Source organism: Microtus oregoni, unplaced genomic scaffold, assembly GCF_018167655.1.
Source record: "Microtus oregoni isolate MIOR12 unplaced genomic scaffold, Mior012 000032F_ref0000030, whole genome shotgun sequence".
Taxonomy (NCBI): domain Eukaryota; kingdom Metazoa; phylum Chordata; class Mammalia; order Rodentia; family Cricetidae; genus Microtus; species Microtus oregoni.
This window is the reverse complement of record NW_024543091.1, coordinates 14,506,223-14,628,120: the sequence shown is the minus strand read 5'-3', so window position 1 is coordinate 14,628,120 and position 121,898 is coordinate 14,506,223. Positions and strand designations below refer to the sequence as shown.

Here is a 121,898-nt window from a genome sequence, read left to right as displayed (position 1 = left end):
TCTTGAAAAAGACACACACACATTTAGCATCGGTGGTACATCCTCCTAAATATATGAATACATGAATACAACACAAATGTCTTGTAGTCCTAGGAGTAAAACATTCAAAAATCCTGGTGCCTGCAGGGCCATATTCCTTTCTAAGCCTGTATTGGGGCAAGGACCTTTTTTGCCTCCTTCTGGCTTCTAATGGTGTCTCTCACTGATTGGCTTTCCTTGACCTGATCTCGTCACACCCTTCTCTTCTGCTGGAGACACCTTAGTCCACATCCCTCATCCCAGCTGAGTTCCTTTGAGTAGATGGTTGATTTTCGGAGTTAGGCATATGTCCCAGTGCTCATGTGCATGACCTTCCAAATATTCTCAAGCCAGGTATGGTAACCAGGTATCTTAGTTAGGATTTCCGTTTCTGTGAAGACACACCATGACTACAACAACTCTTAAAAAGAAAACATTTAATTGAGGGGGCACACTTACAATTTCACAGGTTCAATCCATTACTGTCATAACTGGGAGCATAGCAATGTGCAGGTAGATGTGGTATTGGGGTGGGGTAGTAGCTGAGAGTCCTACATCTCGCAGGCAACGGGAAGTTGACTGTCACATCAGGCAGTATCCTGAGCATAGGAAACCTCCAAGTCCAGCCCACAGTGACACACTTCCTCCAACAAGGCCATACCCATTCCAACAAAGCCACACCTCCTAACAGGGCCACTCTATCCGATTATCAGGGCCAGATACATATAAACTACCACATTCCACTCCTTGGTCCCCATAAGCTTGTAACAATATCATAATGCAAAATGCATTCAGTTCAACTTCAAAAGTCCCCACAGTCTATCACAGTCTCAACAATGTTTTACAGCCCAAAGTTCCAAGGTTCTTTTTAGATTTGTATAATATCTTAACTGTAGTCACCTGTAAAAATTAAAATCAAAAGGCAGATCACAAATTTTCAACATAATGATGGCACAGGAGATACTTTACCATTCCAAAACAAAGGGAAGGTGATGGAGGAAGGTCATTGGTTAAAAAAATAAAGAAACTGCTTGGCTGGCCCTAATAGGTTAAAACATAGGTGGGAGGAGTAAACAGAACAGAATGCTGGGAGGAAGAGGAAGTGAGCTCAGAGAGATGCCATGCTCCACTCTCCCGGGCAGACGCACGCAATGAAGCAAGCCGCCAGGTCAGACATGCTGAATCTTTCCCGGTAAGACCGGTGCTCACAGATTATTAGAGATGGGTTGATCGGGATGTGAAAATTAGCCTGTAAGGGCTAGAGCTAAAGGGCCAAGCAGTGTTTAAATGAATAGAGTTTGTGTGTTGTTATTTCAGAGCATAAGCTAGCCATGTGGGCAGCCGGGGTGCTGGGGACGCAGCCCCACTGCTCCTATTACTACAGGAAGGGAGCATAGCAAGGAAATACTGGACAAAAGCATGATGGAAAACCAGCTGGGCAAACTTTGCATGTCCATGTCTGATGTCAAAATACTCTTCAGGTCTCCAGCTCCATTCAGCTTTGTTGACTAGAACACACTTTTCTCTTGGCCTGGTTCCATTCCTTGTTAGCAGCTTCCCACAGCTCTAATATCTCTAACATTTCCAAGGCAATCCCACAGCTTCACAAAGTGGCCTCTCTAGGCTGCCATTGGGGACATCTCTGATGCATTGGTTTTCCTTAGGTACAGAGGCAAATTGTATAACCTGTTTCTTCTTTCCTTAACTCTAAAGTCAGAACCACATGTCGAAAGCAGCCAAGTTCTACTGCTTGCAGGGCTTGGACCATGGCCCCCTTGTTCAATTACATCTTTACCATCTTTCTGACTTTCACTGCCTAAGCTTGGTTGTCCTGAAACTTGCTCTGTAGACCAGGCTGGCCTCAGAATCAGAGATCTGCCAACCTCTGCCTTCCAGTCCTGAGATAAAAGGTGTGCACCACCATACCCAGTTATAAGCTTTTCTTTGATTTCTTTTCACAAATTGGAAACTCAACTGGGTGGGAGCTAACCTTGGGGTCACCACTCCCTTTATTCCATTTTTTAAATCCATTTATCTCCTTGAACATAAGATTCAGCTCTATTCCACTTCCTGGTTCTCTTTTTTTACTCAAATTTTTACATTTTGTAATTTACTTTGCTCAGCTTGCTCCTTTTCATTATAAACCTTCATTAGAGTTATCACTAATAACCACACAACAGAGTCTATACTAGGCTGTTTTGAGATTTCTTTTGCCAATGGAAATAATCCAAAACTCTTCACTTTAGCCCCAGACAAACGTTTTAGACATGGGCAAAAAGTAGCCACTTACTTCACCAAAATATCACAAAAATGATCTCTAGGCAGCATTCTAAAATTCTTCTCCTCTGAACCTCTTGAGCAAGCCCCATAGTTCACCAAATCACATTCAATGCCACTGTCTTCCATGCTCCTACTAGTATGGCCCATTAAACAGCACTTAAAGTGTTCGACTGATTTTCTAATCTACAGTCCCAAGGTCCATATACCTTCAAATAAAAACATGGTCAGGCTTATCACAATATCCCTCTCCTGGTATCAACTTCTGTTTTAGAGTTTTTGTTGCTGAGAAGAGACACCATGATCACAGCAATTCTTATAAAGAAAACATTTAATTGGGGTGGCTCACTTAGAGTTTCAGTCTATTATCATGACGGAGAGCATGGCAGCATGCAGGAAAACGTGGTACCGGATAGTAGTTGAGAGTCCTACATTTTGTAGGCAATGGAAAGTTGACTGTCACACAGGGCAGTATCCCAAGCATAGGAAACCTCAAAGCCCACTCCCACAATGACACACTTCCTCCAACAAGGCCATACCCACTCTAGCAAAGCCATATCTTCTAAGAGTGCCACTCCCTATGAGATTGTGGGGAGCAATTTCATTCAAACTACCACATCAGGGTTCTCTCTTTCCCCATTTTTCCCCATTTCCCCCACTTTTTTGCATGTACATGTGGTATGCATGTGCTTTTATGTTTTCATGTGTGTAGGCACACTTGTGGGTGTCTGTGCACATGGGTACACATATGTAGAGGCCCAAGGCTATCAGGAGCCATCGTCATCTTTCACCTTATTCACTCCCAGTCAAACCCAGAGCATGCTAATATAGCCAATCTTGGTAGTCAAACCCAGAGCATGTTAATATAGCCAATCTTGGTAGTCAAACCCAGAGCATGCTAATATAGCTAATCTTGGTAGTCAACTTGCCCTGGGCATCCTGTCTCGTCTTTCTAAGACTTTGAGGCTTCCTATGCTCAGGATACTGCCCAGTGTGACAGTGGAATTCCTGTTACCTGCATGATGTAGGACTCTCAGCTACTACTCCAGGACCACATCTACCTGCACGTGCCGTGCTCTCTGTCATGATGATAGCGGACTGAATCTCTGAAACTATAAGCAAGCCACCCCAGTTAAATAGGCTACCACACCCACCCTGCATTTACATGAGTTCTGAGAATCTGAACTTTGGTCTTCAAGCTTCTGGTACCTGTTTTAACCATTGAACTACCTACCCAGCCCCTTAGGGCTTTCTAGAGAAACAGATATAATAGAAAGGTGGATAAGGAGACAGAAATGGGTGGTGGGGAAAAGGGAGGGAGAGAGGGGGAGGAAGAAAGAGATGAGACTGGCTTACTCAGTCAGATTCTGGATGATTTATAGGCCAGAGAGCTAGAGAAGCCAGAGAGCCAGTTCAGGCCAAGAAGCTAGAAGGCGCAGAGAGAGAGACCATTGAAACATATGAGATACTGATGTGAGTTCAAGTTCATAGTGATGAAGTTGGTCTACTAATAACGCCAGCAACCAAGTCTAGGCTGAGTCTCACTCAGAAAGCATCAAACTGGCACACTTGCACCCATTCACTGGCCAGCTAACTCCTGGTTTTTTCTTTTCTTTCTTTCTTTCTTTCTTTTTTTTTTTTTTTTTTTTTTTTTTTTGGAGTCTGTCTTGGAACTCGTTCTTAGGCTAGGCTGGCTTCAAACTCATAGAGATCCCCTGGCCTCTGCCTTCCGAGTGCTGGGATTAAAGGCGTGTGCCACCACTGCCACCACAATTCAGAGTGGATTTTAACCTTCCATTTACTGACTTATTTGCCAGATGCCTTTGGAAACACCCTCGTGAATTCAATGTGGGAAAACTACCTGATTCTACCTAGAGAGTGTTTTTTTTTATTCATAGAAACTATTTAAAATGTATTTTTATTTTATGTATTTGCATGTTTTGCCTGCATGTGTGTATATGCACCAGATGTATGCATGTACAGTGCCTACAGAAGCCAAAAGACGGCATTGGGTCACCTGGAGCTAGGATTATAGTTGGAGCTTCCTGATGTGGATGCTGGGGTTATAGTTGAACTTCCTGGGTGTTTTGAAAGAGCAGCAAGTGCTCTTAAGTGCTGAACATCTTTCTAGCTCCACACCATGAAACCTTTATCAAGAAATGTTTCTAGAAAAAGGAGAGGAGGAGGAGGAGAAAGAAGAGAAGAAAGCAAGCAGGCAGAGTGGCTCAGCCACTGTAATAATTTTGGTGCCATTTCAAATATTTTTTGTAAAGATACAATACAAATAAAATAAACCACAATTAGCCATAATTATTTCATATAGCTCACATAATCAACATGAAGAAAGCAGGTTGGTAAGGCCTTAAAATGGCTGAAATGATTAGACAATTATGTGCTTGGTATTCAGGACATCAAAAGAGACCTAGAGATATGCATACATTTATTTCAATGTACTCTATTCATTTAAAAAATAGACTAATATGCAGCAAACATTTTTTCTAGATATGAAGATATGGCACAGTGGCTAGTCTCAGGGCATGTACATTCAAGTTAGAGAAAGTAAACAAGGCATTAATGAATACTGTCTTTCATTTTCAAGTTTTGTGAAAAACTAAATTACACGGGTAGAATGTAAGGCACTTGCAATTAGAAAAATCATTTGTTGTTATGGTCACTATGTGGGTGCCAGGAATCAAACCCAGGTATTTTGAAAGAGCAGTTAGTTCTCTTAACTGCTGAACCATCTCTCCAGCTCCAAAACATGATGTATTTTTATTACATCAATAGATATCTGTCCACAAGATATGAACTAATTTTCTTTTTTAAAAATTTTTAATAAAAAGTTTTTTTTTCATTTTACATACCAACCACAGTTCCTCATCCTTCCCCTCCTTTTTCTCTCCCCTTCTTCCCCCCATCCAACCTCCATCCACTTCTCAAAAAAGGGTAAGGCCTCCCATGGGGGAGTCAACAAAGCCTGGCATATCAAGTTGAGGCAGGACCAAGCCCCTGCCCCCTGTATCAGGGTTGAGGAAGGTATTCCTCCATATGGAATGGGCTCCAAAAGGCCAGTTTATGCACTGGAGATAAATCTTGGTCCTGCTGCCAGTGGCCCCACAGACTGCCCAAGCCACAGAACTGCCACCCACATTCAGAGGGCCTAGTTTGGTCCTATGCAGGCTCCCCAGCTGTTAGTTCAGTCAGTGAGCTCCCACAACTCGGATCGGTTGTTTCTGAGGATTTCCCACCATGAACTTGACCACTTTGCTCACATAATCCCTCCTCTCTCTCTTTGATTGGACTCTGGGAACTCGTCCCAGTACTTATCTGTGGATCTCTGCATCTGCTTCCATCAGTTACTGGATGAAGGTTCTATGACGATAATTAGGGTGATCATCTGTCTTATTATGAGGCCAGTTCAGGCACCCTCTCCACTACGGCTAGGAGTCTTAGCTGGGGTCATCCTTGTGGATTTCTGAGGGTTTCCCTGGCACCAGACTTCTCCCTAACTCCATAATGGCTCCCTCTATCAAGATATCTCTTTCCTTGGATATGAGCTAATTTTTGAAGATACTAGTTTTTATTTCAGTAGCTTATTACTGTCTCTTCATCTCCATCTTCATCTTTACTTCTAATTCTACAGTGTTAGCGTTCAGGCATCTGCACTGGCCTGACCTTGGGGTATAAATCCTCAGGTGCAGCTACTAAGAGTGCCTCCTGTGTACCTTCACTATGTTCCCCTTTAAAAGCGCCCTGCGCACCTCCCTCTGTCTGTCTGTCGATCTGTCTGTCTCCCCCTCCCCTTCTCACCTCTTCTGCCACTTCTGTCCCAAGAGGCCAGTCTCCCCTCTCCCCTTCCCTCTTTTCCCATTCACTTTCCCCCAATAAAAAAACCCCTCGTCCTGTACTCTGTTGTATGGCATCTTTCTCTAGCACACCACTTTTTCTAAATTACAACATATGGCACATAGTATACAGAACTTGGTTGATATATTCTAGCCCAGCTTAATTCTTGGGCAGTTTTGCCTCCCTGTTCTTGCTACAGAATTCTGAGTGTTTTTTTCTAAACGTGTTCTCCCTAATATAATTTCTTTGTTTCCTAATTTATTCTTTTTATTCTTTCTTTACCTTTACCAGATAATCCAATCAAGATCTAAAGATTACTATTTTAACAGCTTTTTATTCTGCTATTAAATTCCTCCCAGACCAGTAACTTAACTTCTGCACGTCTATGTTCAACATACAAATCTACTGAAGACAAATGGAGTTCAATTTAGCTTTCTTTCTCAACCTAGGAAAGCAACAAAGGGGGGAGGTATCTTCTGATTTGAGCTCTTTATAACACAGCTTCATTATTTTGATATGAATTCCCTAGACATTAGACTCAGACATATTCAAATTTAAGGGCAAATGCACTCCAAAGATAAATATAAATTACTTTGCAATTACTCACATTCTGCCTCTTCTAATACAGACAATTGCGCTGACATATTTTACACAGTGAAAAGGGATACAAATTTTGGCTAGCAATTAACTTTTTATATAACTACAAGATATTGTAGCCCAAAGAGATAGGATATAGACTTATTATTAATAATTCTTTTTAAGTGTTACATTTAAAATTGGGTCATAATTAGTGATTCTTGAAAAAAAAAACCCTCAGCTAATTTTAATGCCCTAGCTTAAATAATGCGGAAACACAATGGCTTCATCTTGAAAATTTGACAACCAAATTGATACTAATTAAAGCAACTTGAGCAATTTTCCTGGGGCGCTAAAACAAAAATGAAATCTGAAGCTCAGTAACAAATTACTGTCTGTCATAAAATCAGGTGATTAGGAGATTTTAAAAGCACACATGTAATGCAGCACAGAGCAGAAGTTCTTCAGGGCATTAAATAGAAGGCCATTTATGGAACTGAAGCTTGTAGGAGCTTTGTCCTGAGCTCTACTGGGAGCTGAGTCCCAGGTGGGTCAGGAGAAGGAACTGACCTAGTTACAGGATTGTGTCATTGGGTAGCAAGCCAAAGTTCATATGGCAAATTTACCAATTCAGACTGGCACTGAATTTCTTCCAGTGGGCCTGGGTTGACAAAAAGGGAGATCAAGAAAGGCCAGCAACTTGGGATTTCAGAAGCAGAAGCCAAACTAAAGTTTGAGTTTGTGGAGCACTAGATTCAGCCCCTCAAGAGCAGGCTGTTAGCAATCTCTTCCACATGCCTTTGATTCACTGTTCCCAATAGGGAACTTTAATTCTGAGCAACGAACTGGTGCAGAAATTCCGTAAACAAGGCCTGGGATAATAGAGGGATTCCTAAGAAGACATGTGAAAAGCCAGGTATCTTAGTTGCTTTCCCCAAAAAAAAAAGCAGCTCAAGAAAGAAAGGGTTTCTTTTGGCTTATAAGTCAAGGGACAGTCCATCACAGTGGAGAGAGTCAAGCAAGCAGGCACTTGAGGCAGCTGGTCACAGCTGGAAACAGAGCAATGAGTGCCTCATAGTGCTCAGCTTGCTTTCTCCTTCTTATACAGCCCTGGAGCCTCTGCCTGGTCCTGCCAACAGTCATGATGGGTCTTGGAACATCAATTAATGTCATTAAGATAATCCCACACTGTCCTGCCCAGAGGGCCAACTCCCTAATGATTCTAGATTCTGTTAACAATTAACCTAACCATCTCCCCAGGCACACAAGACTTACTCTTAGATCAAAAAAATTTCATAGGTTTGGTTTCCAATGATAAAACACTTCCAACTTAGGGAGAAAGACAGAAACAGAAAAGTTGAAAGTCATAAAGAGAGTGCCTTTACATAAGCAGGACTGAGAGAAGTGGATGCCAGCAAGCAGCCTGGTTCTCAAAAAGTTATCCATGACATAGGGAGGATGGAGTGCCCAAAATGGAACAGTTTCTCTATCTTAGCACATTCAGATAGAATGCCAGAGAGGTGCCCTTTTAGGATACTCAGTGAGCTAAATTTTTAAATCTAATTGTGAAAGCTATTAGAATAGATAATTTTACTAAGCACGTCATTTGAGGTAAGCATTTTTTCATAGATCATGTATAATACTCTCACATCTCTAGAAGATAGTAATAAACACACTTCTATTTTACACATAAGGAAACCAATCTTAAAAGTAGCAAACTGTTCATAGTCACTTGGCTAACCAAAATCTACTTTATGTGAAGTGAGAGCTAATCTTAGATGTCAATTTAACTGCATCTGGCATTAGCTAAAATCCAAGCAGTTGCCACATCTGTGAGGGGTTTTCCTCGTCAGATTATTTGAAGTGCGAGACCCACCCTAAGTCTGGATCATTTGAGGTCAGAAAACACATACTAAATCATACCTTATGGCAACAAGCCACGTAAGAGGCCATGGAAGAAGGAAGAAAGCTTGTGCATTCTGTCTACCTCCACTCTCACCGGCAACTTCATCTACCGGAGTCAATCCTTCACTGGCGTTACCCTGCTTCTTCAGGATTCCAAAGAGGACTGGAAACTGGAACTCTCTAAGACAGTGGTTCTCAATCTGTGGATCATGACCCCACACTTTCACAGGGGTCACCTATCAGATAGCCTATATATCAGATATTTACCATTTCAATTCATAACAGTAGCAAAATTACAGTTATGAAGTAGCAACAAAAATAGCTTTATGGTTGGGGTCACCACAACATGAGGAACTGTATTAAAGGGTCACAGCGTTAGGAAAGTTGAGAACCACTGCTCTAGGACCTCTCTGGGACTCCAGCACCAGAATGGGACTGCTAAGAAGACCTGGGCTGAATGGACTGAATGATTACCAGATTCTTGGCCTTTCTATCAGGGGACAGTCATTGATGGACTACTTGAACCACAGCCTGTAAGCCATTCTAATAAGTCCCCTTTTTAATATATAGATATGTATATTCATTTCATCATTCTGTTCCTTAGAGAGCCCTGACTAATACACATGGATTCTGGGGATCTGAAGTTAGGTCCTCACACTTACAAAGCAAGTACTTTATCCCCTAAGCCACCTTCCCAGCCTGTCTCAGTTTCTCTGTGTCTGCATTTTTACTCTCCAGGTTGAAATATATATTTCTCCAAAGTTCATATATATATATATATATATATATATATATAATGTGTGTCTGTGTGCATGTTCATATTGGTTCATGTGCAGATGTATGTGCATGCCTATGACAGCCAGAGGACATCTCAGGTGCCATCCTTGGAAATAAAATCCATCTTCTTTGAAACAGGATCTCTCTTAGCCTGGAGCTTACCAATTAGGGCAGATTGTCTTGTAGTGATATTTTATTTGTATTTTAATAAATAAAGCTTGCCTGAAGATCAGAATGCAAAGCTAAGTCATGAGAGGACAGGGAGTGGTGGCTTACACCTTTACTCCCAGCACTAGGGAAATGGAGACGGGAGTGATTATGACTGGGGGGAGAGAGGAAGGAATATAAAGGGGAACTCACTGGAGTGTGGAGTCTGAGTATTCATGGAGACAGGATCTCGCCCTTTAGGTCTGAAGATTTGGTAGAGGTAAAAGGTCTCTCTAGTGGTTGGCTGCTTTGATTTTCTGATCTTCAGCTTGAACGCCAATATCTGTCTCAAGGCTTTTATTATTTGGCTATACTGGCTGACCATAGAGCCCCAGGGACCCTTCTGTTTCTGCCTCATTGGTCCTGGGACTACAATGACATGCTATTAAACAAACAAAACAAAACTAGGATTCTGGGAATCAAACTCAGGTCCTCTTGCTTGGAAGGCAAACACTTCACCAACTGAGCCATCCTCTCAGTCCCCATCAGTTTTCCTAGTTCTTAATAGAACTGAAAATAGAACGTAGAACATAGGTTTGGATTTTCTAGGCTGTGGTTGTCATTTTTGTCTACATACTGTTAAAACTGAGCATAAGAATAGTAAGTAATGTCCCGGTAGTTTCCCTAAATATCAATCCCATTTCTTCATGCCCCTGTATGTATCCATATCCTACCTCTTCATGATGATCAAGGTCAATGATTCCTGGCAGTGTGAATGATGAGCCAATTATCTAATGACTTATTAGTTCATTGCTCTTTCTATCTAAGAGCTGTTATAGAGGGAGAGAGTGTCCAAGGTGAACAAAAAGCAGCTATAGTCTTAAATTTAGAAGTTATCTACCTTCTTATGTAAAAATAACTCATTCTCTGGAAGTATAGGCCTTTCAACCCACAGAATCTAAAACCTACAAAGCTGGCGTACTTTCTTCAAACTACTCATTTGGGGTATTCTGCCACTGCATAAGGCAAATAACACACAAAATTATGCTGCGGGCACACGGCTATTCCAATCTTTCATTACCAACCCTAGTATTCTAGTTAAAAGGGACAGAGCACTGTCCACTAATCATGACCTGAAGGTGTATACAACAGTCCTGCTTTCTGTCCTGGGAGTCACCGATAAGCCCCTAGGTAAGGCTCCCAGCAGGCATGCCAGCTCATGCTTGGGCTGACAGCCTTTTGGTGGTGGTTGTGTAATAGGACCATATAGTTCTATGAAAATTGCCTCATCTCCTCTGAAGTGAGTCTTTTGTTCTAAGAGGATAGCATATGAGATCTCATGTCAATAAATCAAAAATTCTGGGAACTCACAGAGCTGCTCAAGGCACTGTGAGAAATAAAATCTCATCCATACCCACAGCAGCCGCATCAAGAAAGGGATCTTTGCTCTACGGTGAAATATTTTGGGGATAAGGAAGATGGTATCAAAGGATATAAAGAAATTTGGTTATTCATGAAGAAAATTCTAGAAATCTACTGTATGTCATGTTGACTACAGTTAATAACGGTAATCTACATTCTTTTAAATTGCTACAAGAGGGGCTGGAGAGATGGCTCAGCAGTTAAGAGCACTGACTGCTCTTCCAGAGGTCCTGAGTTCAATTCCTAGCAACCACATGGTAGATCACAACCATCTATTTGTAGAGTGTTCTCTACAAATAAATAAATAAATGTATGAGGAAAAGCATTGTTAATTAGCTTGATTATGCTATTTGTCCATGTTTGTTAAAACATAAATCCACAAAAATTTTACTTGTCCATATGGTGTGATGGTACATGCCTTTAATCCCAACATCTATGCACATTTCAGGCCAATCTAGTCAACATTGCAAATTCCAGGCCAGCCAGGACCACATAGTCTCTGTCCTAAAAACTTAGTATGTGTGTGCTTGACAATTAAAAATACAAATAAAGAAAAAACAGAAGGTAGTGCAGGTAGCCAACTTGCCACAATGTAATTTATTAATCTATTCAGGTAGCATAAAGACCCTCTTAGGTTTTTTTGTAAATTTATTTTATTTATTTAGTGACTGTATGGCTTTAATTAACTTAATATTTCTAAGAATCATTTACATATGCTGAACTGTGTTCTTTTACAGACAGTCTTTCTCTTTACTGTAACTCATTTTGATATGTTTAAAGTACATGCCTAACTGACATTACCATCAATAAATTTACAGAACAAGAGAGCTTATGGTCTCTTCAGAGACAAAAAAGTTTCTCGGCGATAACTTGTATTTTCAGAAGTCATTTTCTTTTTATGGGATCACACACAAAAGGTGACATATCACACCTCTTTAACTACCACTATTACCTTGACAAGATTATCTCCTATATACTCATACATAAAATTATATCCATCACCAAGAAATGTTGTTGTTCTTTTTAAAACTGTTTATGGCTCTGGTTAAGAGCACGGCTGCCCTTTCCGAGGACCCATGTTCAATCTTCAGCACCTGCATGGTAGTTGACAACTGTTAACTCCAGCACCCGGGGATCTGATGACCTCTTCTGGTATCTTTAGGTACTGCACACACGGGGCTCACATATCATGGAGGTAAAACACCCATACAGCCTGGTGGTGGTGGCAAATGCCTTTAATCCCAGCACTCGGGAGGCAGAGGCTGCCAAATCTCTGTGAGTTCAAGGCAGGCCTGGTCTACAACAGCTAGTTCCAGGACAGGCTCCAAAGCTACAGAGAAACCCTGTCTCGAAAAAGGAAAAACAAACAAACAAACAAAATACCCATACATATACAAAAAGTTAAAAATGTTCTGAAATTTTTTTCTTTTCTAAAATTTTTATGACAATCTATAATTGAGTACTATAAAATTCTAACTAGATCAAAATACTCGCATTCAAAGGTTAACCTGGAGAGAAAATGGCTTATGTTAAGCAATTAAGTCATGAATACTTTTTAATCTATCCATCTCATGATTAAGGACTGAATGAAGAAACATCTCAGGAAAACCAGAAGAACTGGAAAGACGATATTATGCTCAGGTAATTATGAGTGAACTTGTTTATCTGGAGGGCTTGGAAAAAGATGTGTAGAGTGAAATCTGGACTGGAAATAAGGATTAGAGCTAAACTGGGAGATGACACATCATGATGAAGTTAAAGAAAGACAGGGATAGAGTCTCACCAAGAAAACTGATGTAGGCTTTATTTTGGAAGGTTTTGGAAAGGCAATGAATGAGCAAAATTTAGTGGCAGTGAAGAAAATTTAAAGTTATCCAAGCATGACAGCAAAGGAAAAAAAAGGAAATAATAGATAGAGGGACAACCCATCTCAAAACACCTGATGTTTTTGTCAGTTCTTCAAAATCTAAACATAGGAAATAACCATCGATGACTCAGCAACTCTCCTCCTAGACACACACCCAGAACTGAAAACAGATGTGCAACAAAAGCTTGTATACACATGTTTCCAGCAATACTGTTCACAACAGCCAAAAGATGGGAACAACTGAGCGTAAATAAATAAAATGTATTTATACAATCGAATATTACTCAGCCATAAAAAGGACTGGAATATTGATTGATAACATGGTACAACATGGATGAACCTTAAAGACATTGTGCTAAGTGAAACACAACAGGCATAAAAAGCCAAATTTTATATGATATCATTTATTTGAAATATCTATGATAAGCAAATGCATAAAAATAATCAGCAGATTTGTAGTAATCAAATGAGGAAAAGAGATGCCAAGAAGAAACTCCTCAGTGGGCATGGAGTTGATTTCCAAGGTAATTTGAAAATTGTGGAAGTAGATAGTGTGATGCTTATGTACTGTTGTGAATGTACTCAAAGCTATTGATTACTGTAGAATAGCTCATTACTTTAAAATGGTGAATTTGTGTGTTATATGTATGCTATTGTGTCCTCTAAAAGTTATATGTTGAAGGCTAATCCCACTGCAGTGGTACCGAAGGGCCTGTGCGAGATGATTTCTGCTCTCATGAACAATGTTGGAATTCCTACAAAAGAGGTTGAGAGGACTTGTTCATTCCTTCCGTGCAAGCGCACATGTATGGCACCATCTCTGAAACAGAGTCTCAGTCAGACTCTGGGTTTGTCTGTCCCTGGATCTCAGCAGCCAGCACGAGTAGTGATGCGGCATTTCTACTGTTTATAAACTACAATCTAAGACATTTTGTTAAAGAAATCTGAATTGATTTAAACTGTCAACTGGCTGAAAACATTGGGCATAAGTGTTTGGGATGCTCATTCAAAGCATAGTTAACTGGGACTCTAGTTGCACGGAGGCCATGCATGCTAAAGGCTGGGATGAATTACGGCAGAACATCATTGTTAAACAAGGAAAAACATGGAACCCAACCAGGGTTGGTACTGATGACATCTAAGAAAATAAGTAAGATGAGGGACATGGAGTCTCCATGGCTTTGATGGAAAGGCTACCATCTCTGTCAGTGAGGGAAGCATCCAGCTTTGCAACTGTAGAAAGCTGTCAACAGGGATAATATATCAATGAAAATAATTATCATAGGTAGGTTGATGTATCTGACAGTTTATGAGTTTCTGTTGCTAATGCTAACCTGGATTGATGCTGTAGATGAGGGTGAAAACTGAGAGCAACTAACAAGCAATTAAAAGAAGAGGGAAAAGCTGCAGGGCCCCCTCAGCAGCATATAACGTGGCTCTGTTTCCAATGGTAGGAAGGCAGAGGAAACTTATAACTAAGCCCAAAACTTAACTGTTACTGACATTCTCTCCAAAAACTGTTCAAATTCCCAACAAGAAAACTGTAATCTACTACAGCTGAGTCTCTGTGTGTACTGAATTGGACTGTAACACCTGGAATATTTGCATTGATATCAATGGGAATCTTGAATTCTGAGACTGAGCTAAAAACACACAAGTCTGCTGGAGTAACCAAACCCTCCCTAGTGAGAGCTGCCACTCTCAACTGCCTTAAGAATCTGCAGTTCTCCTTTACGAAGCAGTAAACCCACCACTTACACGAGCAATGATGTAAATACTTCAGGGAGGGTTCCTATGATGGTCAGAGAATAACCAGGGTGGGGACAGGAGGACCAATAAGGAGAAAATAACAAGCATAGCTCAGCTAGTGGTCCTGAAGAGCCAGGGCAGCCTGTGAAGGACCGACTCCACAGTGCTTCATCAAAGGGACCAGAACAGAAGATTGGAGATGTATAATTTTTTTAATCTTAAAATGTAGGATTTACATCTGTAGCAAAAGGCTTAAGAGACTGTGAACTCACTAACTAGGTGTCATAGAGACACACGGAAAAGGAAAAAGTGAAGTCAGAATGTTGGGATTCCTGTAGCAAGTGAAAACAGCTCAGGAAATACACACTATGTAAGGTAACATCAAACAAATTAAAACCTACCACATGATCATGTGCCATGGAAGACCTGGAGAATACACGAGGGTAGCCATAAAGGATGAGCCAGCAAAAGAAACCAGCCTTGGGAAGAAGCTCTATGCTGGTTCCGTTGTAGGTTAGAGCCACCGATGGGAAAGACTACCACAATACTGGCTCACGAGGGAGGAGTCTCGATTGTCAACTTGTCAACCCATGTTGACAAGCACTAAACCGAATAAAAGCTCAGACTGGCAGCAAAACTTCCTGGCCCGCAGTTAGTGGTAGAGATGTTAATGTTGTGGCCTGGAGTTGTAAACAGTGAAAGAATTCACCCAAGTCTGATCAGTGTAGCAAAGGGGGTTTATTAAGCACAGTGCGTGGGAACAGTCTGTGGAAGTTGTTACTGGGAGCTGCTCTCTTTTTTCAGTTCCTGTCATTCAGTGAGGGCAGATGGATGGGTGGAAAGGCGCTGACAGGGTGGCAGCCCTGTGGTAAGAGATCAGAAGTGATTCATTTTGATTGGTGGAATTCAGCCCTGCTATTCCAATAGTCTTTGTGTTTTTGAGATTTCAGGTTTGAAAATCTGGGGCCAGTGGTCCAAGTTCCAGAGTCCAAGGATAAAAACGACAGGGAGGAGAGAGGCGAGGAGGGGACTATGAATCTGTAATGGCTAGCTGCTGTAATCTGTCTCCAATGGCTGACTACATGTTAAAGACTTTCCTACTGCTGGTGCCATAGGGAAGCAAGCCGATGAAGGTAAGGTGGGACCTACTACAAAGTCTTTTCTCATTGAGGTATATCATGAAGAGGAAGAACAGGAGCCGGGTGGTGATGGCACATGCCTTTAATCCCAGCACTCAGGAGGCAGAGGCAGATAGATCTCTGTGAGTTCGAGGCCAGCCTGGTCTACAGAGCTAGTTCCAGGACAACTGGGGCTGTTACACAGAGAAACCCTGTCTTGGGGTAGGGGGAAGGAGAACAGTATCCCAACTGCCAGTATCTTTAGTCTCTTTTTCCATTCTTTGGCGTCCCAGCCATGAGGAGTGCAGCTTTCTTCCACCACTGACTCCACCATGATGTGCTACATACATAACTAACCAAAAGCAATGGGGTCAGCCAAACATGACTTAAAGCCTCCAAAACTATGAGCTAATAAGCCTTTTCCTTTCACAAGCTGAGTATCTCAGGTACTTGTTACAGCAATGAAAAGGCATCAACAAGAGCTGTCAGAGAATCCTAGGCAGGATAAATAAGAGTAACAAAAATAAAGTCACCTGGAAGCATCATATCCAAACCACTAAAAATAAAAGATAAAGGCAGTCAGATATAAGAAGAAATTTTATGAAGAGAGAATGCAGATCAAAATTAGACAACTCATCAGCAATCATGTGAGCTATAAACAGCGGAAAGAAAGCTGCAGGGAAGGAAAGCTTTGTCAAAGTAGAATTTTATATCTCATGAAGCTGCTTTTCTAAAGAGAAGAAGAAATAAGGACTTTTAGCCAGAAACAACTGAAGAAAAGGCATTACCACTAAACCTGCCCTGCAAAGGTATTTGAGAAACACCTTCATGACTGGTAAATGGCTAGATGGTAAGGCACTTGCTGCCAAGCCAGATGACCTGCACTAGATCCCTAGAACCCATAGAAAGAGAGTCAGGCAAGATGGTATTCACTTGTAGCCCCAGCACTGGGAAGACAGAGACAGGTGACTCTCTAAGACTTACTGGTCAGCCAGTCTGGCCCACTGAGTTCCAGATCAATGAGAAACCCTGTCTCAAAACCAAAAACCAAACAAAGAAGACAGAGTCATTGAGATGACTCTCATTGAATTTGATCCCTAGGAGTCATGTGGTGGAAACAGAGAATCAAAACCTAAAAGCTGTCCTCTGACCATCATGCATACACATAAACAAACAAATAAAGTCATTTAAAAATAATAAATACATGGTAGATAGTACCTGAGAAATGACAGCTGAGGTTAACCGCTGGCCTCTTACAGGCACACACACACACAAATAAAATATATTTGTCAAAAGTTAACATTAAAAAGTATGGTTCCCAGCACCCATATCAAGTGGCTCATAACCATTTGTAAATCCAGCCGCAGGGGATCCCACACTCCTTACCCCTGTGGGCACCCGCACTTGAATACACATAATTATATGAATATATATACACCAATACATAATCAAAAGTAATAAAAAATAGATGTTTTAAAAGACATCATCAAAATAAGAACACAAGCCAGGCGGTGGTGGCGCGTGCCTTTAATCCCAGCACTTGGGAGGCAGAGGCAGGCGGATCTCTGTGAGTTCGAGACCAACCTGGTCTACAAGAGCTAGTTCCAGGACAGGCTCCAAAGCCACAGAGAAACCCTGTCTCGAAAAAACAAAAAATAATAATAAGAAGAAGAAGAACACAATGTAGTAAAAGATATTTGCTATACAAGTATATATAACATATCTTGTATGTTATAAATACATCCAATAAATAAGCCCACATCTAAAAGTGTCTACAAATCAATATAAGGGCAAACAAAATAACAACAGTTAGTCAAAAAGGAAAGATGTTTTACAAAGAGAAAACCAATATAAACAAAAGTACATGGATTCTCATGACTAGTCAGCAGGAAGGCATAAAGTAAATGATATTATCAGTCCCTATCCAAAAGAATGACCTATGTGATCAAAATGGACATGAAGTCCGCCCAAGGACTGTATTTCTAGAGTTACTAATGCTCCTAGCATGCTTCTAAAAGACTCCCAAAGGAGCAAGGTCATCCCTCCTGCTCCGTGTGGCCAGATTCCTGAGTCAGTTCATTATCTCACAGTTAGAAGGAGAACATCAGAAGGGCAAACACCAACATTTAATTGAGAGCAACAGCTGACAAAGGACAGAAAAGATGTGCTGCCAAGGAGCAGTGTAATCAAAGACTGTAATCTAAATGTTTTTGTTTATTTGTTTGTTTGTTTTGGTTTTTCAAGAAGAGTCTCTCTGTGTAGCCTTGTTTGGCTGTCCTGGAACTCATTTTGTAGACCAGGTTGACCTCGAACTCATAGAGATCCGCCTGCCTCTGCCTCCCAAGTGCTGAGATTAAAAGCGTGTACTATCACTTCCTGATCTAAATGATTTCTTATCTGGGACTTTATTAACTTATCCCTTGTGCTTTAGCAGCGGGTTAATGTTTCATATGTGTTTGAAGACATTGGACACTCACTGTTTATTGTGGCCAAAGTCCTTTACTCAAGCAAGCTGCTTTGTTGTGCTCTTCAAACTCAGTCTACTTCAACAGTTCTCCTACCTGTTCTGTCAGTTTCTGAGGTATGTGTTAGTTTTCCAAAGTTCTGACGTTTTCTGTTCTTACATTTCTGTAAATTTTTACTGTGTGCATTCTGTGATAATCATGATTTTGATGATTTAGTGTGTGATTTATAAAGGTTCACTGTTAGTAAAACTTCTCATGGAATTTATTTTCATCAGTAGGAATGTCAAGTTCTTTATACATTCAATTTGCTTGTTTAGTCTAACACACTGTTACTTTATTTCTTTTCTTCTGGTAGTAACCATATGATATTTCTTTGTATGATGTTTTATTTTAAATCACTTTATTGTTATGAATTCACAGATAAAAATATCACACAGCTAAATAGCCACTCAAGTGAACATTTGCCCAATCCTGAACTTTATCCATTTCATTAAACTTCTATAGTTAGAATGACCATTCTGAAGCCATGGGACTTTTCTTTTACACTTTCTCTGCCTCTACCAGTTACATGTTTAAACACTTATCCATTACAAGGAAAAAAAAAAACCAACTATGACAGAGCTGAAATAGCCTCAAAGACTCCTTTTTAAATCATGTATTTTCTTCTACGTGTATGAGTGATTTGCTTGCATGTGTGTCTGTACATTTTGTGTATGCTGGTGTCCACAGAGTTCAGAAGAGGGTGTTGGATCCCCTGGAACTGGAATTCCAGAAAGCTGTTAGCTGTCATGTAGTTGCTGAAAGCTGAACCCCAGGCCTCTGAAAGAGCAACAAGTGCTCTCAAATCATGGAGCCATCTTTCCTGTCCCTTCATAGCCTATTTATAACATATTTTAAATAACATAGTTAGATATGTTGTCATTTTTAGCCAAATTTTAAATTATTTCCATTTATTGAAGAAATTTCATCCATTGTCACTGAATGACAGATTGATTGACTTTCCCCTGCCTCTTAACTGTGTGCATTTTTATCTTATGTTCAATCATCTAGAATAGGAGTTGGTCTGTTCCTTCCCTTTGTAAATAAAATTTTATTAGAACACTGGCACACCATTCAGGTACTAATTTATCTACAACTGCTTTTTCATACTAGAGCAAAAAGATCTAAGTTGTGACAAAAGACCATATAGATCATAAAGCTGAAATAATTACTGTTTGGCCTTTTACTGAAGCAGATCTGGGAAAATCTAACCTAGATTTTAATTTTAATCACATTGTAGTTAGACAACTATGAATTAATTACTTTTTTCTCCTATCCCATTGACACTTGAACTTTATCTTCAATATTTCTTGAACTCTTACTTTGTTGAAGTTTATCATATTGTCATTGTTCCAAAAGATTCTATTGTTAATACATATCTATTAGGATTTTTATTTCAAAAAGAACATTTAAGGGGCTGAAAAGCTCAAAATTTAAGAATACTAGTTATTCTTCCAGAAGAGTCAAGTTTGGTTCCCAGCACCCATATCTGGCAACTCAAAACTTTCTGTAACTTTTGCTGCAGGGAATCCAATATCTTCATCTGATTTCTGTGAGCACCCACACATATGGCATACTCTCGTAGAGATGTACAAATAAAATGAACAAAAATCACTGTTTTGTTTGAGTTTTTTTTTTTTTGAGATGGAGTCTATGTAGCCCTGGCTGCCCTAGAACTTGCTATATAGACCAGGTTGGCCTTGATCTTACAGAGGTCTGCCTGCCTCTGCATTCTGAGTGCTGAGACCACCATACTAGACAAAAATCACACTTTTACAGGCATGGTGGTACATGTCTATAATACTAGCTCTCAGGAGGATGAGGAAAAAGGGTTGAGAGCTCAAGGCCAGCTTGGCTACATCGGAGGCCCTATCTCACTATAAGAAGGGAAAACAGTGGTTTTAAGCTCTAAAAATCACTGTACTAATTCTGAATAACACATCCTAAATGAATAGCTGTTTTGTGTGTAACACAGGCACATGGTTTACTTACATACTTATGCTTTTCTAAAAATTACAAACTTCTAAAATAACTTCTTACCCCTTTCTTTCATTTGTCAACTCTGTGTTGCTGCATCTTCTATTTGTTGAGCTTGGAGCTTCCATAAGCCTACAGGGTTCCTGTACTGTATTCTTCTACTCTGTAGAAAAGATTCCCTCTAGCTCTCTGCTTCTGCTTGAAACAGGTAGCTAGTGATCACAGGGGAAGGAATGGCATGAGACAGAAAGTTTTCTTGCAGAGGAACCTCCTCCCCTGGAGTCTCTTGCTACTGCTCTGTTCCTTGCCTTCTAGAGTCAGCAAGAGCACTTTAACTAGACATTACAAATACATGAAGGGAAGAAGCTGGTAGTATCTTGACCACTTAGCTTACTAGGGAAGGACCTGAGACTCACTAAGACCACATTTCTTCTACCTTCTCCATAGTCTGGAGCCAATATGTATAGTACAAATGTTCTAGTTTGTTTTTCCAAGCCCTGATACCATCTCCTAAAAAAAAAATCTGCACCATTGCTGGCACTTTTTCTTCCCAGATCTGTTTCCTATTAGTTACCTCACACTCCCATCTCTGAGTCTTTTCTCTAATTCCCTAACTGTGTGTAGAGATAAATTTCCTCCACCCTCAAATCTTTATTTAACCTCCCTTCCTACACAGGATCTTCAATTAAACACTTTCAGAAAACCATGGAACCTCATTTACAAGTAGCACCCTGATTTTGCCATTTTTATTTTCAAACATTTTTTTTTTTAAAGAAACTACATTTCTCTGACACAGAAAGAAAATTTAGGCCCACCCCCATGACGTTTCTGAGAATGCTGAAAACAGCAAGATGACTTTCATCGACATCAGTAAGGGGTATTTAGTCGTGAGTTGTTTGCCTTTCAAACAAATCGGGTAGTCTCTTCAATGGCCTTTTTGAAAATATCCTTTCACAGGGACAGGAGACACTGGCTGCAGAACTGTGACTTCTAACCACTTCCCTTCTCTAACACTGAGGAGCAATCACTGACATATTTAACATTTTCAGACAGAAAAATTGAGCTAAGCTTTCCTGTTAGAATTCCACTCCCATCCCAGCCATATCAATCCTTGCCTACTAAGAAGCCTGTTTAGAGTCCACTGGGAGATAACTTTAACAGATTGTAACACTTGGAACACTGATTAGGCAAAGCCTTCCTAGAAAAGCTAGAAAGAATAGGCCCTTACACCTTATATTGTGTGGACTTTTAAAGACCTTAACATGAATAGTTGGTCTGTCTTCTTTAGGAACCCCAGGAGAAATACTGTTTTGGAATTCCTATGAGTAGTCCTTGAAGTTTTCCAACTGATTATAAATACCTTCTTGCTGGGTGGTGGTGGCACACTCCTTTAATCCCAGCACTTAGGAGGCAGAAGCAGGCGGATAACTGTGAGTTCATGACCAGCCTGGTCTACAGAGCAAGTTCCAGGACACATAAGGCTACACAGAGGAACCCCCCCTCACACACACAGAGACACACACGCACATACAAATAATAATAATAAATAAATAATAATGATAAATTAACTACTCTTCTCTCTTTGGGACTGGGGTTGTTATTTGGAGAGATTGCTGTTGCACTTCTCTATAGACTCAGAATTCTCTGAGTCTGGGTATTAGTCACTTCTGTATTACTGTGACCTAAATACCTGGTAGAAACAACTTAAGAACTGCTGGAGGATATAGTTCAATGATAAAACGCTTGACCTGCATGTGTGACGTCCTACATTCAATTCTGGGTAAAAGGGCAAAGGTGGTGGGGAGACACACTTATGGGAAGAAAATTTTATCTTAGTTCACAGATTTAAAGTGTTATAGTTTACAATAGCCGGGAAGATGTAGCGAAATGTCTTAGACCATGGAGCATGTAATAGCTGTTCACGTGACAGTGGACCAGAAACAAGTCTGAGGCCAGAAGCAGGGCTGTATTATACCCAAAGGCCCACTAGAGGCCTATTTCCACTAGGTAGGCCTATGTTGTGAGATATTTGATTACACTATGTAAAGATATGTCACCTAGATTAGTTTAATAAAAAGCTGAATGGCCAATAGCTAGGCAGGATATCCAGGCACAGAGGATGCTGGGAAGAAGGGCAAGACACAGAGTGAGCAGTATGAGAACTATGGAGATGAAGCAAAAAAGCTATGTGGTAGCATACAGATTAATAGAAATGGATTAATTTAAGTTATAAGAGCTAGTGAGAAACAAGACGAAGTTATTGAATGAGCTTTCATAATTAATAAGAAGTCTCTGTGTGGTTATTTGAGAGATGGCAGGTGGGACAGGGAAAAAGTAGCTACAGGCCCATCTCCTAAATGGTGCCACCACCTGAGAAACAAGCATCCAAACACAAACCTGAGGCTATGGTTTAGGATGTAAAATACTTGTCACACAAGCCTAATGACCTAAGTTTAATTCTCAGAATCCATGTAAAGATATTCACAAAGTTGCCCCTTGACCTCCACACAGGTGATGTGGCACACACAATCCCCTCTCCTACAAAACCAAATAAATAAATAAATAAATAAATAAATAAATAAATAAAACATGAGCTGTAGGGGACATGTCAGAGTCAAACAATAACAGACAGTAACTGTTGGATCTCTATGTTCTCTCCTTGGTGTAGGCAAATCTAGCCCTTGCCATCTAGTGTTGGTCTATCTTGCTATCTGTTGGCAGTGTTTGAGTGTCCTTCCATGCTCTGATCAGGGACTCTCTAGTGGTAGCTACTTAGGAACAGTGTGGTTTCTGGTAAGTACCCATATTTCACCAGATTTTAAGCAGTGACACAATAACCAGGCTGTTGTCACTTTTGTTTCTTGGCTAATTTTTTTCCTTTTCAGTTTCTTTATGTAGGCTCAGGCTAGATTTGAACTCACTCTGTAGCCCAGGTTGGCCACAAATTCATCATCCTGTTTTAGTGTCTCCTGAGTTCTAGGATAAAAGGATATATTACCATACCTGGGTCCACTTTGCTTTTCAATAGTCCTCTTTTTGTCTTGTCTTCTACCACTACCCTACTCTTCACTTTCCTTCTCTCCCTCCCAGAAGTGGAAAAGAAGGAAAAACCACAAGCATTTATCTCTTACTATACATAAAGCATTGAGAGAGTAACTTCAAGATTGGTTTTCATTGAATCCATAATGTAATTGTGTGGGGGAGTTTTGATAATCACCACATCTACTAGGGGGGAGAATAAGTCCAAAGAGGGAAAGAGTAGGGCTGAGGTCAAGTTGGAATGTTAGCCTATCACACCCATACCCCCCCCCCTTTAGAATAAGCTTCAAGCCTGGCCCATCCAAGAGTGTGGATCTGTATCCACATGAGAAATTGGACATAACTGACCATTTTCTTTGAGAGCAATGGGCTGGCCTGAATGCCTTTAGCAGTAGGCTCCAGTCTCAGCAGCAGATGTCAGCCTTAACAGATAAAATCAGCTGCTGAGAAAAGTTGTACGGTGTCACAGAGAGAAGAATTGTTAAGTACAAATTAAGCCCTCAACTTCCTAGTATTATACAGATACATTAACAAGCCTTCTTGTTAGCCCATTCCCTTTTCCTTTATTAAAGCTTTTGTTTTTTAACCTAGACTTTTTCTAACTCACTAACTCAGTTCAACAAACACAGACTGTCTGGCTATTCTAGTATCGGCTACCTTTTATGCTGTAGATACAGAAAATGAAAACACACTTCCTGCCCACATATGTTTCACTGTATAGAGTCACGGACATAGGAAGGGCAGAAACAGGAACCAAGAAATAAGTCTATAATGAGGCAGTGTCTGACACAGGCTGTGTACGGTACTATAGAAGACACAGAAAAGAGGTAGAAGAGTGGGTGGAGTGGGAGAGGATAAGGAAACACTCCAGAGAAGATGCAATTCTGAACCAATGAGTGAGTCCCTCGGGTGATCAGGAATATCTTTGTATGCAGACAACTCTATTGAAGGAAGAAAGAGTCATATCAAAACTGTTCCTGAGGTCTGAGAAGACAAATAAGTGTTGCATGAATTCTAATTGGTCTTAATAATAAACACCTGGAGTCAGATATTAGGGGGTCAAAGCTGAAAAGTCAGAGAAGCAAAGCAGCCAGCCACTAGTTCTTACCTCTACAGAATCCTCAGACCGAATGGGGTATCCTGTCTCTATGAGCCCTCAGACTGACTCCTGAGCTCCTGTCATCTCCTACCTTATACTCCTCTCTCTGTCCAGTCATATCCCTTCCTGTCTCCACCTCCCTGGTGCTGGGATTAAAGGAATGAGCCACCACTACCTAGCTATGATCTCTTTTAGACTGGATCAATGTAGCCCAGGGCGGCCTTGAACTCACAGAGATCCATCTGAGTGCTGGGATTAAAGGTGTGAGCCACCACTGCCTGGCCTCCATGGCTAACTAGTGGCTTAGCTCTCCACCCTGATCTTCAGGCAAGCTATATTTGTTAGATCACAAACAAAATATCACCACAAATAAGTTGCTAGAGCTGCACTGGTAACTGGATTAGTCACTTTTTCTCATGGCTATCACCAAATACTTGACAAGAAGCAACTTAATGGCTCTGCGGTGGTGGCACACTTCTTTAATACCAGTACTTGGGAGGCAGAGGCAGGTGGATCTCTGTGAGTTTGAGGCCAGCCTGGTCTACAAGAGCTAGTTCCAGGACAGCCAGGACTGTTATAAAGAGAAACCCTGTCTCAAAAAACAAAACAAACAAAAAGAAAGAAAGAAAGAAAGAAAGAAAGAAAGAACGAACGAACAAACTGGGGCTTGAGATGTAGCTTAGTTAGTAGAATGTTTCACTAGCATGCATGAAGCCCAGGGTTCAATTCCTAGCACCATACAGAAGCGGAAGGATCAGACATTCATTGATATGGTGGCCAGCTTAGGATATATGAGACCTTTTCTAGGGTAAAGAGATTTGTTTTGACACATGGTATAGCCCATCATGGCTGGGCAAACACACTGGCAAAATACATGGTGCAGGTATAGTGGCAGGAATTGCTTCAGACTGAAGCAATAGGGGTGTGAGCTTGCATCTAAATGGACTAGCAAATGGAGATAGACAAATGCTGGTACTCACCCACTTTGCTCAGTCTTGGAACCCAGACAATGGGATGGAGTCCCCTACATTCAGAGTGAGTCTTCCCTAAAGCACACACATATAGTACACCTTAAAAATGGCCTTATTAATGCCTAGGTGTTGTTTTCATATAATTGAATTGAAAATGAAAATTAATAACGATAGCATCTAAGTGAACTTTTTTCTCCCTAGCTCTCTTTCAGAGTGTATGAGGTCACTTATGTTATTTGGGTCTCCCAGTGCCAGGCTACTGATCCGTTTTTCCTCATTCGTGCCCTTCTTACTTTAGTGCTCCACCTGAGAATTGCTTAAATCCCCTATCAGGTTTCTATGCTCACCAAGCAACTATCTTATCTTCTGTAAGCTCCTGCTTATTCTCCGCCTCCACTGGTAACTGATGTCGAATGATTTTGAAGGAGGCCTTCTCTTGTGTCTTTTAGCTACCAGTTTTCCTGACAGCTACCTAGCCTTTTCTCATTGTCATGGTAATATTCTATAAGAAAGGGATTGATTTGCTAGTCCATTTCCATTTTTGGGGCAAAGCTCTTGTACAAACTATCTTGAAATATAAGATTATAATATATGTGTGTGTAGTCTCACTATGAGCTGTGTTCCAGTAGACTCCTGATTGTACGCGAATCTGAAAAGACAGACCCAAGAAAGAAAGAACAGGCTCTTCAGAGCAAGTTCAAGAGGCTTGTATTTTGTCTTGTTTTAAGAAAAATCTGTATGTTTAGTGCTCCAATTACATTTACAAACCTCTTGAAGATAAGAACAGTATCTTTTTTGACACTTGTGTTTAAATTTTTTCAAGGTCCCAGAATAATAATTTGTATACTGTATGTACTTTACTTTTACCTTGAACTGAAATAATTTGTGGATTACTGGTTAGGCTCTCTCCAGTTCAGCCTACACCTGCACTGACTTCCTCACTGTACACAGGATTGGCTCTGAAGGTCTATTCATTGTCACTTTTAAAGTTAGGTAAATATACTTTTAGGTCACATGCTTCTGTTCAGAGCTTCAGCTGGCCTGAATTTCTGAGGTATTAGATTTCTACTTCGGACCTTTTTGGACCCAAGTAAAAGTAAACACTTTCTTTGAAATTCAGACAGTTGATATTAACTTGAACCCTCCTTAATATAAGAGAATTCAGGTCAACATAAACATGTATCTACTACCAAACAGAGGAAATTTTTCCTAAATGAAATCCAAGCAGTATTTGGCATTCATTTTCATACCTTCCACTTGAACAGCTAAGTATATTATATGAACTTTAGCCACAGTCCTTAGAGATAAGCAAAGGGAACTTGAAAGAAAGGAAGGCTTGCATGGGTAGGATCTCCTAGCCAGACAGCACGAACAGTCTTACTCAGCTACCTGGCCTTCCTAGGCCATTATTTTAGTCTCAGGATGAAAGGCATGTGCTCTAACAGGACTCACATTTCCACATTGGGCCTCTTAGTATACAAGGCATTTAGAACATCTGTCCAAATTTGCCAATGTTCACTTAGTTTTAAACGTTGCAACTTGTCTCTTTTGTAATCGCTTCCTCTTTATCTCCTTCTCCACTTCTCCCCCTCTCTCAACACAGTTAAAGGCGAGACTGTACATCATACTATAACCATGGAACTTGACATAGCACTCCCTCCACAGACAACTTGAATTTTGAAAGACAATTAAGCCCAAAGATATACTCATTAGTTTCTGAAATAAAAATATCAGAAATTGGGCAAGGAAGGGGTGAAGGGGACAGGAGGTCTTCTTTCCTGGTTCTTTTAAATGACATGGGGGATTTTTTACATTTAAGCTCCTAGAAGGAAAGGCTTGAGATGGAAGAAGACAGAGGATGTTACAACCAGGGGAAAGAAGATATTTATATGTTTAAGGTGAGACAAAACAGAGAATGGGGTAGAATTTATCATTTCTATGTTAAGCCACCATTGTTTATGGCACTTAATACAGTGATTAAACCAACTTAGGCCCCATCATCTTTTGACAGACCAATCATAATTAATAACAGAATACTGTTTGGTAAGGTAGACTAGAATTAAAAGTTATATCTTCAAGAAATCTGAAACAAAAGCATATAGTCAAGTCACCTAAAACTTTGGGTGTAGATTAAAGCCACACCCAGAGACTCCCCACTACCTTTTCTGTCAATTATATTTCATTAAGGATCAGGCCACAGATGACTCAGGACTTTGCATTTTTCTTTCATCACATGGATGCCCATCACTGCTCATGCTGCGTCCTTTACCTGAAATCTGTCTTCCCCTGTGTCTTAGTCAGGCTTGATATTGCTGTGATCAAACACCATGGCCAAAAGCAAGTTGGGGCTTGGTGGTGGTGCACACCTTTAATCCCAGCACTCGGGAGGCAGAGGCAGATCCCAGTGAGTTCAAGGCCAGCCTGGTCTACAAAGCCAGTTCCAGGAAGCCAGGACTGTTGCACCGAGAAACCCTGTCTTGAAAAACAAACAAGAAAAAGAAAAGTAAGTTGGGAAGGAAAGAGTTTATGTGGCTTACCCTTCCACACCATAGTCCACCACTGAAGGAAGTCAGGGCAGAAACATGGAAGCAGAAGCTGATGCAGAGGCAACTGAGGGCTGCCGCTTACTGGTTTGTTCCTCACAGCTTGCTCAACCTGCCTTAAAGAACCCAGAACTGCCAGCCTAGAGGTGGCACCACCTCCAATGGGCTAGGCTGTCCCCTATCAATCACTAATTAATAAAATGCCCTACAGGCTTCCCTATAGCCTGATCTTACAGAGGTATTTTCTCAATTGAAGTTCCCTCTTCTCCAGATGACTATAGGTAAGTATAGTGCAAATATATGTCACACTGTAGACAGTTTCATAAAGGAGATGAGGTTTATATACATAGCAGTACTAGAAAAAAGTTAAAGTCAATTACTGAATTTGAATGATATCTACGAAACACCTCAGCGCCAGGAATTATGTCCCAGACTACTAGCATAAGTTAGTCTACTCCTGGGGTGTTCACAACCCACTCCACCAGTTCTCTTGCTAGAACACTACAGTGGTTTACATATCCATCCCCATGCTGCTTCTTACAACAGCCCTATGGAGTGTATCGTTATTTCCATGTCCACAGAGGTGAAATGGCATTTGAAACCCCAGATCTGACTCCAAGACCAGAGCTTTTCTTCCCCATTACACGGGTGTTCCTCTGATTGTTTTTTCCAGTGTCATACATACCCTCAAAGGGAAATACACTTATACTCTCTGAGATTGGACTGTGCTCAAAATCAATGTTATTTTTTTGTTTTGTTTTGTTGTTTTTTGAGACAGGGTTTCTCTGTGTAGTTTTGGCTGTCCTGGAACTTCCTCTGTAGGCCACGCTAGCTTCAAACTCAGAGATCCACCTGCCTCTGCCTCCTGAGAGCTGGGATTAAAGGTGTGGGCCACCACTGCCCAGCAATCAATGCTTTCTCAAAAATCCATACTTACTAAAGTGTTTTATGTTACCTCCTATGGAGTGAACTGAACCTAAGAAAATGAAACACATTTCTAAGTCTAGCCTCTACCGAAGGAATCTGTGTTTGTCTTTTAGGTGACTTCACTTTTTTTCTTCTTCTCAGGTTTCTTAAAAGCATAGTTTTTAAATTCAGTTTCCTATGAAAATTATAACAAAGCCCAGACTTACCTCTCAAATGTCAAGGGTGATTAATGATCTTTCTTTTCCTGGAAGGAGTCTCATTCTGGCTATAGGATCTCTTTAGTCTGTTACTAGTCACAAACCTCTCAGGGCTGGCTGAACCTAATGGTTCTACATGTCTGCTACAATGGCCTTGCTGCCAGTCCAGAAGGTCCCAAATCTGCGTAAACACACTCTGTTCGGAATCGCCGCTAGAGGGCAAATCGGGGCTGGAACTCTGGAGGGCCCTCTAGTGGTGGCTGTGAAATACGTAGCTTTTTATGGAACCTATTAAAAACTCAGAAGTTGCACTCGGGAAGCCAGCCTGTGTGACACCCGGTAGTGAAGTTATTTTTAAAGACATCTTGGTTCTCGACTTCCCTTTTCTTAAGGTCTTTAGCAGGTATCAGTTATCTTTCTTTGATGAATCTCCCCCTCAGGTTGTGGCAATGTGAAGCCATTATTCTCTCGTCAAAAAGATACATATTTTAAAAAGGGGTTGGCCACTTTTTCCATTGTCTTTTTTGTTTTGTTTTGGTTTTTTTTTTTTTTTTTCGAGACAGGGTTTCTCTGTGTATAACAGCCCTGGCGACTGTCCTGGAACTCACTCTGTAGACCAGGCTGGCCGTGATTCACCTGCCTCTGCCTCTGCCTCCCGAGTACTGGGATGAATGGTGAGACCCACCACCGCCTGGCTTCTCACTGTCTTTTTATATCACCTCGAACACAGAATTGATAAATATGCATTCAAGATTTTCTATTACAACCCTAGGTTCAACAACGGCTTGCGAGGTCTAAATCTAACATTCACAATTTAAACCCTGACTCTTATATTAAAATGTCATTTAACGTTTCTTTTTTTTTAAATATTTACTTTATTTATTTATTATGTATACAATATTCTGTCTGTGTGCATGCCTGCAGGCCAGAAGAGGGCACCAGACCTCTTTACAGAGGGTTGTGAGCCACCACGTGGCCGCCGGGAATTGAACTCAGGACCCTTGGTACAGCAGGCAATGCTCTTAACCACTGAGCCATCTCTCCAGCCCCTCATTGAACGTTTCTAAGCTTTTGTTTCATCTGTAAAATACAGAGACTGCTAGTATTGCATAGCTTTGTAACTCTAGTCGTGTACACACTAGTAGGGCACAGTAAGCGTTCACCAAGCATTAGCTGCCATGAGCTATTCTTCAGTTATGGCACTGTGAACTGTATCTGTCCTTGCCAGGAAAATGCAGTGTGCATAGGAAACACTGGCATATGTGCAAAATAAATTCCAACAGCCGCCTGCACTTAGCCTAAAGCTGTTGGGTCGTTAGGTTGTGAAAAGGGGGCTCATTCGTGTGATAGAATCCGTGCATTGGGTACTCGGAACCCAGCTGTATTCTCACGAAGAAACTGTATTTTGCACACAAGTTTCCTTCCCTCCACCCAGCCAGGTGCACACACATTCAGGGTGAGTCTGGGCCGGGAGTCTGTGAACCAGGCCCGAGGCCACGTGGACAAAAGCAAGAGCGTTTCAGGCCAAGGCAGGGAACAGAGCACTCCAAAGACCACGCGACCCAAGCCAAATCAGAGTCCCCACCCACTGCAAGTCTGAAAGGTGGCAGAGCCTCCCAGCTCAAAGTCCACCCAGGAAAGTGGCCAGAAAAATCGGACAGGTAGAAGTCTGATAGAAACCCTGTCAGAAAGTTAAGAGCTGGAAGGCTCATGACAGCCACAGGCCCAGAAAAAGGTCAGTGAGAGCTGCGCAGCTGTTCCATCGGGTGCCAGAGGCTTTGGCTGTTGTCTTCTACACCCAGGCTCCCAGCCTTCCAGACCAGCCCCACCTAGCAAAGCCCATCTTTCTACTCCTCCAGGAGGACTGACTTGTGGGGGGCAGTCTCCCTCCCAGCCAGCACAGCTCTCTTGAGCGTGAATGGGAAAAGGGCGAGCGGGTGGGCAGTCTCTGGCGGGGGTGGGTGTAGCTGGCCGCAGAGGAAGAGTTCTTGGCTGGGGCTTGTGCCTCCATGTTGTATTACATGTGTTTCTTTGAGAAACAGGAGGGGCCTTGGCTGCCAGGGACCCTGACAAGCTGCGACTTGAGCTGTGTCTCAGAGCCTGGGCTGATTGGGAATAGAAAGTAGGGAGGGCAGCCCTGGCAAGGGGGTGGGGAGCAGCATGGGCAAAGGCACCAAGGAAGAATGAATCTGCTGCGCTGGGGATGGCATGGAGACTTCCCTGATTGGAGCTGGGAGTTCCTGCAGGGGGGATGGAGGCGGCTGTGATTGGACAGCTAAAGTGGGGCCAGATTTGGAGGGCTTTGAATGCCCGACCAAGGAGCACTTCAACCAGCTCCTCACTTGCCATTTTCCTACCAGGCCGAATCACCTCGAGGCGCTCGCTCTTCGGGGGGGGGGGGGGGGGGTCTGAGAAGTCGCCTCCAAGCTCTCACCTGCTTCAGCGCTGTCCGCTGATTGAGGGAGGAAGCCACCCCGACTGATCGGGGGGGGGACAACACACGCGTGTGCGCGCGCGCTCGTGGGGGCGGGGGTCGTGTGGATTCGTTTCACCTTACACGCTAGGAAGCAATACATTCTCCCTTCCACGCCGCGCGGTCGCACGGGTCCCACCTCCCTCCCACCTCCACCCCGCCCGCCGCAGCCGCCGTCACGCGAGCCCGCTCCCCCCCCCCCCCCCACTACGCCGTCCTCCCGGCCGCCGCAGCCGCCCGGCCGCTCCCTCCCGGCCCCCGCCGCGGCTTCCTGGGCCCGCGGCCCGCGGCCGCTCCGCCCCGCGCGCTCCGCGCCCCCCTGCGGCCCCCGCGCCGCGCCCGCACACGCGCGTCCACGCCCCCCGGCCGCGCGGTAGGTGTTGTGCTGTCTGCGCCGGGCCGCAGTGCGGCTGCGCGCGCTGGGCTGCTCGGGGCTGGCAGGACAGCGGCGGCCGCGGCGGCGGGGCCGGGAGCGAGCGAGTGGCGCGGGGGAGCTCGGAGGCGCCAGGCCCCCGGGGGAGGGCGGCCGGGGAGGCAGGCCCTGGAGAGACCCGTCGGGTTGGATTTGGGGGCGGAGGGGGCGCCTGGCCACGGACCTCGTTTTTCAGACGCCCCCCAGCCCCGGCCGCTGACGGGGGGCTGAGGGGCGCCGCCATGCCTCTGCCGCGGTGACGCGCGGGGCCGTGGAGGAGAACCGGGAGTGGAACCGTGACGAGAACCGCAAGGAAAACGGGGAGAGGAACCGTGAGGAGAGCCGTGAGGAGCCGCTCGGTCTCCCCGGGGATGTCCCTCAGGCGGCCGGCGAAAGCGACTCACTCGAGCCCTGGGGTATAGGCCTAGCTTATCCAGCTTCCTTCCTCCTCCTCCTCTTCCTCCCCTCCCCCTCCTCCTCCCCTCGTCGTCCTCCCCTCCGCGTCTCTTCCCTCACCCTTCCCCGCGCCCCCATCTTCCCTCCCTCCCTCCCCTCCAGCAGCGATGGCAGAGGAACAACAACAGCTGCCACCACAGCAGCCCGATGCCCATCAGCAGTTTCCCCTCAGCGCCCCCAACCCCGGGGTGGCTCTGCCAGCCCTTGTGCCCGGGCTGCCAGGGACCGAGGCCAGCGCTCTGCAACACAAGATCAAGAACTCCATCTGGTAAGAGGATCCTCCATCGCTGGGGTAGAAACAGCCTAGGCACCTTTCTGCTGCAAAGGGGGTGGGGGGCGGCGGCACCCGGAGCGCAGGCTGCTGCATTCATTGAAGGTGGGTTTCCACGGCCGGCTCGGGTGCGTGGCTGTGGCACCTCTGGCGGGGGGTGGGGGAGGTTGCACCCACCCCTGTCTCCTTAGACACACACACCCGCACACACACCATGCTTCCCTCCCCTCCTCAATTGTAAGCAGATAAACAAGTTATTTGTGCATTTTCCACGTACAGTGAGGGAAATATGGGTCAAGATTAAGTCATTGCACGAGCGTGGCATGAACTGGGAACTTGGCATGGGCAATGTGTTGACTGCTTTTGTAGTCATAGAAGGAGGAAGGAGGAGTGGATTGTGAATTTTGACCGAACGAGACATTTGTACGCAACGACATTAATATGCAGCATAAAACCTAACGTGCCTTTTCCATTCAGTTGGGCTAGCCGCTGTTTCTGGATGGGTTTGCCTCCTTTATCCTCGCTCTGAATTTCCCTTCTGGGGAATTTATTTATTTACTTATTTTGCATTGACTGTAAAGGAAATGCTGCTTTAGCATAAAGTGTTTTTTATTTTAACGTGTTAATTTACACAGTAAAGTGAATTTTTTTAATGTAAACGATCTTGCCATTTTGTGTAATTATTAAAAAGAAACTAGATGGAGCATCCTTTCCTAGTTCTGTATTTCTTGTGGGAATTTGCTGTATTTCAGTGTTAGCTGAACTCTTAAAGACTGATAACAGTATTAATAAATACACAGAGATATGTCCATCTATTAGAATCATTGCAAATGTTGTTTGAATGTGAACTTGCATTAATATTTTGTAGGATTCTTTATTATCTGAGTTTTTTTTTAAGCGTGGTACTATTTTTAAAATGGAAAGCAATATTTGGGATTTGATCTAAGATGGCTTTTAATAGAAATTTTAAAATAGAATTAAGTATGATGTGAAAAAAACAGTCTTGATTTTTGAGCGTGTATCTGGCAGGTTCCTCATTGAATATAACTATTAAAATAACAAAACTTGCAATTTAAGGACAAAGGTTCATAAAGCAGCTAGCATTCTATGTAAAGCAGTTGAACATATCAAGACAGTAACCAATTTTAAATACAAAATTAAGAGCTGTTGTATAGTAATTTTCATTATTTTCCTGGCCTGCTTCCATGTCATGATACTAATATGAAGTAGGTCAGTGCAGACTCTGCTACTTTCCTGCTACACAGTAGTTGACAGCTGAGTAGCTTGCTTTCATTTTTTATTTTAATATGAAACTTAATTATTTGAAAAAGAATTTTTTAAGACTGACAATAGTTATGTGGCATCTGGGCTAGGTCAGGTGTGTGAAGTGCATGTGTGCACGTGTGTGTGGTGTGCGCACGTGTGTGTGTGTGTGTGTGTGTATGTGTGTTTGGCAGTGTGGGGGAGACCTCAGCAGATACTTTCACCCTGCTTTCAAAGCTATAATTTAATAAAGGTATGATTAATTTCTGGCTTTTGGGGGGTCTATAAAGCCAGATGTTTTATCACTAGATAATGTAACTTAGGATCCCTGAGATCACAATTGAATTGAAGTAAAACACCCTTGTATTTTTAGCCTCAAAAAGGGGGCATTTCAGTTAAAGGACTCAAATCCTTTAAGAAAGGTAAATTTTAAAGGTTAAATTAGTAAGGCTGTTTTATTATGAAAACAGTAAAGGAGAAGAATTTTTTTCTTTAGAGTTCCACAGAAAGAGTGAGTTGATAGGCACTGAGGAGATTGTTGGAATAATGGTGACCGTAGAGTGCCTTTTGTTTGTTTATTTTTGCTAGATCGTAATTTAATCCACTCATTGGTAATGATATTTGCACATCTATTACAACTGAGGTATGCTGGCTTTCACATGAAAAAACTTCTCAAGTACAGGGAGTACTCTTCAAATTTTTGATTTGGCTCTGAAAAATTAATCAGCAAACATCTTAATATCAAAGTGTTCTGTTCTATATCTTCATTTTGTAATGACATAGCATTTCATTTCCAATTTTAGTAATTCTATTTGCAAAAATTATTCCTTATTTCTTTATATTGAAAACTTGGGAATAACAAACCACTTTGGTGGATAATAAATATTAGTGATCATATTTAATAAAGACTTGTAACTCCTTCACAAGAATGGATTCCTATTATTTGTCAAATAACTATATAAAATACAGATGTTAAAAAGTGAAAGTTTCATTGTTACTTTTTTTTTAAGTGTAGGGCTTACTATGTAACCCTGGCTGGCCTTTAACGTAGAAGTCCTGCCTTCCAAGTTCTGGTCTAAGGGCATATACTTTCATGCCTAACTCACTGCGCTACTATCTAAAAGATAATATTTTTAAAATAAATTAAAACTGGTTTTAATAGATATAACTATAATTCTATATGTATGTTGTTTCATTATTTTTTAAGCAATACTTTTTCCACCATTTTTTAAAATCATCCAGTAATGTTCTGAGAGATTGTCAGGTTCAGTGTCTTCCTTCAGTACCATTATTAACAGTTGAAATGAGATTTGAAAGAAATGTGGCATTTAAGAATTATCAACTGGGTTTTGCATTTAGGTTGATTGTAGTTTCTAAACTATGGGCTTGCAGATCACAAACAAGTCTGTACTTGCCCTCCTACCCTACAAATATTAAATATAGTATGTGATGTAGGCCTTTAGCAGGACAATGAGTTATTTATTATCTTGGCTCACAATTAATTTATTCCATTTATTAAAGGCTATTTGATAAAAGTATTCCATTGTATTTCAAGCATTAAATATGTCTCTAAAGAGGAATAATTATTCAACATTGAGATGTAGTATTTAATGAGGTTAAAGCTATTTCTCAAGAATTAGAAATAGCGTGGACTTTTAAAGTAATTCTCGAACATATACTTCTAACTTGATAGTGTTATATTTGTATTAATATTTTTGTGAGTATCTTCAAGTTGTATTTAGGTTAACAAACCTGACTGTTGTCTGTATTTTCTTTATTTCTTCCCATTCCATAGACAAAGGCTCCAAATTACTTATATGCCTCACTTAAAATGATTTTTATTTGTGGAGGTCTTTTAATTCTGATTAGGCCATAAGAATGTTATTTATATTTTATAAATAGTATAATTTGGAAATAATCTTTTTTCTCAAATGAGGGAGAAAGGAAGACAGTATTAAAATAGTAGACACACGGAGTTTTACTTTTTGTTTTTTTGAATAGGGTTTTGATCTATGACCCTGGCTGGCTTGGCATTCATGATCCTACTGCCTTAGCCCCTCGTGCCGTGATACCTGGTACCTTTTTTTCTACAGGAAGACTCATACTGACAAGTTAAGACAAAGTTATAGCCAAATAAGTATGAACTTCTTTAATTTATATTGCACTTCCCTTTGGTTACTTACGTTTTCCCTTCTCAGTGACTTCTCCCTTGGAAAAAAATATGAAAATTTCTATTTAATTTAAACAACAAAAATTTTGCTACCTACCCCTATTATTTGGGACAGGGTCCCTCTATGTAGTCTTGGCTGTCCTGGAGATTGCTATATAGACTAGGCTGTCCTTGAACTCATAGAGAGAACCTCCTACCTCTGCCTACCTAGTTCTGGGATTCAAGGCATGCACTACCAAACTAGGCTTCCTCTTTTTTTTTGTTGTTTTATTGTTTTTTCGAGACAGGGTTTCTCTGTAGCTTTGGAGCCTGTCCTGGAACTAGCTGTTGTAGACCAGGCTAGCCTCGAATTCATAGATATCCACCTATCTCTACCTCCCTAAAGGTGTGGGATTAAAGGTGGCACCACCACTGCCTGGCTCCTCTTTTTTTTTTTTTTTGAAACCATTATAATAGTGTTTGAGATCTCTTCTGTTTATTTAGCTTCAAGAATAGATCATGGACTGGATGTGGTGCACACCTTTAATCCTAGCACTCAGGAGGCTGAAACTGGAGAATACTGTGAGTCCAGAGCTACAAAGAGAGACCCTGTCTCAAAACAAAACAAAAAAGAATAGATCATGGGCCGAGGATGTAGCTCAGGGGTAGAGCACTTAACTAACTTATATAAGGAAGGCTATGGGTTATCCCCAGATACTTGGCACTGCATCAAAGGGAATGAAGGAAGAAATGTACATGGGGTTGGAGTGACTTGTATTTGCTATTAGGTTATAACCTAGTTAACTAACTTCCACCTTAAAAAATATCAAAAGAAGTCCTAACATTTTATTGTAGAAAATATTTTAATGCTGTACTAAAAAACCTGAGATTCTTATAGTAATTTTTTCAGTTAAGCCTTACAAGTCTTTAAACAGTAAGATGTATCAGTATTCTTTATTCAATTCTGGTGTATTTTAGACCAAAATTGTAGGCAAAGAATTACTTTGGGTGTTTTCTAGATTATCATTTATACCCAATTAATTTTGTTTTGGTTTCTTATTGTTATGACAATAAGCATCTCAATATTAAATGATTAATCTCATTTCCGTTTTAATACAAAGAGTAGAGCATATGATAGTCTATAACATTTACACAGTAATACTATATTAGTCCTGTTTTCTGTCCTCTGGCACAGATCTCAGTAGTAGTTTTGTCCTTGAGACGTGCAGTTTATTAGCGCTGTAAGAAATAATTGTTATTCATCCAGCTTTAGTGGGAAACATGTGCTATTAAGTAGCTCATATCTTTAGTTTATTTTAAGCCCAGGATCTTTTTTGTCTTGCATGTATTTTAGTTTAGTTGGTTAAATGTTCCCTGCCCTGAAGTTAGCTAGTCTTCTGTAATCAGCACGGAAAAGACTTGGCTTGCTTTTGCTTGTCTGTATTGAGGCCAGCTCTGATGTTTGTGTCCCAGCACTAACTGGCTCTGATTCCAGAAAGAAATTGTCTTCCCTGTTATCCAAAAAGGCAAGTTAAGCAATTTCAAACCCGTCATATTTCTGGTCCTATTTAGTTTAACTAATGATATGTATGTGTTTAAATAATTGACCAATTAGCTCTTCCCCCCTGGAAGATTTCTTGAATGATGGTATATCCAAACTAACTTGACTACTGTCTCTTTAGAGATTTAGGGGAGAAATGAGCTGGTAGGAAGAACAGAAATATTGTCATGAAAGGTGTGCTTTGAATAAAAATTACATCAACTTGCTTTTACCTAAAATTTTGAAAACATTAAACATTGTCATTTACTAAAGTTGGAACACTTAAGAAAGAGCAGTACTCAACTGAATATCTGATATATACAAAGTGCTATGCTAAATAAACACTGGTATTTAAGGAATGTTCATTTGCTCTGCTGTTAACCTAGGGAGGAAAATGTGCAGTGAAACTTCTCATGTTCAGTTGGGGACTGACCAGGGAGAGAAATGACACATGTCAAAATATGGATCCTGAAAAAAATACGCCTTCATTTTCTCACTTACAAAATGAAAGTTATACTGAATGACCTTGCAGGTTGTTTTAGCTTTTAAATTATGAGTCTGCTACTTTATTAATATTGACAGCAGTAATAAAACATAGCATAAGCACAGTGAAAGACTAATATAATTATCATAGGCGGTTAACAGAACATTTTTAGTCAACAAGTTATTAGGATTTGCTAGTGTCTACTTGGGTGTTAGCCCAGGAGGACTATCTGAAGGTGTTGTTCTCTTATCATTGCCATGTGCAAGTGTTTCATTGCATGAGATTAAGTCTGCAAATATTTATTAAATTATAATATTTAAAGTATTCTAAGAGCTGGTTTATTATGTACAAATATGCTAAACTGTACAATAATCCCAGTTGTTGAGGAGGCTGTGAGCTGCTGTTTGAGAGAGCAATACGGGACTGTGGGCTCCTTTCTTTCTTTCTTTCTTTCTCTCTCTCTCTTTCTTTCTTTTAAAAATAAAGTTGTTTAAACCTATAAGCAAGTATTTTAAGGCAGTAGTGAATGCCATTTTCAAAAATTGCTAATGTAAACAAAACAGTTGTATATTGTTTTTAGAATAATTTAGTGTAGGGTTGAACTTCACAATAGACATTTTAATGAGTTGTTGTGACAGTGTCTTTTTAAGAACAAGGCAATAAGATGATTACTCCACAACCCTAACAAAATCACACACTCTTATCCATTGCCTCCATTCTGTTATTCTCTTTGTGTTGGCATTTCTTCCTGGAGGAATTCTAGGAGGTCGGGTTAAAGATGAGCAGTGTTGTCCAATAGGAAAAGATTCTTCCTCTTCTGGACAAGACAGTGAAATAAAAGTCAACACACTCCTGATTGCTAACTGTAAGACTAATATAGTTAGCATTCAACTTCAATCCATATAAATAAAAACCCTCAAACATGATTTAATTGAATCTTTTTGAGATTATAAATAAGCATTTTTCTTTGTTTTATGAACTACATGTATTCTATTTTCAAGAGGAAATAAGAACAGTGAAGTCTGATTAAATTTTACAGTGTTTCTGTCAAGCATCTATTATGGTAGATTATATATATATATATATATATTTCCTTGTATCTGAGAATAAATGAAATGATATTCCTTGCTGTTTGGATCTCCATTTGGGGTACTGAATTGGGAGGATGAGAAGTTGTATAGTGAAAGACTGCATTCTGTTATGCCATGAACTTTAGGAAGTTAAAGAGTCATTAGGGTGTGTTTCCCATCTTTTCCAAAATAACTTTATGTAGGAAAAAAAATTGAATTTATTTGTTGTCTTTGGTTTGAGTAGCAAGGGATCGGGTAATGGCCAATACTTTTGTACTCATTTGAACACAGGACTAACAAATTGATGTGAATTTGCATTCCAGGTCTGATTAGTGATGTCTGTCAAAAACATGGATAGAGAAAGTGATGGTATAGATACCTTATTATATTTGTCTCCTTTTTATATCTGAAATAGACTTTCTTAGAATTTGAACTCTGGTATTGATAGTGCATTGTAGATTGGTTTTCTTGGAGGCTGTGGTCATCACTAGGGCTCTTGTGCTTTATTGACCTTTATGATTTTAAGGTATAAAGCTGAGCATGGGGCTAGGGAGATAGCTCAGTCAGTAAAGTGCCTGCCATGCAGGCATGAGCACCTTAGTTTCATGGTGAAAATGGTGCACTTGCCATGGGGATGCAAAGATAGACTGATACTTGAAGCCCACTGGCTGACCACCCTATCTAAATTGGTGAGCTCCAGGTTCACCAAGAGACCCTGTCTCAAATAAAGGTAGTGAGTGATTCAGGAAGATATCCAGTGTCAAATTCTGGCCTCACATGAGCACGTCCATGTCCTTGCACACCTGCATGCTCCTATGCACACTACGCATGAACACATCTATACCACCCCCCTCAATAGACACACTCAAAACTTGAGCATGAAGATCACTTGGGTTCTGATTTTCCTCCTGTTTTTCTTTGACTATCTTTCATGCAGCCAAAGAGGTACAAAATGAGAATAGAGGATTACTTTACTAAGTGATCTTTTTTTCCTACTGATACACACTGTAATTCATAAACCACTGACTTACAAGCCTCTTAAAAGTTGTGTTATTTTAACCAAAAAAGAAAAAAAAGAAAGAAAGAAAAAAGCCGGGCGGTGATGGTGCACTCCTTTAATCCCAGCACTTGGGAGGCAGAGGCAGGCGGATCTCTGTGAGTTTGAGACCAGCCTGGTCTACAAGAGCTAGTTCCAGGACAGGGTCCAAAGCCACAGAGAAACCCTGTCTCGAAAAAAAAACCAAAAAAAAAAGTTGTGTTATTTAATATTTCTTGGTAATTTAGACTTGCCTTACTACTTGAAATAAGTCCATTTTAGTGATGTTTAAAGGGCAGTTTAACTGAATGAAACATTTTCATTTTCTAATATGTGAAGTTCAAAGGAATTAAGGAACTAAGTATGTATGAAGCTAGACCATCACTGCAAGAATCTTGAGTAAATATAGTATAGAGTAAAATGTTATTTGTATATAGAATGGCCAACAATTTATATTTTTGCTATAGAGATATGAAATTTAGAAGTGTAATTGCATAAGACTTCTCTGATATCTTACTTGAAGTAATATTTATGTTTCTGGGAACCTGGAAAATGAATTTCAACGAATGATTCAGTTAATGTAAATTAATCATTTCCCCGATTTGATTGTGGTCATTAGTGCTATTAAAGGCAAATTATATAAACATCATGACAGACATTTTCAGTCATATTATTAAGTTTATGATCCCCTTTTTCTGAAGCAAAAACTATTGGCAAGCAGCATTTAATCAACTACTGCATCTAAAAGTTTCTAGCAAATAAGAAAGGTCAAAGATTAATTCTAAATTCATGAAAGCAAGTAATGATGGAAAGGCAAATTCAGTACATATTGTCATCCTTTCATATGTAAAGCATAGGATAGTTAAAAATAGGGGACTATCCCAGTCTTTAAAACATTACCCACTTGGATTTTACATATGAAAGTAAGATTTTGTTTAATTCAGTAATGGTATAATAAGTAGTAGATAAGGAAGGGATTCTATGAGGACATTAGGTATTTTTATTCGCAAAGCTCAGGGTTGTAGGCTTATTAAAACATCACAAGATAGACTATAGATTTAAACATACTGCTTATCAGATCCTTACGTGACTTCTTTATTCTCTCTGTCATGAATTAGGTTTAGAGCTGTTGATGACAGTGAACCTTACCAATAATGTAGGTAAGTAGAGGAAGATAGTTTGGGAGAAAATGTATTTGGAAAACTTACTAAGGAGTATAGTTCCCACATATAAATGGTAGTACCAACTAATTATAACCCCGTTACCTAAGTTTTAATTTACATATGTAGAAGAAAAATGCAGTACAGGGAAGAAAAGGATGGGTATGGATGAGCACAATCAACAGAACTCAAGTACAGATTATTACTTTAAGCTTATCATTTTATTTTACATTTTAGATTTATTTATGTGTATCAATGTTTTCCTGCATGTATTAAAGTAAGCCATGTGCATGCATGTCTGGTGCCCATGTAGGTGAGAAAAGGATGTTGGATCCCCTGGGACTAGAATTACAGATAATTGTGAGCCACCAAGTAGTCCTGGAACAGAATCTGGGTTCTCTAGAGCAACAAGTGCTCTTAATCACCGAGTCATTTCTCCAGCCCTAAACTTTTAAAAACAGTCTTTCTTCTGTACCTTGGTATCTTACAGCCTCAATTTGCCCTTGTTTTTTGTTCTACTTCTTTTGATAGTAAATACTACTCTATCTTCTTCTTTAATCAGTCTAGCAATATTGGTTACACATTTGATTTTTTTCTGACCATGCCTCTGTTCAATATTTGGTACTTAACTCATTGACTAATTTGTAGTTTAACTTAAACTTCTTCCTGTTTTCCTATTTCTACTGCCAAAATTATAGTTCAGTGTTTTAACACTATATCTATATTATTAAGAATAATAGTAGTTCTTTATCATTATTTTTTTTTCTTCTTTGTCATTATTGGAGTCTAAAATATCTCTCTTGGGTTTATGCATTTGGATGTCAAGTTCACAACTAGTGGTTCTGTTTAAGACGTTGTGGAACTTGTAGGAAGTAGGGCCTGACTCCAGAGGCCCTTGCTTCAGTCCTGGTCTATTTCCTGTCTGCAGCTAAGATATGAAGAGTCCCAAACAAACATTCTTACTATCATGAACCCTACCATGATGTAATTAAAACTTCTGAACCCTAAACCAAAACAACCTTCCTCCCTGAATTGTTTTGTCATAGCATGAGAAAAGTAATTCAGAAAATTGATAATGAGAATGGGATCATCACTGTCATGAATCTGACCATTTGGTTTATAGTTCTTCAGAATTGGTTTGCAGGAGATATGTGAAAGAACTTTAGAGCTGTGAACAAGAGAAACTGTAGAGAACTGAGGCTGTGTTTAATGTGCCATTCTGTTTGGAAGTGGGAAGGCCACAGTGTCTATACAAATGAAGACAGTAAAAATTATGCTTACGAAGTTTCAAGGGGGAACAAGGACACTTACTGGGAATTGGGCTAGAGGCCATCTGTGTAACATTTTGCCAAACCAAAAAAACCAAACCTAACTATTTTGTCCATGTCCTAAAAATTTGAATGAGACTGAATTCAGAAGTAATGGACTAATCTACTTTGTGGAAGAAATTTCCAGACAGTATTAGTGTCAGGCTGTGACATGGTTTTGGTTCATTGCACTTACCCAGATTTATAATGAATAAAAGCAGAAAGAGAAACAGAAGGATATGAAAATGTAAAGTTTTCAAGGAAAGGAAATATATTTAGAGATGAGACCCGTATAAATGGCAGTGACTGTTTACTGTTTAAAAAGGTTAGAACCATTAGAGAAACCGAGCACTTTGCACTGCATAAATAGGAAATTTACCTTGATGATGAGATCTTAATAAAGAATCAGGGATGTAATAAAACTGTAAACATAATTGAAAACCTTTTGCTTTAAAAAGAGTGGAGTAGTGGGAGGCATAGAGAGATGGCTCAGCAGTTAACATACTCCTCTTGCAGAAGACTGGCCTGGCTGGAGTTCAGTTCTAGCATCAACAAAAGATTCACAATGGCCTGTAACTCAAGTCCATGGGATCTAACTTCCTCTTCTGAACTTCATAGACAATGGACACCTGCACTTGTGTACATAACCATACTTAAACATGTAATTTAAATAAATAAATAGTGCCTAAGAAGTTACAGCTTCCAGAGTATACTGTTGAAAACAAAGATGGCAGAAGCGTTTTTCCCGATACAACCATTCAGGCATTAGAAGCTGCTAAGCTGCGGTAAATAGAGGCCTGGCCACCTCCCAAGCTGAAAACAGAACTTGGAGTTGTCCATGTAGTATTGTTTCACAGATATGCAGAATACAAGGATTAGTTAAGAAGTAAAAGAGATTTTTACCAAGATTCCAGAGAAAGTCTTGTGAGGTCAGGCATTGTGGAGTTATGTTTGAAGCTTTGGAGATGAAGCCTGATTTGCAGCAGAGATCAAAATGTTGTGAATTCCAGGAACATAGGACATCCACTGAAGAAAGCTGCAGACACACAAGAGACAGCCACAAGTGTTACAGCACTTGTATTGCAAATATCAGGACTATAGGAGCCACTACATTCCCCTGATAGCAGACATTTAGCTCCAAGTTTTGCTGTTTGCCCTGTTGGGTTTCCATCTTGCATTGATCCAGTCATTCCTTGTTATTCCCTATTCCTTTGCAATAGATTGTTTATTCATTGGGATTGTATATTTGAAGCATGTAGCATGTGATTTGAATTTGAGGAAGCTCAAAACTAAGTGGTTGTATATAGTCACAGAAGAGACTGAACTTTTGAACTGCGTAAAGACTGGGAACTCTTGAAGTTGTAATAAATGTATTTTCCATTATGAAATAGCTGAGGTTGGGTGGACAGAGGGAACAGAAGCAAAATATTGGAATTTGAGTGTGAAGTGTCCTTCATAGGCTTACAAATATAAATACTAGGTCCACAACTGATGACACTGTTTTGGTACATTGTTCAACCTTAAGGATGTGGGTTGCCAGGGAATGGGCCTGGCTTTCCTGCTTCTTTGATACAACCAGTATCCATTCTGCCATCTCTTCCCCACCCTGCTGGACTAAAGCTTCTGAAACCATGAGCCAAAATAAACCTTTCTTCACTTAGTTGTTGTGATGTTTTGTCATTAGTGGTGAAAAGTAATATATTGCTCTTAGCAGTTGTTCCTCACTAAACTACACCATGTACTGCTATCTAAATAAGTCATTACAAATGTTAGTTTTTATATGGTTCCTTTCTAAAATTCTGCAGTAATTTCTTGTTCACCATCCTGTAGAAAGATTTTCAGCTTACAAGGTCTACAAGCAATGTAACTGCCATACAGTTGGTCCAACCCTATTTTGATTTCTCTAGTATTTAGCATCTGCTTCAATCCAACAAGTACATTACTATTAGCCTTGTGTATTGTGGTCCTACTTTTGTCCCTGTTTTTTCATGATGGATGTCTTCCTAGAATCTCCACTTGTATCTCCAAATCCTACCATTCACAGCTTAACACTTACAGAAGTTGCAGCCCAAATCATTTGTACTATGAGATAGTTTTGCTACTCTACTACATGTTAGCCTTTTCTTTACTTCATATTGTATAGTGAGTTCTAAATAATTAAATACTTAATCACTTAATTTTTTCCCTACTTTCTATGCTGTAATTATTTGAATCTGGTGACAGCATCTGTTGTACCTTTTTATTTTATTTGGTTTTTCTAGATGGTTTGTCTGTGTGGCCCTGGCTTACCTGGAACTCTTTCTGTAGACCAGGCTGGCCTCAAGCTCAGACAGAGATCTGTCTGCCTCTTCCTTCTGAGTGCTGGGATTAAAGGTGTGTGCCACCATGTCCAGCCACCTTTTTAAGTTTTTATCTAGTAGTAGATACTAGTGACTATCTTTTGTATATTGTATTCTCATAGACACTTAGTTTTCCCCCATGTATTAATGTCTGTGCATATGGTATGTTTAATGTGGTCATTTCCTTCCAAACAGGTTATTAAACTGATGTTGCATTTTACATGATAAAGGACTTACAACATCTGGTTCTTTTACATTGTATTAGTGAAACTGAAGTATTAGTGAAATACATTGTATTAACGAAACTGTTTAAGGCTTTTAGTTCTATGGGTGCCATTTCTTTTACTGTGTCTGGATTATAAGTTAATGTATGCCCTAAGTAAAAACAGGTGACCCCTTCTTTAAAATTACTGAGTAAATAGAACTGAAGAAGTGGATCAGCAGTAAACATGTGTTACCCTTGTAGAGGACCCAAGGTCAGTTCTGAGCACTTACATTGAGTGTTTACAACTGCAGCTATAGTTCCAAGGGATATGACTTACTCTTCTGGCTTCTATGGGCACCCACATACACATGGCATCTGTGCACACAGAAACACAAATTTTGTTAAAGCTGGGCGTGGTGGCACACACTTTTAATCCCAGAGATTGGGAGGCAGAGACAAGTGGATCTCTATGAGTTTGTGGCTAGCCTGGTCTACATAGTTTGTTCCGGGACAGCCAGAGCTCATAGTGAGACCTTGTCTTAAAAAAAAAAAAAAAAAGAAAAGAAAAACCTTATTAAATTACTGAATAAATGACTAAATCAAGTTCAGCGATCTTTCATACAAGTGTACAACAGAATGTAGTTATGGAATGATTATTCAGTGTCCCAGACTACTTCTCAAGAGATAAACTTGGAGTTTTGAAGTTGTGTTAACACTGCATTGGAAGACTTGGTTCTGTCATAGGGTTTGGTCTATTAGACTACAAGACATTAAACTGAGGCAACTTGTTGAGTCATGCTGCTCTCGTTGTTTGTCTCATCTCTATAACAAATACTGACAGCAGTTGTGTGCAACCGTGCAGTCCATTATGGTGGGGAAGGCATGGTGGCTGAAACTGCCAGGTTCTAGTGGCAAGGGCTTACAGCGGCTGCTTTTATATGATATAAATCAGAAAGAAGTTCAGCCAAAGTTGGACCAGAGTATACCTATCACTTGCTCTCCCAGCAACCTTCCTTTTTCTCTACCTACCCTCTACCTCCTACAACTTCAGTCACCTCCATAGCACCATAGCTCGTGACCAAGTGTTCAAACACAAGAACCTGTGGGGGACATTTCGTATTTCTTAAAGTCTGAAGATGGCATAGAAAATCTGAGTGGTGGCTGACGAGGAAGGAGGTAGATTTATCTGCAAAGTGAGAAGTGAATGATTAAAATAGGAAAAGGATGCTGAGGTACTAAAGTGTTTAATTCATAAAATTGGCCACGTATGCTCTCAAACCGTGTCTTTTTTAAAAAAAAAAAAAAAACTCCGGTTTTAAAAGACTTTTTAGGAGTTGGAGAAGTAACTCAGCAGGTAAGAGAACCTGTGTTCCTTGCAGAGGAGCCAGATTCCATTCCCAGCACCCACGTGGTGGCTCACAGCCATGCCTGGTTCCAGTTCTAGCTGACCTGGTGCCTTCTTCTTTGCTGTCACCAGGCATTTGTATGTCTATATGTTTTCTTTGGGTCCACCTTCTTATTTAGCTTCTCTAGGATCACGAATTATAGGCTCAATGTCCTTTATTTATGGCTAGAAACCAAATATGAGTGAGTACATCCCATGTTCCTCTTTTTGGGTCTGGCTTACCTCACTCAGGATAGTGTTTTCTATTTCCGTCCATTTGCATGCAAAATTCAAGAAGTCATTGTTCTTTACTGCTGAGTAGTACTTTAATATGTATATATTCCATACTTTCTTCATCCATTCTTCCATTGAAGGGCATCTAGGTTGTTTCCAGGTTCTGGCTATTACAAACAATGCTGCTATGAACATAGTTGAGAATATACTTTTGTTGTATGATAGGGCACCAGACTACAACCCCAAGGTCCAAATCAGGAGCAGAAGGAGAGAGAGCACGAGCCAGGAACTCAGGGCCATGAGGGGTGCACCCACACACTGAGACAATGGGGATGTTCTTTTGGGAACTCACCAAGGCCAGCTGGACTGGGTCTGAAAAAGCATGGGATAAAACCGGACTCACTGAACATAGCAGACAATGAGGACTGCTGAGAAGTTAAGAACAATGGCACTGGGTTTTGATCCTATTGCACGTACTGGCTTTGTGGGAGCCTAGGCTGTTTAGATGTTCACCTTACTAGACCTGGAAGGAGGTGGGAGGTCCTTGGACTTCCCACAGGGCAGGGAACCCCATCTGCTGTTCGGGCTGATGAGAGGGGGGAGTTGATTGGGGGAGGGGGAGGCGGTGGCAGGGAAGAGACAGAAATCTTTAATAAATAAATAAATAATAAAAAATAAAGAAGTTTTATCTACGGAAAAAATGTTAATCCAAAGTACAGCAAAGTTGTATTCTCAGTCATTCCTAAATACCTAAGGTGGGCTTAATAATTGGTGAATAATTGGTGGCGCACGCCTTTAATCCCAGCACTTGGGAGGCAGGCGGATCTCTGGGAGTTCAAGGCCAGCCTGGTCTACAAGAGCTAGTTTGGGGACAGGCACCAAAGCTACAGAGAAACCCTGTCTCGAAAAAAACCAAAAAATAATAATAATTCCTTTATTTTAATTTTCATGGTATTTGGATATAATTCTACTTTATCTTTATTTGTACTGTGTATGTTCAGGTCAAATCAGCAATTCAAAGACAGACATACTCTAAAAATGGTCTAGTCTGGAAGGCTGGGAGCCACACAATCCTGAGTTACACATCCAAGAGCTTTAATGTTTCTAACAGTAAAGATAAAAGAAAAGTCCCTCTGTGCTTCCTGCAGGGGGAAGGGAAAAGTACCTATTCTAAAATATGTTCACAGCTGCCTGTTCTCTTTAACAAGGCCTGCCCTCAAAGGAAACTGTTTTACCACAGCCTCATCAACTGGATGTTTTGGTTTGTTTTGGTTTGGTTTGGTTTTTGGAGACAGGGTTTCTATGTATAACATTCACGGCTGTTCTGGATCTACCTACTCCTGTCTCCCAAGTGCTGGAAAGGTGTATGTCACCATTGCCTGGCAATCAGCTGCATTTATACCAAAGCCTAAATGGCCTGAAGGGAGGGAAATACCCTTGTCTAGTCTTTGATACAAGAAGAGAGAAATGTTCAGCACAGACTCTGAAAGACTAAGGCCTGCTGATAGGCGTATACAGTCCCCCCTCCCTTTATACTTTACTGCCCTATTAGTGGGGATCTTGTATCATTACAGAAGATCATATTTGAAAGAACTCTCTTCTTTACACCCTGTTTAAGGAATCTCAGAGGAAGCCTAAAATAAATGGGAGGCAAAAAGGAGAACAACAACAAAATATTAGCCTATCACACCATGGAGTAACAAATGGTAAACACAGTCTAATTTTTGCCAAATAATGCAAAACATTACAGGGGCCCTCTGCTTCTGTTGTATATCATTGCTGGGTCTTCAGCAGGTTACAAGACATGCCAAAAGGTAAAAAAATAAAATAAGCAAAATCTGAAGGAGAAAACCAAGCATAGAAATCACGTATTCAAGATCAGTTTGGGTAAAGATTAGAATAGTTTTTTAACTGAGAGTAATATTCTGGGCAACATGCAAGAACAGATAAATAAGCATAGGAATAGAAAATCCAAAGGAGCCGGGCAGTGGTGGTGCACGCCTTTAATCCCAGCATTTGGGAGGCAGAGGCAGGTGAATTTCAGAGATTGAGTCCAGCCTGGTCTACAAAGAGAATTCCAAAACAGCCAGAGCTGTTACACAGAGAAACCCTGTCTCAAAAATAAATAAATAAATAAAAATTAAAAATAAATTAAAAAAAAAAAAACCAAAAGAACACCAGCACAGAATTCAGCACTTACCGGAATTGTCCTTCAAAAAGATGGAGAGGGTCAGTAAAATGGCTTAAGATATAAGCATATGCCATCAAGCGAACCTCAGGGCTCAAACCCTGGGATACACATGGTGGAAGGAGAGAACTGACTCCTAGAAGTTGTCCTCTGATCTGCACATGTGTCATGTTACGGTACATGATGCCATATGCATATGAAATAAATAAGTACAATAAAAAGGAACAAGAAATATTAAGAGAACTTGTCACTGGTATGCTTGATTTGCAAGGAATGTGAAGTATACAATAGACTCCTAATGATATAGGTCAGAAACTCAGGTTTGCATAAAGAAATGCATGCAGGTAAAACATCCACACATATAAAAATAAAAATTTTAAAAGGCAGATTGTTAGGCTTGGTTTTAAAATAAGATTTTGCCATATGTTGTCCGTAAAAATATCACTTACAGATCATACTATGTTATTTAGTAACCAGCTGTTTGTAACATACTTCATACATGTGTTGTCGCTGAATCTGAAAACTCATTATACAAGTTGCAAGTAATTGTAGCACAAATTCTAATTGGTTTTAATAATGAAAACCTGGAGTCAGATATTGGGGGATAAAAGCTGAAAGATCAGAGAAGCAGAGCAGTCAGCCACTAGAGAGTTCTTACCTCTACCAAGCTCAGACTGAAGGGGTGACCCTGTCTCTATGAATACTCGGACTGCATCTGAGCTCCTGTCTTCTTCCACCTTATATTCCTCTCCACCCAGCCATACCACTTCTGTCTCCACCTCCCTAGTGCTGGGATCACCTTTGTGTGAGCTCTGTTTCTCTTTTAGACAGATTCAGTCTCACGTAGCCCAGGATGGCCTTGAACTCACAGAGGTCCATCTGCCTCTGTCTCCTGAGTGCTAGGATTAAAGATGTATGCCACCACTACTCTATGGCTTACTAGCAGCTTAGCTCTGCACTCTGATCTTCAGGCAAGCTTTTTTTGTTAGATCACAAGCAAAATATCACTACAAGTTAATAAAATTATGAAAACAGTTCAAGGACAGTTTGCCATTTTTAAACCTAGTTTTATGTATAAACCACTTCATTTTTTTGCAAGTGATTGTTGAACACTTCGGTGACCTGTATTATATTGATAAAATTTATATACCAACCGGGCGATGGTGGCGCACGCCTTTAATCCCAGCACTCGGGAGGCAGAGGCAGGCGGATCTCTGTGAGTTCGAGGCCAGCCTGGTCTACAGAGTTAGTTCCAGGACAGGCTCCAAAGCCACAGAGAAACCCTGTCTCGAAAAACAAACAAACAAAAAAAAATTATATACCATTAGATTTACTCTTGAGCAGACAAATGATTTTTAATGTGGTTACAAAATTATTGAGTCATTATCCCTGTCTGATTTTAGAACTTTGATTAAAAAATTTATGATATTTATTGTATTTGTGTGTGTATTCATGCATGAATGCACATGTAACCATGCAGTGGCACATGTGGGGTCCAGAAGACAACTTTCAGGAGTTGTTTCTTTTCTTCCATAATAGGGGTTTCAGGGACAGAATTCACCTTGGTAGCAAGAGCTTTACTCACTGAACCATTTCACTGGCCCATATGTTGAATTTTTTTAAGTGTTGAAAAGTGTATTGTGTTGCTTGAGTTGTAAAACAATTAGAAGTAAAAGACTATCCATTTATAATCCTAAAGTATCAAAGATAGTAGATTCATGTCCGGTAGCACTTTTATATAACACCTTGATGTGGCTTAATTATAGTACATAGATTTCTAGGCTCATAAAGTTCACTTGACTGTTCATTTTCTTTAAAGTCTTTATCCTCTTAGGTCAGTCTTCTACTGCTTTAGATAGGCCACACAGCTTATTATTCTTACTATTATAAGAAAAAAGAAAAATGTCAAAATACTACCTTGAATTTCACTGTCACTCATCTACACTCGTGGTTCTTTTGTGGGGCACACCATTTCTAAAGCTCTTCCTTTATATATTCATATTCACGGCTGTTATGTCAGCTGCCAGGTTTTACCTTCAGTGTGTTTTGACCCAGTAAGATAATTACGTTTCTCTAAATTAATTTTCTCATTATGATGGGTCGAAAATTTTTAAGAATAAAAACTTTTATTTTAAACAGCTTTAAAAGTAAAAACTCATAATTACAAAGAGGCAGCAAGCCTTATAATATATTCTAGAATTGATCTCTAGATTTTCCCACCCAAGTAACCTAACTTTTTGAAGCTGTTTTCTTTTTCATTGTATGCCTTATAGGGTTATAGTACAAATTAAGTGAGATATTTCATGTAAAGCACTTACTATAGAATCTGGCATAAGGTAAGTGCTTGGCAAATTGTCACCTATTTTTTTTAATTCCAGTAAGATTCAAAGAACGCACATTAACATGCCATCTGCATATAAGGAATGTTGTTATTTCTGGGTATTATTAGAATATAAATCATATAGTAGTTAAAGGGACTGTGATACGTGAAGGAAGCATTTCTAGGAATGCTAAAACAGTGTTCCTTGTATCTGTGGGAGATTGAGTCCAAGGCACTGGAAGGTGCTTAGTTCTTACACAGCGCAGTGTTTGTGTTCAGCCTATGTGCTTAAGTCATCTTTAGTTGACTGTCTAATTTCTAACACAGTGTGTATTAAGATAGGAAATGGTGACAGAAAAAAAAACCAGTGTGATTATTATAGAGACTTAAAAAAATCCATGGTTTGTTGAATACATGCATGTGCATTCCACATGTGGAACCCACAGGTATTGAGTGCAGAGGCTGCACAGAAGGAGTCCAAGGGGGCAGAAATGGGCTGAGGTCAGTGGAGTGCACTGTATTTGCTTGTCTTATATTTAGAATCTGATAAGTAGATAACTGTTTTTGTTGTTCGTTTATTTTTAGAAATTAGATTGTTTCGAAGTTTAACTGGAATACTAAAGATGTAAGGAGACTAATATAAGTATTATGTAAAATCATTGAGTTATGTGCTGAAGAGAAGGTATAAGTCAGCAAGCAGTTCTATAAGAGGAGAGGGTTGTGCTAGATGGATTGCTTGCTTTCTTGCTGTGGTCCCCACACATAAAACTACCAAGCCCTAACCTGCGGAAGACTCAGAGGAACTAAGTTAAAGGGATATTTGGGGTTCATTTATTCTTTCTTCTTTATTGTATATCCCTGGCTTGTCAACTTGCTCTGTAGACCAGGCTAGCCTTGAACTCACAGAATTTGAATGCTGGAATTAAAGGTATACAACACTGTGCCTGGCTCATTTATGAATTCTCGTACCTTTTCAAACCTTTTTGATATAAATATGTCATATCTTGTTCTAAAAATTCATGTATATATAGATATATATATACATATTCTAAATTGTAGTATTTTCCTAATAGTTTGGAGTCATTTTTTTTTTTTTTTCGAGACAGGGTTTCTCCGTAGCTTTTGGTTCCTGTCCTGGAACTAGCTCTTGTAGACCAGGCTGGCCTCGAACTCACAGAGATCCGCCTGCCTCTGCCTCCCGAGTGCTGGGATTAAAGGCGTGCGCCACCACCGCCCGGCCGTTTGGAGTCATTTTTAAAGTAAGCTGAAACATGCAGCAGCTCAATATAGAGGCTGCTTGAACAGTGTGGAGGAAGATAAAGATCTGAAATGTGGGGGGAAATAATCCAGTTTCACAGAAGATTATCTGGGTATGTCAGTGGTGCTGTGTGTTTTTGTTTCTTGAGTTTATAGTTGGGTTGCATGCATTTAATCTTTGCAAGAACTTAAAATGACAAATGGACATTTGCAGCAGATTAAAAATAAATGGTATAGTTTAGACTTATCTTTTATGTTCATTTTAGACTGTAGTTATCCATTATTTAAGTTCCAAATATAAAGCTGTTAAATTCAGAAACATTTAATGATAAAAATCTTGTTTTATGCTGCTGTTTACATTCCTTTTCTTTCATTTAGAATCGTAATTAAATTGTATTTACATTATAAATAAATGTTAAAAGACATGATCAGCAAGAGGGTGAGTGAAATTATTTGACTATTTGCAAGAGAAAGGGAATTCAGAGCCTTGACATAGCAATAGTAACCAGGAGAATTCCAGATGCTTAGATATTTAAATGAAAACAAGCCAGGATAGATTAACAAAATACTAAAGCATAATAAAGATTAATGGATGGAATTAAAAATTCTCTGTTAAAAGTGGTAGAAGATACCTCAAAAAAAACCTAGATTTTACTACTTAAAATAAAAAATCAGATAGCTCATATTTTTTCACTTAAACCTAACTAATTAAAAAACACGAAAGAATAAAATTTGGAAAGTTATGCAGCTGTAAAATTTTTACTGTATTCCATTTACAAATACGTTCTATAGATAGAATATTAATAGGGTAAAAATGCAATGTAGTTAAACAATTTCACACACAAAACTAAACATACTTGCACAGTGTGTAGTTTTTGGTAATGTTTGGAGAGTTGATGTCAGTGAATTTTCAAAATACTCTTTTTTTAAAAAAAATATTTATTTATTTATTTATTTATTATGTATACAATATTCTGTTGTGTGTATGCCTACAGACCAGAAGAGGGCACCAGTCCTCTTTACAGATGGTTGTGAGCCACCATGTGGTTGCTAGGAATTGAACTCAGGATCTTTGGAAGAGCAGACAATGCTCTTAACCGCTGAGCCATCTCTCCAGCCCAAAATACTCTTTTTTTAAATGTATTTTTTACCCATTCTAAAATTAGTGATTTACCTTTAAAATGTTTCTTTTAAAGCTGCTTACAGAATCAAATACTGAGAAATTTCTTGACTTGATTTTCCAGCATATCCTCTCTATCCCCCTTTCTCCGACAGTTTTCCACCAAGCATAGCATAGTTCACTTTACACACATCTTCATGTGTGACCCACAGTGTGGTATGATTACCTTACTTCTGAAGGGAGTGTGACCACACACTGACAGGATTACCTTACTTCTGAAGGAAACTCTTGCTGGGTGGTCATGGAGTAACTTGGTGTAAGTTTTCCTAAAACTCTGTCCTTTATTCTTTTATTTCATTTTCTTGTCTTAAGCCAAGTAGCTTCCTTTTCCGTCTGGACTGGAACTAGAGGCCACTCAGTTTGACCACATGCTTCCCACTGTTCTTCAGCCTGTGTGACCTCACATGTGCAGTATAGCTTCTGTCACAGCTTTCATGTGTTGTATTTGTAAATGATGTATGTCTTACCTGGTTGATGCTGAGACAATAGATAACAACTGTACATTATTTATCTCTATGTCTCTGCTGTATTATGTTAGCAAATATTTATGATTTGATGATTTGTCACAGTCCATTTTTACTTTTATATATTTCTTGTTAGATAATCTTAATGTATCATCTTTTTGTAAAAAAATTTATTTTCCCGTAATAAAAGTATATTAATTAAAAAATTAAAAATGCTAAATAATTTTCTTTTATGATAACACATTTTTATTTCTTTAATTTGTATACACTTGTTCATTTGTTTAGTCAGAATTATGTTATATAGTACATCCTTATTTATTTATTTTTTTGGTTGTTGTTTTTCGAGACAGGGTTTCTCTGTGTATCTTTGGCTATTTTGGAACTCAATCTGTAGACCAGATTGGCCTCAAACTCACAGAGATCTGCCTGCCTCTGCCTCACTAAGTGCTGGAATTAAAGCCGTGCAACACCACACCCGGCTCCCTTCCTTAACATTAAAGTCATTCAACAAGCACTAGCTAAGTATCTGATATTGGAGGTACTCTTTACACAGTGAGACTAAAGCAATAAACAAGATTCTCAAAGGTACCTGATTTCACAAACCTTGTGTCTTTTTTTAAAAAAAAAATAAGATTTATTTTTATTATTTTAATTATGTGTATGGAATGTGTGTGCACATGAATGCAAGTGCACACAGAGGTCAGAGATGTGAGATCCCCCTGGAGCTGGGATTTTTAAGCAGTTGTAAGTTACCTAATGTGGTTGCTGGGAACTTATCTCAGTTCCTTGGGAAGAGCAATATGTGCTCTTAACTACTGATCCATCTTTCCAGCACAAATCTTGTGTCTTGGTGGAAGGAGACAGGTTTTAAAGAAATACACCAAGAATATTTTCTATAATGAGTATCTGCTAACTTCAGTGTATTTTCTTCTGTTTATACACAAATATTTGGATATATACTAAAATCAATTTAATCAATATAAACAATAACCAGTACATACTCAAGTATGGTGGTAAATTCTCTGAGGAAAAGTAAAGTAGGAGAATAGAGATTGTGTATGTCAGGAATGGGAGTACAGTTGTAAACAGATTGCTTGGTCAAGAAGACTTCATCAAAGTAATAGTTAAATAAAGACCTAAATTATGGAGTCAGTTATGTGTTTTTTGAGATCAAAGCATTAGTATATAGTGATAGAGCATCAATGTCTGACAAAGAAAGAATGCTTATTTTAAAATTACTATCAAGGTTTTACTGTATAGTAATAAAAGGATCCTATTGTTAAATAATGTATGATAACTTGAGAATATATTCATCATGTAATGTTACATGGGCAAAAATATATAAAATTAATTCTAATATCTTTTCTTTTTTTCCAAGACAGTTTCTTTGTGTAGCTTTAGAACCTGTCCCGGAATTTGCTCTGTAGATCAGGCTACCCTTGAAGTTACAGAGAGCCACCTGCCTCTGCCTTCTAAGTGCTAGGCTTAAAGACATGAGCCACCGCTGCCCAGCCTGTCCTAATAATGTACATTTATATACCCAAATATTTGCATATAAATAGAAGAAAATACATCAAAGTTAGCAGATATTCATTATGGAAAGTGTTCTTGGTTTATCTTTTATATTTTTTTATTTCTCAATTTTTATTTATTTTTTCTTTTATTTCTCAATTAATGAAATATATAAAACACTATCTTACAAAATACCTAAAATTTTGGTACATATTTACTTTCAGGTCCTACATTAATGGAGTAATGGGTATTGAACTTACCCCCTCTAGAATCAGTTGTAAAGCTGAATAAAAACTACATTACATGTTAGTTATATTTATTGTTAAATAATAAAGCACAGAGAAGGGAAGTCTAAAAGGTATGTTTTCCTTGACAATCCATACTATAGTTCAACTAACCAGACCGTTCTTATACAGAGGTCTACAAGATGGCTTACCTTATACAGAAGTCTACAAGATGGCATAAGCCATTATTTAGTATAGCTGCTAAAGCATCGGACTCTATATGTTCAGATACTGGAGAGAAGGGGGCAGCTTGAGAAATCTGAGACACTATTTTAAAGGTGTCCCTAACTGCCTGACAGCACCAGTTCCAGAAAACAGCTGTTGGGACCTGTAGTTTAAAGAGACCACATGGTACTGAGAAATGAATGTTCAGATTTAGCTGAACACTGTTGGCATTGATTGAGACTCTATAAATTCTATAGCATAGAGCTAGGTTTACTCTACAAGTATAACTGTTCTGTAAAGATTCTAACAAAATGTGAAGCGAACATTCAAAGATGTCAAGTTGAGGTCCTAATAAACTTCATGCCATACAAAATACACTTTGAAGGAAATTCACACTTTGAACAGTATAACACCCTCAAGTGTCCAGCTCTATGAAGTCTTCTACAGACAGAAACAGTGATCTTCAGTATTTATTCTTCTCTCATATTCTTCTCTCTTCTCCTGACCACAGTTTTCCCATCCCTCCCCTGCCCCAGTCTTCCCTCAGAAAAGAGTAAAGCCTCCCAGGGACATCAGCCAAACACAGCATAATATGCTCCTGTAAGACCAGGCACAAGCTATCAAATCAAGACTGGACGAGGCAACCCAGTAGGAGGAAAAGGGTCCCATAAGTAAGCAAGAGTCAACAACTGCCCCCAGTCCCAGTATTAAAAATCCCACAAGAGGGACTATAGAGGTGGCTCAGCTGTTCAGAGTACTGACTGCTCTTCTAGGGGACCTGGGTTCAATTCCCAGCATCCAGATGGCAGCTCACAACTATCTGTAACTCCAATTTCAAGGGATCTGACACCTTCAGATATACATGCAAGCAAAACACCAATGCACATAAAATAAAAACAAATAAATCTTAAGAAAAAAAAAAAGAGGACTGGAGAGATGACTCAGCAGTTAAGAGCAATGACTGCTTGTTCTTCCAGAGGTCCTGAGATCAATTCCCAGCAACCACGTGGTGGCTGACAACCACTTATGAAATCTGGTACCCTCTTCTGGCCTACAGGCAGGATACTGCATAAATAAATAAATCTAAAAGAAAAAAAAAAGAAACGTACTTTTTTTTTTTTTAAATCATACAAGAACTTCCCTGACTGCTCCTTGGACTGGAGGGGGAGGGGGATGGGACGTGAGAGGAGGGGAGGGGGTGGAAATTTTCAATAAAAAAAATAAAGTAAAAAAAAAAATCACACAAGAACGCCAAGCTGCTCAGCCATAAATAACAAAATTTGCTATGGGCTAATCTATATAGAAAGCTCAATGCACGAAAAAAGGACATTTTTTTCTCTTTCTATCACTGTTGCCCAGCATATATAGCTGCCTCTATTATCAACATTCTGTATCAGTGATAGATTTATTAAATTTTTGAAACTACTTCAACCTATTATCCCCCACAGTGTATATTCACATGGGCTTCACTCTTGATACTGTATATAGTACATGAGGACATGTACCCATGATTACATCATGAAGAATAATCTCACCTCCCTAAACATCCCCTGTGCCCTGCCTGTATATCACTAGTTCTTCCCAAACTTTGGCAACCACTGATCTTTTTACTGTTTACATAAGGTTACCTCTCCAGATTATTGTTAGGTATGATCATATAATATGTGCTCTCTTCACATTGACTTACTTCACTCACTAATGTGCATTTAGTAATGTTCCTCTATGTATTTTTGTGGTTTATATAGCTCATTTCTTTTTAGTGCTGAATAATACTCCATTGATGGATTATTTTCCCATTGTTTATTTATTCATTCACCAGCAGAATGACATTTTTATTGCTTTTAATTTTGGGCTATTATGAATCAGTCTGCTATAAACATGTGTGTAGGGTTTTGAGTAAACACATGTTTTCACCTCTTTTGGATAAATGCCAAGGAGTACAATTACTGGAACATATGTTAAGAATATGCTTCATTTTGTAAGAAACTTTTCTTTGAAGAGGCTCTCCCAGCTTATGTTCTCACTAGCAGTAAAATCTTGTGTGTGGCTTCAGATTTGGTGTTCCCGCCTTCTGGATTGTGGACATTCTAATGCATAGCAATATTTTACTGTGTTTCAGTCTGCATTTCTCTAATGACATGTATATGTGGGGCATCTATGCCCTGTTTGTTTACTTTCTATATGTTTTCTTTGATGACATTTGTATGTAGTTCTTGTCTTTCCTTTCTTTTAAAACTTTTAATTTGTTGTTTGTTTGTTTGGTTTTTTGAGACAGGATCTCTTTGTAGCTTTGGAGCCTGTCTTGGAACTTACTCAGTAGACCAGGCTGGCCTCAAACTCACAGAGATCTCTCTGTACACACACAGACACACACACACACACACACACACACACACACACCGCCCCCTGCCCCCCCCCAAGTGCTCTGATTAAAGGCATGCAGAACCACTGCCTCGTGGTTCTTGTATTCTTAGTGTTGAGTTGTAAGCCTATAGCTTTTGAAAAAATAAAAAATTTAAGACCTACTCTTACAATGCATTTCTAGCTATCCTGGAACTCTCAGACATATGCCCGCCTCTCTAATAACGGTTTTTATCTGATGCATCTTCTACAGATTTTGTCACCTAGCTTTTCTTTTTCTTTTCATTCTCTGTTCATAGAACAGAAGTTTTCATTTAAATAAAGTCCAGCTCAGCAGTCTTACTTTAGTAGATTTTGCCTTTGGTTTTATATCTGAAAAGTCACACCACATTCAGTATATATAAGCCCGCATGAGCACACAAGCTCCTAAAGATGTTCTCCTTTGCTAGCATCTAGAAAGTGCTTTTCATTTGTATTTACTTCTGTAATACATTTTGACATAGTTTTGTTTGGGGTGCAATGCTTATGTCTACTAACCTCTTTCTGCTTGTGGCTGTCCAGTTGCTCCATAACCATTTATACACTTTTTCATTATATTGCTTGTTCTTTTGTTGAAGATCAGTGAACGTACTAGTTCAATTTACTAATGAATGCACCTAGATCTTTTGCTTTCTGCTTTGAAAGGCTATTAATTATTTATTTTATTTCTTTAGTGGATCCAGGCCTGTTCAGACTTTGTTTCCTAATTATGATAGATTTTGTTGACCAAGGAATTTTATGTAGGTTTGTAATGCATCACGCCCGTCTGTGCTCTATGCGCTACCATACAATTTGTGAACCGGGCAAGGGGCTGGAGATTGAAACACATGAAGACTCACACACAGACACAGGGATCATCCTTGAAACAGGAATGCCCCCCTTATTGTATACCAGAGCCACTTATATAGAGATTCTTAACAGATAGCCACGCCACAGCCAAACCTACCAGAAACCACTCCCCTGCCATCAGGAACTCCTGAGGGTCTTGTGCTCAGAGCAGCTGCAAGCATTACAAGTTGTTTACCAGAAATTCAGGATCTGGGGGTTCACAGCTCCCAACATAGGTTATCAGATTTGATGGCATAGAGTTGTGCAGAGTTTTTCTTTATTAACTTTTCAATGGTCATAATGTCCACTTTTTCATTTCTGATATTAGTAATTTTTTAAACTATTTTGTGTTACTTTTCTCACTGCTGTGGTAAGATCTCTCTTTTCTTTTTCTGTTTTATGTGTGTAGGTATGTATATGTTCAGACTTCTGTGTGGATACTCCCATCAATGTGTGCACATGTGTGGAAACCTGAGATTGATGTCCTGAGTCAATCTTGATCACTCTTCTATCATATTTATTGAGACAAGGTCAAAGTCAAATTCAGACTTTATCTATGTGACCAGGCTTGCTGTAGCTAGGCAGCTAACTCTGCTGATGCCCAGGCTCCTGTTTACTTGGCTAGAATTACAGGTGAACCAGCATTTGTGGCATGATGTTTTCCCCTGAGCCTTCTGATACCTGTCTTTTTGGAGCACTTTAACTTAAGGAATAACTCATTTAGGTTCATCGTTTTAAGAAGTCTCAGTTCATCATGACAAAGAAAGTGTGGTGACAAGAATGACTCTGTCCCCCTTAGTAGAAGTAGAAGTGTAAAAAACAAAATGGGATGGGGATCCTCAAGGGCTTTCCTCCATTAGCCTTTCTCTGCCAACCATGCCCCTGCCCCACAGGGTTCCACCTCCCAGAACAGCACCACTAGCTGGGTGGGGATCAAGTATTCAAACACATGAGTGAGCCTGTCCAAGGCAGTGCACATTCACACCGTAGCATCTTGTTTTCCTGCTTTCGTAAGGTGAAAGCTTAGGTTATTTATTTTGCATTTTCTTTTCTAATACATATACTCGGAAATAATTTCTTTTTAAGCACTGCTTTTATTGCTTCCCACAGGTTTTGATGGATTACGTTTTTATTTAACTCAAAGTATTTTAAGATTTCTCTGGGAGTTGTAGAGCTGTATCAGCAGTTGCTCTTACAGAGGACCTGGGTTCAATTCCCATCACCCATCTGACAGCTCAACTATCTAGTAACTTCAGTCTCAGAGGATCCAATGCCTTCTTCTGATCTCTGTGGGCATCAGGCATGGTGAATATACATATATGCAATCAAAACACTCATATACATAAAATAATTCTCAAAAATAAATTTAAAAGATTTCTCTCGATCTCTTTTTTAAAAATCATTTATATTTTATGTATGAGTGTCCTACATATGTACTTGCACACCAGAAGAGGGCATCAGATCCTCTTATAGATGGTTGTGAGCCACTATGTGGTTGCTGGGAACTAAACTCAGGACCTCTGGAAGAGCAACCAGTGAGCCATATCTCCAACCCCCAAGATCTCTTTAAAAAAAAAAAAATCACATGTTGTTTACAAGCCTTTTGCTTTATCTCTACATATTTCGAATTTTCCAGCTATCTTTTTATCCCCAGTTTATGCCATTGTAAAATGAGAGAAAATTTGTTAAGGCATTCTCTCATAACCCAGAATGTAGTCTTGGTGAATGTTCTTTGTGTGCCTTGACAGTTGTTGGATTAAATACTCTGCAGACATCCATTATAGGTGATTGATAGTATTAGGGTCAAGTGTGTCCTGATTTTGTTCCAACTGGTTCTGCCAGTTTCTGATAGAGGGATGTTGACATCTCTAGTTGTAACAGTGGGTTTTTTTCTCCTTGTTAGTTTTTTTATTATAGAGTTTAACTGTATTGTTTGACTCATGTGCCTTATAGGGTAATATGTCTTTTTGGAAAATTCAGCCCTTTTATTATTATGTAATGCTACTCTCTCTCTTGATAGCTTTGCCTGCTTCCAAATCTTCTCTGTCCCACATTGTTACTGGAAAATGTGTTATGAATCATCCACCAGATGGCTGAACTTCTTGAGTCCCAAACCATGTTGTTCACTGTTTTATCCTAGACATACATACCTGTGATTAAGTTTAATTTCTAAACTGCAAATAATTAACAATTAGGACTATTACTAAAATACAGAACTTACAAATTCTGAAAATTTTCATTTAACATTTTCAGTCTGTAGTTGATTGCAAATAACTGAGAGCTCAGGAAAGAAAATTGGAAATAAGGGAAAGTTTTTGTTTTGTTTTTTGACAGTGCTTGTATCTTGTTTTGTTGTTGTTGTTGTTTGTTTGTTTACTCTGATAATTTTTTTAAAAACTAGTCCATTTGGACCACCAACATTTACAGCATTTATTGATCATGTGGAATAATATTGAGCATATTTCTCACTCTTCATTGCCTTTGTTCTTATCTGCCATTCTATTGCTTCCCTTTGGATCTTAATTGAGCATTGTCCTGTGATTCTATTTTTGTCTCCTTTGTTAGCTAATTATGTATACTTACTTTATAAACATTTTCTTAATATTTGCTCCCAAGTTTTCAGTGCGTATACCTAACTAACCTGACCCTAATTTCAAAAAAAAGCTGTGGGGCAGATGCTGATAAGTGCCTTAAATAGCAAGGTCATATGAATTCTTTCTTGTAGTCCCTTGTTTTATTATACTTATTTATATAGAAGCAGAGATAAGAAATGTTTGTATAAACATATGCATAACTGAATATATGATTATATTGAATAAGCTAATGTGTTGAATCTGTTAAAAGTGAGTAATTTAACCATCACATTTCTCTGCTTTGATGATCTCCCTTCCTTTCTGTGGACCTGAATTCTAACTTTTGCAAGACTTCTAGTCATTTTCTTTAACATTCATGTCTATTTATTTGTTTATTTATTCATTTATTTTTGGATTTTTAAGACAGGCTTTCTCAGTGTAGCCCTAGCTGTCCTGGAACTCCTTTTGTAGGCCAGGCTGGCCTTGAACTCAGAGATTCACCTACCTCTGCCTCCTGAGTGCTGAGGTTAAAGGAGTGCACCACCACTGCCTGGCTCATTTTTATTTTTTGTTTGTGTGTGTGTCCATCATATGTACCCAGAGAAGCCGCAAAAAGATGTCAGACCCCCTGAAGCAGGAGTTGCAGGCATTTGAGTTGCCTGGTGTGAGTGCTGGGAACAGAACTCAGGTCCTCTAAAAATACGTAGCAAGGCACTCTTAATTGCTGAGCCATCTCTGCAGCCCTTACTTTAACATTTCTTGCAAAGCAGAACTACTGTCCCTTAACTCTCTCAGGCTTTGATGAGAAGAGAAGATAGTCTACCTTCAGTTTTGAAGGTTTTTTGATTTTGTTTCAGTTTAATGTTACAGATTGGGAGGTTCTTTCCTCTCAGTACTTTAGGTATTTTTCCTGTACTCTGAACTTGCTTCTGTGATGTCTCGTGTGTAGTTGAATATAATTCTCAACTTTGCTGCTGTGTAGATATGTTTTCCTCCCTCTGCCCCTACTTCTGTCAGGATTTTTCCCCCTTCTATCTGACCACTCAAGTCAGAGAATACTGTGGTTATATTTATGAGGAGAGTTACTGGTGTCTGTTGTTCATTTGGAAATTGTTTTCCCTCCTTTCTGTTCTCTGGACTTTTTGGATCTCTGGTTTGGTATCTGACATTAATTTGGGAGATTTTTTTTTTATTTTTTCATTTTGTCATTATGATTTCAAAGATACCTCCCATTTCTCTTTTTCCCACCCTTCTAGACTTAAGCAGATATTAGGGCTTGGTGGAGGAAGGTCATTGGCTAATAAAGGAACTGCCTTGGCCCATTTTATTGGTTAGAGGATAGGTGGGAGGAGTAAACAGAACAGAACGCTGGGAGGAAGAGGAAGTGAGGTCAGACTCGACAGCTCTCCTCTCGGGAGCAGACGCCTGAGAGAGAGACGCCATGCCCCGCTCCCGGGATGAAGCTCCGACCCAGGATGGACTAGGCTAGAATCTCCCCGGTAAGCGCATCTTGGGGTGCCATACACAGATGATTAGAAATGGGCTAAATTAATATGTGAGAATTAGCCTAGAAGAGAATGGGCCAAGCAGTGTTTAAATGAATACAGTTTGTGTGTTGTTATTTCGGGCATAAGCTAGCCGAGCAGGCGGCTGGGGTGCTGGGGACGCAGCCCCGCCGCCCTTATTACTACAGGTTAGTTGGTTGGTTAGTCAGTTGGTTTTAGTTTTATCACAGTTCTTCATCTTTTGACTTTGGTCAGGTTTTTTTTCTTCTGTTTTTCTGCTTTGGTTTTTTTTTTTTAATTGATAGTCTCTCAGCTCAGATTCATTCTTCAAATTTTGTTGGTCTACCAATAACCTTGTTGAAGTAGAAATCCTTGGTTTCTGTTGTAGTGCTTTTGCTCTCTAGCTATCCTTCTTGAGATCCTACAGAATTCATCTCTTGCTTGTATTGTCCATCCGTCCTTAGAAAGACACACTTCAGCATCTTAATCATTGCCATCTGATCTTCAGAATCTGTTCCATCATCCTTGTCCTATCACAGTTTGATTCTGATACTTGCCCTGTTCATGAAACCTGATTTTTGTCCCTTCTATTTCTACTGGGTAGAAGGAACTGCTGTGAATAGGCCTTTAACACTGAAGTAGTAGGTGCTTGGGAGAAGAGGCATTGTAGTGTTCTGTAAGTCCGTTTCAGTCTTTAATGAGCCTGTCCTACTGGACTATAAATTTTGTTATTATTTTTCATTCCTTTCCTGCCTCACACATACTCCACAACAGATTATCTTTAGAAGAGTCCAGAATTAGTTTCTTCTTCAGGTTCATTCAGCTCAGGTAATGCCCCAGTGGGTTTACTGAGTTTTGTTTTGAGAGTCGAACTAGTTAAGAAACATCTTTCAAAATAGACCTTTCCCCCCCTCTTTCTCCCTGAGTCACAAGATTTTTCTTTAGTATTCACTGAGGTAACTCAGGAAGTGTGGCTGGCCTTCCATTATAAGGCTCTCCTGCAGTTTGTATCTCTTAGCCTTTCTACATTGAGCCTGCAACAATCCACTGGTCAGAGTTAAGTTTCCTGCTGGGGTTTGTGTTAGTGATTCTCTTGTCAGTCACTCAAGTTCAAGGAGTTTGGGATCTGTCGTGTGACTTCACCCTGGTAGATCTAAGAGGAGATCTAAGATGAGATGCTGGTTTTTGACTATTTTTCTTGTTGGAGGAGTAGTTGGTAACTTTTTAGTTTTTATATGCTGAACCAGAAACTTGAGGTCTTGTTTATTTTTAAATTCTTTTGTTTCTTTGTTTTCGAGATAGGATTTCTCTGTGTATCTCTGGCTGTCCTGGAACTCACTTTGTAAGCCAGGTTGGTCTTGAACTCACAGAGATCCTCCTACCTCTGCCTCCCTGAGTGCTGGGATTAAAGGCGTGTGCCTGGCTTTTGTGATCTTCTTAACAGAGACCTTTATCAGTTTTTCCTTTTTAGATGTCAAATCTAAGAACTGCCTTACTCTAGATCCGATTTTTCTCATATTTCTCCCTCAGAGATTTTACACTTTTGTTTTAGGTTAAGCCAGGCAGTAGTGGCACATGCTTTTAATCACTCTCAGAAAGCAGAGGCAAGAGAATCTCTGTGAGTTCAAAGCCAGCCTGGTCTACAGAGCAAGTTCCTGGACAGGCCCCAAAGCTACACAAATAAACCCTGTCTCGAAAACAAACAAACAAAAAATATAGTTAAAACTGGGCATGGTGGCATAGGCCTTTGTAAGCTCAAGACCAGCTTAGCCTACACAGTTAGTTCCACACCAACCAGGGCTACAAAGTAAGACCCTATCTCAAAGGAAACAAAAAATACTCTTGTCCCACTGCCATCAGTGCCCACAGTTACTTTTCCTGAGTTTGATTGCACTTAGGGACTCTTAAGTAAAAAGCGGAATTATGAAGTTTTTGATCTTTGGTAAGTGGTGTGTTTCAAATTCAGCTTTCTTTTTTTTTTTTTTTAAATATTTATTGATTTATTATGTATACAATATTCTGTCTGTGTGTATGCGTGAAGGCCAGAAGAGGGCACCAGACCTCATCACAGATGGTTGTGAGCCACCATGTGGTTGCTGGGAATTGAACTCAGGACCTTTGGAAGAGCAGGCAATGCTCTTAACCTCTGAGCCATCTCTCCAGCCCCCTCAAATTCAGCTTTCTGTCAGGCTCATGTGTTTGTAGCATGTATCAGAATTTCTTGCTTTTTAAGACTAAATAATACTCTGTAAATATATCATTTTGTGTTCATTTATTTATCCATTGGTAGATATTAAGGTTGCTTTTACTGTTTCTCTTATGAGTAATATTCTCTGCAAATAGGTATATAAGTATCTGTTTAAGTCCTTGTGTCACTTGCAATGGGGATATGTCTTACTTAGGGTTTCTAAGATACCATGACTCTGGCAACTGTTATAAGGGAAAACATTTGGTGTAGTGGCTTACAGTTTCAAGTTCAGTCCATCATGATGGAGCATGGCAGCATGCAGGCAGACATAGTGCTGGAGGAACTGGGAGTTATACATCTTGATATGCAGGCTACAGGAAATGGTCTGTTCACTGCTGTGACTTGAGCATATTTGAGACCTTAAAGCTTACCTCCACAGTGACACACTTCCTCCAACAAGGCCACACCTATTTGAACAAAGCCATACCTCCTTATATTGCCACTCCTTTAAAAAATGTATTCTAGCAGTGGGACTGTTAGGGTATGTGGTCATTTATTTTATATTTTGAGGATTCCTAGATTGCTCCCCGTATTGTTGCACTATTTTATTTTCCTCACCAGCTTTGCACAGAGTTCCATCTTCTGCACCTCTTCACCCTTGTGTGTATTCTGGTTTTGGTTTGTATTTTAGTGATAGCCTTCCTAACGAGAATGAGGTTCTCTATATAATGTGCAGATGTCCAGTTGCCACTATATCATTTGTTTTAAAGATACCTTATTTATTTTCATTTTATGTGCATTGGTGTTTTGCTGTGTTGCATGATTAATAAAAACCCAGAGACAGATACTACGGTTCAACTTGAAGGTCAGAAAAGCAAAACAGCCAAGCACTGACTCTTATCTCTACCTCAGTCTAAAATAGTGATCCTGCCTCTAGGAATTTCAGAATGAGACTTGGTGAGAGCTGTCTCCTCCTGTCTTATATTCCTCTCTAGGACTGAGATTAGAGGCATGCACCACTACCTCCCAGTTTCTGTGGCAAACTAGTGTGGCTACTGGGATTAAAGGTGTGTGTCACCGCTGCTTGATCTGTAAGGCTGACCAGTGGGATGTTTTACTTTCTGATCTTCAGGCAAGCTTTGTTTGTTAAAATAGAAATTAAGTATCACTACATGCCTGTATGTATGTCTGTGTATGAAAGTGTTAGATCCCCTGGAACTAGAATTACAGACAGTTCTGAGCTGCCTTGTGTGAGTACTGGAAATTGAACCCAGTTCCTCTGGAAGAAGTCAGTGCTTTTAACTACTGAACCATCTCTCTAGTCCCCACAATATCATTTTTATATCAATTATTATATCATTATTATCATTGTTAACAAAGCTCTTTTTCCTCTATTTAATTGCATATGTACCTTTGTCAGAAATCACTTGAGCATAGTTGAATGGGTTTATTCCCTTTTTGTGGTGGTTTGAAAGAAAATAGCCCCCAAAGTGAGTGGCACTATTAGGAGGTGCAGCCTTTTTTGAGTAGGTGTAGTCTTGTAGGAGGAAGTGTGTCACTATGAGGTGGACTTTGAGGTCTTATGTATGCTCAAGCCACACCCATTGTCTCAAACCACTTGTTGTTGCCTACAAGATTGTAGGGCTCTCAGCAATACGTCTACCTGCACACCATCATGTCTCACTATGATGATAATGGACTGAGCCTCAGAACTATCACTGAGCCAGTCCAATTAAATGTTCTCTTTAATTAGAGTTGCTATGGTCATGATATCTCTTCACAGCAATATCAACCCTAAGACACACTTGTTTTCTGTCCTGTTCTGTTGGTATGTATTTCTGTCACCTGTCAGAAGTATAGTGGTAATACTAGCTTTATAAGTGAACTTGAAAGTTTCTCCCATCTTCTATTTTCTGAAAGAAATGTGTAGAATTGGTGTTAGTTTATAAACATTTGGTAGCTAGCTTCCTTAAGTGAAAATAACTGTTTACATTTAATTTTGATGTTTTGATGATCAATTTTATGACAATAATGAGTAATATGATAGATCACAGTCCAGAGAAGAGAACTGAAATACAACTTTAAGATTAGTATATGGGGGGTGGGGCTAGGGAGGGCTGGAGAGATGGCTCAGTGGTTAAGAGCACTGACTGCTCTTCCAGAGAACTACGGTTCAATTCCCAGCACCCACATGACAACTTACAGTTGTCTATAACTCAAAGATCTGACACTCTCACACTGACATACATGAAGGCAAAATGCCAGTTCACATAAAATAAAAATAAATTATTAAAAAAGATTAGTATCTGAAACAAATAGGCATCCTATAGTGCCTATATGCTTATAGCTTCATTGTTTGTTCTCTGTCCTTTGATCATATTTAAAAATCATTTTGTCTTATCTTAGAGTTTCTATTGTTGTAAAGAGAAACCATGACCACAACTCTTAAAATGGGAAACATTTAATTGGGGCTGACTTACAGTTCAGAGTCCGTTATCCTCATGGTGAGAAGCATGGTGTCATACAGGCATACATGGTGCTTGAGAAAGAACTGAGAGTCTACATCTGGATCTGTAGGCAGCAAGAAGAGAATACAACACTGGGTGTGGCTTGAGCATCTGAGACCTCAAAATCCACCCCCAGTAACACTTTTCCTCTAACAAAGCCACACCTCCTACCAGTGCCAGTCCCTATGGGCCTATGGGAGCCATATTTATTTATACCACCACACATCTAGTGTTAGGATTTTGGAAGATCAGAGAGCATCTTTTAGAAGTATTTTTTGACACACTGTCTGTCTGTCTGTTTGTTGACTTAATTGATCCTCTAATAGGCATTTCAGTCCTCTTCCAGAAAATGTTTTATATGTTTTTGTTTACTTATTTGCTTTGATTAGCTTTAATGCATTTACTATGATACTCACAGTGTTCTTAAGATTGCCCAGGTTCAAGTGTGGTAGCTTTAGAGTCAGGTGAGGTTTTGATCCTCATTTATAGTTGATCTCATAAAGTTCTTTTATCTGGTTTTCAGAAAGTAAAGTGATTATTTGAGGTAAATTTTTAATTTGTCCTGTATTCCATAACCATTTTATTTGAATATAGGTATGATATGGATAGTATAGCTCTGTAGATGGGTCATTATCTTTTGTTCTGAGGGCTTTTTACCTTGGGGAAAATTCTCTCTCTCTCTCTCTCTCTCCCTCTCCCTCTCCCTCTTTCCCTCTCTCCCTCTCTCCCTCTCTCCTTTCTTCAATCTTCTCTCTTCTCTCTCGGCTTTTTACCTTGGGGAAAATTCTCATATTCTCATTCTCTCTTTCCTTCCCTCCCTCCTTCCCTCCCTCCCTCCCTCCCTCCCTCCCTTCCTCCCTCCCTCCCTCTCCTGACTAGGGATGTAACTTTTGGTCTATAAATAAATGATCATTATCCCACAATTCTCTCTGAAGTATCCCATGGAGCAATTACTATCAGACATTACATTTCTTCATAGAATCATGCTCTAAGAACAGGGAGAAAAATGAATGACCATATGATATAATATATAAATATCATAAATATCTCTAATAAATTTCTATTGGTAACTATTCTGATTTTATAGTGCTGCCAATTGAACTCAGATTGTCAGTCTTTTCCAAATAATGGTTTGAACACTGAGACTAGTTCTTTGATCTCGGTAGATAGCTTTCTACTTTATGAATTGAAACAGTTTCTTTGTGTAGCTTTGGAGCTTGTCCTGGAACTCACTCTGTAGCCCAGGCTGGCCTTGAACTCATATAGATCCACCTGCCTTTGTCTCCCAAGTGCTGGGATTAAAGGCGTGCACCACCAGCGCCCATCTAAATTGGAACATTTTTAAAGTCAGGCTTTCCTTCTTTGTAGGAGAGAATTTGCACATTAACTATCATAATGATTTTCCTTTTTCTGTTTTTAATTTTTACGCTTCATGAAATTTGCATGTCATCCTTGCGCAATGGCCATGCTAATCTTCTCTGTATCATTCCAATTTTAGTATATGTGCTGCCGAAGTGAGCACCATAATGATTTTCTTAAAAGTACTGTGGCTCTTGGATTAAAGTGGATGACAGTTGGATATTGAAATTGATGTCTTTGTTTTTTGGACAGGATATTCAGACACAAAACACTCAACCACTCTAGTAAGTTCTAGTAAAGAGTCTTCTCCCATAAGTATCTTTAAAGATCTTTTTGACTACACTGTTGAGAAGTGTACTTGTAGTACTCTACATGTGGGTATAGTCTATAATCAGCAGGACATCAGGTGTTGTTGCCTGATTGTGCCACCATAGAGAAAACTCATTTTAACTTCAGTCTTCTACAGCATTCCCATTCTTGTTTCCTTCTCTTATAGTCTCAAAGACTTACACATAGCACCTCACTTGTTCATCACACCAAATTTTGTCTTAGTGTCCATGCTTGTTTCAGTTCAGAGGTACACCTTATTTCTGATCCAGCTGTCTTGTTTGTTTCAGTTCAGAGGTACACCTTATTTCTGATCCAGCTGTCTTATGATGCAACATAAGATACTAATCTGTGTGGCTTTGTGACTGTTTTCCTCACTGTGTAGTAGGGGAAATAGTTCTTTCCCTTCTGGGTTACTTATTAACATTTCCACCCCAAGTTTTAGTTTGTTTTCAGTTGTTACATACATTATAAAATTTAAGCAGTAATGAAAAGTACAAGAAGCCTTTTAGAAATTTAAAAGATGTTGAAACCTCAAAAGTCTCATCTTTTAAGAAGAAAAGCTGTTTTTACATTTCTACCTTTTGGTTTATTCCATGATTTTTATTGTGAATATTAACATATTCTGTGCACATAATAAATTTTCCTGTGCTTGAAACCTGGAGTTGACTCTGCAGGACCAACCCTAAAGAGCGTTGAAGCTTAGCAAAGTGTCAGTGTCTTGGGGTATAGCCAGACCCTTCTGCCAGCTCACTCATTGGAATACATAATGGATTAATGGAAAAAGAAGTTCCAGAATCGTAAGATTAGGACACAAAATGTTCTTGATTAAAATCCCAATAGAGGTATGATTATCAGATGTTTTGAGTCTCTTTCAATAACTGAAAATAAAAAGATTAGACTAGATTTAGTTTTATGTAGTGTTTTCTTTTATTCAATTAAAATTTATTTTATCTAACATTCAATGAAATTTTAAAGTTGTATTCAATCTCAATGTACTTTTTCTTACATTAAGTGGTATTAAATGGCATTTAATATGCCTCTATTACATATTTGTAATATAACTTAAATCTCATCTTGTTTAGTCTTTATGAAAAACTCTATGGGATGATGTTGTCTCAGAAGGACATAAATGGTTAATGTAAGTAAAATACATATAGCTAGTGAAAGATCTCAGACTGGCGTTCTAGAGGGACACTGAAACAGATATTTTGGTATGGAGTTTATTAAAAGAGTTATTAGTGCCCTGAACAGATAGAAAGCAGCATGACAAGGGCTATTAAGAAAGGAAATTAGGGCCTCTATGGCTTAAGTGGGAGTTTCTTACACCTTTCTGAGGATGGAGATGATTTTACAGCACAAGCCTGCAGCTGGGCTCTCTGATTCTCGTGCAGAAGTCAGGGAAGGGGTTAGAAGTAGGATGTGTGGCCATCTTTAATGTAAACTCACTTCCCCAAGTGAAAGATCCTGGCACTTGAGAAGTCTGTTAGCTAGAGATTCATGGTCTCTCAGAAGAAGCCTGTCATTATCTCTCAGAGGCTGCTGCAGCTATTGAAGCCTGAGCAACAACTGGATTCTAATGTTACCTTCTAAAGTAGCTGTAGAATCAGATTTTTTTTTTGTTAAAAAGCAGTGGTTTATTTCTTTTCTTTCCTATGTTATTGTTGTTGTCCTAGGTAGGGTTACTATTGCTGGAATGAAACACCATGGTCAAAAGCAGTTTGGGGGAGTGGGTAGTTATTTGACTTAAGCTTCTACTGTTCATCATCAAAAGGAAATCAGGACAGGAATTCAAACAGGGCAAGAACCTAGAGGCAGGAGCTGATGCAGAGGCCATGGGGGAGTGTGCTTATTGACTTACCCCCAAAACTTACGTGGCTTTTGGGTTTTTGGTTTTTTGGAAGTAAGGTTTCTCTACGTAGCCCTGGCTGTCCAGAAACTTATTATGTAAACCATGTTGGCTTTGAACTCGGAGATCGGTCTGCCTCTGCCTCCCAAGTGGTAGGATTAAAAGTATGCACTACCTGGCTTTCTTATAGAACCCAGGACCACCAGCTTAAGGTGCCATCACTCACACCTTTCCCCATCAATAACTTATTAATAAAATGTGCTCCAGACTTTCAAAGAGTCCGATCTTATGGAAGCATTTTCCCAATAGAGTTTTTCCCTTGATTCTCTCCTTTTAGATGAGTATAGCTTGTGTCAAGTTGACATAAAACTAGCCAGCACAGTTGTTATATATGTCATGATTTTGCAAGATAAGATTAGTTGTGGATTTTCTTTTATGTTTATTTATTTATTATGTATACAATATTCTGTCTGTGTGTATGCCTGCAGGCCAGAAGAGGGCATTACAGACCCCATTACAGATGGTTGTGAGCCACCATGTGGTTGCTGGGAATTGAACTCAGGACCTTTGGAAGAGCAGGCAATGCTCTTAACCTCTGAGCCATCTCTCCAGACCCTGAGGATTTTTTTTACTTCAAGAAGTGTGACATATCTGAATATGTGTGACTAAACATACAGAATAAGTATTATCATGATGCATTTAATGTTCGTAGGTATCTATTGATACTTTGAACTATCATTATTGACTTGAAATTCTGTTTGCATTGAAAGAAATGAGTGAAATTCTCAGATTGAGACTAAAGGCACTTGCATGCGAACACATACGCGCGCGCGCGCACACACACACACAAATTGTTCAGTATCTAGTCCAGGAGGCCATTGGATCGGATCCCCTGAAACCGAGTTACAGACGATTGTGAGCCACCATATGGGTGCTGGGAATTGAACCCGGGTCTTCTGAAAAAGTAGCCAGTGATCTTAACCATCTTTTCAGTTCCACTGAAATGGTTTCGGTGTTTACATTCCCACTAGAAATGTATGAATGTTGAATGTTCCACATCCTACCAAAATACTGGTTTTTTCAGTTTTTACTTTGTTTTTGGTTTTTGTTACATTGATTTGTTCTCTGTGTGAGATATATGTTTGCATGTGTGTGTATGCGTATGTGCCCGAGTATGTATGGTGGAGAGATCAGAAGACAACTTTGTGAAGTTTCGCCCTCCACCTTGTAGATTCCAGGATTAAATATGGGTCATCAGGTTAAGCAACAAGTGTCCCTCTTACCCTCTTAACCATCTTGCCAGCCCTTAGTGTTTTTAATTTTTTATATTCTGATAGTATGCTGTTATTATATCATTATGTCTCCCTCCTTTCCTGAATGCCTAATTATGTGGTCTATCTTTTCATGTATTTATTGAACATCTGTATATAATATTTATGAAATTTCTATTCCTGTTGTTAATATATTTATTAATTGGGTTAACTGTCTTTACTTTTGAGCTACAGGAGTTCTTTATATATTCTGGACATCTTTTGTCAGATAGGTACTGTACATACTCTTCATACTCTTTTTTTGTGGGTTTTTTTTTTTTCCAGACAGGGTTTCTCTGTGTAGCTTTGGAATCTTTCCTTGGACTAGCTCTGTAGATCAAGGTGGCCTCAAACTTAGAGATCCATCTTCCTCTGCCTTCCGAGTGCTGGGATTAAAGGTTTACGCCACCACCCTGGCTCCTTTGTTCTTGTTTTTCTTTTTTTTTTTTAAGATTTATTTATTATGTGTGCAGTGTCCTGTCTGCATACAGGCCTGCCAGAAGAGGGCACCAAATCCCATTACAGATGAATGTGAGTTATTATGTGGTTGCTAGGAAAATTGAACTCTGGACCTCCAGAAGAACAGTCAGTGCTCTTAACCTCTGAGCCATCTGTCTATCCTACACATAAATCTCTCTCACTCTCTTTCACTGTCTCCTTCTCCTTCCCTCCCTCCTCTTCCTCCTCCCATCTTTATTCTCCCCCCCCCCCCCCCCCCCCGCACATGCTTATGAACGCGCGCGCACACACACACACACATTTATCAAGACAGGGTTTCTCTGTGTAACAGCCCTGGTTGTCCTGGGATTCACTTTGTAGACCCGACTGACCTCAAACCTAGTGAGATCCACCTGCCTCTTCCTCCCAAGTGCTGGATTAGAGGTATGCACAATCACTGTCCCGCCTCGCACATATTCTCTTAATTGATACTTTCAACACATAGAGTTTGCTTTTCATTTTTATAGCATCCAAAGCCCCATGTAGCCTAGGCTGGTCCTGAACTCACTACGTAGCTAGAAAATGATCTTGAATTTCTAATCTTCCTGCCTTCACCTCTTGAGTGCTGACATTAAAGATGTATAACAGCACAGCTGGTTTATAATTCATTTCTCTTTCGATAGTTAGTACTCCTACATCTCATGAAAGGTTTTCTGTCTTTGAAATTGCAGCCATTTCCTATAGTTTTTTTTTTTTAAAAAAAAATACATTATACCAAAACCACAGAGAAACCCTGTCTCGAAAAACCAAAAAAAAAAAAAATACATTATAGTTTCAGCTTTTATTTTTAGATTCGTTTGTTTATTTGAGACAGGGTTTCTCTGTGAAACAGTTTTGGCTGTCCTGGTACTCTCTCTCTCTAGACCAGGCTGGCCTAGAACTCAAAGAGATCCACGAGCCTCTGCTTCCTGAGTGCTAGTGTTAAAGGCATACACCACCACTGCCTGGCTATTTTTAATTTTTATCTAGCTTTAATTATCCTATAGTATGAGGTGAGTTGATTTCTATACAGATATGTTCAGTTTATGATGTTCAGTTTATCATATATTGTTGTTAAAGGATTCTTCTAGTTCTCTAAATATCCTTGATTTCTTTACAAATATGTTGACTGTGTTGAAGACAGTCCTCATTCCCACCTCTTTTTTGTTGCATGTAGTATTGCTTTTCTCTGGCAGCTTTCATGGAATGCTTTTTGTGTTTTCATCCTTCTGTGCTGACATGAGTGTATAATTGTACGGTTGAGAGTTTTCAGGCTTCTGTGAGGTTTTGTTTGTCAAAGTTTATTTTAAAAATCTGACCCTTTATTTATTATGTATTTTGTCTCATCTTTCCTCACCTGTCACACATAGACTGCCTGGTTTTGTGTTTATTTTTCCTTTAGGTTCAGTAAGATCTATCAGTTTTCCATTTGTGATCCTTTTACTATTTGTTGTCCTGTAAAGTCATCCAATGAGTTTTTTATTACATATTTTTTATGTTCTAGAATGTCCATTTATTTTTTATTTTTATACCTTAAATTTTTTCAGTTAAACCACCTCCGTGTACACATTTATCATGACTACTCCTTACATACTTGAGCTTGTTTGCATTCTTTTTTTTATGTTTTGTGTTTTTTGTTTGTTTGTTTGTTTGTTTGAGACGGGATTTCTCTTTGTAACAGCCCTAATTGTCCTGGAACTAGCTCTCTAGACTAGTCTGGCCTCGAACTCCCAGAGATCCACCTGCTTCTGCCTCCCAATAATTGGGATTAAAGGCGTGTGCCTCCACCGCCCAGCAATAATTCTTAACTTTAAAAATGTTATCTGCTATTTTTGATACCTGGATCATTCAAGATTTGGTTACTATGAGCTGCTTTTTCTCTGAACTCTGGGCTGGGCATGCATGCAGGTACTCTTGCACATTCAGAAGCTAGAGGTCAGCCTGGAGGATTGGCTGGTTGGTTGTTTTTGAGACAAGGTCTCTCACCAACCTTGGACTCATTGGTTAGACTAGGCTGACTGGGCAGAGTAGAGTCCCCGAGATCTTTGTCTCCCCTTTTCAGCATCAGGATTACAAGCACACCACCACACCTACTCTTTACATAGGTCCTCATGCTTGTGCAGGGTCATACCTAGATTTTTATGTTAGTGCTAGAATCTGAATTCTGGTTCTCATGCTTGCATAGCAAGCACTCTTTTTTTTTTCTTTAAATTTATTTATTTATTAAGGATTTCTGCCTCCTCCCCGCCACTGCCTCCCATTTCCCTCCCCCTCCCCCGATCAAGTCCCCCTCCCTCATCTGCTCGAAGAGCAATCAGGGTTCCCTGACCTGTGGGAAGCCCAAGGACCGCCCACCTCTATCCAGGTCTAGTAAGGTGAGCATCCAAACTGCCTAGGCTCCCCCAAAGCCAGTATGTGCAGTAGGATCAAAATCCCACTGCGATTGTTCTTGAGTTCTCAGTATTCCTCATTGTTCGCTATGTTCAGCTAGTCCAGATTTATCCCATGCTTTTTCAGACCCAGGCCAGCTGGCCTTGGTGAGTTCCCGATAGAACATCCCCATTGTCTCAGTGTGTGGGTGCACCCCTCGCGGTCCTGAGTTCCTTGCTCGTGCTCCCTCTCCTTCTGCTCCTGATTTGGACCTTGAGATTTCTGTCCGGTGCTCCAATGTGGGACTCTGTCTTTGTCTCCTTTCATCGCCTGATGAAGGTTAATATTCAGGAGGATGCCTATGTGTTTGTCTTTGGATTCACCTTCTTATTTAGCTTCTCTAGGAACATGAATTATAAGCTCAATGTCCTTTATTTATGACTAGAAACCAAATATGAGTGAGTACATCCCATGTTCCTCTTTTTGGGTCTGGGCATAGCAAGCACTCTTAACTATTTAACCATCTCTCCAGCCTCCCAAATCACCTTTAAAAAAATGAGGCTTTGTAGCCTCAAATGATATGCAGCCAAAGCTAACTTTCCACTGCTGATCCTTCAGCCTCCATCTCCCCAGTTCTAGAATTAAAGGTCTATATCACTGTGGCCTACCCCATCAAAAGAAACAAGCAAAAAGACAAGTAAAACAAGTTTATAAAAATACCATTAAGTCTGTTTTGTGTTGACCAACTACTTCTGAACACCAGGGCCTGCACTGGAGTGTAGTTAATATACCCAGTGACACTCCATTGGCAAAAACTAATTTTTCCCTTTGCTGGTGGCTATCAGTTGCGATAACTTTTTGGTTAGAGGTAATAGCCCATGTCCACTCCTTCCTCTCAGTACTGGGACTCCATCTGACTTGAACCTGTCTGCGCAGGCCCTGTGCATTCTGCCACAGTCTCTGAATCATGTGTGCATCAGTCCTATTATATTTGGAGTCATCCATCACCTCTGGCTCTTATAATTGTTCTTCCTCTTCTTTTGCACAGATCCCCGAGCCCTGGGGGAGGGATTTAATGAAGACATCCCATTTAGGACTGAGTGCTCCAAAGTCTCTCTCATTCTCTGTGCATTGTCTAATTATGGGTCTCTGTGTTAATTCTTATCCACTGCAAGAAGAAGCTACTCTGATACAAGCTGAACAAGGCACTAATGCATGTGTATAGCAATATGCCATTAGGAGCATTTTATTGCTTAAGTTCCTTTAGCAGTATTAGGTTTTTCCCCTAGGCTCATACCTGTGTAGTCTCATGTTCTTGACCCCATTAGTGGTGTTTTTAAGTGGGCTCTATATCATGGAGTAGGCCTTAAATCCAGTTTTAAAAAGTGGTTGGTTACTTCATAAACCAGCACTATTCATAATTTCAAAAAATTTAGACGAAAGCTCTTTAATATGGAAATGAAACAGATATCTGCTGTCACTATCATTCTTCATCATTGTATAGGAGATTTTTAACTAGAATAATTAGGAAAGAAATATAAATACTGAAAATTATCAAAATATTATTAATTATTCATGAAATGTTTATCTGCAAAAGAATCTATATTCCGTTAAAACTAGTAAGAGTACTGGAAGACTAGTGGGGATGAAGGTCAGCCTAGAAAACCAATCAAAAGTCAGCTAGAATATGTGATAGAAATATTATCAGTATGTCATTTCTGAGTTGTTATGGAATTAATCTGCTCCTCCAACTGCAGTTCAATCTCTGTCAGTATCATTTGATGTAATTCTTAGGAGAACTGTGGAATTTGAAAAAAAAATGTGGATAAATGAACCTGGCATAGTAATGTACACCTCCCAACACTGGAAAGCAGAGACAGACAGATTTTCGAGTTTGAGGCCAGCCTAGTATACGTAGTATACATAATAAGTTCTGGGCCAGACAAAGTTTAGATTTATGTAAGGAGACCCTGTATCAATTACTTTATTAATTAAATATATATACAAAAATATTGTAAAATTCATCTGGAAAAGTGAATGTACATGAATCATTGGTCATATTGAAAATGGACAAGGAGAGTCAATAATAACTGGATATAATGTATTGAAAGTGGTACTACTCAGGGTTAAACAATAAAATTAGTAAAAACAAGATAAAATTCAAGAACAGATTGAAGATTACATGAAAACTTGACATAACAGATTAGGGAACAATCAAATTGGGAGAGAAAAATATGTATATTACACATACCATACACAAACATCCCAGGTAGGGATTGAGATTTTAAAAGATGACAGCATTTTCAAAATAGAATGTATATACTTAGCTGTATAGGGTCTCTTTCTTCTTTGAGGGGGTTGTCCTTTTTTGAGTCAGGTTTTTGTGTAGCTTTGGAGCTTGTCCTGGAACTCACTCTGTAGACCAATCTGGCATCAAACTCAAAGAGATCCTTCTGCTTCTGCCTCCTGAGTGCTGAGATTAATAGCATGCGCCACCACCGCACGGCCTTTTCTTCTTCTTCTTCTTTTAAGATTTACTTTTAAAAAGTGTGTGTGTGTGTGTGTGTGTGTGTGTGTGTGTGTGTGTGTGTATGAGAGAGAGGGCGGGAGGGAGAGAGGAATATGAATATGCTATATTTTTGTGCATGCCCACATAGGCCAGAAGAGGGTGCCAGATTCCTTGGAATTGAAGTTAATGGCTATAATAAACTGCTCAGTATGGGTGCTGGAAACCAAACTCAGATCTCTGGAATAACAATAAGCATTTCTTAACTGCTAAGCCATCTCCCTAATCCTAGATAGAAGTTCTCAAGACAAAATACATCATAAAGAGAAGGTTAGCCAGGCAGTCTGCCTTTATGTCACGTATGCCTTTAATCCCAGCACTCAGGAGGCAGATGCAGGCAGATCTCTTTGAGTTTGAGGCCAGACTGGTATACAGGCTCCAAAGCTACATAGAAAAACCCTGTCAGAAAGAAAGAAAGAAAGAAAGAAAGAAAGAAAGAAAGAAAAAAAGAGAGAGAGGGAGAGAGAAAGTTAATACATTGGATTAAAAATTTTAACTTTGACGAGACACAGGTGCTATTAATTAGCAAAGTCAGCTGTATGTGAGGAGTTGGTATCTAAGATATATGACTTCCTGTAATTTAGTATCATTAGTCTGACCTGAGCCAGAAATTTAGCTCAGTTGATAAAGTATTTGTCTCTCAAACATGAAGACCTGAGTTAAGGCCCCAGAAATCACTTTAAAATGCTGGATTCAGCACTGGGAAAGAGTCAGGAGGATCGTTGGGTCTAGTCAGACTATTCTGATTCTATTGTTAAGCCCCAGGGCAACAAGACACTGTCTCAAAGGAGGTAGTGTGGAACTGAGGTTCTCTGTTCTCTACATGAGCAAACGTATATATACATGTACACACAAAAACATATAATAGCCAGATCCACATAAAAATAGACAAAGGATGGGAACAATTTAAAAGGAAAAAAATCTCATGTTCAGTAGGTAACTGAAGAACACACACAGCATTGCTGAAGAAAAATGTCAGTTAAAAAGTATACCCACTTATATCCACTGTAATGATAAGTTTAAGTGTGTGTGTGTGTGTGTGTGTGTGTGTGTGTGATGTAAGTAGCTGCACAGTGGTGGCATACACCTTTAATCCCAGCCCTTGGGAGGCAGAGGAAGGTGCATCTCTGAGTTTGAAGCAAGCCTGGTTTTTTTAAAGCCTGTTCTTTAGAGCGAGTTCCAGCACTGCCAGGACTATACAGAGAAGCCCTGTGTCAAGAAACAAAACAAACAAAAAATCTTTTGTAGGGTTATTCAAAGAGAATTTTAATCCTACCTACCTAGAAGTACTTGTTACTCTTTCAGCCATTCTGAGCTTTACAACTAAACTTAATTCCATCATACCTTGATGTTTTTGCCATCATTGTTTTTATAGAATTGAAATATAGATATAAGTACACAATTCTGATGCTATGTATATTAACTGAAATGAGATTTTAATACTGATTTTCACTTTATAATCTATATCATATATCAAATAACTGGATTTTTTAAAGATTTTTTTATTTATATTGTGTGAGTATTTGACTATATCTGAGTATGTATGTATGTGTACCACATGCATACTCAGATCTGGATTGACAGGTAGTTATGAGCCTTTATGTGGGTGCTAGGAACAAAAACTGGGTCCTCTGCAAGAGTAACAAATGCTTATAACCAAGCTAGGTGGTGGTGATGCACACCTTTAATCCCAGCATTAGGGAGGCAGAGACAAGTCTGGTCTACAGAATAAGTCCCAGGACAGCCAAGGCCACACACAGAGATAACCTGTCTTGAAAAAACAAAAAATAAAAGTGCTCAGAACCATTGAGTCATCTCCTCTGCTCCATAACTAGGTTTTGTTGCATCTAAGTGGCTCTTAGACTTCTTGTGAAAGGTAATTTGGTTTATGGTATCTTTTAAGACTGTGTAAAGTATCTAAATGTTTTTGCATAATTTGCTTTAATTTATACTTTAATGGGTATTATAACAAAATAGAATACTTAATAAGATGCTTCAGTTTTTCCTTAGTGTATATAATTATTATTTCTGTTTAAGAGGAGTTATTACATATAATAATGCTCTATTCTTTATTAACTCTAACCTTCTTTTTCTTTTAGCAAAACTGTACAATCTAAAGTGGACTGCATTTTGGTAAGTGTAATACCTAACATTCTGCCATACTTAAATTAGTAATTGATTCTAAATACTGCTAAGTTGTGTGAATAAAATTTTACATTTATAACCCTCTTGCTATGTTCATTATCAGCTATTTTCTTGTATGTATCTCATCAATCCTAAAAATCACAATTGGAAGCAATTGTGGTTTTGAATCTTATTGATCTTTACTAAAAGATTACTTAAACATTTAATTTAAATGAGTCATTTTTAAAATTCTTATTACTATGTAATTATTTAAAGAAAATATTTTAAATGTTTGGATTGATTAATTAGATAACCTTTGTCATCATTGTTTTGGTGGCTAATGTTTTGGAATTCAGCTACAAAGATAATGTAAATTTAGGTTATAATTATAAGTACTTAAAAACTTTTAATATTCTTGGTGAGTTTGTTTCTCTGAGTTTTGTTTTTTTTTCATCTTTAGGTTGCAGTTTTTAAGATTTTTAAGATATAATAATAGTTTTAAATTGGTAGTTCCTTGGGTCTTGAAAAGATTTTATTTTTATTTATATGTGTATGTGTGAGTGTCTGTACATGTGTACAGTACCTGCAGACCAGAAGAAGCTGTCAGGTTCTCTAGCACTGAAGTTGCAGGGGATTGTGAGCCTCCTGACATGGATATTTCAAGAGCTCATGACTGCTGAGCCATCTCTCCAGCCCTCCTTAGGTCTTTTAAATGTATGGGGGGAAAACCAGGCCATCTTTGCATGTAATCCCAGCAGTCATAGAGGTGAAGTCAAAGTGACTACAAGTTTGAAAACCAGCCTAGAATACTTAGTGGGACACACATCTCTCTCTCTCTCTCTCTCTCTCTCTCTCTCTCTCTCTCTCTCTCACACACACACACACACACACACACACATATACACACACACCCTCTCTCTCATACATACACACACTCATTCATGCATAGACGCTCATACACAAGCACCTGCTGGGATGACGATACTACCACTCCCTATGCTCATGAGCATCCTACAGCTTTGCACTGTTAAATTATGAATTGTCCTTCTTCTATCCACAATTTGTGGGGTTTGTTTGGTTGATTTGAGGTATCTGGTGTTGTGATAGGGATATGATAGTTTTCTAGTGTTTTCTGTTATTGTTAGCATAGACAAATGAATAACAGTTGTTCATAGGGGGAAATTCCATAAGTTCTGTACATTTCTAATTTAATGGCTGAAGGATGGCTTTGTAGGGGTGTTTTTACCTGTATTTTTCACGTCCTGTTTTCCTCCCTGGCTTCCTTCTTTTACCCCTCTGCTTCTTGTCATTGTCTTACAATAATTCTCTGAAATAGGTTCTTGCTTCCGTTTTTACAAATAAAATAACGGATAATCTTAGATTGTTATATGTATGCCATAAGGCATACATACGTACTTTGGAAGATTTTCCATGTTTTCTCATCATGGACAAAATAAGAAGATGAGTAACATCAATTAAATACTAAATAAGAAGAAAAGAGTTTGTATTAAACAAACAAGTGAGCCTGAAATATCAGATATTGATAAGTGCCATCATAAAATTTGAAAAGGACACATTAAGGCAAATGATGGTGACTAAAGTAAACTTAAGTAGGTGGTCAGGAAAGGCTTCTTTGAGGTCATAATAGCTGAGCAGACCTGGTCGGGCAAGATGGCTCGGTGGATAAAGAAGCACTGGCAGTAGCCTATCAACTGAGTTCCATCTCCAGAACCCAAATAAAAAGAGAAAGAGCTCCACAAATTCATCCTCTGACCTCTGTAAACATGCTGTGGCATGCATGTGCACACACACAATAAACAAAAACAAAAAAATCAAAGTTGTGTAATGACCTGCCTGTAACACATAGTAGACAAAGGGAACACACATTCAAAATTAAGAATGAGTTTTTAATATTTGAAAAATAATAAGGATTTCAGTGAGTTAACTCATGGAAGGAAGGCAAATGATAATGGTAACAGAATTAGAGTAGGAAGGAGTAGTTTATGTCTGGTGTGCATAGCTGTGACAGGAAAGACACATGCATCCTAAGCTCATTGAAAGCCAAGTAAAAAACTTAGTAGAACAGAGTGCTCAGACTTTTCAAAAATATTGCTGAGTCAAGCATGGTGGCACATACCTTTAATCCCAGCACTCGGGACAAAGACAGGAAAAATTCTGAGAGTTCAAAGCCAGCCTGGTCCACATTACGAGTTCCAGGGCAGCCAGGCTACACCAAAAGACCCTATCTCAAAATAACAACCCCCACAAAAAAATTTGTGTGTGTGTTTATCCATACATAAGGAAAATAGAATGGAAGTAGAAAAGCACTAGAGAATTTTGTTCAAGTGATGGAAAATGTTAACTATTTTTAAATATTTTTATTTTTGCAATTATAGAATAATAATTTTTTTAAACCAGAACTGGAGAAATGGTTCAGTGGTAAGAGCACTGACTACTCTTGCAGAGGATCTGGGTTCAAGTCCCAGCACCCACATGTCAGCTCACAACTATCTGTAACCCCAAAATCTGACACCCTCACATGACATACATGCAAGCCAAACACCAGTGCAAATGAAATAAAAAGAAATAATTTTTTAAAAAAAAATTCTAAATCTAGGAACTCAGGAGCTGAAGCAGGAGGATTATGAGTTCAAGATGACAGGTCTTGGGATCTTTCATGATGCAATGTTCAGTTCTTTGTATCTCGAAGAATTGAGCAAAACAGAAAAGCAGTAGTGAAGGCCATTGATTGAGTGACAATGAAAGCCAAGTACACTCCACAAGGCAATGGGCTCCAGAAAGCACATGGTTCAAAAGCTCCTGTGCTTAAAGTGGCTTTTAGTTACAAAGAGGAAATGAAGGGGTTCCCTGAAGGGATTAGATCCTTCTTTAACTGGCATGGATGATTAGCATCTCTGCTTATGTAATATTATATTTACTACACGTGATCTAGTCTATAATCTTTATAGCCATCTGCTTGGGATGCAGTCCATATGCTTGAGCTTTTAAGTGGTTTGTGGTATCCCAAAGGTCACCTTGGGAAATCTTGTTTTCTTAGTGCATATGTGTATCTTTGGAGTAGTCTCTTACTGGGTTTTGTTTTCTAGCCATAGTCAGATTTTTTTTCTATTGTTAAAGAGGGTTTGTACAACTAAGGAACTGTCTAGGGCAGTCCAAGGGGTGTTTTCAGTTACTTGATCCTGGAGTTAACCTTCCTGGAGGTACATCTAACCCTGCTTCCTGCTTCATTTAGACACAGGCAGCCTCATTTTGTAACATTACTATTCAGACCAAATGAGATGGAGTCACGGTAGCAGTCTCAAGCAAGAATAATAGGGTCCTAAGAGTTGTTTACTGAAGTTCAGATGTTTCTAGTAACTTAAGTACCTCTTCATTTATTGTTTTCCCTTAGGCAGCTTCCAGATGCACACAGCTGCTCTTTTTGACTATTTTGTGTCATTCTGTAAATTTTTTTTTTCGAGACAGGGTTTCTCTGTGGTTTTGGAGCCTGTCCTGGAACTAACTCTTCTAGACCAGGCTGGTCTCGAACTCACAGAAATTCGCCTGCCTCTGCCTCCCGAGTGCTGGGATTAAAGGCGTGCGCCACCACCGCCCGGCTCTGTAAATGTTTTAAAGGAAGCATTTGCCAACATCGTTTGCTTGGTTGATTTTTGTCTTGTTTGGTTTTGCGGATGGGAGGAGTATTGTTCATTTATTTATTTGTTTTGAGACAGGTCTTTTTCTAGACTGTGTTTCCCTCCACATCAATGACATCACCTCATTGTCTTGTCTGCTATCACTTTATATGAAGTCTGAATTACAGACCTACAAACAACTCAAATTCTTTTTGCCATTTCCATACAAGTTTTAGAATTACTTTGTCAATTTCTATTTTAGAAAAATTGTTCCATTAATACTTTTATTGGAATTGCAGTGACTTTATCAAAGTCCTCCCTTATGAGTCTGGGATGTCACTATTAATTGGTTCTTCCATAATTTCTCTCAATACGCTTTTATAGCATTTTCATAGATTTCATACAAATTTTCTTTTTTTCTCTGATAATTTTTTATTACTTTATTTTATTTTATTACTTCCTCCCCTCCTCCTACTTCTCTTCCACTCCCTATACAAATTTTCTTAAAACTATTTCTAAATAATAATTTTTTAAAGTTTGAATGCTATTGTGGTTGGTAATTAAAAATTTTTATTAGCTAGTGACTTGCCTATATTTATATTGATCTTTTGTCATGCAGCCTCACTACTTATAAACTAAATGCAGTGATTGTATTTTTATTTTATGTTTACGAGTTTTTTGCCTGCATATATATAAAGGCACCTTGTATATACAATGCCTGCAGAGGCCAGAAGATGTTGAATTCCCCTGGAGCTAGAGTTACGGGGGTTTTAAGCCAACTGTGAGTGCTGGGAAATCCAGATCCTCTGCAAGAGCAGCCAGTGCTTTTAACTCTCTAGCCCTCTAAACAGTAATTTTATGTGGAGGCTTTAACACTTTATGGCTGCTTAATTATATTATTAATGAATAGTACTTTATTCCCCTTCAATTTATGTCTAATTATTTTTCTTCGTTGTATCACAATATTGAATTGATTTTTCTATTTCAAATGTGAAAGAATTCACTGGGGGGAAAATTGGTCTCTGGCTTCTGGTGAAAATGTAGTAACACTAAACCCATCTTCCCACATGCTAGTAGTTGTGCCTGAGTTCTCCTCCAGGAGTGATAGGAGTTCTCAACTCTTTTTAATTCCCACCATCCTTTACATCCTCAGCAAAGATATTTTACTCCAGTGTTCTCTATTTATATTACAATGCTTGACATTGAAGTTTGTATTAGAGTCTTTGTGGGCAAAGTTCTTCCAAGAATCATTCTTTATAGGGTTGGGGAAACCATAATTATCTATATGAGGACAGAAAGTGTGGGGGGGGGCTCTATTTTTGTATTGTAATAATGTGTACTACCTCCTATCGTTGTTTCTGGCACCATTACAATACTAAGTCAATAGAAAGCAAAATATAACAAAGTTGAATATAACAAAGAATAACAATATCTTGTAGGAATCTCTGCTGTAGGTCAGCCATTGTGCAAAGCATTTGCCTTTTTGCTTTGTGGCAATGCTTTTGTTTTAAACTATGCTTCCCAACATTTTTTTTTGCTTACAGCATTTATCTTTATTATGTACATAAATTTTGTCTATTGTTCCGTTTCCTGTTACTAAAATATAAATAATACCTAGAATGTACTAAATACTTAATTCTACATGAATGAATGATTTCATTTAATTTTGAAACTTTCAAGTGTGTTTCATGATTATTTTAAATGGTACGAGAATTATCTTATTGTTCTTAACTGCTAAAGTGATGGATGGACTAAAAGTGGTTGGGAACACTAGAATATAGGATACATGCTTTCTGAGAACCAGACTGATAGTAAAATGAGGGCTTCTAAGGGAGATTATATACTTCCTGCCCCTGCCAATGTGTATACTACAATACATCATTGGAGAGGTTTGTATAAAGCATGGACCATTTGAAAAGTTCCTTTCTTCCTCTGCTAGAGGAAGCATTCTATAGTGAATGCTAAGTGCTAACCAAGGTCAGCATACTAACCCAGACTTGACTAAAACTAAAATTACATTTTGGAGTATCTAATTAAAATACACAATGGCTTTTAAATGCTTGTAGTTGGAAGATAGGTTTATTTTTGAGATAGCCTTGGAGTCACTTAGTAAAGATGTTCTAATTATCTATGATATTTTTATTTAGTCTAAAAAATTCCATGTTGTTTCTTTCCTATAGTTTTCTTTTAATGTATTACTATTAATCCAATTTTTAAGAATTAAGCAGATAAATAAATAAAATTAACATAAAAACCCAAAGTATATTTGAAACCACATTCCTAAATGTGAGCTTTTCTTAAATACAGAGAATGTGTACAATTGTAAATAACACACATAAATGAAATTGACTGTTCAGGGTTGTGGGGGGTTATTTTCCCTTCAAAATTGAATCTGTGTTTAAACTGTGCTTTATTAAGAATAAATTCTGAGTTAGGCAATGGTGGCACAAGCCTTTAATTTCAGCACTCAGGAGGCAGAGGCAGGTGATCTCTGTGCGTTCTAGGCTAGCATGGTCTACAAGAGCTAGTCCCAGGACAGCTAGGACTGTTAGAGAAACCCTGTCTCAAAAAACAAACAAACAAACAAAAAGAATAAATTCTGAACTAGGCATGGTGGTACTGGTAATACCAGCTTTCAGGAAGCTGAGGCAGGTGGATCTCTTTGAGTTCAAGGCCAGCCTGAAATATGTCAAGAGTTCCAGGACAGCCAGAGCTGCATAATAGAATGACCCTGTCTTGAAAAGACCTTTTCCACCCTCACAACTCCCCAAAAAATTCTGTCATCAGAAATAGCACTAACCAATTTACTTTCCATTACTTTAGTTTTGCTTGAAATAAGTTACCATGGATATCTTCATTGAAAAAGAGTTACAACATGAGTGTAACCCAAATAGAAGCCACTGTTGAAATTCAAACTATAATGTCACCTGCATAGTTCAGAAGGGTTTGCTGGTTTTATTTCAGTTTTTTTAAACTTTCTTTAGCATTAGTCACATTTTAGGTATTTGAAAATTAGAAATACATGAGTAGCTTTTGGGGAAATATTAATAAGTTTACTTGGGAGGAAATGTTTTTATGGTCTTTCTTTTTACCCTTTTTTTCCAGCAAGAAGTTGAGAAGTTTACAGACCTAGAGAAACTCTACCTCTACCTTCAGCTGCCTTCTGGTCTCAGCAGTGCAGAGAAAAGGTAGCTCTGTCCTTGTCTTGGTCACAGCTGTCTTGTTTGGAGGATGGGGCTAAGCTGTGTGCATTATGATTGGCTGTTGTTTTAGTAGTCCTAAGCTTTTCAGAACACAGACTGGCGAAAGAATAGATCATTTGGGTCTTTGATAATATTTGGTTAAGTATTTACCTGCAGTTTTTACTAATTTATTTGTGGAGCTGGCTAAATACTGTGAAATGTAAGTTGGATTTTGTTGTATAGGTCAGTGGGAGTATTTATACAGTATACAAATTTGTGAAAATGAAAAAGAACAGAAAACCAAAGAATAACCAAATAAGTATTCTTGATTAATAAGGTGTGGGGTTGTTTTAAATGTAGTGATAAGTAAGCACATATGAGATAAAAGAGAGGGAAAAGGAAGTACAGTGTTAAGCATAATTCGTGGTAGATATACCTCACTTTAAGTGCTTGAGGTATTGCTTTAGTTTCATCATTAAAAATACTTACGTGGAAAAAACTGTTCTTCAGATTCTGTTCTTAAGTGTTTAATTACCTTTTAGTATTTCTGAGGTTTCGTTCTCCTCATATGTTATTTCCAATATTCTACTCATTTAAAATTGCCCTTTAAAAGAAATGCAATAAAAGTTTTCTTGATTTTACCTGTCCTGCCTCATACCAAATGTAATAACTATGTAAATTATTTCCTGACCGAAAAATGTGTTCAGTATTTTGGAATCAGATGACTCTTTAGGAGGCTGAGATGAATGTCAGAGTAGCTTGCCTTGTATTGTGAATAATGCCAATTTCATGAGCTCAGTTTATAAAAGTACTACCAAATAATAAATTCATGTTTTGGGTAGACATGGTAGTCTATGCAAAGAGCCTAGTTGTGAGAAGGGTTGTAGTGGGAGATTGATCCTCTTGAGATCTCTCCCATCAATTTTAGAGATGGGGTGTTTAGTATGATTTCATGGTAGGTACTTCTACATGGCATATTCTTTGAGTGTGCAGACCAAATGGAATATAAAGAATTTACCATAATATTTGTTTTAAACATTTAATGATTTAGTAAGTATAGGCAAATGAATGGGCAAGTAAGTTAGGAAATATTCACACAGAGTTGATTTTGGCCAAAACAAATACCTAATGTTGTAATATCCCTACCACCTATCATTCTTTAGAATCCAAACCAGGAATGGGACAGGTTCATAATTGCAGTCGGACACTGATTGTAAAAACTAGCTCACAATCTCAAATGAGCAATTTGTTTATAGATTCCTGTATATAGATCCACCATATGTCCTGAGCTCAATTTGATTAATTAATATGTTTTTAACATAATGTTTAGGCCTTGCTTTTAAAAATTATTAATGGAATTGCTATCTAGTTCAGCTAAAATTTGTCTATATTTTATGATTAGTGATCAGAATGCCATGTCATCTAGTCGGGCACAGCAGATGCATGCCTTTTCCTGGATTCGGAATACCTTAGAGGAGCATCCTGAGACTTCACTTCCCAAACAAGAAGTCTATGACGAATACAAGTAAGTGTTCTGTGTCTTAATACCATGATATATTAAAGCATATGTGTACTATGTGGTACAGTGATTGATTTTTGTCATTCCTTACCATCTAGCTTTAGAAAATTCCATGAGTCCTTCCAGCTCTAAGCTTTTGTGGTAGAATGAATATAGAGCAAGATTATTAAATAAAGGGTTTGTCTAGGGTTCTGAGGGTAAGATGATGGCATAGGGATACCGAATTTAAAAGATTCTTATAGAATTTCTAGAATAGCAAGAATAGTGGGAGGGACTAGAGGGACAGTGGATGGCAATACAGAAATCAGTGTATAAGAAAAAACTAAAACATCTTTTGATATTGGGACTTTTTAAAAAGTCACTTTTCATTAATTTAAAACTAATTAATTTTCCCTGCCAAACAAAAAATGTTGTGAATTATCTATTCAAGGATAAGAGATCAGTGACATACAAAATATGCACACACACATATAACTGATATGCAAATAATTTCTTTAAATGTAGGAAACAAAAGTGCTTTCGTTAGAGGGCTTCTGAGACAGAGCATGACTCGTAAGTGAGAAATTCAGTCTTGCTTAGTGTGTTTATAATTTATCTAAAAGGAAGAATTTATTCTGGTAGAATAAAGAAAGCCAAAATTATGTGGTTATTGAAACATCAAACTAGCAAAAATTAATTTGTTGTAATTATAGAATTTGTAAGAAAATTGTCAAATAAATGCTATTGTTAATTAGTTTAAAGTTACGCAGAGAAGCTACATTTATTGAGAAGATTGTTGGTGTCTAAAAAGAAAGCTTTGTAGTTTTACTCATATTCCTTAGCTCATGAAAGGGAACATAGTGGGGTTATAGAAAACACAGAATGCATACTTGAAATGAGCAAGAGAACAATTTGAACCAAGAACGTTAGTGTTTTCTCTTAAGAAAAGCTGAAGCTGAAAGTTGTCATTCGTGCTATCTGAAATTGTCTATTGAGGGTCTGCTGTATGCTAACTCTGCCTGTCTGAGGACTGACACACCCCCAGGATGTGTGTATGTGTAGTAGTTAGGTGTGGTGGTCATATATGCCTTTGAGCCCAGACTGATCCAGGAGAATTGTAAGTATAAAGGCAGCCTGGGCTACAGCAAGAAAGGAAGGAGGAGGATAGATAGATAGATAGATAGATAGATAGATAGAGATATATAGATATATTTATTTATGGTAAGCATAGATCCAGTGCAAATAGTAAGGTAATTAAAATAAAGAGAACATTCCGAAACTTCTATGAAATACATCTGAATTCAATAAAAGAATACTCGTATGATATGTTGAAGAAACCATGAATTGAAGGTTAAGAAAAATAGATGTTGTCAACAAATTTCTATGACCTGGGCAAGTGTTTAAGTATTCTTTTTATCGTTTAGCACATCTATAAAATGAAAAAATTTTTGAAGACACATGCAGTTTCTTTTAGCTCTAAAGTTATAAACTTGTCTGAAGTAGGAAAATTTGAGAAATAATCCAAAGATGTCTTGTTAGTTTCCTAAAAGAAAAATTGACAAATGATTTTTTTTTATTTGTTTGTTTTTACGTTTTTTTCAAGACAGTTTCTCTGTGAAACAGTCCTCATAATTCTGTAACTCACTCTTTAGACCAGGCTGGCTTCGAACTCACAGAGATCCACCTGCCTCTGTCTCCTGAGTGTGGGGATTAGAAAAACAACCTAGGGGCTGGAGAGATGGCTCAGTGGTTAAGAGCATTGCCTGTTCTTCCAAAGGTCCTGAGTTCAATTCCCAGCAACCACATTGTGGCTCACAACAATCTGTAATGAGGTCTGGTGCCCTCTTCTGGCCTGCAGGCATACATGTAGACAAAATATTGTATACATAATAAATAAATAAATATTTAAAAAAAGAACAAAAGAAAAATGACCTATTTGAAAATGGGTATTCCATAGTCATTTTCTCTCTACATTTTGACCAGTTATGATTCTCTGTTTGGGGCTGGAGAAATGGCTCAGAGGTTAAGAGCAGTAACTGCTCTTCCAGAGGTCCTGAGTTTAATTTCCAACGGTAGCTCATAACCATCTATAATGAGATCTGATGTCCTCTTCTGGTGTGTAGGCAAACATGCAGACAGACCACTGTATACATAATAAATAAATATTCATTAAAAAAACAAGCTCTGTTTGCTACAAAAGAAGCTTCCTTGTTGAGGGCTGAGAGCTGCACTACTCTATGGGTATTAAGTGTTTAGAAGGCAGTTGGATTCTATGTCAGTTTGGCAAAATGGTAGTAGTAGGTGTCTTCTAGAATCTGACCTCCAGCCACAGGTTCTTGACAAAGTTTACAGTAGCAAATATAAGTTCCTATTGAGTTGGCCATAAGTATAATCAGATAGAGTTGGTTACCTTCAAGATATTAGTGCCACTAATGCTGGGCCTGTTGTAATTATAGTTTGTAGGATTTATTATTATACAGTATTCTGCCTGTACGTATGCTTGCATGTCAGATCCCACTATAAATAGTTGTGAGCCACCATGTGGTTGCTGGGAATTGAACTCAGGACCTCTGGAAGAGCAGTCAATGATCTTAACCTCTGAGTCATCCCTGCAGCTCCTGTTCCAGCATCTTGCATAATGCCTTTCAACACCATGAGAGCTAGCCATCAGGAAGGAGGCTGCCAGGTCCATTACCAGCTTGATTTCTCCAATTCCTATAAACAAAGTGTATGATATCTCCAGCTAGAAGGTCTTACCTTCAATCAAGAGTTGTTTTAAAACTGGGCAATGGTGGCACAGGCCTTTAATTCCATACCGCCAGAGACAGATGGATCTCTGTGAATTCTAGGCCACACTGGGTTTACACTAGATTAATCCAGCCTCAAAGAGAAGCAAAGACAGGTGGTGGTGGCAGCTCATACCTTTAATCCCAGTGCTAGGGAGGTGGAGAAAAGAGTGATATGGCTGGGCTTCAAAAGGACTATAAAGCAGGAGGAGACAGGAGCTCTGATGGAGTCGAGAATTAATGCAGTCTGGGGATTCAATCTGAGAATTCATAGAATCAGGATCACCCCTTTGGTCTGAGCATTGGTAGAGAGGTAAGAACTCTGTAGTGGGGCTGACAGCTCTGATTCTTCAACTTTTACCCCCGATAGCTGACTCCAAGTTTTATTACAAGACCAGTTAGAATTTGTGCTGCATGCCTTATTATGTTTTCCTCTAGTATTGTCAGAGCTTCAGGTCTTTCATGGTGTCTTTAATTTTGAACTGAGTTTTATACTGGGTGAAAGATAAAGGTTCATTTCATTCTTCTATCTTTGGAAATCGATTTTTTTTGTCTTTTTCCTAATGTATGTTGAGTGTATCTATGTGAGTTTATTTCTGCATCCTCTGTTGTGTTGTGTTGGTCTGCGTGTCTTGTTTTTGTGCTGGTGTCGTGTTGCTGTTGTTTCTGTAGTATATTCAGCAGGGCTTTTTGTGCTAAGGATTGTGCTTAACTATTGGAAACCTTTTGTGGTTCCATATGAATTTTGTATCCCTTTTGTTTCTTGACTTAATGCTTTAGCTAAGATTTAAAGCACTATTTTTAATCAATCTGGGGGGTAAGAGACACCATTGTCTTATTCCAGATGTTAGGGGAAATGTTTAGTTTTCCTCATTTAGTATTTTTGTTCTAGGTTTGTCATAACTGCTTTTATTTTGTTGAAATATATTTCTTCTAGAACTCATTTCTTTAGATTATTTATGATGGAGAGATGTTTAGCTTTGTCAGGGGCCTGTTCTTTGGTGGAATTCTTCCATTCTTCTGCCATCAAATATGATGTTGATTATGGGTTTTCCTTGATAGAGCTTCTTTGGTTTGAAGAATTTTCATTCTTTTATTAGCTTGCTTGCAGTTTGTCAGATTTCTGTTTCTTTATTTGTTTGTTGTTTTATTGGGATCTGAGGTAAGATAACCATTTTGGATTTTCTTCTTTATGGAGTCAAACTTATATATTACTATTTTTTATTCATCTTACATTTCTGGGATTAATCACATTTGATCATTGTGGATAATTCATTATGTATATAGTTAAATTTAGGGTATTAGTATTATGCTAAAGATTTTTGCATCTTTATTCACAGGAGATACTTAATTTGCAGTTTTCTTATGGTCCTTTTGTTTGATTTTGGTATCTGGGTAATGATAGCAGTATGAGCTAAACTTGAGAATTTGTTTTATTTTTTGTTTTGTTTTTATTTTTTCTTTGAGACAGGATCTTACTATATAGTTCTGGCTGTCATGGAACTCACCATGTAGACCAGCCTGGACTCGAACTCAGAGAGCTGCCTGCCTCTGCCTCCAGAGAGCTGGGATTAAAGGTGTGCACCACTATACCCAACATTTTCTATTATTATTATTATTTATTTTATGTATATGGGTGTTTTGCCTGCATGTATTTCTGCATGTCATATGGCTGCATGGTGCCATGGAGACCAGAAGAGTATGTTGTAGCCCCTGAAACTGGAGTTACAGATGGTTGTTAGCCACCATGTGTGTGCTGAGACTCAAACCTGGGTTGTCTACAAGAACAACAAGTGCTCTTAACAGCTAAGCCATCTCTCAAGCCCCAGTGTGAGAGTTTTTGAAGTATCAGTGAAGCCACCTGAAACTGGGATTTTTTTTGTAGGTACTTTTAAATGACTAATTTAGTCTCTTATTACAGATCTGATTATCTTTCAGAGTTTATTTTGGTAGTTGTGTGTTTCTAGGATTTCGATCATTTCACATAGCTTAATTAATTGATATCAGTTTTTTCTCATAATAATTTTTATTTCAGTAAGGCCAGTAGCACTGTTCTTTCATCCCCTTTTTATATATTTGAGTGTGTTTCTTTCATCCCTTATTTTATGTAATTTGGATATACGGTTTTTTTTAGTTCTTCTTCCCCACGCCCTTGGTAAGTTTATCAACTTTGTTATCTTTTCAAAGAATCAACTTTGGTTTACTTTTTTTCCCCCCTAATATTTTTCTGTTCCATGTTTCTTTCCTTCCCACTCCAATCCTCATATTTTTTCTTCTTTTTGCTTGCTTTTAGTTCTCTCCCCACCCCACCCTTTAGCTTCTTAATGTAGAAGATTGGGTAAGTTTATGCTTTTCTAACGTGGTCATGTGTGGATACATTTTCTAAGCACTGCTTTGACTACATCACACACGTTTCAGTATGTTGTGTTTTAATTTTTATTTACCTTAAATATTTTATAATTTCTCTTGTTATTTCTTCATTAGCCCATTGATTATTTTTAAATATTCTTGGTTAATTTCCATGTATTTGTGAATTTTTGTTGTTTTAGATATTAGCATAGATGCTCCTATTTTCTTTCAGGCTCTCAACATACTGTTCTCTTTCTGGTTGTTCATTTTGTCTTATTTTTACTTTTATTATGTATACAACATTCTCCTTCCATGCATGCCCACAAGCCAGAAGAGGGCGCCACATCTCATTACAGATGGTTGTGAGCTACCATGTGGTTGCTGGGAATTGAACTCACGACCTCTGGAAGAGCAGTCAGTGCTTTATTTTTACTTTTGAACTGCTGTGTCCTTGGATCTATAGATAACCTGATTTGACCGTGTTTTATATTAAACATGTTGAACTAATACCTAACTTAATTAGAATGTTACAATCTTTTGCATTTAGTGTGATTTCTGATGAGGTAGAAATTACATTTACTGGTTTTGCTGGTCATTTTCTGTGTGCTATATAACTCATTTTGTTCCTCTTCTTCTATTGCTATTTTTCCATTAAAGGGTTATTTTACAGTAAAATGTTTTCACTTTCTACATTTTGGGGCGTTTGTTTGTTTGTTTGTTTTTAAGATTTATTTATTTATTATGTACACAGTATTCTGCCTGCATATATTCCTACACTCCAAAAGGGGGCACCAGATCTTATCATAGATGGTTGTGAGCCACCATGTGGTTGCTAGGAATTGAACTGAGGACCTCTGGAAAAGCAAGCAGTGCTCTTAACCTCTGAGCCATCTCTCCAGTCCATTTCAGGTTTTCTAATAGTTATCCCAGATAGATCAACTAGCATTTTAATTTGTTTCAGAATCTAATTTGGATTATTACTACAAAAAGTCAAAAATACAAAAAATATGTTTGGACGTGTATCTCTGTTTCCCTTACATTTTTTTTATGACGTGCCCATCAACACAGATTTATAACTGGTGTTATACGCAGTTGCCTTTCTGTTCACATAGGAGAATATCAAAAATCATGCATGGAAGATATATTTATTTGTACTTATATTTAGTTGTCTTTACTGGTATTCTTTATTTTTCATGTGAATGTTTTTCAGAGCTGCTATCTCATCCCTATTTAAGCCTGAATGACTGCCTTTAGCATTTCTTGTATGGCACACCTGCTAGTATTGAATTTGAATTTTGTACCTCTCTGGGAATGTCTTAATTTATCCTTCACTTTTAAAGGATGGTTTGTTTTGTTGCAAATAGACTTCTTAGGTGACAGTTAATTTTAGCACTGTGTATATGTCATCTCACTGCATTCTGGTCTCATGTTTTCTCATGAGAAATATCTGTATGCCATATTGAAATGATCATTCGAGCCACGTAATGAGCTACTTCTTGCTTCCTTCAAAATACTATCTTTGACTTTGGCCTTTAACTGTCCATAATACATGTTTCTCCAAGCTTTTAGTGCTTGTTTATTATACTTCTGAGATATATAAATTAATTTTTCTTTAACTTGGGTAATTTTTAGCTATTTTTGGTTATTTAAGACAGGGTTTCTCTGTGTAATAGTCTTGGCTGTCTTTGAACTCACTTTGTAAACCAGGTTGGCCTTGAACTCACAAAGATCTTTCTGCCTCTTTTGCACTACCATGCCCAGCTGTTGTTTTTATGGGTATTGGTGTTTTGCTTTGAGTATTGGATCCTCAGGAACTGGAATTGCAGACAGCCATGTGGGTGCTGGGAATTGAACCCAGGTCCTCTGGGAGAGCAGTCAGTGCTCCTCTGTTTTAGAACTCTGGTAATATCCAAATAATTCTCAAGGCTTCTGTTTCTTTGTCTTCATTCTTTCTTTTCTTTTGGTCTTCAGAGATGGTAATCTTCTCATAATGCTAATTTCTTGGACTAATCAGATCTGCTCTTGAGACTCTGTTGAGCTCCTCTCACCAGTTATTACAATCTTAAACTCTAAAGTTTTAATACTTATTTTCATCATAGCAAATTAGTGCATTTTTTCTAGAACTATAGGTTTTATTAATATGTGTACCTTCTGTCTTCCTACTGATGTTTTCTGTTTGTTGAAATTTGGTTTCCCTTAACTCCAAGTATATTTTAAGTAGCTTGTTTATACACTTTGTATACCAAGTCCATCAGCTATCTAGACTTCCTCAGGCATAGCTTCTAATGACTACATTTTTTTTAGGCAAAGTTTTCATTCTTTATATAGCTCATAATTCTTTGTTGCAAGTTAGATATATAATTCGCTACTCTGGGAATTAGATTTGGTCCCTATCTAAGTCTTATGTCTGTTGCTTCTTATAGTTGTTAGTATTTGTTGGCTGCTGGGGGAATGATGTTTTGTTTGTTTGTTTGTTTTTCCCCTCTTGGTTTTTTTAGACAGGGTTTCTCTGTGTAGTCCTGGCCACCTGGAATTTGCTCTTAAGACCATGCTGGCCTCGAACTCAGAGATCCACCTGTCTCTACCTCCTGAGTTCTGGGATTAAAGGTGTGTGCCACCACTGCCCAGCTAAGAAATGATGATTTCTTAAGTGACTGCTTTGAACTATACTGAATTATATCTGCTTCCTGAAGGCTACCTAGCTTAATAGTTAGCTAATAAGATAAAGATTTCACTAAGGACCTACAACCAATAAATCTCCCAGTCTTTATTCACTAGGGGTCTCCATGAATGTGCACTGGGGTTCAGCATCAACAGTCAGGCATGCAATTGTCCTTAGCCCTCATTTTCTGATTTAGGGAGACTTTTCTCTTTAGCCCAATATGGGAACCTCAGCTTTTTCAAGTCTCTTGAGCATGCACAGAACCCTCCAAATGCATGTGATCTTCTTGAGACGTAGGACCATTCAAATTTTTGACAGCAACACATCCATCCATCTTATTCCCCAGCTTCTCTTTACTCTTTCCAGTTAGTTTACAATTTACTGCAATTATAGTTTGCTTGCAGTCTCAGGCAACCCACAAAGCAAAATACTTGCTTATAATTATTTTTAAAAACTTCTCCGCATTCCATCTCCTCAAGGAGAAGGACTGGCTAAGCTCTAGATCAAGTTAGATATAGACAGCCTTCTAGGTGGTCACACATGGTAATTATTTATATAAACAATAATTTAACTCTGCTTTAAATTACTTTTGTTAACTTCCAACAGAGCAGTCTTCCAAGCGTACTGATCATTACATGGTTGCCTCAAATAAATCTTTTGAATTTCAAGAGTAATTGTTTGATCTTAATTTGAGCTCTGTTTAATGATACTAATAGTTCTAACCTCATCAAAGCCAAACCTAAAAGACACTATAACACAAGCCTGGGAACCAATTGATTTGGAGACAGCTGTGGTCACCTTCACTATACTATGTATTCTGGCATTCTTTGGTGTCTGTCACAAACTCCAGAACCAGTGTACATAGCCATGCCTTAACTATGTGTAATTACTGTACCCCAGAATAGGGAGCAATATGAAAAAAGCAAATTATTTATAAGTAAATATCGGACACTTTCTGAGTTTTCTCTATAGTTTTAATGTATGATTCCTTAAAAATGTTGGCATTCCAAGCCAGGCAGTGGTGGTGCATGCCTTTAATTCCAGCATTCGGGAAGCAAAGGCAGGCAGATCTCTTTGAGTTCAAGGCCAGCCTGGTCTACAAGAGCTAGTTCCAGGACAGGCTCCAAAGCTAAAGAGAAAGTCTGTCAACAAAAAAACAAACAAACAAATAAATAACATAAAAAAAACCGTTGGCATTCCAGTAATCCTTTTTCTTTTACCAAATTTATCTTCCGTGTTACCTCAGATGTATTATTTGATTGACACTGTAAAGGGACAATTATCCAAACATATCTCTTGGACTTCCCTACACTTTTTTCCCAGAAAGAGTCTAACTATGTAGCCTTGGTGACCCGGAGCTCTCTATGCTGGCTTAGAGGTCCACCTCCATCCCCTGCCTCCTAAATATTGGATTTAAAGGCATGTGCCACTATGCTGTGTAGCTTCCCTCTTTTTTAATTGGTTGTGATCTGTAACACATGAGTGGTAAGACCACTAAAATAACAGTATGGACTTGGTTAAAAAATTGTAATTCTTAGCCAGGCATTGGTGGCACACACCTATACTCCCAACACTAGGGAGGCAGAGACAGATGGATCTCTGTGAGTTCGAGGCCATCCTGGTCTACAGAGTGAGTTCCAGGACAGCCAGAGAGAGATACACAGAGAAACCCTGTCTTGAAAAAATAAAAAACAAAAAATTGTAATACTTAACTAGAAAAATAATCATCTTAATAAATTATTCTGTTAGAAAAAATTAATAAATTCTTATCTATAAATTTTCTAATAAAATCATCTACCACAAGGGTTTGAGAAAAATAAAATACTACTTTTTTAAAAAATATTTATTTATTTATTTATTCATTATATATACAATATTCTGTCTGTGTGTATGTCTACAGGCCAGAAGAGGGCACCAGACCTCATTACAGATGGTTGTGAGCCACCATGTGGTTGCTGGGAATTGAACTCAGGACCTTTGGAAGAGCAGGCAATGCTCTTAACCTCTGAGCCATCTCTCCAGCCCTAAAATACTGCTTTTGATAAAGAACTAATGGTATAAGGTCTGGTCAGTTACTCTCTAACTATTTGCACCCATCTTCTCCACTGTTCTTTAGAATATTTTATAGCATTAAACAATATTTACTTTTACATTATGTAATTAAATTGTAAATGACATGAAAAAGTACTAAACTCTGAATTTCATGTATTTTTTTAAAAGATGTATTTATTTAGTATGTGTACAGTATTCTGCCTGCATGTGTCCCTGAAGACCAGAAGAGGGCACCAGATCTCATTACAGATGGTTGTGAGTTGTGGTTGCCAGGAATTGAACTCAGGACATCTGAGTCATCTCTCCAGCCCCTCTTAATTCTATGTATTTTTAGTGACTTTTTCAGTCATATTAAAAGTTAATTGTACTTCCAATTTTTTAAAACTTTTTAATTGAATCTTTGGGGATTTTACATCATGTATCCCAATTCTACTTACCTCCCAGTCCCTCCATATCTCTCCCTATCCCTCCTGCACCCCCACCCCACAAAAGAAAATAAAGCAAGGTAAGCAAAACAAAAGCAAGACCAAAAAACAAAACAACAACAACAACAACAACAACAACAAAAAAACAACAACCCATAAGCCGAAACAGAACAAACCCATACCAGGAACAGAAAAATCTGTTTCTCCTTCTCTCCTGCCTCTCATCACTTCTGCCCTGGTTGCATTGGAGGCTTTGGTGTGTCACATAGTAAACCCTTTTGTCCCATCAGCTTGACTGGCAAGTGTTCATTGCAATGACTCACTGGTCTGGTTCAAGGCCTCTGGTTTTTGATAAACCAGCCTCACTAGGTCCTCAGCAGAGCTCCTCTGGTGTATCCTATGGCCACCGCAAGTCTTGGAGATCTTGTAGGTAACATTCCATACAACCAGTCCTTTCTTTAGCTCCAGCAGTTTCCAGATGAGGTAAATGCTTGGGTGGACCAACCAAAGGCTCAGTTGTGGACCTGTGTTAGCCAGCCAGGTCAGATCAACTCACTGGGGCTACCTACCTCAGATGCAGGGGTGGGATCAGATCCCCTACAAGAATGAAAAAAAAAAATCTCATTTTAAGAATGGTGTTGGGGCTGGAGAGATGGCTCAGAGGTTAAGAGCATTGCCTGCTCTTCCAAAGGTCCTGAGTTCAATTCCTAGCAACCACATGGTGGCTCACAACCATCTGTAATGGTGCCCTCTTCTAGCCTGCAGGCATACACACAGACAGATTATTGTATACATAATAAATAAATAAATAAATAAATAAGTAAAAAGAATGGTGTTAGTTAGGCGGTGATGGTATACTTCTTTAATCCCAGCACTTGGGAGGCAGAGGCAAACTGATCTCTTTGAGTTTGAGGCCAGCAGGTCTATAAAGCAAGTTCCAGGACAACCAGAGCTACACAGAGAAACCCTGTCTTGAAAAACAAAGACAAACAAATTAAAAAGAATGGTGTTAGAGTTTGTTATCCTATAAACAGAACATTCTTTGTTCTTTCCTTTTTTTTTTTTATTAAGTGCCTAAAAATACCTTAACTCTATGACTTAGGTGTTGACACCAAATCTTTGCTTGATGAACCCTGCAGTTTAAGCAGGAAAATGAGATGTAAAATAACCAGTGTCTTTACTTGTTCTGGCAAGACCCATAGCTTGTAGTACAGCACTTATTTCAAACTCATGACTGGGTGTACCCTATAAATGCTCCATAAACTATACTTTAAAAAGAATCATTGACTATTCAGAATTTTCCAATGGGTAATAATGAAATTCTTTTTCTTTAAAAATTAAAACCACTGCCGGGCGGTGGTGGCGCACGCCTTTAATCCCAGCACTCGGGAGGCAGAGGCAGGCGGATCTCTGTGAGTTCGAGGCCAGCCTGGTCTACAAGAGCTAGTTCCAGGACAGGAACCAAAAGCTACGGAGAAACCCTGTCTCGAAAAATCAAAAAAAAAAAAAATTAAAACCACTGAAATCTAGATAGACAGGTTACCTCACAGTATAGCTGTCCTAATGAGGGGAGAGACTCACATGAGGTAACTCACTGTTTAACAGTATGGCCATTTCTGTGTGTAACAGGAAGTTAAGCTATACAACTGAATTATTTTCTCATTCTAAGCTTTCACAAAACTAAAGGGATACAAAGGAAAGGGTGACTCTGGTCTTTCAGAACTTCTCATTGCCCTTGTTATCAGCCTTATCAGTGGAGTAAAAATATTGGTACAGATGACCTCAAATGTCTCTTTTAATTTAGTGTTTAAACCATCTCATGGCATTAAACAATTATGCCCAACATTCATGATATGAGACGAAAGTTATCTTTGTATGTAAACCTGCTATGTGTGTAGAAATTATAGCCCTGCTAGATGAACTTACATGTACTCGTTTAAAACCCTGAGTTTGACCAGAACTGGGAACTTTTTACCAATATAGTGTCTCTGTACACATTTCCCCGATAGTATTGAAAACAATGCTGTAGACCCTTAGAGTGAGTCCAGCAAATTCAAGCTGAATTAAAGTGCAACTCCCAAGAATAAGAGTTCATAAATTGTCATGAATTACTAGAAGGTCCATTGCTTCACCTTACCAAGGGTGCAATGAAGTAACACCATACTATGTGATGCTGAAATCTGTCACTTTTTATTCGGTCTGTCCTTCTTTTGCAGGAGCTATTGTGACAATCTTGGCTACCATCCATTAAGTGCTGCTGACTTCGGAAAAATCATGAAAAACGTATTTCCAAACATGAAGGCACGCCGTTTGGGCACTAGAGGCAAATCTAAATATCCTTTATCAGAATGCTATCAGTAATCTCATTTGGCTCATCTGCTGTTGTAACTCAGTTGGCAACTACATTTAGAAATACATGTCAATCAACTAATAAACAGCTCAGAAACCTTAGAAGAATAACTGCAGATGTTATTTCCCCAGCTGTTACCAAACTGCATGAGAAATAGCAAATGATGGAAACGGAGACTGTGCCAGCCCACACCTGAATAATCACACAGAAACTACATTATTTACAACACTGCTTGGCCAATGGCTTAGGATTATTTCTAGCTAGCTCTTACATCATAAATTAATTCATTTCTATTAATCTGTGTATCACCATAAGGCTATGACCGGTAAGATTCCAGTGTCCTCCTTAGGCAGCTACATGGTATCTTCTGACTCTGCCTACTATATATCTCTGTTCAGATTTCCTGCCTGGCTATATTCTGCCCTGCTGTAGGCTGAAGGAGCTTCTTTATTAACCAGTGGTAATAAAACATATTCACAGTATACAGATGGGAATCACACATCAAAATGGTTTGTGAGTTTATTAAGATTCTGATAGATTTTATCTTTTATTTTATATTTTTATCTATTTTTATTCAAATTTTTGTATGCATATGTGTGTACATGTATATGATCAGGAGAAGGTGTTGTTTTCTCTGGAACTGGAGTTACAGGTAGCTGTAAGCCTCAAAGTGTGTGGGTTCTGGAAACCAAATCTATGTTCTCTGTAAGACCTGCAAGTGCTTTAAGCACTGAGATATCTCTCCAGCCCTTTATCACTTTTTATCCAATCACCTTTGCTTTAACAATAAAAATTAAGAAATGATGTATTTAGTAACTAAATTATATCAATAAAAGCAGGGGAAGATGTTAGCTTATCTTTTTTTTCTCTTCTCTAAGAAACATGGTAATTCTCTGATTTAAAAAAAAACAATAATGTTAATAATACACTCAAAAATGTTCTTGTAAAAAAAGGTCCGTATTTGTAGTATGATTTCTAATTGGTCTTAATAATTAAAAACCTGGAGTCAGATATTATTGGGTGAAAGCTGAAAGATCAGAGAATCAGAGCAGCCAGCCACTAGTTCTTACCTCTATAAAATCCTCAGATTGAATTGGGTATCCTGCCTCTACAAGTAATCAAACTGAATGCCATCTCTTTGAAACCTCAGACTGAATCCTCAGCTCCTGTCTTCTCCCCCCTTATACTCCTTTCTCTGCCCAGCCATATCACTTCCTATCTCAACCTCCCTAGTGCTAGGATTAAAGGTTGGAGCTACCACTGCCTGGCCTCTATGACTAACTAGTGCGGCTAGCCCCACACTCTGATCTTCAGGCAAGCTTAATTTGTTAAAGCTCAAACAAAATAGTACAAGTATTCACTATTTTTCTGGCAGCCATTAAAGCAGGGCATAGGAATGGCCCTTCTTGTGACAGAGAAATATGCATAAGCAAACAGAAGTAAAGGGGTGAAAATTAAGAATTTATTAAAGGTCTTTCTGCTCCTTAGAAGAGTATAAAATAGACTATCTTTTATTAGAAATGCATTCATTTCTTCCTTGCTTAGCTCTTGGCATTTTTAAGGCCTTAAATTAGCTACTGTGGCAATGAGAGAAAGGGACAAGGAGGAAGGTTGCTTTTCAAAAGGAGTCACAGGTGCATTTGAACCACTCTACCCTTGTTTCCTGAATACAGACAGAAAAGGTCTTGATGTGTCTTTGGCATGTTACGGGTGATAATCCTTTATGTTTCAGTGGAAAAAGAAATGTAAAGGTTAAAGCCCTTGTGATACACTTAAGGGCTGTTTTTGTCCCTGTTCCCTGTACTCAAGTTTCCCATCCCTTTGCCAAGTTTCCATCTGTTGGTTTCTTCCCTCTGACCTGCTTGTTACTGGTGGCTGGCACAGCATAGTGGGAATGTTTATTCATAATGTTTTAATAGATTAGATTCATTTAAGACAGTATTACTGAACATTGTACATGAAACACTTAGTTTTGAATGCAAGAAAGTATTCTGAGTTTCTACTAGCAAATTGTGTTTTTACTGATGATTGTGTTGTCATTTCATGTACAGTTCCTTCTCAAATGCTATCTACATAGACAGTCCATTTAATTTAAAGTGGTTTCAACCTTAACTGTTTATCACATATTGCTACAGTGGACTAAGGAAAAAAGCTTTTGTTCATATGCCAACACTGCCCAACCTCGACTTTCATAAAACTGGAGATGGGGTAAGAATTCTACCGTTTCTTCTTTTTTTTTTTTTTTTTTTTTTTTTTTTTCGAGACAGGGTTTCTCTGTGGCTTTGGAGCCTGTTCTGGAACTAGCTCTGTAGTCCAGGCTGGTCTCGAACTCACAGAGATCCGCCTGCCTCTGCCTCCCGAGTGCTGGGATTAAAGGCGTGCGCCACCACCGCCCGGCCTCTACCGTTTCTTCTTAATAAAGAGAAATATATCTTTAGTTGAATGCTTTCTGTACAATATTCTGGTTAAAAACTGAGAACTGTTCTTTATACAAATAAGAGGGAGAGAAAAATCACCCACAATGGCCAAAAGATGCTATCAAAACTTACCTACATAAACATGAAATTCAGGATAATATAGATCTATAATTACTAATTTGTAGATATGTCCGTAATATATATTGATGATGTCTGTTTGCCTAGGAAGGAAATTTGTAAGATAGCTATAGTATGCCCTCTCTAGGGCTGCTTGCTAATCAGTGTTGTTTTTATTGATACTAGATAAAGCTTTAGAACTATCAAAAACATTTGTTTGAGTCTAGCTGCCATATTTGTTTGTTTGTTTGTTTGGATTTTTTTGTTAAAGTTTTTGTTTTTGTTGTTTTGAAACAGAGACTCTGTATATAGCCCTGTCTGTCCTTGAACTCACTATGTTAGAGTGGCTATGAACTCACAGAGATCCACTTGCCTCTGCCTCTCAAGTGCTGTGATTGAAGTTGTGTGCCACTACACTAGGCTTTAGCTGCCATTTAAAGTGCTATATTCACCCTAAACTTGACTATTCTTTACTGATTCACTCATATATGCAAAGCTGTTACCTGTCTGCCAACAGCTCCATCATACTGTTTTGACCCAAGAGATGTATGCTGTATCTTCCAATAAGAATACATATCTTCAATGTACTTCAACTTAATTTCTCTGAAATTATATCATTATTATTATTTTGTAAAGTTAACTTTTCGTCTTTCCTTTCTATAGTTGGAAGGAGTTGAACCATCTGGGCAGCTTCAAAATATTGATGAGGAAGTTATCTCTTCTGCTTGCCGTCTTGTGTGTGAGTGGGCCCAGAAAGTGTTAAGCCAGCCATTTGACACAGTCTTGGAATTAGCCCACTTCCTTGTTAAGAGTCATTATATAGGCACCAAGTCAATGGCAGCTCTGACTGTGATGGCAGCAGCACCAGCAGGTATGGAAACTGACCACATTGCTATATTTAGAGCTAGTAGCAAGAGGAGAGGTTGGGGCCAGTAAGATGGCACAATAGGTAACGACACTGCTGCCAAGCCCTCTAACCAGAACTGAATCTCCTCCTACAAGTTGTCCTAGGATCTCTACAGGCACTCTGTGGCACAAGGGCACTCATGAATAAATGAATAAAATTTAAAGAATTCATTAATGAAATATTTGACCAAAGAGTTTCATCATTTTAGTATCTGTATGAGTTTATTCTTACTCCAGTTCACACTAAATGCAGATGTTTTATTAAGCCAACAAAATAAAAACTATATTGTTAAATTGTAGATCTTAATCCTATCTTTTGTGTGATGCTCTGCTAGAGTAAACTATTTGAATTTCCCTTCATTTGGGGGGATTTTTTTTTGTTATGTTTTGTTTTGTTTTGGGGTGGGGGTTTTGAGACAGGCTTCTCTGTGTAACAGTTCTGGCTGTCCTGGAACTTTCTTTGTAGACCAGGCTGACCTCAAACTCACTTCTGCTTCTGTTGAGATTAAAGGCGTGCGCCACTACCGCCCGGCTAATACTTTTTTTTTTTTAATTAAAAAAAAAAAAGACTGGGGCTGGAGAGATGGCTCAGAGGTTAAGAGCATTGCCTGCTCTTCCAAAGGTCCTGAGTTCAATTCCCAGCAACCACATGGTGGCTCACAACCACCTGTAATGGGGCCTGGTGCCCTCTTCTGGTCTGCTAGCATACACACAAACAGAATATTGTATTCATAATAAATAAATAAATATTAAAAAAAAGACTGTTTTTAAATATAAAGAATATTTTATGTATCTAGTTAGATGTTAAAAGTAAAATACGATTAAATTTTAAAATTATGTGCTAGGCTCCTATCCCAGAAATTAAGCTTGTCAATAAAACAATCCGAGCATTATGACTGGTTACCTGGTTTCGTAAATAACAAACCTTGTGAAGTGGTACTATAAAATAGCAAGAGTTTTGTTTGTTGTTTATTTGTTTTTAGACAGGGTCTCTATTGCATCGAGTCCAGGCTATTGTGGGACTTGTAATGTAAACCAGGCTGACCTTGAACTCATAGAAATCCTCCAACCTCTGTCTCCAAGGTGTTCACTACTTGTGGCTGCAAATGAAAAAAATTTTAATTTATTTTTATTTTATGTATTTTGGTGTTTTGCCCTCATGTATTTCTGTGTGAGGGTGTTGGATCTTCTGGATCTGGAGTTAACAGACAGGTGTGAGCTACCATGTGGGTTCTGGGAATTGAACTGAAGTCCTCTGGAAGAGCAGCCAGTGCTCTTAACTGCTGAGCCATCACTCCAGCCTGAGAAAAAATTTTTAAATGGCAGTTTAAGTGAGAATTTTAATTCAAAGAGAAAGTTTTAGAACTGACAATTTTAGCAATTAATATTATTATTGAAATATCGAATGCATTCCTAAATTAATAGCTGTGTGTAAGGTATCAATTCTAATGGAAAATTTTATACTTTATTTCTGTTAAACCTGACACTGTGAAGTAAATAAATTACGTTACTTTAGAAAATTATTTCTGTGAACAGAGAACAAAACTTGTTTTCCAAGATAGTTCTTCTAAGTTGAATCTAAATATTTTAAAATCTGCAGTACATTTATCCTGCAGAGAATTACCGTTTGTGGTGTGTATGAATGTATATAATGTCTCCTACTCACTTTACCACCAGTTGAGAACCAGTATCAGCAAAACAGCCTCCCACACTCACAGTAGCTAATCACAACTTTTCAAAACTTCATGAGTATAAACTCTATGTGACCAAACCAGATTTTGCACTCAAATTAGGCAGAAGCATGGTGGTGCTTAGTTAGTCCAATGTTTGTAGCTCACATACATGTTACCTCTCTTAATTCCTTTAGTAGGCCTGTGAGATAGATTGTTTCATTCTAGGAAACACGCTCTGGGAAGTGAAATCTTCTATCCTTGGCCAGATAAGTAATGAAGCTAGGATTTAAATACTGCTTACCTGTCTGTAAAGCCCAGGTACCCTGAGTTATTTCATACTACATTCTTATCTTCTGGAAGAATAAGACTTTGAAGAATGTGAAGCCTTCAGAACTGGAGGAGGCAGCACCATCTGTTTCCCATTATTTGCAAGACTAACCAAAAGAGAATGAGGGAATTTTTGAGGAATAAGTGTAAAGTGGAGAGGTGGCTCAGCAGTTAAGAGCACATGTTGCTCTTGCATATAACCTATGTTCTGTTCCCAGGACCCATACAGCAGCTCACAGCCATCTGTAGCTCCTGTCCCAGGGGTCTGAAGCCCTCTTCTGACCTTCTTCAGGCACCAGGCATGCACATAATGCACATGCAAGAATGCAAAACATTCATACACATAAAATAATAAATAAATCTTTAAAATGTAGTAAAAAGTGCACAGCAAACAGGTAATTTCCATATTTAAAAGAAATTTTTAGGGACACTAAACTTTTTGCCAATTGTGTTTACTGAAAACTTTAAATCTCTTGAAATTTTGTTCTTAACTCTTAGAAAATCTTTAAAAGAGTATTTATGGTAAATATTTTCATCCTTTGAAGGCAAACTAATTTTTTTTTTTTTTAAATATAGTGTCTGTCTTAAGGACAGGTTGTTACAAATGTCCTTTTTGTGAGTCAGCTGCTTGGAACTTAATTCCTGTCCAGAGACGCTGGCAAGAGGACAAGGCAGGAAGATGTGAGCCATTGGCAGAGGCTTTCCTGGGTGCAGGTGCTGGGAAGAAAGCTGAGACAGAGCCAGAGAAAGCAGTGAGGCTGAGTTCAAAGAGAATAAAACAATAATTACATTATTTAAAAGAAAAGGAGAGGATCAAAAATGAAGGATTACCGACCAGAGTTTGCAGAAGAGAATTCCTGTGTCTTTCTCTTCTTCTAGCCTTCCTCCCCCACCTGCACCAAGTTGTGGCTGTGTAACTAGAGTGATGAAGAGCAGAACCTGGCTGGGGACAGAAGGCAAGGTGCGAGAGCAGGCTATCCTGCTCCTGCTCAGCACATGGGACTTCCTTACCACTTAGTGCCACCTCCTAAGTATGAAATGAGCTTTGTGAAAGTACTTTTATTACATACTCAGTTTTCTTAAAATTTATATCTTGCTTTTTTTTTTGCTGTCTTACTGCTCTTTTTTAAAAGTTTTCTCAGTAACACTTTTCAAAATGCCTTAACATTAGAAATTTTGCTTCTTAATTTCTCTAGGTCACACTGGAATAATCATAATAACAATTAAAATAATGGTTCATATTTTTGTGAATTTCTGGTAAGATTAAAAACTTGTTTTCCCCACATAAATTTTTTTTTAGGCTGTGGAGTGGTTTTAGTGAATATTTATTAGGTTATTATTATGGGCTGAATAGTAAAATTATGAAAATTTATTAATTTTATCCTAATTACAGAAAGGGATAGAAAATTTGCTGGCCTTTAATACAACGTAAAAATGCTCTGTTGGCATGTATTTTTGTTAGTGGCCCCACATTTATGATATAGTTAATCCTTTAAAATTGTCTGCCATTGTTTACTTACCTGAAACTGCTCTGGTCAAACCATATTTTAGTATGTCAAAATCTTGCTGACAGATTTATAAACAGAGGTCTGTTACTTTGCTTTGTAAATAAGGTGAGGGTTAGAATATCCTTCCTAGTTGTTTTGTTCAGTAGATGACTACATACTCAAAGAAACTGAGTCATACGGCCTTCCACAAAAAGACAGCCTTTATTTTAGCTTTCCTTTGTGTTTATTTTCAGGACTTAAAGGAATTCCCCAGCCTTCTGCTTTTGTACCTACAGCTGAAAGTAATTCTTTTCAACCTCAAGCAAAGACTTTGCCATCTCCAATTGATGCTAAGCAACAGTTGCAACGGAAAATTCAAAAAAAGCAGCAAGAACAGAAACTACAATCCCCATTGCCAGGAGAATCCTCAGCAAAAAAAACAGAAGGCACTACAGCCAACGGAGTGGCTAATCTACCCAATGGAAACCCTGCGATCCTTTCTCCCCAGCCCATTGGGATTGTGGTGGCAGCAGTCCCTAGTCCCATTCCGGTAATGTTATTGCTACAGTTTGGCCTTACTGAGATAGTGGAAAGTCATTTATTTTATTAAAAGTGAAAGGTGAGAAGAAGGCAACCGTATGTGTAGCTATAATCATAAATTTTTTTTATGATCAGACTCAGCTTCAGTCATTTGTCTTTCATTTCAAATGTGTATTGCTAATGAAAAGCAAACTCTAAACCTAACAGAAGTGAATATATAAGGGATGAAGTGTGTATATAACCACTCAACTTTAGTAAGAATAAATTTATTTAAAAGTTGTTTTTATCTCTGGCTAATTCAAGAAAATACAACTATAAACTTTTGGGAGCCTAAAGTTTTTCTGAATATTGAAGTAAATCAAATTATAGTGTTAATGATTTTATAATTTAATGGAGCCTACTTCTGTGAATAGAGGAGTAGAATATTGTTCAGGTCACTGTCATACAACTAACATTATAGTGAAGGGGCTCTTCAGATTTAAGTGTTTCTTGCTAAAGTAAAATGATAAACTTACACTCTTATAGGTATTATTACTAAGGGGATACTTTCTCTGTTTTTCTTGTTCTTATAAGTATCTTCATCATTGCTATTTCATTAAAACTTCCAATATATGCTGCCGGGTGGTGGTGGCACACGCCTTTAATCCCAGCACTCGGGAGGCAGAGGCAGGCAGATCTGGTCTACAAAGCTATTTCCAGGCCAGCATCTTAACACAAAGAAACCCTGTCTCAAAAAAAAAAAAAAAAAAAAACACTTCCAATAACTGATGGCCGTATATCCACTGAGGAGCAGACTTCAGGAGACCTTAGTTTTGTCTAGGACCTCCTTATCCTCGTTAGTTTTTAACACTCTAAAAGTCTCCCAAGAGTGAGCTGTCTTGGAACAGATTCCAGTAGATACTTTAGAGTTTACCTTTCTTCATGATTTTATCTCTTCTCCCTGTAACCTCATTAAACCATTAGTTAGGCAAGTATTTATCGTAAGTTAATTGAGAAGTAACCAAGTCTTTTCCCAGGAATTACTATATTTCATAACTATTGCATTATTCTTATGTTTGTTAAAATATTTGAGGGCCTATTTATATACAAAAATATCCAAAAGAACTCTCTTCTAATATTAAAACTGCCTTATTTCTTTTTAGTTAACACTTAATAAATTCTTTAATATTATACAGATGTACAACATTCTGTTGTATCCTGAACTTAATTAGAACGGACTTTTTGTTTTCTATGTTTTTGCAGGTCCAGCGGACCAGGCAGTTAGTAACTTCACCGAGTCCCATGAGTTCTCCTGATGGCAAGGTTCTTCCCCTCAATGTGCAGGTGGTCACTCAGCACATGCAGTCTGTGAAACAGACACCAAAGACTCCTCAGAACGTTCCAGCCAGTCCTGGTGGGGACCGTTCTGCCCGGCACCGCTACCCTCAGATCTTACCCAAGCCAGCAAACACCAGTGCACTCACCATCCGCTCTCCTACAACTGTGCTCTTTACCAGCAGTCCCATCAAGACTGCCGTTGTACCTGCATCACACGTGAGCTCTCTGAATGTGGTGAAAATGACAACAATATCCCTCACGCCCAGTAACAATAATGCCCCTCCTAAACATTCTGCCTCAGTCAGCAGTGCTACTGGAACAACAGAGGAATCGAGGAGCATTCCTCAGATCAAGAATGGTTCTGTTGTTTCCCTTCAGTCTCCTGGGTCTAGGGCCAGCAGCACTGGGGGAACTTCCAGTGTGGAAGTCAAAATGGAACCAGAAGGTTCATCAGATGAGCATCCTCTACAGTGCCAAGAGAACTCTGAGGGGACTAAAGCTCCCCTAACAACACCTAGTGCCCTTTGGGGGCAGAAAAGTAATACAGATGGAGCAGTGTCCAAACCTTCCAATGAAGGTGTCGTTGAAGTAAAAGCAACTAAGGTCTGTGACCAGAGGACCAAATGTAAAAGTCGCTGTAATGAAATTCTGCCAGCCATCTCAGCAGGCAATAATCAAAGCACTGTTACTCTCTCGGTTGCTACTCAGAACTTACCTTTCACCAGCACCAGCTCACCATCAAATGGTGACTCAGTAAATAAAGACCCTAAATTATGCACTAAAAGTCCAAGAAAACGACTGTCTGCTACACTGCAAGAGTCTCAGGTGCCTCCTGTAAAGAAACCAATTGTGGAGCAGCTTTCTGCAGCTACCGTAGAAGGTCAGAAACCAGGCACTGTTAAGAAGGACCAAAAGGCTCCACATTCAGGGACAACAGAAAGCTCAACAGCAGGTGCTCAGATTCCTAACAAGGTGTCAATCAGTGTCAATTCACACATCATAGAGGATGAGCCCTTGAACCCTACTCTTGTAGCCAGTGAATCAGTTCTGGAGCAGCAAACAACGCCATCATCGTCTCCAGATGTAAAAGTAAAACTTGAAGGGACTGTCTTTCTCTTGGACTGTGAGGCAAAATCAGATGGCAGCTTTAATCCTAACGAATGGCAGCAAGTTACTAAGGGTCCTGACCTCATAGCTGCCAGCTGTGAACAGCAAGATATTAGTGTTATGACCGTTCCCGAACATTCTGATATCCATGATCTAGAGAGATCTGTTTGGGAATTAGAAGGGATACCACAGGACACATACAGCCAGCAGCTACATAGCCGGATTCCAGAATCTTCTTTGAATCAAATACAAGCACAGTCTTCAGATCAGTTACCATTGCAGTCCGAACTGAAAGAGTTTGAGTCTTCTGTTTCCCAGACAAATGAAAGCTACTTTCCTTTTGATGATGAACTTACACAAGATAGCATTGTGGAAGAGCTGGTGCTTATGGAGCAGCAGATGTCAATGAATAATTCACATTCTTATGGTAACTGCTTGGGAATGACCCTTCAGAGTCAGTCAGTAACTCCAGGAGCTCCAATGTCATCTCATGTTTCCAGCACCCACTTCTATCATCCAATCCATAGCAATGGCACTCCAATTCACACACCTACACCCACACCCACTCCTACACCAACCCCAACGCCAACGCCAACTCCCACATCCGAAATGATTGCTGGGTCTCAGAGTCTATCACGGGAGAGCCCGTGTTCCAGGCTTGCCCAGACAACACCTGTGGATAGTGCTTTAGGAAGTAGCCGACACACACCCATTGGTACTCCTCATTCTAATTGCAGCAGTAGTGTCCCTCCAAGCCCTGTTGAATGCAGGAATCCATTTGCATTCACCCCAATAAGCTCCAGTATGGCTTATCACGATGCCAGCATTGTCTCCAGCAGTCCTGTGAAGCCAATGCAGAGACCCATGGCCACGCACCCTGATAAAACCAAGCTTGAGTGGATGAATAATGGTTATAGTGGGGTTGGTAGTTCATCAGTTTCTGGCCATGGCATTCTCCCAAGCTATCAGGAGCTAGTAGAAGATCGTTTCAGGAAACCCCATGCCTTTGCCGTGCCCGGACAGTCATATCAGTCTCAGTCCAGACACCATGACACTCATTTTGGTCATTTGACTCCCGTCTCTCCTGTGCAGCATCAAGGTGCCACTGTAAACACCAACAAGCAAGAAGGGTTTGCAGTCCCCGCTCCTCTTGATAATAAAGGGACTAATTCATCTGCCAGCAACAACTTCAGGTGCCGGAGTGTGAGCCCTGCTGTCCATCGCCAACGGAATCTTAGCGGAAGCACCCTCTATCCTGTGTCTAATATCCCACGGTCTAATGTAACCCCCTTTGGAAGTCCAGTAACCCCAGAAGTTCATGTTTTCACAAATGCTCACACAGATGCATGTGCCAACAACATAGCTCAAAGAAGTCAGTCAGTCCCCTTGACAGTCATGATGCAGACAGCTTTCCCAAACGCTCTGCAAAAGCAAACAAACAGTAAAAAAATCACTAACGTTTTGTTGAGCAAACTCGATTCTGACAATGATGATGCAGTGAGAGGTTTGGGAATGAACAACATGCCCTCCAATTACACAGCCCGGATGAATCTCACTCAAATTTTGGAAACTTCCCCTGTTTTTCCTAGTGCCAATTCACAAAATATGATCGATTCCAGCACTTCAGTTTATGAGTTCCAAACACCATCTTACCTCACCAAAAGTAATAGCACCGATCAGATCAGTTTTTCTCCTGGAGATAATCAAGCACAATCTGAAATTGGAGAACAGCAATTAGATTTTAATAGCACTGTTAAAGACCTGTTGAGTGGAGACAACCTGCAAACCAGCCAGCCCCTGGGAGGTCAGGTCGCATCTGATCTCACCAACACTGCATCTGATTTCCCTAGTGACATCAGGTTGTCTTCTGACCTCTCAGGCAGCATCAATGATTTGAACACCTTAGACCCAAATCTACTGTTTGATCCAGGTCGTCAGCAGGGACAGGATGATGAAGCCACACTGGAAGAATTAAAGAATGACCCACTGTTTCAACAGATTTGCAGTGAGTCAATGAACTCTATGACTTCATCAGGTTTTGAATGGATAGAAAGCAAGGACCATCCTACTGTTGAAATGTTGGGATAAATTGTGTTTTATAATATGTAGCACACTGTATCTAAAGACATATGTATTGTATTTGTCTTAATGGAAGTGCCTCCCGCAGCAGAAACACTATTAATTGTGACATTTTAAAAGCGTTTGCTGCAGAAGTGGTTTCTTCTTCAATAGGAAATGGTTAGACTTGCCTCAGTTCTGGACAGGTTTCTGAAGACAGTAGGCTGTAGAGCAAGTATTAGGTTTTAAATTTTATAATGTTCCCCCATTTAATTTGCTAGTAAAGAATCCAGCTTTTTACAAGAGCAGTCTGGGTCTTTATTTTGTATAAGTTTATTTTAATTCATCAGTTGATCTACATAGAAACCATCCATTTTTAGTCATAGGCTGTTTTATTGTTGGCATTATCTTTTAGGTATGAAATCATAGCTAAGGTATACTGTAGGCAAGAGAGTCTTCCTTAAAACAGGGATAATATTCAGGTTATTATAAATATTTAAGCTTGAAACATGAAGCTACTGTAGGATGAGAAATCTCTGTAGGACTTTCTGGGGATTTGTTCCATTTACTCCCACAATGAAGGGCTGATGTAGGAGAAAACAATGGAAAGCAAATGTTAATTTAAGGGAAGTAAAAGCTGCACTAAAAATTTTAAGAGGAAAACTAGTAGCCATTTATTTGTGACATTGCATTAGTCCAGTTTTAAAAGGTGACTTTTAAAATGGAGCTCTCTAGCTCGCACACTTTGTTTCTCCCTCTCTTCCTGTCCCTCTTGATCCCCCTCTCCTTCCTACTCCGATCTCTCCCGTCCCTTTTTCTTCTTCCCTCCCCTCCCCATCACTTACACATAGAGAGAGAGAGAGAGAGAGAGAGAGAGAGAGAGAGACATACACTAGACATTGAAATTTAATAGCAGAAATACAAGCATGTTAGAAAAATGTCTTGTGTTTTATTATTTGCTTGTTGAGATTGGAGTGTTAGAAGGGAAATAGAGACTTTTTCTTAGTTTCCTCACCATAGCTCTGTGTACATGCTGAAGCTACTAAAGAATTCTTTTTAATGCTTTCGCCATGGTATCCTTTAGTAATCAGCTTTTTTCCTCAGTTTGCTCGCTCCTTTGCTTCTCTGAATGTAGTGATGCAGTTTGATCATGGATCCTTTGCAAAACACCAAGCAGGAAAAATAATATTAAGAGCCCAGCGAAAAATCGTTTCCTCATGTGAGGTGTGGAGCCTCAGATCTTTGTTCTCTGATAAAGCAAAGGGGTGATGATAGTACTTGAAGAGGAGGACCATTTTATTACTTGTTTAATTATTTATTGTGGTGGACACAGCTGCAAAAGAAGCAAAGCACTCAGGATTTGTTTTAAAGTGTTTCTCTGTGGCTCCTGTTTTGGTTTATGAATAGTATTTATGAATTTCATGTTAACAAAACTAGTGGGCAGCTTCATTTAAGTGAGTTTCAAGGTAATTTTCAGAGAGATATTAAAGTTAACCTTAAGTTCTTAAAAGCTAACATGAAACCATTCACTATACTCTCCTGAACCTAGCCAAGCTTTTCTTTACCTTAATTCAAAAATAAATCGGAAGACCGCAATCCAAATATTTAACAAATATGATGGAAGGGTTAATTTAATAAGGGTCCATTGTTTAACAGATTTGAAAAGTAGGGTATTAACATATTCTAATAAATCAATGGTGCTAGAGTTGGCTCAGAGGTTTATCTATGGATGTGTTGTAGTTACTGGCATATGTGTGTGTTTGCTGTTAATTTGATTTAATTGATTTGTTAGATTTTTTTTGATACTAGTTACTTCTTCACTGTACATTGAGATACAGCACTACTGCACACCAAAGTATGTAATACCCAAAGGAAACTGTGTGATTTCTTCTGACAAATGACGGGAGCCTTTCTCAGTGAGATACTCTGAAAAGGAGACTTTGAGGCCATTCTAATCCCTGTTTACATGTTAGCTTCCTACTAATGAAAAAAATAATGGAAATCTTTTTTGATAAAAAAAAAATATAGAAACTGGAGGATTTTTACCCCCCCCCCCCCATGTACAGTATTGCAGCAAACTCTTTAAATTTGGCTGAATTCGTCCAGCAAACTTTTTGGGGTTCATATATTGCACTAAATTTGTTGAACCTGTGGTAGGCACATCTCTTAGGATAAATGCAACCAATACAGTCCACAGATTAAAATTTTTAAATGTGTTTCATTATGAAAAGACAAAATATCATCAAAGTGACAGATGAAATTGTCTTATGTAGCAATGTGCACTGATCTCAATGAGATATTTCTATTTCTTATTCTCTTACACGAGAATATTCCAGCAGGAAGAATTAAGTTTAGTTTGCTTCACCATGTTAATACATGATCACAAAATGTGCATGAGTGTTCTTGACTTATCTTGTACAGTACTAGGTAATCCTGTAACCACTTTTTTTCCCCTCTTGGCTGTATTGAAACTGGCTCTGTGTTAACCAGGTGAGCATAGTTATTCACAGGTTATTTTGCTTTTTTAATGTTTACTAATTCTGCTTAGTTGTTGAATATGTTCTTTTCTTGGGATTTTTTCATTGTTTTGATGTTTAAAACATTTTGCATACTGTTTTATCATGATAAGACTTCATGAAGTAAATACTTTTGCATATAATTGCAATAAGCACTGACTTTTGAACTGAGCAAGAAGGAGCGTATTTGTGCAGTGCATCTGAGGTTCAGATAACAGTCTTGTACTACAGTGTGCTTACTACACCAGAGGTGACAAAAGCAAGCCCTGTTGTGTGTCTCATTTAGTGCAGAGTCAGATCCCGGTGCTTTGTTGTCTGTTGTACCTGCTGAGATCACAGTAGTTGAACATCGCAGTAGCATTTCAGTTCTCTTTTTTATTCAAAGTGCTCAAATTGTTTTTTAAATGTTTTCAAAAACAATTAAAACATTTTATATTATACTGACTGGATGTTAAGATGATTTATGGGATGTGTTTTTATAGACAATTGCCATTTTATAAATTTGTACCTGATGCTATATTTCCCTCAAACTGGTGAAACGGTGGGGAGCAGGGGTGTGTAAAAATGGTACAAGGCATAGTGTGCCACATCTCTGCTGATCCAAAAGAACTGACAGCTTGTTCTCATGCTTGTGCTCGCTCTCCCTCCCTCCCTCCCTCCTCCTCCCTGCCTCCCTCCCTTCTCTGGAATTGGGTTGTTCAATTGAGATTTATTGCCATTGGTACATGGCATAGAGTGTATGTTTTGTAAAAGACTATCTTCTCTTTTGTTCATTCACATGGTATTTCCTTTCAGGTGTCAGATTGAGGACTATCTAGGTTTCTGTGTTTCAGGAACATTAAATACAAAGATGAAGATTTTAAAGTCCCAGATGTGTTAGAATGTACAGAAATTATAAGCCAGGGCTGGAGAGATGGCTCAGAGATTAAAAGCATTGCCTGCTCTTCCAAAGGTCCTGAGTTCAATTCCCAGCAACCACATGGTGGCTCACAACCATTTGTAATGAGGTCTGGTGCCCTCTTCTGGCCTGCAAGCATACACACAGACAGAATATTGTATACATAATAAATAAATAAATAAATATTTTTTAAAAAAGAAAGAAATTATAAGCCAGAGAACAGGCCATAGGTCTACAAAGAGGCAGAAAATAACAGAAACTTCAGCTTCTACAAAGCCATGGAACCAGGGTTCGAGTTGGGATTTGGTCACTTTGATACAGAATCTGCAAGAACCAATATCTGGGAATATAACATATCATATCCATGTTCTAAATTAAACAGCCTACTTACCTGTATATACATTATATCTGACAGCCCCACTATCACCTCTGACCTCGATCCCCGAGTTCAGACAGGTGGAAGCAATCACAAAGTGAATGAAAATTGAGAAAGGAAGGTGAGTAAAATACAGGAAGACTCTCACATTAGACAGATAGGTAGTCACTCACAAAAGAGAAAGATTGAGAAAGAAGGTGGGTGAACTGTCCAGGAAGGCTCCCACATAGATTGGACCTACAAACCAAAACTCCAAAGCACTTGAAAATGAAAGTAATCCTGAAAACTATAAATCTCTCACCATAAAAGCAATGAGCCTCCTGGGTGTTGCTTTAAGTATGACAGTCTAAGGAAATTTAGCTGTTGTCTTAACAATTTTAGTGTCAGAAGTAGTAGCATGTGCCTGAAGTCCCAGCTACTGAGATGCTAAGGCAGGAAGATTTTCCTCAGCCTAGGAGCTTGAGATGAGCTTGACCAATGGATTGAAACTTCACCCCTGGGAAATAAAACTGGAGACAGAAGGTTCAAGGAGTTCGTTCAATGGTTTATTTGCACGGACAGGTCCTGCCTTCTGTTTCTTCAGTTGTTTCATCACCAGCTTTGGTTTGTGTTACATCATAGTCACTGTGGTTCCCTTAGTATGTCCTCCTTCATCCCAAGGATAAGGAAGGGCAGTTCTTACTGCCTTTATCAGAGAAAAAGCTTTTCCAGAATCTCCCAGTTACTCAATGTACACATCCTCCCAGTTTCATTGGACAAGCGCAAATCTAAAAAAGCCAGTTTGTTAGATTATTGGTTCATTATTCATGGTTGGTAGAGGAGCCTGCTTTCTGCATGTGGTCATCTTGAGGGCCATTGAGATGGCTCAATAGGTAAAGGTACCTACCCCCAAGTCTTAAGTTCAGTTACCAGGACCCATGTGGTGACAAGAGAATGATTTCCCCAAGTTGTCCTCTGACCTCCACAGGCACTCTGTGATGAACATGTGCACACACAAATAAAAATACTGTGATACTAAGTTTCATAACCTAAAAATATCAATGATTTCATCTCTGGGAGGGGACCATTAGTGGTCAAAAGGAAAACAACAGCTGAGTAAGATCAGTTTTAAATATTGTGTGTGTGTGTGTGTGTGTGTGTGAGAGAGAGAGAGAGAGAGAGAGAGAGAGAGAGAGAGAGAGAGAGAGAGACAGAGAGCGCATGTGTGCTGGTGCCCACAGAACCCAAAAGAGAACGTTGGATCTCCCTGAGCTGGAGTTACATAGTGCTGGAAACTGAATTCAGTATCTCTCGAAGAGCAGTACATGCTCTTAGCTGCTGTGCCCACCTTTGGGAGTTCAGAGCTTGGTAAAGAACTAGTTACAGAGTTGGCTATGTAATATGCTATGTGGAAGAAAAGAGAAGGCTAAGAGAGCGTGTTTGATTTGGGATTTTCTTTTTTGTTTTGGTGGTGTTGTTTTCAAGACAAGATTTCTCTGTATAGAACCCTGGATGTCCTGGAACTCACTCTGTAGACCAGGCTGGCCTCGAACTCACAGACATCCTCCTGCCTCTGCCTCCCGAGACAAAAAAATTCACTATCACTGCACTACACAGCTTTTTTGTTGTTGATTGGTTGTTTTTTTGAGAGGCTAAAGGTTTGTTAAGACTTCAGTTAGTTCGCTGATATAAACTGCTAACTGGTATCCACCCTTCTCTGTAAACTGACAAATTGGGTATTATTCTCATAACTACAAATTGTCTTAGTTTCTATTACTACAGTAAACCACATTTTCTTATTAAATGTATATAGTGGATGTTAATGTATTATTAATGGACATTTAAATAACATTACAAGTTTGTTAATTCAATCATAAATAATGTAAAGTCTTTTTTAAGTGTACAGCTGCTCTGGAGTTAATAATCTCACAGGAGAAGGAAGTAAAGACAGAAAAATTGACATTTCAAGAAAGGCAGGCAGAGTTCCGTGAGTTCAAGGACAGCGTAGCTTACAAACTGAGTTCTAGGACAGCCAAAGCTCTTACACAGAGAAACCCTGTCTAAAAAACAAGACTGCCCCTTAAAAGGGCTTTTTCTAGGAAAGAAGGGAAAACAGTTTTATAAATATATCATGAGAATGGTCTTGTGACAATGTGTAGAGTATCTGTTTGCTTTAGATCCTATACTAAATCGTTTGTATATGTTCTCATTTCCTGACTGTAAGAGTCCTGAGAGAATATTTTTCAGATGAGAGAATTGTATTTCAGCGATGAGATGATGGAGGTGGTAGTAGCAGGACTAGAGCAGCCTCCGTCTTGAAGCCCAGTGCTACACCGAATGCTGTACATAATCAAGTCCTTGCTTACACTACCTACCTACTACAGTGCTCTGACCTGGTTATTTCTTTTCCCTTTTCTGCTTTTCAGTCTTTTTATTTTTCCTCATTGCCTTAGATTTTACCTGTGGTTTAGTTTTCTAATTTTTGTTGTTTGTTTAAAATTTGTATGTGTATGAGTCTTGCCTGAATGTTAACACAGACCAGAAGAGAGCACTGGGTCTCCCTAGAACTAGAGGTTCAGGAGATTGTGAGCTGCTGTATGGGTACTGGGAACCAAACCTGGGTCCCTTTAAAGAGCAGCAAGTGCTCTTAACTGCTGGCCCATCCCTCAAAAAATAATAATGAAAGCCGGGCGGTGGTGGCGCACGCCTTTAATCCCAGCACTCGGGAGGCAGAGGCAGGTGGATCTCTGGGAGTTCGAGGCCAGCCTGGTCTACAAGAGCTAGTTCCAGGACAGGAACCAAAAGCTATGGAGAAACCCTGTCTCGAAAAATCAAAAATAATAATAATAATAATAATAATGAAATATTTTAAGGAATATTTTTCCACCCTCAATCCAGCCCTAGGAAGGCAACAGCAGGTAGATCTCTTGAGTGCCAGTCAGCTAAAGCTACACAATGAGACCCTGTTTCACAAACAGTAAGACAACTGAGTAATTGAGGAAATTTGAATAAGAACTGATTACTCATGAATACTGAGGAATTATTGGCTGTACTCAGAGCATTTTGTTTGTACAATAATACCCATCTGTTAGGTATAATGGCATTTGCCTTTAATACTAGCACTACTAGTATTAATTATTTAATACTAGTTTGAGGTCAGTATGGTTTTTTTTTTTTTTTTTTTTTTTTTTGTGGTAGATTCATACTGAAATACATAGGGGAACACAGAATGTCCTGGGTGTGTTCTGTATTCTGAAATGCCCTAGGGAAGATGAGGTGATGGAGGAAGGGTGGAAAACAGCAAGAATGTTACTTAAAATCATAACAGTTAATTAATTAATCTGCATGTGATTTTGTGCAGATTCATCACGGATCAAATTTGGTTTTTATTCTATGTTTCCATGTAAAACAGGTTTTTTTTTTTTTGTCATCCGCCATTTTCTATCAAATAGATTTAAAGGGCAGAGCTCAAAATCCAGGCTCCTTTAAAGGTTACTGAGGGTGCTGAGTAGTCAGCTCCTTCAAATCTTTTGAGTTGAGAAGCGGGTAGGACTGAGTGCTACAGAAAGCCATGCATAGTACATACTTAAGGCCATTGTCATCTTTCAAGACTTGCTGTTTCCTGGATAAAGCACACACTCTTGCCTCTGATCTTACTCAGGCTGGGGATGGAGTTTATATTTTGCCCTGCATGGGTATATATCGTTGTATTCCTATACTTACTGAACTAGAAGCTTTTTTTTTGGGTGGGGGGGTGTTGTTGGTTTGGAGGTTTTGTTTCTTGTTTTATTGAGACTGGGTTTATGTATGTATCAGTCCTGGCTGTCCTAGAACTCAGTCTGACCAGCCTGGCCTCAAACCCACAGAGATCTGCCTGCTTGTGCCTCCTAAGTGCTGGGATTAAAGGTGTGCACACCACTGCCTGGCAATGAGAAGTGTCTTAAAGTCTCCTTCCCTGGTATACATCAAAACAGGCCTATTAACTCCTGTAGCAAGGGTACAAAGGAGGCTGGAGAGATGACTCAGTGCATAAGAGTGATTGCTGCTTTTACAGAGGACCTGGTTTAGGTCCCAGCACCCACATGATGGCTCACAAACACCTCCATTTCCGGGGAATCCAGCATAGGATTCTATGAACTCCTGAATGTGTGCGATGCACATAAACTCACAAAGTCAGAGGGAAAAGAAAGTGAGGGGAAGAGAGAGGGAGGGAGAGAGAGAAGGGTAGGCAGTTTGAATATGTCCCCCATAAGCTCATATATTTTAGTGCATGATTCACAGTTGTTAGAACTGTTTGGAAGGATAGGAAGTATGGCCTTGCTGGATGAGGTGTGTCACTGGGAGTAAGCTTTGAGGTTTCAAAAGTCTATTTTAGTTCATTGTGTTTTACTCAGGCTTTCTTGGCGGGCCTACCACCTAGCTCTCAAATAAATCACATGGAGGCTTATTATTACTTATAAATGTCTGGCCTTAGCTTAGCATGTTTTTTGCCTGCTTTTCTTTTTTTTTTTTTAACATTTATTTACTTGATTATGTATACAATATTCTGTCTGTGTGTATACCTGTAGGCCAGAAGAGGGCACCAGACCTCATTACAGATGGTTGTGAGCCACCATGTGGTTGCTAGGAATTGAACTCAGGACCTTTGGAAGAGCAGTAAGTGCTCTTAACCGCTGAGCCATCTCTCCAGCCCCTTGCCTGCTTTTCTTAACATTATCCTCTCTACCTTTTGCCTCTGGGCTTTTT

The 121,898-nt window shown here is 38.9% G+C and overlaps 1 protein-coding gene and 1 non-coding gene across 3 annotated transcripts; one reads left to right on the top strand and one right to left on the bottom strand.

Moving 5' to 3' along the window:
- The first annotated feature begins 31,827 nt into the window (after nucleotides 1-31,827).
- Rfx7 (regulatory factor X7) lies at nucleotides 31,828-116,339 on the top strand. Of its 2 annotated transcripts, none has more exons than XM_041679436.1 (10): nucleotides 31,828-32,260; nucleotides 32,406-32,568; nucleotides 80,471-80,504; nucleotides 87,236-87,318; nucleotides 88,715-88,837; nucleotides 101,301-101,417; nucleotides 103,558-103,642; nucleotides 104,632-104,839; nucleotides 108,616-108,911; nucleotides 110,144-116,339. In XM_041679436.1, exons 2-10 carry the CDS (start codon nucleotides 32,408-32,410, stop codon nucleotides 113,411-113,413), a joined length of 4,377 nt encoding a protein of 1,458 aa, XP_041535370.1. In that variant the 5' UTR covers nucleotides 31,828-32,260; nucleotides 32,406-32,407; the 3' UTR covers nucleotides 113,414-116,339. The 2 variants fall into 2 exon arrangements, with proteins under 2 accessions (XP_041535370.1, XP_041535369.1); XM_041679435.1 differs by having other exon boundaries at nucleotides 32,403-32,568.
- LOC121466253 lies at nucleotides 69,528-69,635 on the bottom strand. Its single transcript, XR_005976736.1, has one exon. It is a non-coding gene; the product is annotated as a U6 spliceosomal RNA (small nuclear RNA).
- Nucleotides 116,340-121,898: the final 5,559 nt, after the last annotated feature.

What these genes read in the sequence shown, in the direction of transcription:
- Rfx7 (XM_041679436.1), top strand. Translation starts at nt 32,408, where the DNA reads ATGGCAGAGGAACAACAACAGCTGCCACCACAGCAGCCCGATGCCCAT. An exon ending in AAGATCAAGAACTCCATCTG is followed by an intron (nt 32,569 to 80,470) that starts GTAAGAGGATCC and finishes TTTTTCTTTTAG; the next exon opens with CAAAACTGTACAATCTAAAG. An exon ending in GAAGTCTATGACGAATACAA is followed by an intron (nt 88,838 to 101,300) that starts GTAAGTGTTCTG and finishes CTTCTTTTGCAG; the next exon opens with GAGCTATTGTGACAATCTTG.